At 31.4% G+C, this 144,179-nt stretch overlaps 2 protein-coding genes across 3 annotated transcripts in view; both read left to right on the top strand.

Moving 5' to 3' along the window:
* LOC143257126 (E3 ubiquitin-protein ligase RNF220-like) overlaps positions 1-5,751 on the top strand; it is a 7,353-nt gene extending 1,602 nt beyond the window's left edge. The window contains exons 3-5 of the mRNA XM_076515441.1: positions 2,115-2,235; positions 3,915-3,989; positions 5,429-5,751. Of these exons, the coding sequence (XP_076371556.1) occupies positions 2,115-2,235; positions 3,915-3,989; positions 5,429-5,500 (268 nt within the window). The 3' untranslated portion in view covers positions 5,501-5,751. The remainder of the gene's footprint in view (positions 1-2,114; positions 2,236-3,914; positions 3,990-5,428) is intronic.
* Positions 5,752-33,154: 27,403 nt separating this feature from the next.
* LOC143230188 (E3 ubiquitin-protein ligase RNF220-like) lies at positions 33,155-133,486 on the top strand. 2 transcript variants are annotated; one of them, XM_076463325.1, is made up of 15 exons: positions 33,155-33,405; positions 41,908-42,544; positions 66,488-66,614; positions 72,122-72,164; positions 75,304-75,369; positions 76,027-76,069; positions 77,543-77,661; positions 79,410-79,533; positions 79,991-80,087; positions 81,858-81,926; positions 82,487-82,542; positions 86,183-86,246; positions 88,314-88,428; positions 128,640-128,714; positions 130,294-133,486. In XM_076463325.1, the coding sequence occupies exons 1-15, from the start codon at positions 33,304-33,306 to the stop codon at positions 130,363-130,365; spliced, it is 1,809 nt and encodes a 602-aa protein (XP_076319440.1). In that variant the 5' UTR covers positions 33,155-33,303; the 3' UTR covers positions 130,366-133,486. The 2 variants fall into 2 exon arrangements, with proteins under 2 accessions (XP_076319440.1, XP_076319435.1); XM_076463320.1 differs by lacking the exon at positions 33,155-33,405 and adding an exon at positions 33,412-34,398.
* Positions 133,487-144,179: the final 10,693 nt, after the last annotated feature.

The raw sequence follows: 144,179 nt of genomic DNA, 5'->3' as shown, positions 1-144,179 counted from the left end.
TTGGAATTTCGCACAAAGCTACTCGAGGACTATCTGCGCTAGCCGTCCCTAATTTAGCAGTGTAAGACTAGAGGGAAGGCAGCTAGTCATCACTACCCACCGCCAACTCTTGGGCTACTCTTGCACCAACGAATAGTGGGATTGACCGTCGCATTATAACGCCCCCACGGCTGAAAGGGCGAGCATGTTTGGCGCGACCGGGATTCGAACCCGCGACCCTCAAATTACGAGTCGCACGCCTTAACACACTTGGCCATGCCGGGCCGTTTGAAAAGGAAAGAAAATTTATGACTTACTGTCGTGCTTTAAAATATGTTGTGGTACTATCTAATCATTCTGATATCATTTAATATTCCATAAAATATGTTGTGGTACTATCTAATCATTCTGATATCATTTAATATTCTGTAAAATATGTTGTGGTACTATCTAATCATTCTGATATCACTTAATACTCTATAAAATATGTTGTGGTACTATCTAATCATTCTAATATCATTTAATATTCTGTAAAATATGTTGTGGTACTATCTAATCATTCGTGCTCTAAAATATGTTGTGGTACTATCTAATCATTCATGCTTTAAAGTATGTTGTGGTACTATCTAATCATTCTGATATCACTTAATATTCTATAAAATATGTTGTGGTACTATCTAATCAATCTGATATCACTTAATATTCTATAAAATATATTGTGGTACTGTCTAATCATTCGTGCTTTAAAATATGTTGTGGTACTTTCTAATCATTCTAATATCATTTAATATTCCATAAAATATGTTGTGGTACTCTCTAATCATTCTGATATCATTTAATATTCTGTAAAAACATTCAACAAACTTTAGCTTGAGTTGTGCGTTTAAAGAGCACATGTAAAACCATGTACCTTTGTAGTTTTCATTTTTGCATCGCAAGACTGTCATACTTCTGTCTTCTGGGCCCCATCAAGGTACTCATAAAAAGTTTTAATACACTCTTAAGATTATAACTAAAAGTCAAATATTTCTTTTCTGATTTTGGCTGAATCACTTATACCCTCTTCACGGTTTTGTAAAGACATTAGCATATGTTATTTTACTGATGTCTTCCTAATTGTAATTCATAAGCTTTTCTGAGACGAATCCATAACTAGCGTCACAGAATAATCAATGAAAATGACCACTGGACACATGATGGATTGCTTGGCGAGATGATCATCTATCGAATTAGATTTATGAGTTACCCTGTGTGCTATCATATTGAATTATAAGGCCACAGTCTTCTAAAATAAAATTTCTAAAGAGTATAATTCATAGCCTGTGAATACAATAGTATTCACAGGCTATGACAGGGCCTGTCATAGCTTTCATGGTCATCGCTAACTCAGTAACCATTTGTCAACATGAATAATACAATAGTATTTCTTAGAATTTATATCTTCGCTTGAAGCTAATATTTTGTTGATTTTATATTTCGTAGGAATTCCCCCTCTCCCCTCCCCAGTGGCACAGCGATATGTTTGTAGACTTACAACCCCGGAAACAGAATTACGATACCCGTTAAGGGCAGTACACAGATAGCCCTTTATGTAGCTTTGCGCCTAACTATAAACAAACAATGTATGCTGTGGTTCATTCACACCAGCCCCGCTAGTACAGCGGTGTGTCTCCGGATTTACAACGCTAAAATCAGGGGTTCGATTCCCCTCGGTGGGCTGAGCAGATAACCCTTTGTGGCTTTGCTATAAGAAAAACATACACTCATTCACACCATGATCACGTGCTGGAACCGATATTTAAACCCTTGTTTGTATTTCCTTTGGTGTGTCGCGCCTGTTTGATATACTACAGTGCGAACTCTGATCATATATTTCAGTACCAACTAACTTTCATTAGGCTTAGCTCGCCAGAACTTCAAGCTTAATCTAACGAATTTCCAACAACCTTCTCGTCCGTCTGATCATAATATTTTTCATGCGATCTGCGTCAATCGACAATTAAAGGTTTCTTTCTAAAGTTTGCTATTCATCAAAGTTACTGTGGTTGAAAGAAATACTTAAGTTGTATGCGAAACTTTCGAAAACCGAAATTTTGATTTTTATGAGAGATAATTATAAAAACATTTCTATTTAGATCGTTCCAGATAGATGAGAATGCAGACCCCAACAAACTGATAGATTTATTGCAAGACCGACTCCAAGATCTCCAAAATCGACAGCAGTCATCAATAACATTAAAGTGTCACTTCTGCCAGGTAGGTTTGTAATGTGAAGTCACTCCGTTCTAGAGGGCGTTCAGTAAACGTTTAAATGGATTATGTGAGTGTTAGCTCTGCCAGGTAGGTTTGTAATGTGAAGTCACTCCGTTCTAGAGGACGTTCAGTAAACGTTTAAATGGATTATGTGAGTGTTAGCTCTGCCAGGTAGGTTTGTAATGTGAAGTCACTCCGTTCTAGAGGGCGTTCAGTAAACGTTTAAATGGATTATGTGAGTGTTAGCTCTGCCAGGTAGGTTTGTAATGTGAAGTCACTCCGTTCTAGAGGACGTTCAGTAAACGTTTAAATGGATTATGTGAGTGTTAGCTCTGCCAGGTAGGTTTGTAATGTGAAGTCACTCCGTTCTAGAGGACGTTCAGTAAACGTTTAAATGGATTATGTGAGTGTTAGCTCTGCCAGGTAGGTTTGTAATGTGAAGTCACTCCGTTCTAGAGGACGTTCAGTAAACGTTTAAATGGATTATGTGAGTGTTAGCTCTGCCAGGTAGGTTTGTAATGTGAAGTCACCCGTTCTAGAGGACGTTCAGTAAACGTTTAAATGGATTATGTGAGTGTTAGCTCTGCCAGGTAGGTTTGTAATGTGAAGTCACTCCGTTCTAGAGGACGTTCAGTAAACGTTTAAATGGATTATGTGAGTGTTAGCTCTGCCAGGTAGGTTTGTAATGTGAAGTCACTCCGTTCTAGAGGACGTTCAGTAAACGTTTAAATGGATTATGTGAGTGTTAGCTCTGCCAGGTAGGTTTGTAATGTGAAGTCACTCCGTTCTAGAGGACGTTCAGTAAACGTTTAAATGGATTATGTGAGTGTTAGCTCTGCCAGGTAGGTTTGTAATGTGAAGTCACTCCGTTCTAGAGGACGTTCAGTAAACGTTTAAATGGATTATGTGAGTGTTAGCTCTGCCAGGTAGGTTTGCAATGTGAAGTCACTCCGTTCTAGAGGACGTTCAGTAAACGTTTAAATGGATTATGTGAGTGTTAGCTCTGCCTGGAAGGTCCGTAATGTGGAGTCATTCCATTCTAGAGGGTGTTTAGTAAACGTTTAAATGAATCAAATTAGTGTAGGCTCATAATGTGCAAGTCATATTTGATATTGAACCACATCTGACAGTGTTTACAATTAACACCATTTTTAAATAATCATTTTGACTGATTTATTTGATTAAAAATTTCAAGATAATTTAAGAATATAACATTTTAAGGAACTTTAGGTCAATCCAAAAGGTCAGGAGCAGGATACTGGTGTTAAAGGAACCAATTGGATGATACCTAATGAATAATAACAGGTCTTTATTGGCTTATGAGACAAAAACTCTGTGATTTACTGGTACTCGTGTTCCAACTTCAAACAAGTCACTTTCAGAAGAACTGGACCAATAAATTTGTTTCTTGTTTCACTGGTACAAAATATTAGGGATTATATATTATAAATTCCCGTAATTGGCCAAACGACATCTGCAAAACGAGTTCAAAAACCTAGTTGCAGATTCTCATAGTTTTGGCTCTGACTTGTCCTCTAACTAAACGTTGCTATCAAAACTAAATTCTTTAACTTCAGTTGAGGCCATTTAAGCGCATTAACTACCAGTTAATTTATTTAAAAAGCTAAAGTAATTACTGTTAGAAAACTAATCAGTGAAATGTAATCCATTGTCTTCTTCAGGATCTGTACAAGAAACCTGTAGTTTCTGTCTGTTGCTGGCATGTTCATTGTGAGAACTGTTGGCTCCAAGCTCTGGTAAGTAAAACTTTTTACCTCTTAGAATTAATCCAGAGCTACGCAGACAGGCTACCTGCGCTATGCCCTGCACAAGGATCGAATGTAGAGAATTTTTATTGAATGTAAAATATTTTTAATGTAACTATCATTTTTTGTGCATAAAAATATATATCACTGAAAATAACGTAAGTCTGAAACTTATAACGCTAAAATTCAGGTTTCGATACCCTTGATGGGCAGAGCTTAGATAGCCCATTATGTTTAACGACAACTAAAACTCTTAGAACCTAGAAATGAATTTGGGCTGAAAATTGATGATGATAAAAATATAATAAAACAATAATTTGTGTCATAGAATCTCAAGCTCAGAAAAAATACATGATTGGTTTACTTCCTGATTTCAAAAGAATTGGATGTATTGGTAAAAATCTTTAACAAACGTAATGTGAGGTAAAATAATGTAATGAGCAATGTATTTCTCTTATTCTATCTCTATTGTTGTTGTTTATGTTACAGATGTTTTTAAAAGTGAACCTAATGTCTTGGTATCGATTTGTAACGAGAATTTTAAAAACTTATTTTTGCCAAAATAGATTGAGATTCAAACAGAAACTTTAAACTTTTGTGGCAGAAACGTATGACCATTTAAGGATTATTCCCTGAACGAACTGCATCTGTAAAAGTTTTGTGTTTGTTTGTTTTTTGAATTTCGCACAAAGCTACTCGAGGGCTATCTGTGCTAGCCATCCCTAATTTAGCAGCGTAAGACGAGAGGGAAAACAACTAGTCATCACCACCCACCTCCAACTCTTGGGCTACTCTTTTACTAACGAATAACCGTCAATAACCGTGATTGATCGTCACATTATAACGCCCCCACGGCTGAAAGGGCGAGCATGTTTGATGTGACCGGGATTCGAACCCCGACCCTCGGATTACGAGTCGAACGCCTTAACACACTTGGCCATACCGGGCCAGCTTTTTGTTGAGGATAATTCCCTGAACGAACTACATCTGTAAAACCTCTTGGCTCACCAACTCAAACGGAATGAACGGAATGCTCACATCTGATTACTTCTGTGTAACATTTATTCTAACACAGTTATATTCAGAAAAATGTCGACCATTGTCAAGCTGTGCAATATTTACATTTACTTAAGTAAAAAAACACAAACAACATGGTTGGTATCGTGCCAATATCGCTTATCAACTGGTAAAACAGGTGTGTTCTATATTTGTTAACACGATAAGCCGTGTAACATTTAAAACTGATATAAAAAAACTGCTTGAAAACGCAGTTTCTAATGATAAAAACGTATACATGAACAGACTTGTTGATATATGATGATGATGCATTTTTTTTATTTCAATGAAAAATATACTGATCTCTTAAAGTGTGGTACCTCATTCAAATAACAAGCCATAATTACGTACGTGTTTTTATTTTCTTTCACCAGGGTGTCAAGCGAGTATGTCCTCAATGCGAGACAATCACCTTCCCTTCAGACTTAAGACTGCTGAACATTTGAAGATATTCTAATTATGGTTCCTTTCTGTCGTCTTGATGATAGTGATGACTTGAGAAGTTATAATAAAAGTGAAGGATTTTATTGATGCCTTCAAACAATTCACTATCTCGCTCTGACTGGAGAAATCAAAACTCCCAATGTATTTTACCAACAGTGGAGGTGTTTTTTTTCTATAGTCTCCTGGTAAGTGTATAAAACAACAAGTGTTGCCACATGGTGTGATACCAGGTAATCTTCTTCAAAATGTAGCAATCCGTACTTCAGTGGAACTCTTTCAATCTGTGGAAGACGATGATGAAAACATTATTCGCATCCTGGAGGGACAAGTTAAATAGGCAGAAATGGAGCACTCTTCTAATTTATATGAGATGGTAACAACTTTTGAGTGACTATCATCTATATTATTTTGTGAAAAAAGGAATTGTTTAGCATCCTCTATGTCCCAAGAAAGGAAAAGGAAGTGTTTAACATTTCTTGTGTCCCGAGAAAGGAAAAGGAAGTGATTAACATTTTTTGTGTCTCAAGAAGGAAACGGAAGTGTTTAACATTTCTTGTGTCCCGAGAAGGAAAGAAGGAAGTGTTTAGCATTTCTTGTGTCCTGAGAAGAAAAAAAGGAAGTGTTTAGCATTTCTTGTGTCCCGAGAAGGAAAAGGAAGTGTTTAACATTTCTTGAAGTGTTTAACATTTCTTGTGTCCTGAGAAAGAAAGAGGAAGTGTTTAGCATTTCTTATATCCTGAGAAGGAAAAAAGGAAGTGTTTAGCATTTCTTATGTCCCAAGAAAGGAAAAGGAAGTGTTTAACATTTCTTGTGTCCCGAGAAAGGAAAAGGAAGTGTTTAACATTTCTTGTGTCCTGAGAAGAAAAAAAGGAAGTGTTTAGCATTTCTTGTGTCCCGAGAAAGGAAAAGGAAGTGTTTAACATTTCTTGTGTCCTGAGAAGAAAAAAAGGAAGTGTTTAACATTTCTTGTGTCCTGAGAAAGAAAGAGGAAGTGTTTAGCATTTCTTATATCCTGAGAAGGAAAAAAAGGAAGTGTTTAGCATTTCTTATGTCCTGAGAAAGGAAAAGGAAGTGTTTAACATTTCTTGTGTCCTGAGAAGGAAAGAGGAAGTGTTTAGCATTTCTTATATCCTGAGAAGGAAAAAAGGAAGTGTTTAGCATTTCTTATGTCCCGAGAAGGAAAAGGAAGTGTTTAACATTTCTTGTGTCCCGAGTAAGGAAAATGAAGTGTTTAACATTTTTTGTGTCTCAAGAAGAAAGAGGAAGTGTTTAGCATTTCTTATATCCCGAGAAGGAAAAAAGGAAGTGTGTGACATTTTATATGCCTCGAGAAAGATGATGTTATGTATTGGGTTACTAGATGCTTCGTGGAGCTTGTGGTCTTTCACTGCAAACGTCTAGATTTTAGAACCTAACTGTAGCATTTCTTTTTTGTTCTAAATATTATTTCTTATTTCCTTCGTTTATAAAAACCAAAGGTACTTAATAAAACTAAACTGTTAATATCTTTGGTTACTAAGACATCATCTTGTCGTGTGTGTCAACTCCGTAGATAATACAAGATACAGAAAGAATTCCCGTATGACTGTAGGAGCTAAAATATTTAAAACGTTTTATTTATATATTTAGACAGAAGCTATAAAGCACTAAGCACCCAATCCACAAAGAGTTGTTTTGATATTGTTTACTCACGGTTAAAATAAAAATAAAGTTTGAAGTGTGAAGCCAGTTTTGTTGTACGTTTATAGATTGCTATGAAAGAGTCTTTGTTATATAAAAATAACAATTTTATTTCAGTGGTTCTCATTTAAAACCTATATCATTAAATATCTTCAAAGGTTTGTCTACAGTTCATGTAAATGAACTTTTTCAGTGCAGATGGACGTGAAGTTTGAGATTTACGATAGACCTTTAATGTTTCTATATTCTCAATAAAATATCACACTTATGTTGCAACTGTAGTTTTGGCTACTTCTCTGGTAAGCTCGAGAACTAAAATTCGGGGTTAGAGATCTTTTTCATGGACACAGCAGAGATAGCACATTGTGCAGCTTGCGCTTAAAAATAAACAAACCAAACACCACTCTTTCGTTCTTCATAATAACTATTCTGTCAGAAACCATTTTTATTCAAATAGGTCTTAGGAACAAGCTTTTTAAAAATTGAATCCAGTAAGTTTTCGATTTTTTTTTGGGGTTGAATTCAAGCACAAAGCTACACAGTGGGGTATCTGTGTTCTGTTCACCGTGAGTATCGAATGAGGGTATTAGATATGGACTGTTTGTAACGTGCCAGTAACTGAGGGAGTAATTTCTATACAAGGAAGAGCAATCTAAACTTTAATTGCGTTTGAATAAAAATATAGATTTGAATGCATTTTCCATGTTGATTGGAAAGAATGAAAACCTACAAGATCTGGAACACCGACTCTCTTAGATTCTTCTAGAAATAAAATACCCTTAATGTCAACTGTCAGTGTCGTAGATTTTATGTTTTCTTTTAACAAAAGTGAAACAGTAACTATCACAGACACTCTTAGAAACAACAGAAGAAAACGGCGCAGATAGCCTATATGCTTTGCCCAGTAAAACGCCAAACGACCAGAGGAAGGTCACGTGTTATTTAAAGACGACAGGCGATCAAGGTCACAGCAAACGACCGTGGCCAAAAGAGTTGCTTGGAAAATGGGAATGTCAAAGTTACTGACATTACCTAGAAGTTTATAGCTACTGGTGTACAGTTACTGACATTACCTAGAAGTTTATAGTTACTGGTGTTACTTATAAACGTTATCAAGGCTTAGTGCGTTACATTAGATGATTATACTTACAGAGGTTAAACAGAAACGATGCTGTAAACCAGGTGATATTCAAAGGGTACTGTGAACAAAATGTTTCTTGAAGGATAAAGTAGACAAAATGTTACTCAAAGGATACTGTAAACTAGATATTACTTAAAGGAGGTTATACTGTAAACTAGATGTTACTCGAGGGAAGCGAAAACGTAAGCACAAAAGAACGTCTATGAATTGTCTTGATGAAACGTTGAGTGCACTGTGTTTCGGTACATATATTTGAACGCCCGAAGTTATTCCGTATTTTGATGGTTTCAACACACAGTTTCAGTGTTAAGCTTTTTGTTAAGACAGCTGTTCTATGTTGCACACAGTAAATAAATCAAATACGGACGGCATTGCACACCCTACTCTTGCAATGGGTTAAAGATTTACGGTTTTATCATGATGCTTTTAAAAATATTTACGGTATAGTGAAAGTGTTTCATAAAATTCATTGAGTGTTTTTCCTGCAGTGCGTTTTTAAGCTTCTATGAATAAAAGCAAACGTTCTTACAGTTTAACTATGCGCCCTCTTCAAGTTGTCCTTAAAATATTATATTTAATTCAGTTTAAAAAGTAAAGTAAAAGCTAAAGTAGTTGAAACGAAAGTGTGACTGTCGCGGGTTTCTTTATCTGTGAATTAATTAGTTATATATATATATATATATAAGAATGTATTCAATATTTGTGTGTGTGTATGTTTTTTTAATAACCGACGTGTGTTCGTATGTTTTTTATGTACATACGCAATATCTTTCTCTTTTCGGGTCCTTCGCGAGTACAGCGGTGAGTCCACGGATTTAGAACATTAAAATTAAGGGTTCGATTCCTTCTCAGTGGAGGCGGCAGATTGCTACAAGAAAACACAAACTCTCTATTCGGACGTTGAAAAATTTTCTTCCGAGAGATAGTTTATATTTTTGTTGAGAGATAGAAATGAAAATATATGAACATGGTCGAGTTTAGATACACGTTGAGTCTAAAGGAAAGCGATTTAAATAATGGAAGTGTGCAATGTTTCATTTTAGAATTGTAGAATTATTTTGTTGCACGAAACAATTAGAATATCACAGCTGCGTTCAGTTTATGTGATGAGCAATTAATTGCTATAAATGTTAAAAAGGTAAAGGATTTTAAATCGTATGTTTTTCTCTGAATTTTTGTTATATTGAACATTCAAAAACCAAACCAGAATCCTGTAAGGTTTTATATGTACAGTATAAATCTTCGCTATTTTTTGTGTTGTAAATAAAGGAATTAAAGACATTATGTGTCGAATACATTTCGTTTTGTCACAAACAGTATTTTGTCAGATAAACGTCATGTAAATTTAGAAGAAATAAGCATATCATACGTCACTCATTGTAATGCAAGTTTAATTTTGGGGGGATAGGGGTAAGTTAACGGACTTACAACGCTAAAATCTGGTGTTCGATTCCCCGCGATGGACACAGCCCAATGTGAGTTTGTGCTGAACCAAACAGTCTTATGATGATGTCACACAGACCGATAATCTATTTTATACGATACTTCCGCTTTTGTGAGTTCACTGGAAAGACCATGAAATTTTATTTTATTTTGATAAATGTAATATTTAAGAATTATTTCAACCTATTTTCCCCCTTAATTTCTGTCTATAAGAACCGTTCATTACTTAGAATACAACACTACGTTATAAAGCGCGAAGAATATTAAATTTCCCAAAGTTTATTTTATCTCAAATGCGTATATAAAGCTCACACTATTAATCGTTGAGAGCACATTGCCTTATCTACAACTTTGTTTGCTTTGGTTTAATAAGAAGATACACAATGTGCTATAATTTAGTATGAACAATTAAGCCCCGGACATCGGTAGGATCTTCTTTTCTTTTTCTCTCATGTAATTCAAAACACTTCTGGTTTGGTTTTTGGATTTCGCGCAAAACTACACAAGGGCTATCTGCGCTAGCAGTCCCCAATTTAGTGGTGTAAGACTAGAGGGAAGGCAACTAGTCATCACCACCAACTGCCAACTCTTGGGCTACTTTTTTATCAACGAATAGTGGGATTGAACGTAACGTTATAACGTCGCCACGGCTGAAAGGGCGAGCATGTTTGGTGTGATGGAGATTCGAACCCGCGACTCTAAGATTACGAGTCGAGTGCTGGCCATGCCGGACCGAGACACTCTTGAAAAATAATTTAATAATGTCAATTGATGTGACCTTTAGAACTTTATGGAAAAAAATGTGCCAATTTTCAATCATCTAACAAGAGACGCTGTTGATGCATGAAACCAGAAGTTTGTTTATTTTTTGCGTGTTTTTCTTTTAGCAAACTTACGCAATGGGCTTTCTGTACTATGAAGACTTATAGCGCTAACAACCGGGTTTCAATACTCGTGGTGAGCATAGCACAGATAGCCCATTGTGTAGCTTTGTACTTAACTACAAACAAACAGTGCGAATACTTTCAGCTGAAATTTTTGCTTCCTAAATATTAACAATCCATGCTCACAATCTTTAAAACAGGAAACAGATCAACCAAATTTTACTGAAAAAAACATTTAGTTATATTCTAACACAAACACACACAAAGAGACATCTTACTTGTGTTATATCCTCAGGCAAGATAGGTTCACAGAATAACACAGTATTCCTGAACCCTATGAGTCTAACACAGTTTGTATGTCTCTGTGTGTATTTACTTCCCACCCTTGTAATATTATTCACAACAGCTTAAGTGGTAGTGTCATTCTTACTTAAGTTGAATTGTGTTATCACTCACGTGACTGGTCATCCATTGAAACGAAGTGGAAGTTGTAACCTTAAAACATCAACCAACCTACCACTAGGAAAAAAAACAAACTGTTCTATTCTTATACATTAAACTCAACCTTACAGATATCTCTTCCAGGAGTAAAAAACCAACAAAAAAACGTTACTTCAGGTGAGTGACACAGAACAATAGGTAGCCAGAGCAAAAGGAGCGTTATCTGAAAATTGGACATGCAATGGAATAAATAAAAAAATGTTTGAAAAATTCCAAATTCAAATAGAAAGATAGAATATACTTGGTATATACGTTTGTATTATGTTGTTTTTTTTCACACTTTGTCTCAATCTTGTCCTCAAGCCAACATTAATGTTGGGCTTTAAAACCAATTTGAATTTACATTGCACGTCGGTCAAAAACTGCCGTGATTTTCTTTCACCCTCATAAAATAGATCCAGTACAGATAAGCAACCCTTTAATGAAGTATTGACATTTTAACCCTTAACTGTGATGCACAGTTTAATTTCATACAAAAAGTGACCTGTAAACAAAAAATGATAAGTCATTGTAATGATAGAAAATGCAAAGATACTTCCTAACATGAATCATATAATACCTACCAAGATCATAACTACAATTCAACATACACAGAAAATGAGATAAAATATCAATAAATAACACAATATCACGATACAAACCTTTTAATAGCGGATACAAAGATAAAGCAATTTGCTTTAACACACAGTATAAACTCTTCAACAGGAAGTGGTACGTAAGCAATAATTCTATCACAATAGACAAAAAAATATTTAACATAAAACTAAATAATTGGTATTATAATAAAATGAACAACGTTGTTGTTTGGTTTGATTGATGTCAAGTGAAAAACTACACAATGGGACTATCTATGGTCTGCCCGCCTATTTTTTAACGTTGTAACTCTGTGGACCTGGCACTAAGCTCGTGAAGGAGGGAAGCAAATAATATTGTTTATTTATTTTTATTTCTAAAATTTGAATTTTAAATGACTTAAAATAGAATCAACAATAATTACATTTCACTTCATTAATATAGTTCAAAACGTAACAGTAATTGTTCACTAAAACCAATGATATATGTAGCACCTATACCAGTATTATGTGTGTCATATCCCAGCTAGCCTGTAGAACACTATTACAAATTGCTTTGTCAGCACTGTATATCATGTAATGCGGTTGACGTATTATAACATAGTTCCTTTTGTTTTCACCCATTACGTTCTTAACATAGATATAATTTAAATAATGCATTTTAATAGAACCTAAATATAATTGAAACCACTTAATAGGTATGATGAAACAAAATAAAGTTTCATTTTGTGTTCGAGAGTGGATAAGCAATATCATGTACTATTCTCTGCAGACAGGAGCCAACAAGCTAAGGTTTACCCTGCTCAGACCAGTTCTTTCTTTGGGTGGTATACAGTGTGTATGTCTTCCCAAGTACTAAACACCTTGATTTAAATGTGGCCAACAGATGAAAGAATGTTATCACAAGTTTAGGTAACACATGTTCCGATAACACGAATGTCAGCACATGTTCAGGTAACGCGCGCATGTTCAGCTAACACCTCTTCTACAACCTTCGTGTTATGCGGAGCCTAAAGAATCTCATGGCTGTTGGACACACAGACTGAGAAGCGATGGTACAGCCCATCCTCGAAGCTACTTGTACACATGCCAAGGTTACGAGCATCCATGTTACGTCGAAGTGTTAAAAATGCTATTCAACTGCAAATATATGTTAATGTTAGTATTCAACCACAAAAGGAACCACTTGCTGTATGGCTACCGCAGAACTGGCTTCAACTCCGTCACAATGTCCAGAGTAAGGACAATCAACGAATCTATATAGTCTCACTGTGAAGTTAATTTGTCAACATTTCCATGTTACAAGCTAGGATGATATTGTATAGCAGTACCATACTCTTTCAATGTTGTTATACAACGTGCATTCGTTTCTTCCAGATTTTTAAAGCTTATCAGCCAATCAAGAAACAAGTAGTCCACCCAGATGGTGAGTTTTCTACCATACAAATAATGCTGGGTAATGTTTCACAAAAACTACAACCAAAACACTTATTTCTTTGTCACACAGTATCTTCATTCATGAGTTATGAGCATATATATAGCATATGCAATTACTTGGTCCACTCTGTACTAACACCGCTATATTTCCACTATTACCGGCATCAATATCTTACAATAATTTCCAGTTGTGTCATAGATACACCAAGTTTCTACTGATTCATGGACTGAGATTCTCATTCGCCTTCCTCACTCTCTCTGAAACTTGTCTCAACTTCAGTAAGAAATGACTGTCATGTGGCAAACCTGGAACACTTGGCCATAAACCATCAATAGTCCATTGGTAGTAAGACACAATATTAAGAAACTGCAATTCTTTTGCTTAGTCGCATCAGGAGCCAATCTTTCATCTTTGGTATCTTACTAGGATCCATGGAGACGGCATCTTTACTCACAAAGTGACCATGAGGATCCAATTTTGTGTGCGTATTTGCATATTTTTTTGTATCAATACGATGTTCAGATACTGTTATTTATTCCAAATAGCCATCTGGGTCCACCAACACGCTGGTATCTTTAACCAATTGAACCGCTGCTACTACATTAGATCCAGATGAGTTTGTGATCTCAGATGGGTTTTACAACCGCGTGCAACACTTGTCAGCTTTGTGTCCACTCTGGACAACCTTGTGCATACTCTGATGTTACTGCTAGCTTCAGCTGTTTTTACTTTGCTTACCATAGAAATGGTCATTTTAGTGGGATACTTTACAAGTGATTGCTTATAATTTCAGAATAGTGTTAAGACTTCATCCCTCCTAGAAAAACTTACTGATGGGTTTTACTATGTTACATGGTGCCAGTACTTCTTATCCATAGCAAACTATTTAACACGTCTCGGCCTGGAAGAAAAACTCCTTACCTGATGGTCGCAGGTTCGAATCCACGTAACACCAAAATGTTCGCCCTTTCATGGTGCCAGTACACTGCATCTTATCCATAGCAAACTATTTAACACGTCTCGGCCTGGCCAGGTGATTAAGGATCTCGACTCCTTACCTGATGGTCGCAGGTTCGAATCCACGTAACACCAAAAATGCTCGCCCTTTCAGCCGTGGGGGCGTTATAAAGTAACGATCAATCCCATTATTCGTTGATAAAAGAGAAGCCCAAGAGCTAGCGGCGGGTGGTGATGACTAGCTACCTTCCCTCTAGTCTTAAACTGCTAAATTAAAGACGGCTAGATCAGATAGTCCTCGTGTAGCTTTGCTTGAAATTCAGAACAAATCACTATATAACACAACTCATGTGCACATATATATCTTATCCCCCCCATACTGTGTAATGTTCGTTAGTCTCTGCATTATTTCACTAGCTAATAAACTCTATAGTATGTTCATCTAAATGATTCTAATACTAGAACCGTTGGTCCCTAGACATAGTCAGTGATTTACCTTTCCATTCATCAGAATGTAGTCTGTGTCAATATAACTCAGTGTTGGCTTTGCTCTGGGTGTATGATGTACCACAATATCTGCCAGTGATCTAGTCACTCATGTATCTATCAACCAGAAACTTTATTTCTCACTCACGTTTATTATCTGTCCTTCGTTTGGAAAGTCTTATGACCAGAAAGTATTCTGTTACAAGAATAAATAAAATCAAAATAAAGAGATACAAATAATTTTCTTTTCTGCTTTTAAAGTCCACATGTCATGCTGTGTTATAGCCTGCAGAGTGCATAATTCTTCTCGCGATTCATGACATGTGCACGTTTTAATGACATCACGACAGGCAGTACACATTGCAACGTCAAGCATTCCTTATGTGATGAATTTTTAGTGCTTACTGACCGAGTAAAAGACAACACACTACTGTATAGTGGTGCAAATGATTAAAACGGGTGAACTCTCCAGGAAGTCCTTGGCTTCCCTTTAGGAATATAATTTTCGCTTAAAACTATCGGGAGATGGACTGCAATATTTCAGCTGTTTCTTTTTGCCAAACTGATACAGAACATTCCTATCGTTTATTGTTGTTTACTTCATATACGTATGGATATCTTCATATACATAAGTTGACTATTTTATAACAGTTTCCCTTTTTCTTTATAATTTGCCCCCCTATGACACAGCGGCATGTCTGCGAACTCACAGTGCTAGAAATCGGGTTTCGATACCAGTGGTGGGCGGAGAACAAATGCTTATTATATAACTTTGTGCTTAATTCGAAGCAAACAAATCGTTATAATTTAACGTAAATAACTTCTATCCTTGTTGATTGATAGTTTTGTGACTTTTTGATGGATAGTTTTGTGACTTTAAAGGGACTATTTTTTAATAATTTCACAGTAACTATTTCGTCTGAGGTCTCTAATTGTTATTCTAGGCACAACTAATTAAGTTTCACTTTGCGGACACCAGCGTAATGGTTTCTAAAGCACAGAAAGTCTATGATTATTTGTTTGTTTGTTTTTATTTCGCACAAAGCTACTCGAGGGCTATCTGTGCTAGCCGTCCCTAATTTAGCAGTGTAAGACTAGAGGGAAGGCAGCTAGTCATCACCACCCACCGCCAACTCTTACGCCAACGAATAGTGGGATTGGCATGTTTGGCGCGACGGGGATGCGAACCCGCGACCCTCAGATTACGAGTCGCGCGCCTTAACACGCTTTGCCATGCCGGGCCAAAGTCTGTGATATTTTACTGGGCGTTCCGTTGCGCACCTTAAGTGTCTTCCAAATCATATACCATTGTTCATTTAGTTTTAGTTTCATTAAAATTGTTGATTAAACTGTATAATATAATTATATTTGATTGTTTATTTGTTTTCATTACGTATTATTATGATTATTAGCTCTGCATATGGTTATAAGACGAACTTAAATCTTTTAAATTGGATAAACCTTGTGAGGTGTTTGTGAGATTATGGCCGAATATATTGCCAGTAATGATGGTTTACAGCTAATGAGTAAATGGAATCTAATGATAATAAGTTTTATTTTAAAACTTTGCATACACGTGCGTAGATAGAACAGTATACGAGACAAGCTTTATCAGGTATTCGGTTAATTGTTATTTATGGTTCATCCACGTATTGCTTTGACTAGAAATTAGGAATGATCATAAAATCTTTTGGTTCGTAAGATAACGCGTTCACCTGGACAGTTCTACAGGATATTCGTTAAACACGTATTTACTTGGGAAACAGCTGAACCGAGTGTAGTCTGTTGTTATAATCACTTATTGCAAACATGGAAGATACACCGACGCTTTTGGTGTGCCAGTTAGATAGTCGGTCATAAAGTCGGTTGTAAGTATGTTGGTGTGTAAAGACGGAGTTGAACTTGTATTGTAGCGAGTCGATGTAACACACGGGCTTAATGGTTTAACAGCCTAATGATGAGCCAGTGCTGAAACGACTTCCCCGAGTGAAGGAACGCCTGATAAGTTCACCCTAATGATAGCCTGCTTATTTCGATGGTGTTGTAAAACAGTGAAACACTCTCTTATCTCCATGTCGACATTAGCTGACTAAGTCCGTCGCCATCTTTATTGTTGTCTGGGGCAACTGTCGTCGGGACAACCCAACCCGTTTGCCAAAACCATAATTCCTACTGGAACCTGGAATACTAATAATAGCGAAATCTTCGATTTACAGTTGATAATGGAGTGACAGCGCAGAGCTGTTCTCTTCTTAATATATTTTAAGACTGGGAATGAAGGGGAAAATATCAATTATCCAATAACCTTTTACTTTTATTGTATTCCCAGATCGAATAACTTATCTCAGTATGACTTTTAAATAGGTTATGCTACAAGTTACTTGTAGGTTTATGACTGTTGACTACAAGGACTTCAGAAATACGAGACACACACAATATTTAAAAACGTGATCACTATTGTAGTTAATGCATGTAATTGCTGCAGAGGTTTTATACAAAAAACTAGTGGTCTTAATAACCATGACCATTTGGTGTTGTAACAGATAAAACATAAAACTACTGAATGTGATACGATATGTGAGCGCCACCTTTAGGAAACGATATGTAAACAAGAGATACTCTGAGGGTTTGTTTGTTTTTGAATTTCGCACAAAGCAACTCGAGGGCTATCTGCACTAGCCGTCCTTAATATAGCAGTGTAAGACCAGAGGGAAGGCAGCTAGTCATCACCACCCACCGCCGACTCTCGGGCGACTCTTTTACCAACGAATAGTGGAATTGACCTAACGTTATAATGCCCCCACGGCTGAAAGGGCGAGCATGTTTGGTGCGACGGGGAGTCGAACGCCTTAACACTCCTACGAAAAGACGTTTCTAGTCCTGATTTCTCCAAGCCCGTTCCCCTGGCTGTGGTTTCGCTAGATAGTAGATAGGGACAGTGGGAATCTCGTTAATCCATCCATTAATGGATTTAAATGGCAATTTCATTTAAATACAAAATTATTAGCCTAATATTAATAACCTTTCAAGTTGCTCTGGGGCCTATTAGGCCCCACTTTTCGTAGGAGTGTTAACACGCTTGGCTATGCCGGGCCCTTTTCTAATGAAAAGTTTAGATTTAATAAACATATTACGACTCACAGACCTATAGTTCTTGTAAATGGTGTTTATCTATTAGGGTATTGTATCTACGTGTTATGAAATATTCAATGACTGCTTGTTACGTTATAGTTTCTAGGATGTCAGGTATTTAAGGTGGTTGAGCGTCCGATGTTAACATTAAAAGTTCATGCTGGAAATTCACTGAGTTTGCTACATCCCTTTAATTCCGTCATAGAAATAAGTCGTAATATTGAGATGGCCACACATCGTTCAACTTCTAAAGAGTCTCCCGCTAATACAGCGGTAAGTTTACGGACTTACAACGTTAAAACCAGGGGTTCGGTTCCCCTCGGTGGACTCAGCAGACAGCCCGATGTGGCTTTACTATAAGTAAAACACACACACACTTCTCAACATAAATAATAAACTCTTGTAAAATGTCAGGTTGTTGAAGACTGATTTTGGTCGGTACCCTCACGTGTCTGACCACGTGGGATATTTCACGAGGAGTCATTACGTAATATCATTGTGTTATAGTGTTGTTTTTTTTAATCGTGGTTAGGCTTTTCGGATATTTTGAATAGTGTCACATTTACTCCTAATAATTTCTGCGCTATTATAAACAAATAGCTGCTCATCCGGGCGCGACATGGGCTTAATATGCGTCGTGTAATACGGGCTACGTTCAGAGCAATAAATATTTTGTTAAATGTCATTAAATTAGTTTCAGCCACGTGTGTGTGTTAGTCATCTAATAGGAGTGATTCTTTACCAGGGAGAAATAATTAAAACGTTACTCAAAATCGCTTGCGCTTAAAACTGTGGCGAAACTATAGTAAGTGACGAATAAATCTCTGTATACTCGAATAACAAATAGTTGTTAGGTCTTGGATTCATGTTAACACGTAATGAGTAAGCACCTTTTCTGCGAGTATAGTTTAGTGTGAGAGATTATCTTAGTGAAATTTCCCTCAATTATAATCCCTTTATTTATGAAACTGTCCTTACTTTCATATGTAGTGAACTAAACCCTAACAGGTTAATTTCTAGACGGCTTTATCTACTAGTTACCTCACACGAAACAGTAAAACAGTCCATTGTTGTTAACCATAACTAAAGCTGTGGGAGAAAGTTAGATTGGTTTGTTTTGAATTTCGCGCAAAGCTACACGAGGGATATCTGGGCTAGCCGTCCTAAGTTAACAGTGTAAGACTAGAGGGAAGACAGCTAGTCATCACTACCCACCGCCAACTCTTAGGCTACTCTTTTACCAACGAATAGTGGAATTGACCGTCACATTATAACGCCACCACGGCTTAAAGAGCGAGCATGTTTGGTGTGAAAAGGATTCAACTCTGCGACCCTCAGATTACGAGTCGAGTGCCTTAACCACCTGGCCATGCTAGGGAAAGTTAGAGCCTGTTTTGTCTAATTATACAGCTTAAGATACTCTGTCTGTACCGCCTAAGATACTCTAGCTATACAGCCTAAGATACTCTGTCTATACAGCTTAAGATACTCTAGCTATACAGCCTAAAATACTCTGTCTATACAGCCTAAGATACTCTGTCTGTACCGCCTAAGATACTCTAGCTATACAGCCTAAGATACTCTATCTGTACCGCCTAAGATACTCTGTCTGTACCGCCTAAGATACTCTAGCTATACAGCCTAAGATACTCTATCTGTACCGCCTAAGATACTCTGTCTGTACCGCCTAAGATACTCTAGCTATACAGCCTAAGATACTCTGTCTATACAGCCTAAGATACTCTGTCTATACAGCCTAAGATACTCTGTCTATACAGCCTAAGATACTCTAGCTGTCTTTACAACCACAGCTATCTGTTTCTCACATTGTAACTTTACGTATGTATAATGGTGTAAAACCAAAATTCATTATTCTTTCGTAAGTTTTTTTATTTGTAAAATATTTGATGTTCATAGATTTTGAAAATATTTGATGTTCACAGATTTTGAGTTCACAAGAAAACAAGATGTTTTTGTTTCTTTTATTCGCTTGATAAAACACGCTGATTTATTGTCAAGACATGTCTGTTACTCATTTCTATAGACGTCATAAACTAGTATTTTTTCGACACTGTTTTGTGTTTCATATAGAACGTTTCTTATGCACTCTGAATATACTACGCCAAAAGCGTGCTCCGTTCTCTGTTAAGCAAAGTATAATAATAAACAAACGTGTGTGAATCCCCCGGGCTTCCATTAAATTCTGAAAGTTACGGAAAGATGCAGATGACATCTTTTACAAACGACACCGCACTGCTCTCTCTTTTCTCTTCAGTGAAACATTCAGCCGTTGACAAATCTGCGTTGATAAATGTTCTGCCCAAGTTTGCTGATCGGAGTCGCTCTTTCTCCTCTTACACTTCACAACACTTCAAAAGATGTAAACTAGCAGAAAATGAGGTTTAAACAGCCTGTTGGGTTTCTCACACAAAGGATGTGAACCGAATAGTTGCTCAAACGTACAAACTTTATGATATAAAATTACAGACCCGAAATGTTGTTGAAGTGACATGTGTTTATTATTTTACATTGATAAATGTTGAAGTAACATATGTTTATTATTTTACATCGATAAATGTTGTTGAAGTAACGTGTTTATTATTTTACATTGATAAATGTTGTTGAAGTGACATGTGTTTATTATTTTACATTGATAAATGTTGAAGTAACATATGTTCATTATTTTACATCGATAAATGTTGTTGAAGTAACGTGTTTATTATTTTACATTGATAAATGTTGTTGAAGTGACATGTGTTTATTATTTTACATTGATAAATGTTGAAGTAACATATGTTCATTATTTTACATCGATAAATGTTGTTGAAGTAACGTGTTTATTATTTTACATTGATAAATGTTGTTGAAGTGACATGTGTTTATTATTTTACATTGATAAATGTTGAAGTAACATATGTTTATTATTTTACATCGATAAATGTTGTTGAAGTAACGTGTTTATTATTTTACATTGATAAATGTTGTTGAAGTGACATGTGTTTATTATTTTACATTGATAAATGTTGAAGTAACATATGTTTATTATTTTACATCGATAAATGTTGTTGAAGTAACGTGTTTATTATTTTACATTGATAAATGTTGTTGAAGTGACATGTGTTTATTATTTTATATTGATAAATGTTGAAGTAACATATGTTCATTATTTTACATCGATAAATGTTGTTGAAGTAACGTGTTTATTATTTTACATTGATAAATGTTGAAGTAACATGTGTTTATTATTTTACATCGATAAATGTTGTTGAAGTAACGTGTTTATTATTTTACATTGATAAATGTTGAAGTAACATGTGTTCATTATTTTACATCGATAAATGTTGTTGAAGTAACATGTGTTTATTATTTTACATTGATAAATGTTGTTGAAGTAACGTGTTTATTATTTAACATTGATAAATGTTGAAGTAACATGTGTTTATTAGTTTACATTGATAAATGTTGTTGAAGTAACATGTGTTTATTATTTTACATCGATAAATGCTGTTGAAGTAATATGCTTATATTATTGTACGCCTCCCACTGGCTCGGCGGTGTGTCTGCGGACTTACAACGCTACAAGCCGGGTTTCGATACCCGTAGTAGGCAGAGCACAGATAGCCCATTGTGTAGCTTTGTGCTTAATTCTAAACAATATTATTGTACATAAATAAATGCTGTTAGGTAACATGTTTTTATTATTGTACATTGATAAATGCTGTTAATAATATGTTTTTATTATTGTACATTGAGTATTGCTTCACGCATTACTTTCATAATGGTTCTTACAGAACTAGGAATTTATCACTTTACTAGTAAGTTTTTAATACATACCATCAATATATAAAATACTAGAACGATAATAGCTATTGATTAATATTATATTAATTGATAATAGCTATGTTCTGATTACAAATCGAATGCAACAGAGATCTATGAACACCTAAAAACTTTACCTTTCAGTATTTTTTACTAATGCGTGTCTCCCTGGTGGCGTCAAGACGAAACCTGACTTATCTAACTTACATACCTCCTTCTGCGTTACTCAACATCTAAATCTGAGTTGCGCACACACACTCACACACATACGGATACAAAACATTTTCATCGTGTAGCCTTTGATGTACCATTCCCAGTATTATTACTACAGTTGTGTGTCTTCAAGAGAATTAACATGGAGAAAAAAATCATTTTTGAATTACGGACTTCAAAGAGAGAGCTTTAGACAGTTTCTTCTCATAATTTTTCTAACAACTTCAAGAAGTTGTTCACAGGCTCATAATTATCACACTTTAATTAGAATTAATGCACCAGTCTAAAGAGAAAACACCAATAAAAGTAGAACACTTTAATGGAAAATAGTAAAGCAAAGAAAGGCCTAGGAAAACCTGTATGGATAAGTGCATTTAATTAATTTTAATTTGAAGTCATGAGGAACGGAAAAAAAACACATACTTTTGATTTGATATTTCTCAGGAAATATCTGATTTAAACCAGCGTTTGTATTGACTGGAAACTGTGGTAAAACTACACAGTTTCGCTATCTGTAGTTTCCCTATTTCTGGTTTTATAGTATGCATGTATTTCAACCCGACTTCTTTCTTTACCTTCATGAAATTAATATACGTCACAAAATAATTTGATTGCACTTTTCATCACCGAACAATAGAATATTTAATTGTTTTAGAGCAAAGCTACGCTGAGCTCTCTGCTGCGTTTACCGCGGGGAATCGAACTCCGGATTTTAGCTTAGTAAGTCCGTAAACTTCCTGTTGTCCCATTAGGGGGCGAATAATAGGAAATTGCATAAAGTTAAAGAACATTTGTTGACTTACGTTTCTTGGTATTTCAGGAAATCCCAATAAAGAAAGAAGTTGTTTAGTGCTTTGTTTTGTTTGTTTTGTACTTCGCGCAAAGCTACTCGAGGGCTATCTGCGCTAGCCATCTCTAATTTAGCAATGTAATACAAGAGGGAAGGCAGCTAGTCATCATCACCAACTCTTGGGCTACTCTTTTACCAACGAATAGTGGGATTGACCGTCACATAATAACGCCCCCACGGCTGAAAGGGCGAGCATGTTTGGTGTGACGGGGATTCGAACCCGCGATCCTCAGATCACTAGTCGAGTGCCTTAACCGCCTGGCCATGCTGGTCCGTTATTTACTGAAAGTGTTTTGGACAGGTCTGAAGAAAATGGCTGAAGTGGTGCATGACAGTGTTATTCATGTTGCCTGTCAAGAAAGTGTCTGAAGAAAATGGCTGAAGTGGTGCATGACAGTGTTATTCATGTTGCCTGTCAGGAAAGAGAAACTGGTAAAAAGCATATTTTGACTCGTTTAACTTTGATTCTGTATCTTGAAATTAAGTAATTAGATTTTAATTTGATTTTATAATAATTTCTATATGTTATTTATGTAGATATCAGGATGAGTCCAAATATATGTCGTCAGTACTTTCCGCAAAACTTCGAGTCACTTGAAGTAATTCTGGAAGAAACTACAAGTTTCCTCTTGTGATCTATGTTGGGATAGACATAACATTTATATTAAACCTATAGGCTCGAAATAAACGTACGAAACAAACAAGCATGTCGCCCTTAAAATTCTAGAAAACAAATAAAATACTATATATATATCGTTATATATATCGGATAATGACTATTTCGGTAGGTCAGGTGTAACAGCCGTCACTAATGCAGACTTTTGAGGTGAAACACCCGTCCTATGTTTGTGACAACACTGACGAAATCTATTAGTAATAATGACATATTTACATTTACACGGGCCTAGGCTTAAGGTAAATTTATTGAAAGCATTTAACTTAAGTGAACTTTATGTCAGTTTCTGCCAGACGCACCACAGGACTGAAACTACATCGGTAGTTTCAGTTTTATCGTGTCTTTAATTAGTTTCTTTACTCGAATACAGGGTTTTGTAAATTAAGTAGATACAGCCCTGTTCGTTTCGGGTGTCGACTAAGAGAATGACGCACGTGCTAAAGGTCTTCAGTTCTTGTTTACTTCTATATTTCTAGCTAATTGTGAAAGGGATGAATACTCACTCACACACACGCAACTTGCTAATGTGAGTTTGGATCGACGAAGATTGGTTGATTACAGATATATACATAATGTTGATGAAGCGTAATTAAAATTAATTAACACTAATTATTAATTTAATATTGGGAAACCCGCTGGATATAATTACCACATCACGAGGAAGCCATTAGTTGCGAAGAAACCTTGCTAAGTGAGCGGTGTAGCGTGCACACGTTTGAGAAGAAAGTTAGATCTGTACCACGTAAAGTTTAGATGAAATTAAAGATTTATTATTATTTTTTTAAATGAATAAACTTTCTTTAAACGTGAAGCACCATTGACATCAGATTGAATCAATCTCCTAGCGAATCTAACGGCATATTTGTATGATCTTATACGATCAGACAGTTAGTTACTTATAAACTTAAAATATGTGAAGGCTTGAAAAGTGCTATTTTAAATAATAAGTGGAATACCACTGAACTGTATTAAAGGTGTGTCATGAGTAACGAAATATTATTTCACGATAAGAAAAGTTGCTTCTTTTAGATGTAATAATTAAAAAAAACTCCAAAACGTCAATAAAAACAGGAAAACACAAAGTGCAAAACTACGTATTTGTATATATCTTGGGATGAACCTAATGAGCCTCAATACCAAATACAGCAAAGGTTCATCAATAGGAGGTGAGGTAGAGAAAAACTGAAAATGTATACGTATATCCTCACGGAACTAATGAACCTCCGTACCAAATATGGTAAAGACCCACCCACACCCTGCGAAGTAATTACAATAGACAGTACTATTATATTTATATAGATAACATTTTTGGATATATAGATATTTAATCTCAATTTTAACAATACTGAGAGATTATAGGAATATAACTAAACAATTAAAACTGAAGAAAAGACTTTTCAAGATCTTCTGTAAATGTAATTCTACAAAAATGCATATTCTATCTGAGGAAAAAAGTTAGGACACCCTCACATTTATTCCCACTTTAAATGGCTCAACTCACACACAGGTGTATCACACCAGGTGCACATAATTAGAAGATCGTTACTCAGCATTTGGAATGAGGCTTGTCTTATTTAAATCTCGGACATTTATTTTGGTGTGCTTCTGACTGTTGAAGTGAGAGTGAGCACCATGGTGAGAGCAAAGAGCTGTCTGAGGCCTTCAGAAATAAAATTGTAGTAGCTTATGAGTTTGGTAAGGGATTTAAAAAAGATCCCAAAAGATTTTGAAATCAGCCATTCCACTGTCCGGAAAATAGTCAACAAGTGTGGAGGGCTTTCAAAACAACTGCCAACATGCCCAGGTCTGGTTGTCCAAGCAAGTTCACCCCAAAAGCAGACCGCAAGATGCTGAAAGAGGTCTCCAAACACCCTAACATGTCATCACGGGACCTACAGCAGACTCCGACTACTGTTGATGTGAAAGTGCATACCTCTACAATCAGAAAGAGACTGCACAAGTCTAACTTGCATGGGAGGTGTCCAAGGAGGAAACCATTGCTCTCTAAGAGAAACATCAAGTCCAGACTGAAGTTTGCCAGAGAGAATGTAGACAAAGACCAGGACTTCTGTAATAATGTTCTTTGGACAGATGAGTCCAAAATTGAATTATCTGGACACCAGAACAGAGGACATGTTTGGCGTAAACCAAATACAGCATTCCATGAAAAGAACCTCATACCAACTGTGCAGCATGAAGGTGGAAGTGTCATGGTTTGGGGCTGCTTTGCTGCAGCAGGACCTAGACAACTCACAATTGTAGAATCCACCATGAATTCTACTGTGTATCAAAGGATGCTTGAGAATCATGTGAAACCATCTGTAAGAAAAGTAAAGCTGAAGCGGAACTGGACCCTGCAACACGACAATGACCCAAAACATACCAGTAAATCCACCAAGAACTGGCTGAAAACTAAGAAATGGAGAGTCCTGGAATGGCTGAGTCAAAGCCCAGATCTTAATCCCATTGAGATGCTGTGCGGTGACTTGAAACGGGCTGTACATGTAAGAAACCCCTCAAACATCTCACAGCTGAAAGAATTCTGCATTGAGGAGTGGGTCAAACTTTCTCCAGACCGATGTCAGAGACTGGTAGATGGCTACAAGAAACATCTCATTGCAGTTATTTCAACCAAAAGGGGTAACACTGGTTATTAGGGGGTAGGGTGTCCTAACTTTTTTCCTCAGTTACAATATGCATTTTTGTAGAATTACATTTATAGAAGATCTTGAAAAGTCTTTTCTTCAGTTTTAATTGTTATGTTATATTCCTATAATCTCTCAGTATTGTTAAAATTGAGATTAAATGTCTGTATATTCAAAAATGTTACAAAAATACACAGGCTTTCATAGGGTGTCCTAACTTTTTCATATGACTGTGCATATAACACAGCTGGTAACGTATGGCAAAGCGTGAAATCATTTAACATAATTCAATCAAACTAAAAACTTATGTGCACTTGTACTTATCTTGTTCTTTGGTATAAAAGTTGTAGAACTTAGTACTCTGGTTTCATGACCTGTTTAGAAAACCGGTTTCATAGTATTTTACTCTTTACTAGTCGCTTCTCTATATATATGTATTCATGGTGTGTTGTTGGTTTAAACAAAGCGTTAAATAAGGAACATGTTTAAAATACAAGTCGTATATCCATAAAAATTTATATATTACTAAAAATATGCAGGATGACCCAAAAATTATGATTGACCCACTTTCTGTCTTCCACCTGTTAACCGTTGACTTGCATCATTAAAACATGTTGGTCCCTTGAAAGCTTGGCACATAGACTGTATACATACACATTTCACACTATTTCCATGTACATACACATTTCACACTATTTCCATATACACACATTCACACTATTTCTATATCCATACACATTTCACACTATTTCCATATACACACATTCACACTATTTCTATATCCATACACATTTCACACTATTTCCATATACATACACATTTCACACTATTTCCATGTACATACACATTTCACACTATTTCCATATACATACACATTCACACTATTTCTATATGCATACACATTTCACACTATTTCCATATACATACACATTCACACTATTTCTATATCCATACACATTTCACACTATTTCCATATACATACATTATTTCACACTATTTCCGTATACGTACACGTTCACACTATTTCTATATATCCATACATTTCGTTTACACTATTTTTTCCATATACATACATTATTTCACTACTATTTCCATGTACATACACATTTCACACTATTTCCATGTACATACACATTTCACACTATTTCCATGTACATACACATTTCACACTATTTCCATATACATACACATTTCACACTATTTCCATATACATACATATTTCACACTATTTCTATATCCATACACATTTCACACTATTTCCATATACATACACACTTCACACACTATTTCCATATACATACACATTTCACACTATTTCCATATACATACACATTTCACACACTATTTCCATATACATACACATTTTCACTATTTTCCATGTACATACACATTTCATTTCACACTATTTCCATGTACATACACATTTCACACTATTTCCATATACATACACATTTTCACACTATTTCCATATATCCATTTCACACTATTTCACACTATTTCCATATACATACACATTTCACACTATTTCCATATACATACACATTTCACACTATTTCCATGTACGTACATACACTATTTCACACTATTTCCCATATACATACACATTTCACATTACACTATTTCCATATACACACATTTCACACTATTTCTATATCCATACACATTTCACACTATTTCCTATATATACATACACATTTTCACATTTCACACTATTTCCATATACATACATTATTCACACTATTTCTATATCCATACACATTTCACACTATTTCCATATACATACACATTTCACACTTTTTTCCATATACACACATTTCACATATACATTTCTATATCCATACACATTTCACACATTATACACATTTCCATATACATACACATTTCACACTATTTCCATGTACATACACATTTCGCACTATTTCCATGTACATACACATTTCACATACTTTCTATTTCCATGTACATACACATTTCACACTATTTCTATATACATACACATTTCACACTATTTCCATATACATACACATTTCACACTATTTCCATATACATACACATTTCACACTATTTCCATATACATACACATTTCACACTATTTCCATATACATACACATTCACACTATTTCTATATCCATACACATTTCACACTATTTCCATATACACACATTCACACTATTTCCATGTACATACACATTTCACACTATTTCCATATACATACACATTTCACACTATTTCCATATACACACATTCACACTATTTCTATATCCATACACATTTCACACTATTTCCATATACATACACATTTCACACTATTTCCATGTACATACACATTTCACACTATTTCCATGTACATACACATTTCACACTATTTCCATATACATACACATTTCACACTATTTCTATATACATACACATTTCACACTATTTCTATATACATACACATTTCACACTATTTCTATATACACAAACATCAGTTTGAAATGGATGAAAATGAGAAACTATTAGTACACTATTCAACTTTTGAACAAATCCGTATTTATGAGGAAACTGTCGTAACTGTACGACCCTACGTACACTAACAGTAACTCGGTCTGCAAGTCGGAAACCCTTTCGGAATGTTCGCAGTGTGCAAATGAACGACTTATAGCAACGACCGAACAAGTACTCTAAAGAAATGAACTCATTGTCTCTGTCGTTTCAGTTACACAAAAAAGCGAATTGTGCTCAGACTGTGTATTAATTTTCTACCAACTAGATGTACTTGCACAACTAAGGTCTCCACGAAACTGTTCTGTTTTAAAAAGTAAATTAAAGAAAATAACGAATGTGTCAGTTTCTTGATTTTGAAGTTTATATGTCATGCTGTGTTACAGTCTAAAAAATGCATAATGTTTCTCGTGATTCACGACATGTGCACATTTTATTTACGTGATGACTGTGCAGATTGTAACATTAAGCCATTTTAGCGTCCACTAACTGACTGACTGACAGATATCACACTACTGTATAGAGATGCAGCTGGTTCAAACAAGTAACCCTACTAGGCGGCCTTTGGCCCCCTGTCAGAGAAATAAGTTTTTCTTGCATACGATCCTTAAATACAGCTTGAATAGAAGTTTGATTGGAAAGCCAATGTTCTCTATGTGTTTATTTTTCAAGCTTACTTTCTAACCAATAGGATGCCGATCTCAGAAAAGAAATTGAACGCGGCCGTGAACAACTTATCCACCGCCTTTCACCACTTATTATTGTTTAAGTTTCACTTCTAACTTTGAGCTTTCAACTCTTTTTCGCAGCGTGTACTTAGAAACTATATCAAACATGTGGTACCCTTAAAACAGTTGTGCGTTGGGCTGCTATAGGTTCGATAAAGAAGACACTTCAACTTTCAACCAGTTCTAGAAACTGTGAAAGTATGAATAATTACTATTAGTACATGTGTGTGGTTGTTTTGTTTTACATCAAACTCACCTTTTAAGAGCTATTGAAACTGAATATGCTCTGTGTACACCACATGCATCATTAAGGCTTAACTAATCGCGTTCTGTTGAATGTTTGTATATATTATATACCACTAATTAACTGCAGTGTTGATACTTAGATACAGATTTTAACTACAGGGTGTTAGCAACGTTACCTTCACTTATTGCATCTTGGAATAGAAATGTTAATGAGAATTCTGTCACGAAACAGGTCAGCGTCTGGATGCGAGATGTATGAAAACACAACACAATGTATTCTTCTCTGTTTGCTTTACTTGAAAAACAGTTGTCGTTATGATGTAGCTTTCAATAACAATCTTGTAGATTTGTAGCCATCGGATGATTTATTCTCTCTTGCTGCATCTATCTGAATTATTTGTAACTTTGGTGTTGTAACTCAATAAAAGGTAGCTATAATCCACATAACAGTTGGCAAGATCATCTGTAATTTTTTGTTTCTGGTATACTTCTAACAACACCTGGCCAGATTCTTCCTAGATGTCTACTTAACGTTATAATTCAATGATAGTTAAAGCAGATGAAATTCCGCCAGAAGTTTAATGAATCTTATTATTCATTAACTGTTTTGTTTGTTTATTTTTGAATTTCGCGCAAAGTTAGAGGGAAGACAGCTAGTCATACCCACCCACCGCCAACTCTTGGGTTACTCTTTTACCAATGAATAGTGGGATTGACTGATACATTATAACCCCCCCACAGCTGAAAGGACAAACATGTTTGGCGTGACGAGGATTCGAACCCGCGACCCTCGGATTAGGAGTCGAGTGTCTTAACCACCTGGCCATGCGGGGTCTATTATTCATTAAATTATATGAGTTAATTAAAGGATATCCCAACCACGAATGTTTTGTTTGGACTTAACATTTCACATTATTAAATCGTTAACACGTCATTTTCTCTGGTTTAAGACTGAAAATGACGTCCAGCAAGGTTTGTGTAGTTGTAAGCCATCTCTTTCTTTTTGTTTTTGTTTCTTAAACCCTCTAGGAAAAATGATAACAATTTATTTAAATTATTAATTCTCTAATTTTTTAATAACAACCATTCTGAAGGGAGAAAGTAAGATTTTGTATTTTAAACAATCAAACAGTGTTAACAAAACAACTTTTATTTGTGCTGTGAAGAACTATAAGGAGAATATGAATGTTATTGTAATTGTTATGTAATTAATGTACATCTGTATTAATTAAAACGCTGAGTTTGATTGAAGGAAGAAATTATTTTCTTTGTTTGTTTTTGAATTTCGCACAAAGCTACTCAAGGGCTATCTGCGCTAGCCGTCCCTAATTTAACAGTGTAAGACTAGAGGGAAGGCAGCTAGTCATCACCACCCACCGCCAACTCTTGGGCTACTCTTTTACCAACGAATAGTGGGATTGACCGTTACATTATAACGTCCCCACGGCTGAAAGGGCGAGCATGTTTGGTGCGACGGGGATGCGAACCCGCGACCCTCGGATTACGAGTCGCACGCCTTAACACGTTTGGCCATGCCGGGCCAGGAAGAAATTAAAGAAGCCTACTTTGTTGTAAACATTTGCTCCGCTGGTACAGTGGTAAATCTACGAATTTCAATGCTAAATCAGGGGTTCGATTCCCCTTGGTGAACTCAGCAGATAGTCCGATATGGCTTTGTTGTAAGAAAGCATAAGCTTGTCTTAAATATAATATTAATAATAAACTGGTCGTTTATTTATTTATTTTCTAGAGTAAAGAAACAAAAAACATTTGTACATTTCGTTACCAAACTTGCCACAAAAGTCCTTCTATTCGTAGTTTCAGCTTGGGTGTCGTTGTCAAATAAGACATCTTAAAAACGGTTTCAGATTGCGTTCTGTTACCAAAAGTCCCGACATGGTCAGGTAGTTAGGGCGCTCGACTCGTAATCTGAGGGTCGCAGGTTCAAATCCCCGTCACACCAAACATGCTCGTCCTTTCAGCCGTGGGGGCGTTATAAAGTTACAGTCAATCCCACTATTAGTTGGTAAAAGAGTAGCCCAAGAGTTGGCGGTTGGTGGTGATGACTAGCTGCCTTCCCTCTAGTCTTATACTACTAAATTATGGACGACTTGCGCAGATAGCCTTCGTGTAGCTTTGCGCGAAGTTAAAAAAAAAACATTTACCAAGTGCGACATCTTAAAAAGCATGGTTTCACAAACCGAGCACTGTTATTAAACGGAACGTCTTAAAAAGGGTTTTATTCTATTTCGTCCTATCAGTTACAAACATTTACAACATTTTAAAATGTTTTCATGTTGAGTGCTGTTATGGAATGTGTCATCTTGAAAACGGCTTCACAATTGTAGGTGGTATATAAAATCTTCATGACGGTTTTGCACTCTGTGCTGATATCAAATATGACATCTTAAAACGGTATTACTTTAGGTGGTGTTATTGACTGTGACATTGCGCTTACTAACAAGAGGGCGGTGTTTTTGTTTTTTTCAAGCAATTGGTTCCAGTGAATTTGATAGGAAATGACTAAATAACTAGTTTACCTTTCAGTGTTTGTCGTTCAATATAAAACTAAACAATAAACTATCTTCGCTGAGATAAGTATCGGTTTCGAACCATGCTTTATAATGTCATAAACACTCTAACTGATCGCTGAGCCACCAGATGACACGTATCAGTGAAATAAACCGTATACGTTGACTCGATAGTAAAACATAAACAGTATCTTATGTCGATGGGTTGTTTATTCTAACCCAAACCCGAAACATCTTGAAACTGTACCATTGATCTAAGACACTCTAAGTGATACGGTTCCATTTAGGAACGTTTCAGTAATACAAGATAAAGGGAGCGTATTTTATAAATATGTAAATTAACAGCTCTTCCACGTTACTTGATAACGAGTCGATGTGAAATCAAACTCATTTCTACAAACTGGGGCTACTACCCCTTTAGACATTTGAAACACGTATGTTATAATGTATACGATAAACAGATGGTTGAATAAGTGGATGAATGATAGATAGACACTAGACGTTTTCATTTGTTAGTAGATAAGCCAAGTAAAAGAAAACAGTTTGGTTGGAGGTACTTTGAGTGGTCAGTGGCTAACACTTCTAGCTATTGCGCTACTTCTGTTTGTTTGTTTTGAGTTTCGCGCAAAGCTACTCGAGGGCTATCTGCGCCAGCCGTGCCTAATATAGCAGTATAAGACTAGAGGGAAGACAGCTAGTCATCACTACTCACCGCCAACACTTGGGCTACTCTTTTACCAACAAATAGTGAGATTGACCATAACATTATAGCAACCCTATTGATAAAAGGGTGAGCATGTTTGGTGCAACCGAGATTCGAACCCGCGACCCTCAGATTACGAATCAAACGCCTTAACCCACCTGGCCATGCCGGGCCTGCTACTACTGTTAGACATGATTCTTTTATCACCCACAAAAGACTTACTCGCCTCGTGTGAATAAACAGATTGTAATAAGAACAAAAATGAATGACGGTATTTCTAAAATTAAAATCAGTATTATTGGAGAATTAAAATTATCCGTTCTTCCGAGAAAAGAAAAAACGGATATTTTTATTACCTTAAGAATAAGGTAAGCACGAAATTATGAAAGAAGAAAAAAAGTGACAAAGAGAACTGGTGGAAAAATAAACTTGTTGGCTTTTCATTTTGATTTACCATTTTATAAGCTACTAGATGGCGCTGCATGTCATAACTCATGACCCGCTGATACCCATAATTCCAATTCTTCAGCCTTTTCAGCAGTGTGTCCTGTAGTTAGGTGATAAAGTTGTGTAGTAAATCGAACTAAAATCTTCGCTATAATTTATTGATCGTAAATAAATCTCGCGGTGTCTGGCAATTCAGAGAAAAGGAGAGTTTCAAGGTGCGGATTTATTGATGTTTTTTGTGTTTTTTTTCGAACTGGTAATGGAAGGAACAACTACACAATCTGACCAACAGCTAACTCGAGACGGCCGGAAGCAAATAACCGAGGCTACGGTAAGTGAGAAATTTCTAGCTTGTGTTTACAAACGTATGACGGAATTCCTACTCGCGTCAGTTTTAACCAATGGGAGTTCAAAGACACATTTTTAGCCCAACCCACAGAGACGGAAAAGGAAGATAAGTTATTGTGTAAACCTTCACCGTTGTGTTATTGGCAGAATGGTTTGACGACAGAAAATATTAAGTTTTATGTTTTGTTTTAACCTTGAGCCCTGACCAGATAGAAGCCGTCTTATTATCCTAAGTTTCTTACGTGTTAATGTTTTACAATTCAAAATGCTTCGGACTTGGTGAAACTTAGAACCATTAAGAATGCTTCTAGTTTCTATCACAAAGTCCTCGATTTGTGACTAGCCAATGAACAATCAGTACATTGGGTTGGTGATATTTTGGACGCGTCCTCTTCACCAAACTTCTCATGAAATCCGTTGAAAGTGCGCGTGAGTTAGTGTCCTATTCCGAGTTTGTGGCACGTGTAATTAGTATTGTCAGCTTTCGCTGCTAGGAAGGCGTCTAGCAACAAACTGCCGATGTCATTCGATATTATAGAATGTTATTGACTCGAATCTCTTTGTTCTTCCGTAGAAACTAGAACAGGTAGATTGATTTCGGTGTCTGGCCCCTTGTTGACAGCGTACGACCTCGGGTAATCATAGGTTTTGTTTTCTTTTTTGTATGTTTAACACTTGGCTAAGAAGGACACAACAACTAAGAGGGCGTAACTGTTGTTAGACCGGAAAAGATCACCAGTAATTATTTCGTCATTCGAGCATAATGCTATCTAGGCTCGTGGTTCGATCAAGTCGTCACATAAAATTGTAAACCTGATCCTTTCCGGATTTATAGCTGCACTCATTCTACTTATCAATGTCCAACAAAGCACAACGATCTTTGGCTCAAGTTACCCGGATGCGAAGTCACAGTGACCATTTTCTTGGGAGACCGACTTTTTCCCCTGCCCACATCAAGTTTCCCACCAGTTTACAGGTAAGATCTCTGTCTGTCGTATACAAGTCGCTAACTTGTAAAACCTATACGATTAATGGAATGTTATTAATTTATTCCGGTATAGTAAAATACAGTAAATTGTGTTCTGTCATGTAATGAGCAATCACTTGGTAGAAAACGCCCTCCAGTGTTCTTCTGTGACCTTGATGTTAAAATACTTTTGTATTTTAATTTCCCCTGTCTTTCCTCCCCAGTAGTGGCTCAGCGGCAAATTTCGGGGCTTATAGCATTAATCCTCGGGCTTCGATGCTCGTGTTGGGGAAAGCGTTTATAATCCAATGTGTAGGTACGTACGTACTTTTAGCATAACAAGAAACAATCAATTCATTATCTTGAACTAATCTGAACAATTTAGAATTCAGAAGTATTAACATATGTTGTCAAATCAGAAGGAATAGAGCAACACTGTTGCTGTTAAAAATTATAATTCCAAAGTTATCTCGCCCCTCGAATCACAAATATCATATGGGATAAATATATTTATATCCACAAGAGGCATGTTTGAGAATATAAAATAAATTTCTTAACAGTAGAACACAATAATAATAAAACAGTTTCATTATTAGAGAGTAGCAAAGTTCATCTGTAGCTTAGTAAATGTATTAAATTAGCTTTATTGGCTTGTAATGAACAGTATGGCTCGGATATACACATACGACTATGGTAAATATACATTCCTGTGCAAAGATAAGCAAATTACACTTGTATTTACTACTTTTCTGAGATATGTATTCATACACCACTGTTAATTTTCAAAAAACTAATTTTTTTATTGCGCTACACCTTTTAACTGTACGAGGTCAGAAGACACTTAAAATAGAGCAGCAGCAGAGCTTTGAATATGTTACCCTATATTCATTTCAAGGTTTTTTTAAACACGAACTATTTCCTTAGCTGATTCAAAGACCTGCTAACTCTATTTCCCTGCCCTCCGCTAGTACAGCGGTAAGTCTACGGATTTGCAACGCTAAAATCATAGGTTTGAGACTCCTCGGTGGGCTTAGCAGATAGCCCGAATTGGCTTTGCTATAAGAAAAACACACACACATACTGTATTTCCTTGACCCCCATATGGAGACTCAATTTTAAAATTTTCCAAACCCTTCTTTTGGATTGTTATTTTGAATGTCCCCTGACAAGTGTTAATATCGGTTTCCGAGTAAACCGGAGATCCTCAAGAGCGTATTGAACACTTTGGGTTCCCCTGAGGCCTTGTTTTAAGTTCGGGGGGCTACATGCGAAATGTATATATATATATATATATCTGTATATGTGAAGAGCATAAAAACCATGATAACATTTGTAGACACTTACATGCAAATATGTGAAAGAGAAGTGGATTCTAAATAACTACATACAAGTGGTATACAAACAACTACATGCAAGTGGTATACAAACAACTACATGCAAGTGGAATATAGACAACTACACACAAGTGGAATATAGACAACTACATGCAAGTGGAATACAGACAACTACATGCAAGTGGAATATAGACAACTACACGCAAGTGGAATACAGACAACTACACGCAAGTGGAATATAGACAACTACACGCAAGTGGAATATAGACAACTACACGCAAGTGGTATACAGACAACTACATGCAAGTGGTATACAGACAACTACATGCAAGTGGAATACAGACAACTACATGCAAGTGGAATACAAACAACTACATACAAGTGGAATATAGAAACTACATACAATTGTTATACGGATAACTACATACAAGTAGTGTACAGTTAACTACGCTTCTATAAAATTAAAAAGAAAACTCTATTGTTTGGTTTAAATGTAACTTAAAGCTATTTGAGAACTACCTACATTAGCCAGTCCTAATTTACAAGTGACAGACTAAAGGAAAAGCAACGAATCAACAGCACCCACCGCCAAATCTCAGACTACTTTTTACTCATAAATTTTGGGATTGACCTTCAGGTTATAAACGCACCCACAGCTGAAAGGACGAGCATGTTTGGTTACTGGATTCGAACCCGCGATCATCATTTCATGAATCAATTTTTTTTAGCCGCTAGGCTTAAATAATTTCTTTAACTTCACATGTTATTACAAACAACGACTGAAAGGGCGAGCATGTTTAGTGTGACGGGGATTCGAACCTGAGGCCCTCAGATTGCGAGTAGAGTGCCTTAAACACCTGGATAAGTGAATGAACTTAGTACATTGGTGTCATGTTGTTGTTGATAGTATTAAATTTACGTAAGACTGCATATTCATATGTTATAATACGTTAAGGTTTCATTCAGTCTCAAGGTGAGTTTCCATAAATATTCAAATTAACTTTGCTGTATTATTTGATACTTTACATTATGATATAAGTCCAGCTTATCTGTTTTTGGTTAACCTTTGTTCAGGGTTATTGATGATAAATGGAATTTTCCAAAACCTGTACAACACAATAACCCACGTTGATGAAAGTGGAGGTTCAACTGGACCTGCTTTGAACTTAGGCTTCGAGATTAAACAGTTCTTGGAATATTAAGTTGATTTATTATAACTGTTGTAAGTTACAGGAAAACGTACTGTGTGTTATTTTTTTCAGGGCGAAGTTAACGATTTCAACAGTTTCTGCTTGTGTGTGATAACAACCTGATTCACAACTGTATAACAAAGATTATAATTAAACTTACAGTTGATGATTTCTTAACTTGGTCAAGTAGAAGTCTGACTTCTTAAGCCTAAAAAGTGCGCAGTAGAAAGATGGGTTAAACTTAGTGATGAAAAGTAAGTCAGTTTGAATTTGGTAGTATGTCCAAGTCATCAGGATAAAAATGTAGAAATATCACCTTAAAAAATAACGATTATAAAATCGGGTTCGAATCCATCTTGAGAAAACAATTTTCTTTGTCTGTGAACGAATCACCAGCTAATCCCAGTTAACCTTTGCTGTATGGTAAACCTGGGTTAGGCTTCTTTCGGGTATTCTTTGCTGTAAAACCGGCTTCATACGTTGAGTAACCTAAAACTTCAGTGTGCTGTATGTCCAAGCATTATGTTTTCTAGTTTGGAAGATATTATAGATACAACAGTGGACCAAGTATAAGAGTTGTGATACGTGCCGTATTTATTATAATACGGTTTTAAGATATTATTTTAGGTAAATTCATCCGAGTTAGAGACTGGTATATAAAGTGTATGATTTATGTAAAAACATGTTTATATAATTGTATATGAACTGTAAATTTTAGACACAGTGGACATGAAGGATATACTGTTTGGCTCTGTGCGATATGTATGCCTAAATTAGGGTCGCGGCCCGGCATGGCCAGGTGGTTAAGGCATTTGGCTCGTAATCCGAGGATCGCGGGTTCGAATCCCCGTCACACCAAACGTGCTCGCCCTTTCAGCCGTGGGGGCGTTATAATGTGACCGTCAATCCCACTATTCGTTGGTAAAAGAGTAGTCCAAGAGTTTGCAGTGAGTGGTGATAACTAGCTGCCTTCCCTCTAGTTTTACACTGCTAAATTAGGGACGACTAGTCGCAGATAGCCCTTGTGTAGCTTTGCGCGAAATTCAAAAATAAAACAAACAAAAAACAAAATTAGGGTCGACAACGAATGTTAACACTGTTATGTTATCCACTCCACAAATAGATACCATGGAAGAACCATGAAAGCTACCCTAGTATTACTAAGTGCCACCATGGAGGTCACCTCTTTTCTTGCGTTACCGTCACCTTGGAAGCCACCCTAGTGGTACTTAATTCTACCATGGAAGATATCCTAGTGTAACAAAGTGCCACCATGAAGGCCACCAATAGTATAACGTTCCACCGTGGAAGCTACCCTAATGTTACTGTATAAAATGTGATAAGAACAGCAGTCATTTACTAGACAACATCATAATTTACTTCCAAACATAGAGATGATGTAGGAACGTTAGAAAACAAGGTAAGACAATGAATGTAGTCACTTGTTTCTAACCAACGAGACCTGCCTCAGCTCTGGACAGAAAAGTAATTTCTAACAACATGGCCGACATCTGATGATGACTGTCATGCGCAGTTTTCAAACTCTAGCTGACATTTGTTCCAATCCAATTATCTGTGGCTGGAATTCAAGGACTTTCTAAAAAACATGCTGCATTAATCTAAACATAATTGGTTCTTTCGGTTTTCTAACAGCTGTGAAGTCACCATATTTTCAGTATTTAAATAATATATTTATATTATATAAGTTATTTATATTATTCGAAATTTGCGCCCTCTATGAACATAAGTTTCTAAAAAATTTTGCTTTATTAAACACATAAGGCAACGTCGTTAAAAGCGTGAATATATTAAAACTAATACATTATACACATTTCAGTTGGATTCCCTTTGTTGCAGAATGTGGGCGTGTCATTTAAATGTGGTACCTTAGTTTGTTTAAATTTTATTAAACTAAGGTACCTTAATTTGTCATTAAAGAAAGATGTAGACATTGACCAGAACTAAATATTATCGTAATAATAAACATAGCTAGGTTAACGTACCGACCTAAACCTAACTAGGTTTATGCAACGTCGTAAAATGGAAACTTGTACTGATTAGAATTTATTGAATCATCATCGGGTACCCTCTCTGTTAGCGACATTTTCGGCCATAATTCCAACAATGTATCTGACATGGTTTGGCCAGTATGATTGTATTACACCCTTACAAATACGAACGGAGGTTTTTGGAAATCGTGCTACTTGGATATAATGTTGCTTTGTCTTAAATGTTTTACAATTTCTTTGTTAATTTTTCCGTGCATAATTAATAAGGAGCATTGTTATCCATCTATTCATTATTACAATGAAATAACAAATATTTCATAAATCGGAGTCCATTGAAAATCTTCGTTTTATTACCACGTTTTCTTTCACCACAGGACACTTACTAATTTGCTATCCCTAGCTAGTTGAACTTTTTAGAACTTCACGTCTGTCTGAATATTAAACTGTGTTTAAACTAGTTATAAGTAATAAAACTAAAGTTCTCTGGTTTTTATCGTTCTCTATTTGCTTCAATGATGCCAAATCTCCGGCCCCATGTACGTAACTTCAGCGGCGGTTACAGCGGAATTGATAGCGGCGCCTGCTACGTAGTTTACCGCCAATGTTTCTGTCAAAATGTACGCAGCCTTTTCGCCGTATGTACCGAATGATAGGTGACGGTACATTCCGTACCCGGTATTAGAACTTCAGCCTTGCACGGATGTCTTGCGTAATGCGCTCAATCATATAAACTTCACATTAAATAATTTGGATTAATAATCAAACATAACAGTTTCGTAAGTTATATTGATACTTTAAATAAGTTGAACTGTTGGTTGTCACGAAATGGTTGTGACGTAATGTTGAACATTAATAATATGGCAGGAACACAAACTGATACATAATAGTTGTTGTAGGAACACAGGAACACTGGAATTTAAGCTGATATTTGTCATCGCTGCAAATGTTATATAAACGCCATTTCGTTCGAAACTGTCTTGCTAAAAATACCATAGTTTTAATGTAGTTTCGTAGTGGTCTAGGTTTTAGTGGCCATAATCTGTTTCGTTTTTTTTCACTAGTTTTCCAAGATGGCGGTAAATTACGTTGTAGTGTGTTAAATTATATCAACCTTTAATTATACAATTCTAGTAATGTATATATTAATATTTCAAGATATTTATTGCCACTAACACATCTTTAAACCAAAATGTTTGTGTTTGTACTTCGATTACTGTAGAAAACCATTTCCGATGGTGAAGTCCACTTCATACTTTCAAAGTTGTTTTAGTATTTCCTGTTGGATTTCTCCCAGCATTTCAGGTTAAAGTTCTCCCAATATGTCCAGTTTCCATTTAGTTCTCCTGGAATTTCCAGTTGGATTTCTCTCAGTATTTCTGGTTAATGTTCTCCCAATATGTCCAGTTTTTCAGTTTGCGTTCTCCCAGTATTTCCGGTTAGAATTCTTCGAATTTGTCCAATTTTTTAAGTTAGAGTTTTCCATGAATTTCTCTTTAGAGTTTATTTATTAATTCATATTTGGTTTTAACAAGTAATACTTCAGGTTGCCAGTAATAGAAGATAGTGGCTCTCGTGATAGATGTCGGTTTTATTGTGCTGTTTTGAGAAACAGCACATTTCAAAGCAGGTTAACTTATCTAGTACTCTATATGATAGCAAGACAAAACTAGTTTTCCGATCCGAAGTATGTACACTCCTGTATAAGTATATGAAGTACATTCAGTTTTCTGGGAAACGATTGTTATGCTTAAACCACAATTTCAGCTTTAACTGCAGTACGGACATGCAGACCTTTATCTTTTCCTAAAACGTTCCTTGTTATCAGATATATTCTTATTATACTGTCTATAACTTTGCCAGAAACAATAAGGCAATTCAAAAGTTTGATTTGCTAAGTTTTGAATTTCGCACAAACCTACACGAGGACTATCTGCGCTAGCCGTCCCTAACTTAGCAATGTAAGACTAGAGGGAAGGCAGCTAATTTTCACCACCCACCGCCAACTCTTGGGCTACTCTTTTACCAACGAATAGTGGGATTGACCGTACATTATAACGCCCTCACGGCTGAAAGGACGAGCATGTTTGGTGCGACGAGGATTCGAACCCCCGCGACCCTCAGATTACGAGTCGAACGCCTTCCCCCTCCTTGACCATGCTGGGCCCATTTTAATAGCATCTAACACATCACGTGGTAGGCCTGTCTGTTTTAAATTTCACCAAAGCTACACGAGGGCTATCTGCGCTAGGCTTCCTTAATTTAACAGTGTGAGACTAGAGGGAAGGCAGCTAGTCATCACTATTCACCGCCAAGTCTTAGGATACTTTTTTATCAACAAATAGTGAGATTGACCGTCACATTACAACGCCCCTACGGCTCAAAGGGCGAGGATATTAGGTTTAAGTGAAACGGAGATTTGAATTCGCGACTCTTATTTTGCGAATCAAGTGGCCGCCCCACCTGGTGGACAGTATCAGGAATAGTAAGTTTGACCAAGGAATTCCTTTTACAAGACTCAACTTTACTGTACTTGTTGACCAATACTATAGAAACATTCCCACGTGATTTCTGAACGCATTCACATACTTTTCTTTCCTTTAGGCCTCCTACCAATGGTAATGATGACTGAGGCTTAAAGGTAAAACCTAGTTGAATTACTTATTAGTTACTGACACTAAGCCCTGTATATCTTAGTGTTGTGATGTTTTGACATACTTGTTTCCCTAAGCCTTACTAGTGACTGACACTGAACCTAGTATTGTGATAATCATATGTCTGTCTTGGTCTTCAGTCCTTGTACGTCATGTTAATGCCGACATTTTAATCTGTTTTTGTGAAACTATAGCTGCTTCTTTATAACAATAATCTGTGTAATACCCAATGAGAATTTGACATTTTTAGTTGTTTGTTTGTTATTATCACTCTAATAAAAGTTGATTTATTGTGAATACTGACATCAACTATTATTGTGTTTTTTTTCACCAGAGTCTGCAGGTGAGGATGATGGGACTTGAAGCCCCACCTTGTATATCAAGTTCTGCCAATTCTCCACCCTTTATGGTGCTGTCTTCGCAAACAAGTGATGGTGGACAGCAGGGGCAGGCAATGGACAAGGAGTCTTCCTTATCCTTCCATCCATCCTTTACGTCATCAGGGGCATTCTCTGCACTGTCCATGTTTGGACATACGGACACCCATTCTGGCTTTCCGTCCCATTTTCTCCCAGTTTCTTACCCGGTGATGACCTCACCAGGTCTTGAGAGGCAAGTCAGTTTTTGGAATTCCGGAAAAAGGACCGACCTCAGATCTTTGGAGATTTCGGGTGATCGAGGAGCCAGTGGATTCCACACATCTGCTTTCATTCCTGCTAAATGTTTGAAAACAGAGAACTCCGATCTTTCAAATCCACACCATTCGAGGTACGAGGGCGCTACTACGTCTCCTTTCCTCGTGCCCCAAAATGCCAGCACTTCTTCAGTTTATCTAAAAGAATTTCATTCCGAAGACAGAAGCGCCTCTTTGGTAAGCCCGGAGACACACGACCGATTGAACCAAACTCCGGGGTCTGACGATGCAGACTCGAATGAACGAAGTACGCCCGAAGAAGGTCGGCTTCGTCGAAGTAAGTATTTTATTAAGAATTTCAAAATACCGTTTGAAAATTTAAATTATTTGTTCGGATTACTTTAAGAGGATTATTATAACGTGTCTTTGAAGCTGTACCATATCCATACATATAGTGGTTCCAATGTCATGTACAGTTGGTAGTGTGATGACCATTTGTAAATGTTACTAAATGATTAGACATCTTGACTAACTTTCCGGGTAATAAGTTATGTAGCATTAATGCAACTTGGAAGGTTTTATGTAAGCTGCATTCTACGTATTTTTAATGTCTAGAAGTATTAACAAACCTGCACTGGGAGTTAATCACGAAGGTGAATTGTGTTTTATTTCATCAGTTTATTCATAACAATATAAAATATAATTTCTAATCCTCGCAGAAAATTATATGAATTGGGCCATTTGTATTCTCAAAAATGTTTTCAAGGTATTTTAATGCGTAATAATTCACGTTTTTGTTACTTACATATATTAACATACGTGACCGGTGGCTAATGTACTTGACTACGCATAGGAAGATACAAATACGTCGCTGAATATGTACCACACTCTCAGCTGTGGATGCATTATAAAAGTGACAGTCAGTACCACCAAGCTATTAGAGAGTAGTCATGAATTTAATGGATTCTTTTGACTGTTTGCATTCCCTCTAGTGAACAGTTTGAAATTATGGACACCTATGCCTAACCTTGAGATCTCTAAACCTAACGTTTCTTAAGTCCATATATCACATCTCTAAACCTAACGTTTGTTAAGCCCACATATCACATGTTATTTCGTCAGGTTCTGAATGCCAGTACCCATTGAACTCAACCAACAACAAGAATGAGAAGGTTTCAGTCTTATTTTTACTAGATAATGTGGTATGATGTTGTACCGAGTCCTAAAATATTTCCAATGTACTGAGAACAAGTTGGAAGTTCGTTCTGACAAGTAAGCTTCTTATAGTTGTCTGTGATTGGTTTATGTGGTGAGAACGTAACTGAAGTATTTTATTCATGTTCGATAATCATTTTATCTTGGTAAGTTAGGTGGTTACATGACCAGCAAACTTTGCTTAGAAATCATGTGCTTTTTACTGATTCGAATAACCACTTTGTAGAAAGTCTGCTGTACACATAATCGATAGTTTTTATTTGACTATTTGAAACAAGTTTGGACAAGATGGTGAATCAATTTTTTCAGAGCATTCTGGTTTATACCTGTAATACCTATCATTAAATATTATGGAAATAACTAGTTCTATTAAGTAGAGCGTTAGATTCGCAATCTTTGGATCGTGGGTTCGAATACTGGCATCAAATATTGTTGTCCAGCTGCCTTCGTTGTAGCCCATTGCTTCTAAATTATAAACGGCTGGCGCAGATAGCCATCGTGTATCTTTGCGTGAAATTCAACAAATTAACAATCAAACAAAAACAGAATTGAAAGAAGCATTATTTGCGTTGGCACAGATATCCGACTAGAAGTGTCTGTATTACTTAGTGAAATTTAACGCGATAAAGGATTTCCTGTCGTTAATTGTCTTTAATATGAAAAGAAAGTGTTTGTCGTATCAGTCAAAATGAATAAATTTGAAATGAATCCAACCCATAAGAGACCTCTAGTGTCCATTTTCTTCACTAATGTTGATATTGTTGTGACAACGATCAGCCTGTGAGGAAATATATAATCCAACTAGGCTGTAATTATATCGTGTATAATTTAAACTATCGCATATGAAATTCCAATTTGTCTGATATGTAATTTATAATTAAACATTTAGCGGGTCATTCTTAGTGTGAGGAAGCTTCGAATCAGAAAAAGAGAGAGACAAAAAACAACACAACAAAACAACGTCTCACAATGAGAGGAAACCCTTTTCTATTTTGGAACTAAAAGCACGGACGTCCGAATAATTTTTTCCACGAATGGAATGTGAAATTTCGAACTGACTAAAAAACGTTCATTTACATATTTACTGAATGAATAAAGAAAAATGTGTTTTTAATTTTCATGAACGTCTAAAATTAAATGTAAATATTGTTTGAATAGTTCAGTCGCTTTACAGTTTTTATGTATATTTAAGGCTTAGTTGTTTTTCGCCCTCTACATAAATGTGTGAGGAAATAAAACCTTTAATTAGATAATTGTATAAGGCGAGATTTGATCCGTTGGACATCCTATATAAAGCATGTTTAAATGGAACGTTTAACGTGTCTTAAGCCAGGTGTGTGTTACTCGCAGCCTTTGATGTTCCGCGTTTGTTAGGCTTTCGTCTGAGGTAAGAACGTTCACGTACTGTACTAGCTAGTTAGCAAACAAAACTTATAACGCCTCCGCGCGTGCTTCTCTTGCACGTGAGATTAGTTGGCCCTAAATCTGAATAAAAGATTCTACAAAATATTCACGGAATACTTTTGAAGAATGACCTTCGCACTCCTTTGTATCCGTCCGCTCTGCTTAACTGACTGTTTGTATATCTTACAGAGAAGAGAGAGGTGGGGTCGGTTGTGTACTGGTGACATCGAATATACTTAACGCACGTGCAAAAGAACAGCCCGCACTATAGGGGCTGTAAAGTGACACCTGAGTACTCTATATATGGAGAATTTCCAGCAATTGAACTAAATCACTAGGGGGCCTTACAGTCAGCCCTAAATAATCTGTATCATCAGGCTTGTGAGCTGGAGATACCTCAATAAAGTTTCTTGTGTTAAAAATACAGATTCTTAAGAGGGCGCTGCGTTGAGAATCAGTCCAATTCTTTCAGGACTGACACAGAAAGAAGTAATAGAAATATATTATTATCTATGAAATTTATCCAGGACTAGCATACGTACAGTTAAGGGTGATATTTGAGTATTATTATGAATACATAGTGAGAAAGATGAAATTAATACGTGTAAATGAAATACGTAAAATAATATTTCTCGATACTGATTCTCTTACACAATTTAATAAACAGTTATAGAAAATGATAAGACTTTAGCGTCTCTATCACGTAACAAATTATTTAATTTGAAGTTTTCAAATCCAAATGAAAGAAACGTTGGTATCGTATCAATTATCAGTCAATGACAATTTAAATTGGACATGCGATTATGTCTTTAAAAATAACATTTTTTTTTTTGGAGAGCCTAAGTTACACCGTTATGGCTTTATGAAACTAACTCGTTCTTCTTGGTTTTCAATACATTAATTAGGGAGAATTTCATTTTTAAACAATGAAATGTATTTGTTTGTTGTCGAGCTACACAATGGACTATTTGTGTTAGGTCCGCCTCGGTTACCGAAACCCGAATTTTTTAGTATTGTAAGTTGTCAGACTTGCCACCGATGGGGAGGGTGGACGTTAAATGTATCAGCCTTTGGTAAACACAAAGCTTTTGGAAAGCGTTTTTTATTACTTACCAGACGAATAAAGTAATACGTTTAACGATACGAAAATACGATGATGGGAGTTATTCTTTCCCAGTTCAACACTAAAACGTACTGGTTGTGTTTGACAGGGATAATTTTCCTTTGGTCGGTATTGTCCGGAGATAACAATCCACAACTTTTTAGCGTATGGATGTCCTATATCTTAGCATCTTTCAATAAAATATTGATATAAATCAGTAAAACGTCAAGCACTGATCACGTGGTGTCACAAGACAATCTACACAAACAAACCATCTTGTTTGTGTTATCAAACTATTCCTTTCCGTTGATGTAAGGCCCTGGCATGGCCAGGTGAGTTAAGGCGTTCGACTCGTAATCTTAGGGTCGCGGGTTCGAATCCCCCTCACATCAAACATGCTCGCCCTTTCAGCCATGGGGTGTTATAATGTGACGGTCAATTCAACTATTCGTTGGTAAAAGAGTAGCCCAAGAGTTGGCGGTGGGTGGTGATAATTAGCTGCCTCCCCACTGGTCTTACACTGCTAAATTAGAGACGGCTAGCGCAGATAGCTCTCGAGTAACTTTGTGCGAAATTTAAAAAAAAAAAATTCCCGTTTACAGTTTTGATTTTACAAATCTTTATTTTAGCCTTCCGATGGTGATAAGATGAAATCGTAAACTTATCAATATTTATCTGATGTATATCTTAAGTTAAAAATTCTTGACAATAAAAATACTTATCAGTGAATTTTCTTTGCATTAAAACATGTAATTTCAGTGACAAGAAGAAACAATCCACGAATAAGAAATATTGTTAATTTTTGTATTATAATAACTGTATTGTTTTAAACATTGTTCATCTCTTTATTGTGATAATTATATTGTTTTAAATATTGTTCATCTCTTTATTGTGATAACTGTATTGTTTTAAATATTCTAATTTCCTTTGCGTCATAATTGTATTGTTTTAAATATTGTTCATCTCTTTATTGTGATAATTGTATTGTTTTAAATATTGTAATTTGTCGATTAAAATGCTCGTATGTTTTGTTTTCTTTCCTATTATCATATTTTAAAAACAAACTGTATACGTTTAATATGAACATAACAAAGTTGTTTGGTTATAAGTTCAAATGTAGGTTTAAAATTACGAAAAATACGGAGAATGACGAAATATAAATTTTGTTTACGCCACCGCCCTCTGTAGGTAATAAAACACTTTAACCTGCTTTGCTCCAGTAGCCTGATTTACAGCTGTTAGGGTTTTCTCCAAGTGCCATTCAGGATAACTAACTAGAAGCCTTTGTATGCTCATTGACCCATTATCGCTTTCTGCTTCAATGCACTAACAGTATCGCCATTAGTTGCTGGAAAGCCAATCCCGGGTTTTCCTGGCTCTAGGAACAATGGGGTGACCCTTTGCTGAGATAGGGGAAGAGGGGAGGGAACCATGATAGTCTGTAATGTACACTGAGTGATTTAATTAAACCGTAAATGAACCATTTCTGGTGATCTCCAAAGGCGCCGCTACTTTGTTTTAACGTCTTACTGTAGGTGGCTCTGATTGTGTGTCAGGAAGGTATTGAAAGACACGATTAGAGAAAAATGGAGCCGTCTCGTAAGGCAACATATCAGTGATGAGTACAAGTTTAAAATAGTTCATATATTGCCATGTTGAGCTGTTTAAATAGTTCATATACTGCCACAATGTTGAACTGTTTAAATAGTTCATATATTGCCACAATGTTGAGCTGTTTAAATAGTTCATATATTGCCACAATGTTGAGCTGTTTAAAATAGTTCATATACTGCCACAGTGTTGAGCTGTTTAAATAGTTCATATACTGCCACAATGTTGAGCTGTTTAAAATAGTTCATATACTGCCACAATGTTGAGCTGTTTAAATAGTTCATATACTGCCACAATGTTGGGCTGTTTAAATAGTTCATATATTGCCACAATGTTGAGCTGTTTAAATAGTTCATATATAGCCACAGTGTTGAGCTGTTTAAATAGTTCATATATTGCCACAATGTTGAGCTGTTTAAATAGTTCATATACTGCCACAATGTTGAGCTGTTTAAATAGTTCATATATTGCCAGTGTTGAGCTGTTTAAAATAGTTCATATACTGCCACAATGTTGAGCTGTTTAAATAGTTCATATACTGCCACAATGTTGGGCTGTTTAAATAGTTCATATATTGCCACAGTGTTGAGCTGTTTAAAATAGTTCATATATTGCCACAATGTTGAGCTGTTTAAATAGTTCATATACTGCCACAATGTTGAGCTGTTTAAATAGTTCATATATTGCCAGTGTTGAGCTGTTTAAAATAGTTCATATACTGCCACAATGTTGAGCTGTTTAAATAGTTCATATACTGCCACAATGTTGGGCTGTTTAAATAGTTCATATATTGCCAGTGTTGAGCTGTTTAAAATAGTTCATATACTGCCACAATGTTGGGCTGTTTAAATAGTTCATATATAGCCACAATGTTGAGCTGTTTAAATAGTTCATATATAGCCACAATGTTGAGCTGTTTAAAATAGTTCATATATTGCCACAATGTTGAGCTGTTTAAATAGTTCATATACTGCCACAATGTTGAGCTGTTTAAATAGTTCATATATTGCCAGTGTTGAGCTGTTTAAAATAGTTCATATACCGCCACAATGTTGAGCTGTTTAAATAGTTCATATACTGCCACAATGTTGGGCTGTTTAAATAGTTCATATATTGCCACAACGTTGAGCTGTTTATAACAGTTCATATACTTTCACAATGTTGAGCTGTTTAAATAGTTCATATATTGCCACAGTGTTGAGCTGTTTAAATAGTTCACATATTGCCACAGTGTTGAGCTGTTTAAAATAGTTCATATATTGCCACAATGTTGAGCTGTTTAAATAGTTCATATATTGCCACAGTGTTGAGCTGTTTAAAATAGTTCATATACTGCCACAGTGTTGAGCTGTTTAAATAGTTCATATACTGCCACAATGTTGAGCTGTTTAAAATAGTTCATATATAGCCACAATGTTGAGCTGTTTAAATAGTTCATATATTGCCACAGTGTTGAGCTGTTTAAATAGTTCATATATTGCCACAGTGTTGAGCTGTTTAAGTAGTTCATATATAGCCACAATGTTGAGCTGTTTAAATAGTTCATATATTGCCACAGTGTTGAGCTGTTTAAATAGTTCATATATTGCCACAGTGTTGAGCTGTTTAAATAGTTCATATATAGCCACAATGTTGAGCTGTTTAAAATAGTTCATATATTGCCACAATGTTGAGCTGTTTAAAATAGTTCATATATTGCCACAATGTTGAGCTGTTTAAATAGTTCATATATTGCCACAGTGTTGAGCTGTTTAAAATAGTTCATATACTGCCACAATGTTGAGCTGTTTAAAATAGTTCATACACTACCACAGTGTTGAGCTGTTTAAAATAGTTCATACACTACCACAGTGTTGACCTGTTTAAATAGTTTATATATAGCCACAGTGTTGAGCTGTTTAAACAGTTCATATACTGCCACAGTGTTGAGCTGTTTAAATAGTTCATATATTGCCACAGTGTTGAGCTGTTTAAATAGTTCATATATTGCCACAGTGTTGAGCTGTTTAAAATAGTTCATATACTGCCACAATGTTGAGCTGTTTAAAATAGTTCATATACTGCCACAGTGTTGAGCTGTTTAAATAGTTCATATATAGCCACAGTGTTGAGCTGTTTAAATAGTTCATATACTGCCACAGTGTTGAGCTGTTTAAATAGTTCATATACTGCCACAGTGTTGAGCTGTTTAAATAGTTCATATATTGCCACAGTGTTGAGCTGTTTAAATGGTTCATATATTGCCACAGTGTTGAGCTGTTTAAAATAGTTCATATATTGCCACAATGTTGAGCTGTTTAAAATAGTTCATATATAGCCACAATGTTGAGCTGTTTAAAATAGTTCATATATAGCCACAATGTTGAGCTGTTTAAATAGTTCATATACTGCCACAGTGTTGAGCTGTTTAAATAGTTCATATACTGCCACAGTGTTGAGCTGTTTAAATAGTTCATATATAGCCACAATGTTGAGCTGTTTAAATAGTTCATATATTGCCACAGTGTTGTGTTTTTAAATAGTTCATATATTGCCACAGTGTTGAGTTTTTAAATAGTTCATATATTGCCACAGTGTTGAGTTTTTAAATAGTTCATATATAGCCACAGTGTTGAGCTGTTTAAAATAGTTCATATATAGCCACAGTGTTGAGCTGTTTAAATAGTTCATATACTGCCACAGTGTTGAGCTGTTTAAATAGTTTATATATTGCCACAGTGTTGAGCTGTTTAAAATAGTTCATATACTGCCACAGTGTTGAGCTGTTTAAATGGTTCATATATTGCCACAGTGTTGAGCTGTTTAAAATAGTTCATATATAGCCACAGTGTTGAGCTGTTTAAATAGTTCATATACTGCCACAGTGTTGAGCTGTTTAAATAGTTCATATATAGCCACAGTGTTGAGCTGTTTAAATAGTTCATATACTGCCACAATGTTGAGCTGTTTAAATAGTTCATATAGTGCCACAATGTTGAGCTGTTTAAAATAGTTCATATATAGCCACAATATTGAGCTGTTTAAAATAGTTCATATACTGCCACAATGTTGAGCTGTTTAAATAGTTCATATATTGCCAGTGTTGAGCTGTTTAAAATAGTTCATATACTGCCACAATGTTGAGCTGTTTAAATAGTTCATATACTGCCACAATGTTGGGCTGTTTAAATAGTTCATATATTGCCACAACGTTGAGCTGTTTATAACAGTTCATATACTTTCACAATGTTGAGCTGTTTAAATAGTTCATATATTGCCACAGTGTTGAGCTGTTTAAATAGTTCACATATTGCCACAGTGTTGAGCTGTTTAAAATAGTTCATATATTGCCACAATGTTGAGCTGTTTAAATAGTTCATATATTGCCACAGTGTTGAGCTGTTTAAAATAGTTCATATACTGCCACAGTGTTGAGCTGCTTAAATACTTCATATACTGCCACAATGTTGAGCTGTTTAAAATAGTTCATATATAGCCACAATGTTGAGCTGTTTAAATAGTTCATATATTGCCACAGTGTTGAGCTGTTTAAGTAGTTCATATATTGCCACAGTGTTGAGCTGTTTAAATAGTTCATATATAGCCACAATGTTGAGCTGTTTAAATAGTTCATATATTGCCACAGTGTTGAGCTGTTTAAATGGTTCATATATTGCCACAGTGTTGAGCTGTTTAAATAGTTCATATATAGCCACAATGTTGAGCTGTTTAAAATAGTTCATATATTGCCACAATGTTGAGCTGTTTAAAATAGTTCATATATTGCCACAATGTTGAGCTGTTTAAATAGTTCATATATTGCCACAGTGTTGAGCTGTTTAAAATAGTTCATATACTGCCACAATGTTGAGCTGTTTAAAATAGTCCATACACTACCACAGTGTTGACCTGTTTAAATAGTTTATATATAGCCACAGTGTTGAGCTGTTTAAACAGTTCATATACTGCCACAGTGTTGAGCTGTTTAAATAGTTCATATATTGCCACAGTGTTGAGCTGTTTAAATAGTTCATATATTGCCACAGTGTTGAGCTGTTTAAAATAGTTCATATACTGCCACACTGTTGAGCTGTTTAAAATAGTTCATATACTGCCACAGTGTTGAGCTGTTTAAATAGTTCATATATAGCCACAGTGTTGAGCTGTTTAAATAGTTCATATACTGCCACAGTGTTGAGCTGTTTAAATAGTTCATATACTGCCACAGTGTTGAGCTGTTTAAATAGTTCATATATTGCCACAGTGTTGAGCTGTTTAAATGGTTCATATATTGCCACAGTGTTGAGCTGTTTAAAATAGTTCATATATTGCCACAATGTTGAGCTGTTTAAAATAGTTCATATATAGCCACAATGTTGAGCTGTTTAAAATAGTTCATATATAGCCACAATGTTGAGCTGTTTAAATAGTTCATATACTGCCACAGTGTTGAGCTGTTTAAATAGTTCATACACTACCACAGTGTTGACCTGTTTAAATAGTTTATATATAGCCACAGTGTTGAGCTGTTTAAACAGTTCATATACTGCCACAGTGTTGAGCTGTTTAAATAGTTCATATATTGCCACAGTGTTGAGCTGTTTAAATAGTTCATATATTGCCACAGTGTTGAGCTGTTTAAAATAGTTCATATACTGCCACAATGTTGAGCTGTTTAAAATAGTTCATATACTGCCACAGTGTTGAGCTGTTTAAATAGTTCATATATAGCCACAGTGTTGAGCTGTTTAAATAGTTCATATACTGCCACAGTGTTGAGCTGTTTAAATAGTTCATATACTGCCACAGTGTTGAGCTGTTTAAATAGTTCATATATTGCCACAGTGTTGAGCTGTTTAAATGGTTCATATATTGCCACAGTGTTGAGCTCTTTAAAATAGTTCATATATTGCCACAATGTTGAGCTGTTAAAAATAGTTCATATATAGCCACAATGTTGAGCTGTTTAAAATAGTTCATATATAGCCACAATGTTGAGCTGTTTAAATAGTTCATATACTGCCACAGTGTTGAGCTGTTTAAATAGTTCATATACTGCCACAGTGTTGAGCTGTTTAAATAGTTCATATATAGCCACAATGTTGAGCTGTTTAAATAGTTCATATATTGCCACAGTGTTGAGTTTTTAAATAGTTCATATATTGCCACAGTGTTGAGTTTTTAAATAGTTCATATATTGCCACAGTGTTGAGTTTTTAAATAGTTCATATATAGCCACAGTGTTGAGCTGTTTAAAATAGTTCATATATAGCCACAGTGTTGAGCTGTTTAAATAGTTCATATACTGCCACAGTGTTGAGCTGTTTAAATAGTTTATATATTGCCACAGTGTTGAGCTGTTTAAAATAGTTCATATACTGCCACAGTGTTGAGCTGTTTAAATGGTTCATATATTGCCACAGTGTTGAGCTGTTTAAAATAGTTCATATATAGCCACAGTGTTGAGCTGTTTAAATAGTTCATATACTGCCACAGTGTTGAGCTGTTTAAATAGTTCATATATAGCCACAGTGTTGAGCTGTTTAAATAGTTCATATACTGCCACAATGTTGAGCTGTTTAAATAGTTCATATAGTGCCACAATGTTGAGCTGTTTAAAATAGTTCATATATTGCCACAGTGTTGAGCTGTTTTCTTAATTATCCATGTAATTCATTTGGGCTTCTTAACGATATATGAGAACACAACTTTTAAATTTCGAGTTACTACAAAACAGATGAAGCAAATGTGAAACTGAGGAAAGACACTATTCTTTGTTCCTATGATCGTGGAGCTGAGTTCTGTTGTTCCTATTTTGAATATGGCTTTCCCCAGGAACCAAACTACCCCAAGACTAACCTCCATTCCGGAACAATGTCGTGCTTGCCACCACACGGAGAGGGTTACTAACAGTAAATGAATAACCACTCTGATCTGCCACCATTTATGTTTAACCACAATAGTTGGGCGCTGGTCACCATGTAGAGAGGGTTACTAGTTATAAGTGAATATCTACTTTTGAACTGCCACCATTTATGTTTAGCCTTGCTGATCAAGGAAGCTCTTAACGTGGAATAAAAAGTCTCTTAACGTGAGGGGAACTACAGCCCCAGGGTGCGGCTCGTTTTTTTTTTTTAAACAACTTCAAAACCAAAATAGCTCAATGTCAAATAAAACGATTCGTTCATGTACCAAAGAGCGACCACGTTACGCGTGATAATAATAAAGTTGTTCTCAAAGCCTTTTGTTTCAAAAAGATATGCAACCAAAAGTACATTTAAAAAACGTATGTCTTTAAGTCACAACGAAAAAGATATAATTTTGTTCCATGATCGTTACTTGGAACTTATGGCAAAGTAGTCATAACTCCTTGAGGCATAGCAACATGTCTCCAGACTTCTACAGCTAGAAACTGGGCTTCGATACCCGTTGTGGGCGGAGCACAGATAGTAGTCCATTGCATAGTTTAATTTGAAACAACGTTAACTGTGGATGGGTGTTGTCCTCCATGCTGTACGGTTTATTGTTTGAACCCACGTCATGGTTAGTACCCTCACCAAGAAACATATTGTGGTTGTCTTTACTGTTTCACCGCAGTTTTCCCAGAGTTTGGTCTACCAAGATATTTCTTTTCTATTTATAATGCCTCCTCATGGGAATGTGATAAGCTTACGAAGAGAGTGGACAAAGTACAGTACCCCAGTGTGTAACTATATACAGAAAAAACAGTGACAGCTATTTATAAACGTCACGACTTTGTTGTAAATCTACATGTATATAAAGCAAAAACGGGCATGACAGTTTCTCGATTATTTCAGTGGCTAAACCTCTGATCTCAGACTGGGTTTGTTTGTTTTTTCGGGGAGGGGAGGGGTAATTTTCCATATCATACATCGATTGAGTTCTTCTAAGGAATATCATTGTCCCAGATGGTTGGAATGGATGGTCTCATCAAAGTGTCGTTTGTACGGGTTCTGAAAGCTGAGATAACCAGTACAGTAGCAGAGAAACTATCACATACCGATATAAACATGAAATATGTATCGACTAAAGAGAAGGAGGCGTTAACACTTCTGACAGCGTATTCATTCTACCTTATAAAACCCTAGTATCTGTTTGCTACGGTGGCAAAAAAGTGACATGTTGTTGATATTTTGACACATCTATCACAATGACACGTGTTCCCTCCTTGGTTCCGTAGTTGGTAATCGGCTTTTCAGATTGCCATTTAAGATTCATTTATAAACTGGTGAGACAAATAACGGTGATAAAACAATCAGTATTACGTGTTTAGTTTTTCTACGTAGAAATGTGAACTACAACAGAGAAGGGTTCAAACCCTCGTGATGTTTCCAAGTATTGCCCGTAATAATGTTGGTTTACGGATAAGGCATGTTGAGAACCACGAGTTTCAAATCCTCAGATATTTGGTTTATAAAGACGAAACGTTGGCTCAGCTCTTGAGCCGTGTCAGTTGGTTTGTAAAGCCTGGATAATGCTGTTGGCGGTTTGCTGTTGGAAATGTTGAATTAGTTTTTTGTTTTTTTCTGAAATGTAAACGATTTAAGGAAAGAGAGCTATTCCTTTAGTGTTTGTTTGGTTCAAAGTTTAGTTGTAATATTAAACGGTTTTTATTGTATGAACATACACAGTTTGTTTGTTTTGGTTCAAAGTATAGGTGTAATATTAAACGGTTTTTATTGTATGAACATACAAAGTTTGTTTCTTTTGGTTCAAAGTTTAGTTGTAATATTAAATGGTTTTTGTTGTGTGAACATACAAAGTTTGTTTGTTTTGGTTCAAAGTTTAGTTGTAATATTAAATGGTTTTTATTGTATGAACATACAAATTTTGTTTCTTTTGGTTCAAAGTATAGGTGTAATATTAAATGGTTTTTGTTGTGTGAACATACAAAGTTTGTTTGTTTTGGTTCAAAGTATAGGTGTAATATTAAACGGTTTTTATTGTGTGAACATACACTGTTTCTTTTGGTTCAAAGTTTAGTTGTAATATTAAATTGTTTTTATTGTATGAACATACAAAGTTTGTTTCTTTTGGTTCAAAGTTTAGTTGTAATATTAAATGGTTTTTGTTGTGTGAACATACAAAGTTTGTTTGTTTTGGTTCAAAGTTTAGTTGTAATATTAAATGGTTTTTATTGTATGAACATACAAATTTTTGTTTCTTTTGTCCAAAGTATAGGTGTAATATTAAATGGTTTTTGTTGTGTGAACATACAAAGTTTGTTTGTTTTGGTTGAAAGTATAGGTGTAATATTAAAAGGTTTTTGTTGTGTGAACATACACAGTTTGTTTGTTTTGGTTGAAAGTATAGGTGTAATATTAAACGGTTTTTATTGTGTGAACATACACAGTTTGTTTCTTTTGGTTCAAAGTTTAGTTGTAATATTAAATGGTTTTTGTTGTGTGAACATACAAAGTTTGTTTGTTTTGGTTCAAAGTATAGGTGTAATATTAAATGGTTTTTATTGTATGAACATACAAAGTTTGTTTCTTTTGGTTCAAAGTATAGGTGTAATATTAAATGGTTTTTGTTGTGTGAACATACAAAGTTTGTTTGTTTTGGTTCAAAGTATAGGTGTAATATTAAATGGTTTTTATTGTGTGAACATACACAGTTTGTTTCTTTTGGTTCAAAGTATAGGTGTAATATTAAATGGTTTTTGTTGTGTGAACATACACAGTTTGTTTGTTTTGGTTGAAAGTATAGGTGTAATATTAAAAGGTTTTTGTTGTGTGAACATACAAAGTTTGTTTTTTTTGGTTCAAAGTATAGGTGTAATATTAAATGGTTTTTATTGTGTGAACATACACAGTTTGTTTCTTTTGGTTCAAAGTATAGGTGTAATATTAAATGGTTTTTATTGTGTGAACATACACAGTTTGTTTCTTTTGGTTCAGAGTATAGTTGTAATATTAAAAGGTTTTTATTGTGTGAACATACACAGTTTGTTTCTTTGGTCCAAAGTATAGGTGTAATATTAAATGGTTTTATTGTGTGAACATACAAAGTTTGTTTCTTTGGTCCAAAGTATAGGTGTAATATTAAATGGTTTTATTGTGTGAACATACAAAGTTTGTTTGTTTTGGTTCAAAATATAGGTTTGTTTGTTTTTGTCCAAAGTATAGGTGTAATATTAAATGGTTTTATTGTGTGAACATACACAGTTTGTTTCTTTTGGTCCAAAGTATAGGTGTAATATTAAATGGTTTTTTGTTGTGTGAACATACACAGTTTGTTTCTTTGTCCAAAGTATAGGTGTAATATTAAATGGTTTTTATTGTGTGAACATACACAGTTTGTTTCTTTTTTGGTCCAAAGTATAGGTGTAATATTAAATGGTTTTTATTGTGTGAACATACAAAGTTTGTTTGTTTTGGTTCAAAATATAGGTTTGTTTGTTTTGGTTCAAAGTATAGGTGTAATATTAAATGGTTTTTATTGTGTGAACATACACAGTTTGTTTCTTTTGGTTCAAAGTATAGGTGTAATATTAAATGGTTTTTATTGTGTGAACATACAAAGTTTGTTTGTTTTGGTTCAAAATATAGGTTTGTTTGTTTTGGTTCAAAGTATAGGTGTAATATTAAATGGTTTTTATTGTATGAACATACAAAGTTTGTTTCTTTTGGTTCAAAGTATACGTGTAATATTAAATGATTTTTGTTGTGTGAACATACAAAGTTTGTTTGTTTTGGTTCAAAGTATAGGTGTAATATTAAATGGTTTTATTGTGTGAACATACACAGTTTGTTTGTTTTGGTTCAAAGTATAGGTGTAATATTAAATGGTTTTTGTTGTGTGAACATACACAGTTTGTTTGTTTTGGTTCAAAGTATAGGTGTAATATTAAATGGTTTTTGTTGTGTGAACATACAAAGTTTGTTTTTTTTGGTTCAAAGTATAGGTGTAATATTAAATGGTTTTTATTGTATGAACATACACAGTTTGTTTCTTTTGGTTCAAAGTATAGGTGTAATATTAAATGGTTTTTATTGTGTGAACATACACAGTTTGTTTCTTTTGGTTCAAAGTATAGGTGTAATATTAAATGGTTTTTATTGTGTGAACATACACAGTTTGTTTGTTTTGGTTCAAAGTATAGGTGTAATATTAAATGGTTTTTATTGTGTGAACATACACAGTTTGTTTCTTTTGGTTCAAAGTATAGGTGTAATATTAAATGGTTTTTGTTGTGTGAACATACACAGTTTGTTTCTTTTGGTTCAAAGTATAGGTGTAATATTAAATGGTTTTTATTGTGTGAACATACACAGTTTGTTTGTTTTGGTTGAAAGTATAGGTGTAATATTAAAAGGTTTTTGTTGTGTGAACATACAAAGTTTGTTTTTTTTGGTTCAAAGTATAGGTGTAATATTAAATGGTTTTTATTGTATGAACATACACAGTTTGTTTTTTTTGGTTCAAAGTATAGGTGTAATATTAAATGGTTTTTATTGTGTGAACATACACAGTTTGTTTCTTTTGGTTCAAAGTATAGGTGTAATATTAAATGGTTTTTGTTGTGTGAACATACACAGTTTGTTTCTTTTGGTTCAAAGTATAGTTGTAATATTAAATGGTTTTTGTTGTGTGAACATACAAATTTTGTTTCTTTTGGTTCAAAGTTTAGTTGTAATATTAAATGGTTTTTGTTGTGTGAACATACAACTTTTGTTTCTTTTGGTTCAAAGTTTAGTTGTAATATTAAATGGTTTTGTTGTGTGAACATACACAGTTTGTTTCTTTTGGTTCAAAGTATAGGTGTAATATTAAATGGTTTTTGTTGTGTGAACATACAAATTTTGTTTCTTTTGGTTCAAAGTATAGTTGTAATATTAAATGGTTTTTGTTGTGTGAACATACACAGTTTGTTTCTTTTGGTTCAAAGTATAGGTGTAATATTAAATGGTTTTTATTGTGTGAACATACACAGTTTGTTTCTTTTGGTTCAAAGTATAGGTGTAATATTAAATGGTTTTTATTGTGTGAACATACACAGTTTGTTTCTTTTGGTTCAAAGTATAGGTGTAATATTAAATGGTTTTTGTTGTGTGAACATACAAAGTTTGTTTGTTTTGGTTCAAAGTATAGGTGTAATTAAATGGTTTTTGTTGTGTGAACATACAAAGTTTGTTTGTTTTGGTGCAAAGTATAGGTGTAATATTAAATGGTTTTTGTTGTGTGAACATACACAGTTTGTTTCTTTGTCCAAAGTATAGGTGTAATATTAAATGGTTTTTATTGTGTGAACATACAAATTTTGTTTCTTTTGGTTCAAAGTTTAGTTGTAATATTAAATGTTTTTTGTTGTGTGAACATACAAATTTTGTTTCTTTTCGTTCAAAGTTTAGTTGTAATATTAAATGGTTTTTGTTGTGTGAACATACACAGTTTGTTTCTTTTGGTTCAAAGTATAGGTGTAATATTAAGTGGTTTTTGTTGTGTGAACATACAAATTTTGTTTGTTTTGGTTCAAAGTTTAGTTGTAATATTAAATGTTTTTGTTGTGTGAACATACAAATTTTGTTTCTTTTCATTCAAAGTTTAGTTGTAATATTAAATGGTTTTTGTTGTGTGAACATACACAGTTTGTTTCTTTTGGTTCAAAGTATAGGTGTAATATTAAATGGTTTTTGTTGTGTGAACATACAAATTTTGTTTCTTTTGGTTCAAAGTTTAGTTGTAATATTAAATGGTTTTTATTGTGTGAACATACACAGTTTGTTTCTTTTGGTTCAAAGTATAGGTGTAATATTAAGTGGTTTTTGTTGTGTGAACATACAAATTTTGTTTCTTTTGGTTCAAAGTCTAGTTTGTAATATTAAATGGTTTTTTGTTGTATGAACATACAAAGTTTGTTTCTTTTGGTTCAGAGTCTAGTTTGTAATATTAAATGGTTTTTGTTGTATAGATAATAGCCATACGAACATTGTTTTACATATATATTGTGTTTTTTTATGGGTATAATTTAGAAAATCAGAACGCCCATTTTAAAGTCTTTATGAATGTTAAACTTAATTGTCTTAGCACAAACGATTGTGCTATGAATAAATAAAACATATGTGGAATATCAGTTGTTGGGTGAAAAGTTGTTTATTATAAAACCATTAAACCATGACGGTTATTAAAATTCCTTGAGTATTTGTTTCGGATTTTTTAGTTTTATTTGTTTTGAAGTTCACTCAAAGCTAGAAGTAAGATATTTGCGCCAGCCATCCCTAATTTAGCAGTGGCAGAATGAAAGGAAGGACTACTATTTTACCGAGGAGTAGTGGGATTGATCGTACATAATAACGCCTGGAACGGCGAGCATGTTTTGTGGCGGGGATTCGAACCCTCGGCCTTGAGGTTGGGAGTCGAGCACGTTACCTTCTAGGTCATGCCAGGTCAATACGAATATTTTCCCATGCGTTTATTGCGAATTAGATTTTCATTGGTTTTGTTTTAGGCATTGTGTACATTTCAGTTGAGCTCTGAACTACGTTTAGTATTTCGTCGAACGAGTGTTCATCAGATTCGAACACCAGTGGGCGTTTTATTGTTGTCACCGTTGTTAAAGCGTGTTGCCAACACTTATAATCTCCATTAATTCAGGAACATTGACAAAATATAGTGTTACTATACGAGACAACGAGTTTCTTTGTTGTCGCATTTTTTAATAACAACACAAAACTACGTCGCCACCTCTTGGACCACGTTTGGCCTTTACCATGACTCTGTGAGACACCCATGGCCTGATGCGTCTCGTTTATTCTTCTGTTACTTATCTCTAAGTGTTGTAAAAAGAAATATATGGTTACTGTCATGGGTAACAAAAATATCAAAATTAAAGGATAGGTTAAACAGTTTCCCAGTTTGTATTTTAATTCTTAACAGGTTAAACAGTCGCGAAGTTATTTTATTATTAATAGGTTAAACAGTCACAAAGTTTTATTTTTTATTCGTTATAAGTTAACTGTCACAAAATTTATGTTCATTCTTAATAGGTTAAACAGTCGATAAGTTTATTTTTTATTCTTAATTGAAGAGAGCTAAGTTTTGAGCTTAATCTGTTTAATCTGTTGAAGAGGCTAGACCGAAACGTTATATAAAGAAATATATATATAAACTTTGTGGTTGTTTAACATATTATTTGATTTTGAATCTCCTAGTGCTGTTAGGCCATCTGTATTTTCATATATCTGCTAGTGTGTCTGTATACCTTGTGTGTTGTTAAATAAACACATATAGACGTACAAAGTTGTGCCAGCTGCTAATGTTTTACTCGCAGGAAGTTTTTCTTTTCACAAGTTTAGTGTACCTCTGTGTATTTAACACACATTATAACTTTGGGGTAATATTTACAGCTAAAATGCCGTTATTCAAAAGACAGGTTTAAACAGCGTGATTGCTGTATGTGTGGTCTTGAGTGCAAGACTGCCCAAGTATTTTTCAGGTCAAAGGTCACGCCATATTCTTTGCAGTCCAGCTTCTCTAGCATGTTTAACATCTGTACTGATGTCTGTGTCCGATATTAACGTTTTGAACACCAATAACTGGGAGAGTTTCGAAAAGATCGCGTTTTGGCCTTTTCTTTGTTATCAGTCGTGCATATCCGCTTTTGTTGCTACGTTGGACAATAGATGGCACCACGTGATTGGTTGTTTCTTATGATAGAGATAGAGAGAGGGGGGAGAGATTCCAAGTGCCGACTTGTGAGCTTTTTGTGTACCAACCGGAGTTACTAGCCTGGATCACTGACTGCGAATGGTTTTGGAGTCATTTATAGAGTTAATATGGTGAGAGTTTTGTGTAACGTTTTTATGCTGTTACTGTTTAAACAGTGGACTTAGCTCGTTTTACCGCAGTTTCTCTGTATGAAGCCATCAATAGGCCTTTGTCATGAAGGATGTCAGTTTCTTAGAAATCGAGTTAGTTTCATGGAGAAATCGACGCTATCCAAACTGTTTTGTTGGGCTCAGTACATGAAGCAAAAAGGAACAGACATTTTATCAACGTTTCTGTCGCTTTTCACGTCAGTAGACGTGTATATAGTTTATGGAAATGCGTGACGCGTTCATATACATGTCCTGCATTTACTTACAAAGATTTTTCACAGTTTTTATTTCTCTGGAATTTAAAGTGATAACGGGGAGTACAGCAACACCCCCTGTTGTCAACAAGCGTGATCAAACCATTCTTACATATTATGTACGTTGTGTGTATTGTGTTGACGAATGGTGGAAAGATACTAGAAGTCTTTAGACGCTAAACACAGCTACAAAGACATGTAATAAATCTATGTGTATCTCAGGGCCTTTCATGTACCTTATGAATATCTCTCCAGAGTGCAACAATGTAACACATTTTCGAGTTTTTAAACCTAATCAGTACACACGTTGTTCAAGTATACTACGATATAAAAAACAACAAAGACCGTACACTGAATTCTTCGAACTTTCGGTGCTTTATAGCAGTGTTTGTTTTTCTTATAGCAAAGCCACATCAGGCTATCTGCTGAGCACACCGAGGGGAATCGAACCCCTGATTTTAGCGTTGTAAATCCGGAGACATACCGCTGTACTAGCGGGGGGCTTATAGCAGTGAAATTTAAGTCATAATGTATTATGTTAAACTGAAGAAGACCTAAGAAGGTCGAAACGTTGTTCTGTCCTTTATTTTAATTAAAGTTTTAATACACGTAACAGTCGTCTTGAGAATACATTTTTACTTCAAGTGGGTTTCTTGTCATCACGAGACTTAAGCCAGTTCTGTCTCAACATGTAAAACGAACTGATTTTATTTTATATTCAAGTGCAAAATAAACAACGTTGTTAGCTAGTATCATATAATTGTTTGTCGCACGTGACTAGGACTTTCCTTTAAGGATGGACGCGCTTTCGATCCACTAATTTCTAAATGATATGTTATAGTTAATGAATGTTTTGTTTTTTGTTGCCGTAATTTTTACTAAGCGAATAATAGTAAACAAATAAATCACTTTTCCAAGGCCCGCATCGCTGGTTCGAATCCCCGTCACACCAAACGTGCTCGCCCTTTCAGCCGTAGAGGCATTATAACGTGACGGTCAATCCCACTATTCGTTGGTAAAAGAGTAGCCCAAGAGTTGGTGGTGGGTGATGATGACTAGCTGCCTACCCTCTAGGCTCACATTACAAAATTAGGGACGGCTAGCACAGATAACCCTAGAGTAAGTAGCTTTGCGCAAAATTCAAAACAAACCAAAACTCAATAATATACATCGTCGCTTAGCAACAAAACTATCATTTGATTGCTTTTAAACCAACTATGGTGTTTATAATGAATGCTCAATATTCATGTTGATTTGTTAGAAAGGTTTGCTTTTTATTCGTTATTTTTTTTTGATAACTTCGGTGTTACGCAACAGTAAAATAGTTTAATACAAAAGTTTTATTACACTGAATTGTAGTCAAAATTTACTGAGTAATGTTTCAGCTATATCTTACGTTATATTTATGCGTTAGGCTTAATGTTTAAATTAGATTACTTTAGCTAACCTTTTGTGCGCCAGCAAATATCAAGCGTGGGACGCACATATACTCGATTTGATTTGACTACCCATCAGGATCCTTGCCAGCCTACCCTCAAACTGAAATTCATTTAGGGTAGAGTAGGGTAAATTGATCTTTGAGATCTTGGGCGTGGTCAAGTACACCAATAAAACGGTTTGATCTCTCGAGTCCAAAACTGTAATTAGATGTCGAATCGGCCAAGAAATGACGGAGCTATGAGCTAAAAGTTTGTACTTGAAAACAAAAACAAATCCCCAAAATTCAGAGCTGCTCTGCCGTAGCTAACAAACTTTCATTACTACAAGATATTAATATGTGGGTTTTACTAAAAATGTGATGATTAAAGAATTACTTCGAGTCTGATGAAATAGGTGGAGAGTAGTTGCATTTTGGAGGTTCAGACACATTTGTTTTAGTTGTTTTTCCATAACTTTCGTTAAGTCGTAGGACAATGGCTTCCCGTTATTTCTGACAATCTTAATACCATAGTGACCGAAAGGACCTACAATCAGTGAAAAGAAGGCGGCTGAGTTTTCTTAATACGCAATGATTGGTTGTCGAATTTCGCGCAAAGCTACTCGGTGGTAGCCAACCGTTGGGGCTGCTATTTACCAACTAAAATTGGGATTGACTGTTATTATAATGCCTCCACGGCTGAAAGAGCTAAGATGTTCGGTGGTGGGATTAGAACCCACTACTCGCAGATTATGAATCACACGTAATAATCGTCAGACTATGGCGTATTGATTTGGGACTACAATGTCGGGGTTTCAGTGGGGAAAATGCATCAGACGAGCGATACTTTATATAAAAGTCGCGTGGTTCAAGATCTCGTTGGAAAAAAAAAATTAGCGGATCAACACTTTGTTCTAAGAAAGGATCGAAGAAAAGGGTTAAATGATGGATCCTTGGATCTCACATAGACAGTAAGATGGATGGATCGCCATTACACGTTCACGCAGGCCCTTCACGGCCGAAAGCGAGTCCCCAGCAAGTGGTCTTGCATTAAAAGTTGGAATTATTCTTCGGTTGACAGAATCACATCGCAACAATGGCGCCACCCAGGGAGCAAGTGAAATGGACAGAACGGGTAGTTTCACAGTAATGTAATTGTCGATACAATGAGGGGGTGGGATGAGGGGTTTGTGGTATATCATCATTTCATTAATGAGGAGAAAATAAGGGAGGGTCAGTTGGGTTACTCGGAATTTCCTTTCGGTTGTCGAGACGTATTAGTCAACTGACCACTTACGATGGAACTCGCTGCGCTTGACTAGCGAAAGTTTATTATTCCACCTTTGACAAGACAACGATCGATTGGTCTGGTGGTTGCAATTATTCCTACTTTCGTGTTCCGGAGAGGATAAGCTGATTGAATGACCTTTAATGTTTTGAACTTCTTGTTGGTGGGTTCGACAGCTGTGTGTTTCTGTCGCTTCCGTAATGGTTGTTTCAGAGAGATGTAACTTGAGCATGATTCTTGACACTAACTGGTATTGATATGAGGATCAAAGTTCGTAGCCCTCCGCCATCTCGTGGAACTGTCATCAACAGCATTATCAAGACTGATTCTTTAAAACTTCCTGTGAGCACGTGCACTTACCTTATAAACAAGATCCGATGTGTGTAAGATATCTCAAATACGTTCACGTTTCTGTTTCAGATGTTACGAAAAGTGTTTGTTTGCATTCAAACACAAAGTTACGCGATGGGCTATCTGTGTCGTGCCCATTATGGGTATCTGAACCTTGTTGTTAATGTTGTAAACTCTCGGACTTACCGCTGAGCCACGCAGAGCGACACAAGGGGCATCTTTTCTAACCGTCTCTAATTTTAAACAGACTAGAAGGAACGGACCCGCTAGTCAACAATACCCTCCGCCTGCTCTTTGTGGTGCGTATTTTAAACCGCTTCGTATTAAATCAGGAGATAACAAACTAGCGTGGTCGTGGCTCCCTCAGTTGGACAGATCCCTGCGTCTTATAAATGACCGTTTAGCGACGCGAAGCATTATATTTATTCATTAACACCCAGTAGGAGTTTCGTCATCGAAACTCACGTGCGTACAAGAGGTTTGAATTTTATACAGATAGTAACAACAGTTAGTTACGCTGTACAATATCACAGAAAAGTACACCTAGTTCCATACGGTGTGTAAGTATGGTTTCAGTTTTGTTCTGGGAAGCTACTAATTTGTTTTTTCCTGAATACCTATCAGCTTAAGAAGTGAAGTTAAAACGACTTGTGAGCGCTCTGCTACAAGTTATTTGTTTAGTTCCTAAACGTTACTACGTGGGATTGTTCAGTAAAAGCGTAATTTGGAATGATGGTAACTTAACATCAGCCGAATTACACGTGGTAAATATCTGAAAGCATAAAGAATATGTACATTATTAGGCTTAAGTAATATAAGCCCCGATCCATATAGTTGGATTGTTTTTCTCAGAATATCATAGCCATAAGAGGTGTTTAAAGAAAGCATGCGTCAGAACGAAATTTTCCATCTTGTGTCTCATCTAATGTGACCTGAATAGGGTATGACGCGTAATATGGTTCTTGTGAGGGATAGTACCTAACGTGATATGGGTGTGGTATGTCACCCCAGATATGAAAAAGCTTACTAGAGTGGATATAGATCATAAAGGTGATGTTAGCCCTCAATTTTATGTCGGACTGAATGAAACGCGTCTTTACCTCGGGTGGTATGTTTTGTTTGTTTGTTTGCTTTTTGCATTTCGTGCAAAGCTACACGAGGGCTATCTGCGCCGGGTGGTATGTGATGTTTAATGTTTGTTTTTGAATTTCGCGTAAAGATACACGAGGGCTATCTGCGCTCGCCGTCCCAAATTTAGCAGTGTAAGACCAGAGGGGAGCCAACTAGTCATCACCACCCACCGCCAACTCTTGGGCTACTCTTTAACCAACGAATAGTGGGATTGACCGTCACATTATAACGCACCCACGGCCGAAGGGTGTGACAAGGATTCGAACCCGCGACCCTTGCTCGGTTTACACGTCGAATGCCTTAACCACCAGGCCATGCCGGGCTTGATGTTTAATGAATAATTACTGTGTTTAATATACAACTTTCCTAAATAAAAGACATCGGTACTAGGCCCATTACATTTCTAAGCATTATTAACCTAGTCCCTCAGGGATTTTCAAGAATTACAAGAGTATAGAGTAACAACATTCCAACCACACTCTGTTTGTCTTATCCATCGCATGAAATGCTTTTTGCTCTATCCCAGTCTCTTCAGGTCGGCTGGAATACGATAGAGAAAATCACTACCCAAACGAGTCATTTCATACGAGAATAATTGTAATTATTTTTCGCCGGCTTGTAAAAGGCTTTGTAATTGTAAATATATTACAATATATTGTAATAAATATATGTGTTTATATATTATAGAGGTAAAGAAACGAGGACCGCTGGATCCACAAGCGTCATGTTGTCCAGTTTGTGGAGTGACAATCAGATCGGGAGAGTTGTTATCGCATTTTGAACACGAAATTGAGAAACTGAACAAAATTAACAAGTAAGTTTATTGTGTGTTTTTCTTATAGCAAAGCGATTTATTGTGTGTTTTTCTTATAGCAAAGCGACATCTGGCTGTTTTTTTAGTTTAACAGTGTAATTCCAAAGACTTACCGCTGTTCCAGCGGTGAATAATAAGTGATATTCAAATGTTTTACCAAATGAAAATTTCGCAAATAAATTAAATAACAATATTAATAATTTGAAAAGTATGTTATTGCGCGGTTAGTAATCACTAGAAATACATATTTGAAACTGTATTAGATCCTTGTATAGTACACAAAATACCCTGGAGCAGCATTTCTCGAACCAGGTCCAGTGGATTCCCCCAGCACTCCTCGAGTCATGTTCGAAACTTCGTAAAAATATTTTATGAAAAACGATCTATAGAATAAAAAAAATATTTTTTTCGTAAAATTAAATGTATACGAATTAAAACATTTAACTTTGTTTGTTTTCAATTTAGCGCAAAGCTACTCGAGGGCTATCTGCGCTAGCCGTCCCTAATTTAGTAGTGTAAGACTAGAGGGAAGGCAGTTAGTTATCACCACCCACTGCCAACTCGTAGGTTACTCTTTTACCAACGAATAGTGGGATTGACCGTAACATTATAACGCCCCCACGGCTGAAAAGGCGAGGATGTTTGGTGCAACCGGAATTCGAACCCGCGACTGTCAGATTACGAGTCGAACGCCTTAACCCACCTGGCCATACCGAGCTTGTTTAACTTTGTAATACAGCTTTTCACATACATGGAATCATTCTTTTCAAAACCAAAACTTAGATAAATTTGTGAGACCCCTAGAAAGAAAAAAGGAGTCCTCGGGTTACGAAACGTTTAGAACCACTTCCCTTCCCTTGGGCCCGGCATGGCCAAGCGTGTTAAGGCGTGCAACTCGTAATCCGAGGGTCGCGGGTTCGCATCCCGGTCGCACCAAATATCCTCGCCATTTCAGCCGTGGTGGCGTTATAATTTGATAGTCAATCTCATTATTCGCTGGTAAAAGAGTAGCCCAACAGTTGGCGGTGGGTAGTGATGACTAGCTGCCTTCCCTTTTGTCTTACAGTGCTAAATTAGGGGCAGCTAACACGGATAGCCCTCGAGTAGCCTTGCGCTAAATTCAAAACAAACCAGACCCTTCTCTACGGTTCGGAAATATATTTAATAACTTGTTTTATTCAACTGTATGTATATTACTCTGCATTCTAAAATACAAAGATATTAAAATTTAGATAGTTTTGTTTGTTGTTGAGCGCAATGGGCTACATATGCCCATCATAGGTATCGAAAACACTACGATGTATTACGAACTGAAAATAATGGTTACTTCTTCTTACAGCATTGCTGAGTGGAATCTGAGACTTGAGTAGGATTTAAAAAACAACAACACGTACAAGTCTGATAATACGTCATCTGTAAAAACAAATTAAGAAAGAAATAACTTTCCGGATATGATTTAAACAATCAAGAATAAAAGGCCTAACCGTATGGTTCAACAAAATCTGCCAAAAATACGGTTATGGTTTGGTTTGGAATTTCGCACAAAGCTACTCGAAGGCTATCTGTGCTAGCCGTCCCTAATTTAGTAGTGTAAGACTAGAGGGAAGGCAACTAGTCATCACCACCCACCGCCAACTCTTGGGCTACTCTTTTATCAACGAATAGTGGTATTGACCGTCACATTATACACCCCCACAGCTGGGAGGGCGAGCATGTTTAGCACGACGCGGGCGAATACGGTTATGTCTTCACTATAACCCGTAATAGTATTTGTACCCGTAAAATTTGGGTTTCAGATATTTTAAGAATATATCCGTAACTTTTGTATGTTTTAGTGTGTATGTTGAAGTCTAGGTAACTCTTGTATAATACTGTTATGCGTGTGTAAACTGATTCATCACATCATACAACTTAAGTGTAAAAGAAAAATATAACGAAATTAATTCTACAAAATAATAATAAAATACTTACTATATTTAAAACTAGATGGCTTACCCGTCTCCTGGACGGAAGTTATGTAAATTCATGATAAACCAAAGGCTACGTGAAAAGTTGCTACCACTGTAAGTAGTTAAAAAAAACACCCATAAAATCGAAACACATAAAATGTGAAACCGTAGGTTTGTATGTATCTCAGCATATATTCGACAAACATTCATGCGAAATTTGGTAAAAATCCATCAACAGGGGGCGAAGTAGTGGTACAAAACTCGAAAACAACCTTAAAAAAAGCAAAACTGAAAATTTTGACTTTCGTGCGAACGTTTGTGAATATCCATTCTCACCCTGCGAAGTAGTTTCACGGATATACAGTTCCTTAAGTGTTTCTTTTATATTTAAGATAGTTTCTGAGGTAATCTCCTCTTGCTAATTTATCAAAAACAAACCGATATTCCAGTCTTAATTTAACCACACAAATTTGTTTGTGGCAAACAATTCACATTAAAAAATTGATTTTCACGACTAATTATTAATATAGAAGTATTATATAAGTCATGACCCGGCATAGCCGGGTAATCATTAGGGTTCTGGACTCGTAATCTGAAGGTCGCAGGTTCGAATTTCGCTCACACCAAACATGCTTGCCCTTTCAGCCGTGGGGGCGTTATAATGTTACGGTCAATCCCACTATTCGTTGGTAAAAGAGTAGCCCAAGAGGTGGTTGTGAGTGGTGGTGAATAGCTGCCTTCCCTCTAGTCTTACACTGCTAAATTTGGGCCGGGTAGCGCAGATAGCTCTCGTGTAGCTTTGCACGAAATTCAAAGCACACCAAACCAAACTTATACAAGTCACCATCAAACTAAATTTTGAACTACCGTTTTTCTAATTCAGTATTTTAACTATTTCATCATTATATTACAGTTTATCAAAGGTACATTTTAAACGCAAGTCCTAATTTGTCAAGCTACTACGAATAAAATACTTGTTTATACTTTACCGAAGTTTAAATTTTATAAGTTAATCTAAATATTTAAATTATCAAGTACCACGAATAACTTCGCATGTTATTCGTGGGCACTATAGAACAGGTCTCCATCTTCTACAGTCCAGGACCTCTTTTTGCGAGAGTAAACTATTCATATTTTCTGAGACCACTAAATATGAAGATAAAAGAATTACCTTTCTATATAGCAAAAGAAAAAATACTATTGTAATAATACAGTCCATTTTTAAATTATTCCTTAACTCTAAGACGATCAGTTACGAAGCCTTTTCAATACTCAGACAAAAAATAATTTATCCGAAGAATATCTTTCTTCATTATCTATTGGTTAGAATTTCGTATCGAAGGATCCAGGGTTCGAGACGTGACATTGCTCAAGGCTTCGTAATGATCGATCTGTTTTTCCATCAAAACCTTTGTGTCGGCAGTTGTTGCTGAATGGGTTCTCTCCTGCTGATTCGCAGCTGTATGTGAGCCCTCGGCGCCCCGCGTGTGAATAAGTTACCGTTGAGGTTTAGGTTTCTTTTGTGTGTGTTTGTGTGACGTAAATGTTCCTAAAGTTCTACCATGAAGTTAACATAACGTCAACTTTATAAAACACAGTATAGACATTTCTTTTATCAGAGGACTTATCAGCCAAAGAAGCTTTTCCATGATTAAACCATTTCTGGAGTATCTGTATTTGTTTTAAATAAATTATACCAAACATTACCTTAAATTTAATACAAGCAATTATAATGTAATTAAAATTTTCAAATCATTGCTTTTAAACTTACAATTGTTTGTTTGTTTTTAAATTTCGCGCAAAGCTACATGAGGGCTATCTGCGCTAGCCGTCCCTAATTTAGCAGTGTAAGACTAGAGGAAAGGCAGCTAGTCATCACCACCCACCACCAACTCTTGGGCTACTCTTTTCCAACGAATAGTGGGATTGATAGTCAGATTATAACACCTCCACAGACGAAAGGACGGGCATATTTGGTGTGATAAGGATTTGAACCCGTAATATTCAGATTAAGGGCCTGGAGCCCTCACCAACTGTCCATGCCTATATAAAACCTAAGAGTTATCCAATATGCTAAATCATTATTCTTAATTATTAAGATAGGCTCGGTTTTTTCAAGTGTTTCAGATTTAACAGAATTAACCATTTTTTTTCCGTTTATTAGTAAGTATTTGTAACAACGCCCTCTTTACAAACCGATATTTGTTAGAGTTAAACAATCAAAACCACCATTTTCCAATTATTTATCTTTTTATCTGTTTTTAATGTATTTGCATTTTTAATGAACAGACAGCCATACATATTGAATCAATTAAGTTCTAAAATACATATTTTCGTGCGCCCGGACCCCCTGGTAGGTTATAATACTAAAAATTGGGCTTTTAAACCCGCTGTGGTAGAACATAGGTAGTCAGTCTATCGTGTGATATATTAAGTAAAAAACAGAAAAAAAAATGTTTACTGGGATAGACACTAATTCTAAAGTAACTTTAGGTCTTTTTCTGTAAACATGTCTGTATTTAACAATCATAAGGATAATCCACTACGATAAATATACGTTTAATTTTTATAATAACTAAACTATACCACACAGAATATACCATACTTCTCTTTTTAAGTTTTTTGTAGGCCATTCTATAATATCTGTTATCACGTGAGTTGCTGAAAAGCTTCAATACTTGTATGTTTATATATATGTTTTGGGATTGCCCGTCACGTGATGATAAACCTACTACACCTACGGCTGAAAGGGAGTAATATATACATATATATGAATTTCGTGCAGAGCTATTACAAGGCTGTCTGTTCTTGCCTTTTCTAATTTTAATGTTACATTAGAGAGAAAGCAGCTAGTTAGGTTCAACCACTGCCAAATCTTGAGTTAATCTTTACTGACAGATGGTGGGATTGTCCGTCACATTATGTAAGGCTGAAAGGAAGACAATATTTGATGATAAACTTCGAATCCACGACTTACAGGTTGCGATACGAGTGATCATTAGGTTGCGTGAAGCTTCTTCTAATCGCATCTGGCCAATATAGTTATCACTATTTCAGTGGCTCAGGATGGCCAGGTAGTTAGGACGCTCAACTCGTAGTCTGAGGGTCGCTGGTTCGAATCCCCTACACAACAAATATGCTCGCTCTTTCAGCCACGGAGGCGTTATAACGTGACGGTCAATTTCATTATTCGTTAGTAAAAGAGTAGCCCAAGTTTGGCGGTGGGTGGTGGTGACCAGTTGCCTTTCTTCTAATCTTGCAGTGCTAAATTAGGGACGGCTAGCGCAGATAGCCCTCATGTAGCTTTGAGCGAAGATTTAAAAACAAACACTATTTAAGTAACCTGATGTTATATATGAAATATATCTAATAATCCAAATAACTAAAATAGATATATGCCACTTTCAGAAAGTGAATATCTTGTCCGTCGTCTTATACTTGCAATGTCCTTGTGTAGACTGTTGTTTTGCACTTGAATTATTTGATCGGTCCATATAGACTGTAGGTATTCACGTCTGAGTCTCACTAAGAACTAGTTTTGTATCTTTATCATGCCAGGATTCTGAAAAGGCCAGCCAGAGAGGGAACACCACAGAATAGAGTAAGTACTTTTGATGTAAAAGAAAATATAATAAAAAAATGTGTGAGAAAGTAGCATTTAAGAAAATAAGCATAATTGAAACTGACAACGCAATTTTACGATCCCCGGTTGCGGAAAAGCGACCCCTTTAGGCGTCGCACCAACTTTTGAAATATTACGTCCCAGAAGGCAATGATTGGTAGAAATAAACTGCTTGACTCAACCATTCAGAATCTTTTTTTCAGATTTGTAATCTATGAAGTATGAACAAAGACACAGCTGTATGTAACAGTAATGGTTTTAGAGGTTTCATCGTTCCCATATTCTCCATGATCAGTATCATACACCTTCTAATATAATTATATTATGACCTCTGAGGTCACTTGTTCTTCTTATTACTCTTCCTTCTCTACTTTCAACATCATTTCTTCACTTCCCATTAACATGAATAATTTTGACCTCTCAGGACACTTAGCTTCAAATTAACATGATCTGTTTTGACCCCTCAGGACAATAGGCTTCCAATTAATATGATCAGTTATATTCGAACAGACTCGTAAATTCAAAGGTAAGCAGCAACTAAAACACAATAGTTTCATGTCTTTCTATGTTTATGTTCCTGTCAAAACATTTTACAGATTTTTCTTATGAGTATATATTTTCACTCAGAAGAAACTTGTTTAGATTGGATTATGGTTGTGTAATCTGGCGCATCCAATCAGTTTTTCGGCTCTGTCAACCCCCCCTGCCGCACGTGTCAGGTTATTTTAAACATTCAGAACCTTAACACTTATTCTTATATTTGTTTGGTCACAAAGTTTCAAAGAGGACTTTTGGGCTGATTTTGCCTCATGAATTGGACCTCGAACTCTAGCGCTATATTAATAGACACTGTATAGCTTAGACACTGTATACTGTTTTGATTGTGCAGTTATGACTTAATACGTCTTTGCCATCAAGTTTTGTGTATTTGTTTTGTAGGAGGCCTCAGGTCCGTGCCTTCTGACCAACTTTCTTGGTTGTTTTAAGAGAGAAGTACTGATACAATAGGTTAATGTGGACTTCCGTGTATGACAGGAGTGGATTTTACATAAAGATGGGAATGACTTTATCCAGAAATTATTTGTGCGCTTTATAACTTGAAAATTAACGTAAATTTGGAGTTATTTTCCACAACTTTTTGTGGTAGTTCATAGTTAAGAGTCTAATCCCAAGAGACAAATATTTAGTGTAACATGTACTTAACTTACTGTAGCCCGGCATGGCCAGGTGTTTAGTGCTTCACCCGAAATCTGAGGGTCGCTGGTTCGAATCCCCGTCACACCAAACGTACTCGCCCTTTCAGCCGTAGGAGCGTTATAATGTTACGGTCAACCCCACTATTCGTTAGTAAAAGAGTAGCCCAAGAGTTGGCGGTGAGTGGTGATGACTAAATGCCTTTCCTCTAGTCTTACACTTCAAAATTAGGGACGGCTAGCAGAGATAGCCCTCGTGTAGCTTTTCACGAAATTCAAAGCAGACAAGCTTGCTCTATGATGTTAGATATGCTACTCGTGTTCGACTGCGGTTTGATATTATATCACAAAATAAACATAGGTACTTTAGTGATAGTTGCTTTTATTTGGATGGTTACATACGGGTTATTTTAAAGAAGGGTGAATGGGTAAAATGGATTTACTTGGATGGCTAAAAATAGGTTAATCTAACGAAGGGTAAATGGGTAAACTAGTTTTATTTGGATGTTAAACACAGGTTAATCTAACGAAGGGTAAAAGGGTAAAGCAATTTTACCAACTTAAATTATATGGAATCTGAAAACAGAAAATTTATTCGAAACAAAATAGTTCATTTTTATATTTAAAGCGCTGTTTTTTAAAAACTAATAGATATCTCTTACAATTCACTTTCTGTATTAGTCCCTTTTATGTACCAGTATGTGTTATCTTTGTTTTAATTAGGCTGCATTAGTGATTGAGGGAAACTCTTCAGTATTAATAAAAGAAATAATTCACGAGGCCAGTCTCAGAAAATGCATTTTATGGATCATGTGAGTTAACTGTTGTTGTTTTTGACTTTCAACGTATTCTTCATGAGTAAGATTTCGTGAAGTTTCACTCCTTTAAGAAACGATTCCATTGCGACATTTGTTGTTATCCTCACATTTCCAAGTGTACATGATTGTGTGTGAGGTCCATGGTTGTAACTGTTCAATTTTGGCTTTCTTCACACGTGCTTTAGTTATAATTTGAAAGCCATCTTTGAGTTCAGTAGAATTTCGGCTCGGTGCTAGTTAGGACCAAAGCTAAGAAAATGGGGTCTCATCCTGTAACATTTTCACAACAACAGTGGCGTGTTAAAGTTTTACAGGACACTATGTTGTTGTCTGAATTTTGTAGAACACTTATTAAAGCATTTGCAATCGATATTTTTCTGTCCGATTTGAAATACACCCTCGTGCGATAAATTTGTCTCATAGAATTCCAGAGATTGCTGTTTGAACATAATGGCAACGTCAGTTTCAGTTGTAATTTAAAAAAAAACAACATATTTTCAGTTTTTATCTTTTGTGTGATTTGTTTACATTTGCTCCTTCAAAACTACTTGTAGTTATGTTTTCGCAAATGGCAACCATCACCGTTTCGCTCACTTTTACCAAACGTATGTTCAGTTTATCTCCTTCTCTGAGTGGTGTCTCTTTTTTTAATATAATAGATTGTGGTGGAAAATAATTATAATTGAAATTTATCAGTTAATTTTTTTTGTTCTTAGAATAAACTTTAAGCCCAATTTTAAACTGGTTCAAGTCTTTAGTGTAATTTGTTCCACAAATTATTACGATTTCTTTGCATTCACATCTTTTTTTTTTATTTATAAAAACTGTTCGATTTTAGGCCAACCTTAGACAGTTATGGTTCGTGCCTAATGACAACGAACTCCCATATAAGTAGTTAATAAAATGTTTCTTTTCCAAGATAAAGTACTCAAAAAGGAGAAATTTGGTTACAAAAACGTAACTGTACATATTTTTTTACAATTATCATATGATACTGAAAATTATAGCTTTGTATGAGACAACCGGTCTTGTATAGGTTTTGAACTTCGAGATAAGTTGTAATAAACCTTATTATAGCGATATAACAGGATTTCGTATCTTTTTAAGAACTCGCCATCTCCAGGAAGCAGTAGAAGGAAAGGCCCTACAAGTTTTTTAGACTCCCGTTTAGAGGTAAAATTAAATCTGATTTCATTTTTGTATTTCATGAATAAAGACTGCTATAATCTAATTCATTAGATACGCTTAGAATAAATGCATATCGCTGATGAAACGAGTCTACAGACGTTAGTTTATTCGTATCTTGGTAAAAGTTATATAATGACACTTATATGTATTGTATCTCATCTTTTTATGTTCGACCCGTGAGAAATAATTAATTTAAGAGTCAGATAACTGGGTGTTTAAAGTATATTACTGTGGCGTTAGAAACTGAGGATCTGGAACAGCAATTTTCAATCTGGGGTGCTAGTTCCCTCGATTTGCTCAGTCAAAGAGTTTGTTTGTTGTTTGAATTAAGCACAAAGCTATACAATGGGCTATCTGTGCTCTGCCCACAACGGGTATCGAAACCCGGATTTTAGCGCTGCCAGTCCGCAGGCATACCGCTGAGCCACTGGGGGGCAGTCAAAGAGGCCTTGACTTTTAATCTCTCTCCTATATTAATTATTTCTCTATCATTTCCGTAAGAAGTATAAAATAAAATGCATATTTTGATGTTTGTAGTAAGTCGAAATAAAACATTAAGACTGTTACGGACAACACAGTTAGGAAATGGTGTCTGTTACCGTCTTTGGGAGTAATGTTTTTTTTAAAATTTTATGAATACAGATCTTCCAGAAGGTACAGTGCAACCGGCGAAACCGAATCGGAGGTAAGTATCGACCTTTTTTTTTATTATTCACGCAGTATGTTATCGTGGGTATCCGCAAGGGGAAGAGGGGCACTTTTCCCCTGGAACATGAGAACCTTATTATGTCTTTATTTATTCAGCATACGTTTTTGAAATTTTTATTTAATTCACAGTTTCTTGTTACTTTGTACTCCGAGGTGGCTCCTTACGTTATGCGTCATTTTAAAAGTTCATGAGACAACGTGTGTTAAAACGACGTTGTGAAGTCTGTAGCAGTGCACATGCGAGACACGTGGTGATCAGAACCAAATTTCATAACGTGTTAGGCTTAACATTGACTTTTTTTTATTATTGTGACAGCTGTGTTGGTGTGCAGTGGAAGTTGTAGAATGTGTAGTGTGGAAAGAAACACGAAATGTAATCAATCTAATACCCGTCGACAGAACTACCCAACTCCAAAATTAATCCGCTGAGAAATACGGTTGACGTATTGCAAAATGAAGACGAATTTCAAAATAAAACCTAGAAAAATGAGACGGCCTGATATGCTTCTACACAGTTTAATAAAAACTGTAAAGAGAAGTTACAGCCCCTTCCCCCCGTATTAGTAGAGAAGTTGAGATAATACTGTGTCGTAACTTGTAAATGGGAATATACAATAAGTTACTGTAACAATACATGCATTTCCATTGAACGAGTGTTTGCTAGCGTGTTGAAACAAACAATTTTCAATTAATAACTAGTTTGTTCAAGTTTGTGAAAAAATACCAATAATTTTTCTGCTCTAGAATTTTGTTTTGTTTGTTCATCGTTAAACGCAAACTACACAATGGGTTATCTGTGCTGTGTCCACAGCGGGTATTGAAAACCGGTATTTAGAGTTATGAGCCAACAGACTTGACCGTGAAGTAAGCGGGAAGTTGCTTAACGAATGACCAATTTGTTTGAACTTGTAAAAACACACGTTTTTGTTTCTTTAGTATATAAGTAAGATGAGCTTCTTCGCCCCCTAGTGGTACAAAGGTATGTCTGTGGACTCACACCGCTAGAAACTGGGTTTCGATACCCGTGGTGGGCAGCGCATGGATATCTCATCGTGTAGCTTTGTGATTAATTCCAAACAAACAAACGTATTCTTCCTGTTAATAACACGAGATGGATAACTTGAACACAATCCGCGTTAGTGTATAGGATATTGCGAGGTCAATGGTCACTTACTGACCAAATCATTTGATGGTTTTCGCTTGATATTATGATTAAGGTAATAGAAAGAATATTGAACAGTGTCTGTGATAGCTATTGAAACATTCTATACCATGTCCAAAGTTTACTTCTAATTGGAAACGTTCGGATTTTCCTAAATTAATCGTAAAATTAAACTTAGCAGCATACTTAGATGCAAAATTTGTAAATTATGAGTTTAATTATTAACTAGGTAATTAATTTTCATTGAGTATTAAGGAATACATAGATAGATAAATATTTTTGTCGCAGTACGCTCATGCAAGACAAAGAAGAGAACAGCAGAAGAGGCAGTGTGTCCGGTGTGCAGCGAGACGTTGACGGGTACGACAGAGGAGCTCGACTCGCACGTGGAGCGATGCCTGCGAAAGGTCAGGTTTCTACGGCCTTGGTCTGATATAAGTTGCATTTTTTGTTGCTTCGTTGTTATAGAATTTTCATCCAATTCGGAACTCTAAAACTAGAAAGAAGGTTGCTAGGCAACAGCCTCCACAAACTATTTAGCTATTCTTTTCTGATCACGTTTATAGTACAACCTTAAAGTGTGTAGTTGTGATTACTGGTCGTGAAGCGTGAGGCAAAGTCCGGTCCTGTATTCTTGTTAAAATTATGTTTAATTTTACAGATATTTGACGCCTTAGAGTAGTCCAATAGATTCTATTGGTGGTCGTGCATTTTGAAGTTAATATTTCTATATCGACATGCATGTATAAACACTACTGAAGATTTAAAATAATAAAAAAATAGGCCTACAGAATTTTTATTTTATTTTGAAGAAAAAAACAAACACAACACTAACTACTCCTAGAATTTATTATTTACCTAAATTAATCTTAAACCTCTCGTTCAATTTAGAGGCTTAGAACCATGCACTTAAATGAGGCCCAGTAGTATTAATTTAAATATGTTTTCTTATGAAAAAGTGAAGTTGTTTAATACAATAATCGCTATGGCGTGGGCGTCTTTTTCCAGTTGAGGAAGAATTATTATAATTAATACGGTTAGAATGGTATTATTATACAACTTTCTAAATTTTTGAAAATCCCTAATGGATTAGATAGATATAGAATGCGGTCTTAAAATATATTAGGCCTAAGGTGTTTTATAGAAAACATTAATAACACATTTCTTTGAGATTTTGTTTTACCAGTAGTATCGGTCTAGGCCAATTCCAATGAAGGATGACGATCTAGTTGTAAAACTCTGGATTTTACGTCTTTATTTATGGAATCTAAAACAGGAATATTTTCTACGTTTCAAAGATGATGCGTTTGATTTAAAAACAAACTGTAAACTTAACTGTGTACAATCTGTGTAGGTGATGATAGCATAAAATTTAAGAAATAATATTTTTTAAGTTTTACATCATTTCCTCCTGTGTAAATAACAGTACAGTGTCCGATCAAAAGTATGATGGCGCTAGTTTTTAACTGCATGAAATTTTAGTCGTGGCATAACGGCTCTGAATAATTTTTTTTTTTCTAAGTACAAACTTTTAGCTCATAACACTGTCATCTGTTAAATGATTTGAGATCTGATTACAGTTTTGGACTCGGAAGGTCAACCTCTTGCGATTGATATATTTGACCACGTCCAAGATTTCATAGGTTAATTTTGTAATCCTGCTATGGCTATTGAGGGTTGCTTCTTGGCTTTTATTAAATATAGATACTTTACCGCCATTAGTTGTTGTTTTTTTTAACTAATGTGGTTTATTTTTTTTTAGTTTGTAAATTTTAATATAACAACATTAACTTCAGTTGTAATTTAGAAAAAAAATTTAGTTTTTATCGTTGTGATTTCTTCTGTTCTTTTCCAAACCTATTTCTCATTCTTCATCTATCACCGTTTTGCTCACTTACCACAAATCTGTGTAAGGGTTAGAACTTTGTAAATACTTAATACTAAGACTGATTTTTCCTATTTTATCTGATCGTACAAGTTTTTTTTTGTTTTTTTTCCAATTAATAGGAGTAATCTAGTCATTATATTCCGACAAGAGAACTTAATCTTCAATTTCAGATGGATACCAAAATTAAGATTATGTATTTAAATTGTTTTTAGACGACACATAATCTTCATATTTATTTTTGAAATGAACTTTATTTTGGATGATCAGAGAGAAAATAATAGGTTTGAAGATGAGACAGTAGACGTGGAGGAAGGTGAAAATTATGAGGAATACCAGTGGGCTGGTCAAACAAGGACAAGAGCAACGTCGCTTCTTCAAGGAGGATTTTCAGGTAGGTTTAAACTTGATGACCGAGAATTAAGAATTGTATTTTTGTACAAACAATTTAGTGAAGATTTTGAAATCACACGAATTTTGTGAAAATGTTATAGATTATGTCACAGAAAAATACTCAAGTTACTGGAGATTGGTGATGTCAATCAGTCAGAAAATTCATTTGTTTCCTTATTATTAACGATGATTAAAGCCTGTGGTCTTATTTTAACCAAACATTTTGCCTTTGAAGCTTTTTTAAGGCTGATATATATAATTTCAGTATTCACTACAAATTCTGAAAGACAAAAAATTAAAAATGTAAACCCGAACAGATACAATACAGGGGCTAAGCAAGATATTTGTAAATGCTACAGGAAGTTGTAATTCACTGTAACTTGTAATTTAAAAACGTGTAACAGTTCTTTAAGATTGACACCTACAAATCAGAAGGACTAAGTGCTCTTCCTTTTTAGCATCAGGGTTTGACACCAGGAAATGTAACAATGAAGATGACATTGATAAAGACCTGAATGTAGACAGTGATGATACTGCCACCTATGGACAGCCACAGTATCCTTTAATTGATTTTTGTTGTTATTGTAATCTAAAACGTTATTGTTGATGAGACTTCAAAGTATATCATGTTTCACAAATATTATTTATGATAGGGAATTACATTAAATAGGATATTTGTGCTCTACTCATGGTGGGTATCTAAACTCAATTTTTAGTGTAATATAAACTTTCATACTTACCACTGAGCAAGTGCAGATTCACAGAATTTAGTGTATAATAATTTATGCCCCAAATAATCTTAAGTTCTCTATTTAAATTAATTTATGTATTATGAATAGATTTTTCAAGTTCATCAGTGTTAGAATGTATTTTTCAATCTTCAGTTTAATATACATATATATTTATTCACAGTTAAATAATGATTTGTGTAATTAGGAATAATAACTTACACTATTAGTGCTTCTTACAAATAAATTTTCCAAATATTTCCTTCTCACCTCCCAGTAGATTAGTAGTAAGTTTACAAACGTACAGCACTAAAATTCCTGGTTTGAGTTCTTACAATAAACAGTATTTAATAAGCCTTTTATGTGCAAAGAAAATGTCAAGAGCTAAATATTTTGTAACTGGTAGATGTAATACACTTTGTGATTGTACTTAAAACAAACATTTGTATGTATTTTTGGTTCTTCAAATGTGTAATTCAAAGTACATACACTAAAAACCAGGTTCATATTGTACTCTATGAAATGCATGTACTTGCAATGGAACACTTACAATGCTTGAATATTTATTCCATTACAGGAGCATAAAATGTCTTAATTTTTTTATGGAAGGAAAACCCGATTATAATTAAAAAATTTCTTTCTTGCTTAAAAAGCTGTAACTTGTAATAAAATAACCAGTGAATAACCTAACAATGAAACTTAAATTGATGTAAGAGGTTAACTCATTCCATTTAAGGGATTTCAAAATCTTTTGTACAGTTCATAGTTATTTTTGTTTCAAAATTTATATTAAACTAAAAGCTAAGGATTAATTTCTTACACAAAACTATTTTCTTTGTGTTGAATTGTAACGTTTTATGTGTTACACGTATCAAGCTCTTATTTGGTTGAAGAAATAACTTTATTATGTTGGTAGTAATATATCTGTGTTATTAATGCACTAAAAGTTATTGAGGAAATAAGGTTGAAAATTATGTTTCATCAGCTGCTGTTTTTTGTGTTTTTTCTTGTGTACATGTCAAAGTAAGACATGAATAACAATTATTTTTGAAGCTGTTAAAGATAAACCATATTGTGTGGTTGGTTTCCCAGAAAGTTTTTTTTTTTTCTATAATTGTTGCCATGTTTTCATGGGTTTATTGTCAACAGAGAAACTGAGTGAGGACATACTTTTCCTTAGTGTACATGCAGTTTTGAGGGAAACAGCCTAAATACTGTTTTAGAAGTAGAATGTCTAAGTTATGATAGAATATTCTCATACATATCCCAGTTACGGAAACTGTTCAACCACTTTTGAAAGAGAGCTTGTTACTATTTTTCAGAAAAACACTTTTAAATCCATCCAGAATTCATATTTGTAGAATTAATTTGTTCTACTCGTTGATAAAAGTAAATAAACTTGGAACTACTTATGTCCAAATTAATTTTGGTTTCCTCAGCTTCTGTTCCAATAAATTTATGTACAGGTGTCTAGAAAAATGTATCATAACAGTGTTCAGTCGAAGTGAAATTGAATAAACCACATTTGTTGATGTTTTCCCAATATTAGTTGTTTCATGATTGAATGCTGTAATAAATTCCTTGATGTTGAGAATAGATACACAGAATCAGATATTTTACAATGTACTGTAGAGAACCGAGAAAAACAAGAGCTAACAAGAACAATGTTAGTGTTAGTTACTATGAATGATATTGAAAATACTGTTAGTTTTATGTATAAACTTTAGACATAGTTTTGGTTACTTAAATCTCATGCCTCATTTCATAAAGTTTTTAAAATCCAGGCAAAAATAGTTTTTTATCTCATTATTCTGTTCTTTATTCTTCTATACTATTATTTTATAATATGAACTTTTGTGATACTTGTTTGTTAGAATAAATCTTTCTCTGTATTTTATTTTTAAAATCTTATGATGATTCGTGTAAGGTGTTAACGTTATAACCATATTTAGATATAATGAAAGATTTCCATATATCTTGAATAGTCAAGTGTGTGTTTTTAAAAATGTCATGCTTTTGCTGGTTGACAGATTTTGTGTATTTAGTTAATATGAATATATAAACTTTTGATATCTGCTACTCTAAAACAAAATGTAAGTTTGTGGAACAGTAAACTTAGTGTGGATTTATTTATTGTATAGTGATGTTTATGGGATTTTCATCTTGCCAGAGTATATTTATTGCTTATGATAACTAGAAAGTTTAACAGTTTTTGTTCTATTATAGAGACTCAGAAGATCAAAAAAGGCTTCTTGAAGAGAGAAGATGTGTTCTTGAAGATGGTAATGTTAGCATTCCATTAAAGTTTGGAATATTCTGTAGGAATACAACAACTGATTTACGTGCACAAAACAACTTGGCAAATTTTTGTTATTTCTATGGTTTTCTTCTATAATGTTTTTATAACCTTTGCAGTCACTGAAATCATTTAAAAACAAACACTATTATAACTGATAAGATTATTTCTTTGAGCATAACTGCTTGGTGGTAACCACATGTAGGTAGTTGAGTGGATGGTGTTTCCATACATATGCCTGGAGATAGTTGGGCAAGTGATGTTTTGTCATAAATGCTTGAAGATAGTTAGTTGAGTAGTACTTTAACATGACTACATGAAATAAGCTTATCGGATGTTGTTTTTCTACAATATATATATATAGATGTATATTGTTTTGGACATCTGCCTGTAAGTAGTTGAGTTTGGTTTTTTTCTAGTTTATACTAATCACTGTGGTAAGAAACACCTCCAACCAGTATAAGTAACTATTCTTTGTTACTTTAAATCTATTAGTTATTTATTTAGTGAATGTTCAGTACTGGGAAAAAGTGTTAGAACAACATAATATTCTATTATTTTCATTTTATGGGGCTAATTCTTCTATGTCACCACAGAATGGGAAATTTCAAGACTTTAATAATGGCTCAATGATCCTTGTTGACAACTAAATGAGCCAGGGTGAGAATACTTATTATTTTATAGAATTCTCATATAATTGTACCACGGGCATGTTGTAAGAATTTTGCATGAATAAACATACTGATCAAATTTTTGGTCTGAACTAACTGTCAAGGTTATTATATTTAAATACAGGAAAAAGCTAGCAAGTCAGTAGCATATGGTAATAGTACAGAATAAATCAGTTTAATTGCACTTCCCAACTAAGCCTTTATAAAAGCAGTGTTTAACACTATATATTAAGTTTTATTGTCATGCCTTGGTTTAAAAAGTGTAGAGATTGTCAGTGGAAAAGAGAGTTTGCCTAAAAGCTTTATGTGATGCTGGTTGGACTCTCTGACAATCTGATGCAGACTTGAAATGATTTCCAAACACTGTCTAATAGATCCTAGCTCGTGAAACCAAGACAGGTAATAAATTTTAAAATAGGAAAGGAAGACAAAGAACACCTAAACTCAATGTTACTGATGTTAGATATCTTTGTTTATGTAGCCTTCGAGATAGAAGGAAGATTACCACTAATCTGAAGCATGAGATAACCAACCATGTACCAAATGATAGAAAAGTGTCCAGATCTACAGTATGAAGAAGACTCAATGAGAATGGAAAATTTGGTTGTGTATCAACTTAAAACTTTTTCTTTGGTCTCTGAATATTGTCAAGAGACTTAAATTTTCTAAAAAGTACAAAATTGGACTGTTGATGGGTGGAAAAGTGTGTTATGGATGGATGAGTCCAACTTTGAAATATTTTTTTTGAAGTGTAGGTATTACATCTGGCAGAAGAAAGGTAAAAGATACTTACCTCAATGCTTAGCACTTGGTATGAAGCATGGGGGAGGCAGTGTGATGGTTGGAGGGTTGTTTTTCAGCTGAGGAGAGAGGAGATACATCCAAAATATATGAATTGATTGATCAGAGAAAGTACAATCAGGTACTGATCCATCTTGATCTACTCAGTGGTTTGTGTGTTATTGGTAAAGGATTCTGCTACCAAGAAAGACTCGGAACACTCATCAAACTTGTGCAGAAATTACTTAGCTAAGAAAGAAGTGGCTTGACTCATTCAAATGATACAATGGTCCTCACAGAGTCCCAATCTTAATCCAACTGGGATTTGATAGATCAGAAACTTGTCAGTTCAAAAGTTACTTCCCAACAAACTAAATGGGAGTGTATTAAAGACATTTGGAGTAAAATCTCAAAGAACACTTTGTTTAAATATGTACAAACAATGCCTAAAAGTTGTCTGCAGTTACTAAAGCAAAAGGGGGAGGACACAAACTATTAGCTGTTTGCTGAACTCAGACACTTCCACTGAGTTTCTGCTGTACCAAATATGAAGATTAATAACATGTTATGTTTCATCTGTAATGTACCTTCCATTGTTCTTTAAAAGTAGCCTTAAACCTAATTTTTGAATTTGTCCTAACACTTTTGCACAGTGTGGTATAAAGACAAACATTTGACGGGATATATTTAAATATTTTTAAAATTGATATTCTGGATTTTTTAATTTATTTTTTATTATTATTTACAAAATTACTACTACAGGTTACCTTGATCTTACATTTCATACAAAGAAACATTTATATATATATATATATGTAAATTATCTCTAAACATTAAATTAACATTTTTTTAAAAACTAAAAGATTGTCACTGATTATGTATTAGTGCATGTTAGTAAGATTTCCATGTTTGGAGGCCCAGCATGGACAGGTGGTTAAGGTGTTGGACTTGTAATCTGAGGGATACGGGTTTAAATCCCCGTCACACCAAATATGCTTGCCCTTTCAGTCATAGGAGTATTATAATGTGATGGTCAATCCCACTATTCATTGGTAAAAGAGCAGCCCAAGAATTGGCAGTGGGTGATGAAGACCATCTGCCTTCCTTCTAGTTTTACACTGCTAAATTATGGGTGGATAGTGCAGATAGCTCTTGTGTAGTTGTGTGTGAAATTCAGAAACAAACCATGTTTAGAAGGAATTTCATTAAAAACTATTGAAGTACCTTTTTGACAATGCATTGTTTTATTTTTCATTGAAGTGTGTGATAAGAGAACATTAAATCAAGTACACTATTATGTTGTGTTCAAATCTAGTTGTTATTCTATGTTGTGTTCAAATCTAGTTGTTATTCTATGTTGTGTTCAAATCTAGTTGTTATTCTATGTTGTGTTCAAATCTAGTTGTTATTCTATGCTGTGTACAAATCTAGTTGTTATTCTATGTTGTGTACAAATCTAGTTGTTATTCTATGTTGTGTTCAAATCTAGTTGTTATTCTATGTTGTGTACAAATCTAGTTGTTATTCTATGTTGTGTACAAATCTAGTTGTTATTCTATGTTGTGTTCAAATCTAGTTGTTATTCTATGTTGTGTTCAAATCTAGTTGTTATTCTATGTTGTGTTCAAATCTAGTTGTTATTCAGGTCTGAAAAATTTTTAGTTTATTGAAAATATGTTCAAAGTGGATGAAACTTAAAGTTTACTGTATTTTTTTTTATAAACTGGAATAGATAAAAACAAACTATATGCTCCAGTTTATTTATATCAAAATAAACTGCACAAACATCAGTTCATAAATATATATAGATCAGGAATGTTTGTGACAAGCTGGAGTGTGTAATAAATTTTGTTTCATACGTAGGCTAACTATTTAAGTTAGGAACGTTTCTATAAAGTAGAACTGTGGTGATAGGTTTAGTCGTATGTGTCACTTAAATATTTAAATGTTACAAATCTTCATTGAATGGTGTAGTGTGGTGACAGATTTAGTTACATATGTAGGCTAGCTGGAAAGATTCACTGTTAGATGTTTCATAAATTCGATAGGTTTGCTTTTATTCACGATTGTATGAATGGAAAAAGATGGCTTTTAATTGGCAGAATTTATGTCAGCATTTCATTTTGAAACTTTAGCAGTGAAAGTTGTTTTATTAAATACAAAAAATATTTTCAGATAACAAGATGCTTGAAAAACAAACTGAACTTTCTTCTTTAACCAATGGAGGAGCTGAACCAGGGTAAGAAGAATATTCATCCATTGTTTCCACCTTTGTAGGTGGTGGAGGTTATGCTTTTTATCCGTATATATTTGTATGTGTTTGCTAACTAAAAAGGCTAATTGGATCTCGATAAAAAATTATACATGTGTACCATGAACCAGCTTAGAAGTGATTAGTTTTTGGAGGGTCAAGGCTACAGAAATCTAAAAAATCCACATCTGTTAACATGAGGACCAACTTTTTACAGTAATTTTGCTCTTTAACAAAGTTAAAAATGATTGGATGATGAAACTTGGTGATCGTATGTAAAATATTCTTTAATGTTGTGCTGAAAATGTTCTGTGTTTGTTGATAACAACAGACATTTGAATACATTTTCATATTTTTTGAGGGTTGAATCATATCAGATTTGGTGGAGATTCATCAACAGAGTAAAATAGTAGTTAAAAAATGCAAAAATACTCAAAAACTGCAAAACATAAAATGTGAAAATGCAAGTTAGCCTATATCTCCACAAGACCCAATAATCTTTTATGCAAAATTTAGTAAAGGTCCACCAACAGAGGGCACAGTAGTTGTAAAAATGCAAAAACATAATAATGACCATAAAAACCACAAAACTTCTATTTTCCTCCACATAAACCTAACAAACCTTCATACTAATTAGGCCCAGCATGGCCAAGTGGTTAAGGCATTTGACTTGTAATCCAAGGGTTGCAGGTTAGAATTCCCATCACACCAAACATGTTTGTCCTTTCAGCCATGGGGGCATCATAATGTGATGGTCAATCCCATTATTTGTTGGTAAAAGAGTAACCCAGGAGTTGGCAGTGGGTTGTGATGACTAGCTGCCTTCCCTCCAGTCTTACACTGCTAAATTAGGGAGGCTAGTGCAGATTGCCCTTGTGTAGCTTTGTGCAAAATTCAAAACAAACCATATTATTTCTGGTGGAGATCCATCTACATTCTGCAAAGTAGTTACATGGACATACAACAGGTGGTATTATTAACATACAACAAAACAGAAGTATTATGTTCATATAGATATATTTTTGATATCTTTATTTAATACACATTATATTTTTATTGATTATGTATTGGAGATAATTACTGTGTATTGATACATTTATTGTGCCAGTGTTAACAAACAACTGATAAAGTATTACGTGATTTGGCTCTGAAAACTTTAGAATTATTTTGAAGTATACCAAGTGAATTCTGATTAAACTTGCACTAGTGCACCAAAATGTGATGTAAAAAAAGTGAAGTTGGTTGATGTGTGGCACACTGAACTGTGGTTATATGAAGTTATTGAGAGCAGTAACCTTACAATGTATGGTGATTTTGTTCTCTGCTTGCCCTTGGGATAATTAAACAACAGATAATCAAGAAGTAACCAAGCCTGGCTTGAATGTTATCTGTCCTTTGTTGTGGTAATGTGGTACATTTAATGTCCATGAGTTAATAAGTTACTCTATATTTAACTATGAAAATAAGTTCACTGGATTGGCTTTCAAAGAGTTGTGGTTGAAAGGTCAAAGATAAAAGTTATGGGTTTAACTGGGAGACTGCTGATATAGACCAGTAACTGAATGGAATGACTCAAGCCAGCTTTTTAAAGTGTTTGTACCAGTGAATAACAGTTATTAATATGAAAATCATTTGATAACAACACTTCGTAATCTTCAACATATAAGTTGTCAGGTTCTAAATGTAGCACTTTCTGATAACCTTTTTCTTTCCTACAGTTTAAGTGCAATGTTAAAGGAACTTTTTGGAATTTTAGGCTGAACCTTTATTGTAAAAGATGAAATGTTTTTTAAGTACTGATAACAATTCATTTTGTTAAAATGCATAAACCTTTGATCTGAATAGTTTGTACACTATTATATTAGCAACTTTGTCTTGTATAATATAGCTATTTGTTTTAATAGTAATGATACTGTCTTGTTTGTTTCAGTATAGTTGTATATAGTGTGTACCATTGTATTAAATGTAGTAAAGTTAAATATTTTTACCACATTTATTCTGTTTGTTTACATGTGAAGTAATAACTGTATATATATATATTTTTTTTTACTGTAGAAAATGTACCTTAGAAACAGGTAAACTTCAGACAATATCTTCTCTGAAGGCCAGAATTAGAGAACTAGAAAAACAACATCAGCACACAGAGAAGCTGAAGTGTTTAATATGTATGGTAAGTACTTAAAACAATGATTTGTATGGTAAGAAATTAAAACAATGATTTGTATGGTAAGTACTTAAAACAATGATTTGTATGGTAAGAAATTAAAACAATGATTTGTATGGTAAGTACTTAAAACAATGATTTGTATGGTAAGTAATTAAAACAATGATTTGTATGGTAAGTAATTAAAACAATGATTTGTTTGGCAAGTACTTAAAACAATGATTTGTTTGGCAAGTACTTAAACCAATGATTCGTATGGCAAGTAATTAAAACAATTATTTGTATGGCAAGTAATTAAAACAATTATTTGTATGGCAAGTAATTAAAACAATGATTTGTATGGTAAGAAATTAAAACAATGATTTGTATGGTAAGTAATTAAAACAATAATTTGTATGGTAAGTAATTAAAACAATTATTTCAATGGCAAGTAATTAAAACAATGATTTGTATGGTAAGAAATTAAAACAATGATTTGTATGATAAGTAATTAAAACAATGATTTGTTTGGCAAGTACTTAAAACAATGATTCGTATGGCAAGTAATTAAAACAATTATTTGTATGGCAAGTAATTAAAACAATGATTCGTATGGCAAGTAATTAAAACAATTATTTGTATGGCAAGTAATTAAAACAATTATTTGTATGGCAAGTAATTAAAACAATGATTCGTATGGCAAGTAATTAAAACAATTATTTGTATGGCAAGTAATTAAAACAATGATTTGTATGATAAGTACTTAAAACAATGATTCTGTATGGCAAGTAATTAAAACAATTATTTGTATGGCATCTTTCAATGTTTGTTTGTATATGTTATTAAAACTTGATTTTATAAGTAATTCAATTATTTGTATGGTAATTAAAACAATGATTATAATTAAACAATGATTCCTATATCTTTAAAACAATTATTTGTATGGTATTATGATTTGTATGATAAGTACTTAAACTTGATTTTATATCTTTAAAACTGTTTGTTAGTATATGTAAAAAAAAAAAGTTGAAAGTTGTATTTTCTTTTATATCTTTCTGTTTGTTAGTATATGTTATCAAACTTGATTTTATATCTTTCTGTTTGTTAGTATATGTTATCACTCTTGATTTTATATCTTTCTGTTTGTTAGTATATGTTATCACTCAACTTGAACTTGATTTTATATCTTTCTGTTTGTTAGTATATGTTATCAAACTTGATTTTATATCTTTCTGTTTGTTAGTATATGTTATCAAACTTGATTTTATATCTTTCTGTTTGTTAGTATATGTTATCAAACTTGATTTTATATCTTTCTGTTTGTTAGTATATGTTATCAAACTTGATTTTATATCTTTCTGTTTGTTAGTATATGTTATCAAACTTGATTTTATATCTTTCTGTTTGTTAGTATATGTTATCAAACTTGATTTTATATCTTTCTGTTTGTTAGTATATGTTATCAAACTTGATTTTATATCTTTCTGTTTGTTAGTATATGTTATCAAACTTGATTTTATATCTTTCTGTTTGTTAGTATATGTTATCAAACTTGATTTTATATCTTTCTGTTTGTTAGTATATGTTATCAAACTTGATTTTATATCTTTCTGTTTGTTAGTATATGTTATCAAACTTGATTTTATATCTTTCTGTTTGTTAGTATATGTTATCAAACTTGATTTTATATCTTTCTGTTTGTTAGTATATGTTATCAAACTTGATTTTATATCTTTCTGTTTGTTAGTATATGTTATCAAACTTGATTTTATATCTTTCTGTTTGTTAGTATATGTTATCAAACTTGATTTTATATCTTTCTGTTTGTTAGTATATGTTATCAAACTTGATTTTATATCTTTCTGTTTGTTAGTATATGTTATCAAACTTGATTTTATATCTTTCTGTTTGTTAGTATATGTTATCAAACTTGATTTTATATCTTTCTGTTTGTTAGTATATGTTATCAAACTTGATTTTATATCTTTCTGTTTGTTAGTATATGTTATCAAACTTGATTTTATATCTTTCTGTTTGTTAGTATATGTTATCAAACTTGATTTTATATCTTTCTGTTTGTTAGTATATGTTATCAAACTTGATTTTATATCTTTCTGTTTGTTAGTATATGTTATCAAACTTGATTTTATATCTTTCTGTTTGTTAGTATATGTTATCAAACTTGATTTTATATCTTTCTGTTTGTTAGTATATGTTATCAAACTTGATTTTATATCTTTCTGTTTGTTAGTATATGTTATCAAACTTGATTTTATATCTTTCTGTTTGTTAGTATATGTTATCAAACTTGATTTTATATCTTTCTGTTTGTTAGTATATGTTATCAAACTTGATTTTATATCTTTCTGTTTGTTAGTATATGTTATCAAACTTGATTTTATATCTTTCTGTTTGTTAGTATATGTTATCAAACTTGATTTTATATCTTTCTGTTTGTTAGTATATGTTATCAAACTTGATTTTATATCTTTCTGTTTGTTAGTATATGTTATCAAACTTGATTTTATATCTTTCTGTTTGTTAGTATATGTTATCAAACTTGATTTTATATCTTTCTGTTTGTTAGTATATGTTATCAAACTTGATTTTATATCTTTCTGTTTGTTAGTATATGTTATCAAACTTGATTTTATATCTTTCTGTTTGTTAGTATATGTTATCAAACTTGATTTTATATCTTTCTGTTTGTTAGTATATGTTATCAAACTTGATTTTATATCTTTCTGTTTGTTAGTATATGTTATCAAACTTGATTTTATATCTTTCTGTTTGTTAGTATATGTTATCAAACTTGATTTTATATCTTTCTGTTTGTTAGTATATGTTATCAAACTTGATTTTATATCTTTCTGTTTGTTAGTATATGTTATCAAACTTGATTTTATATCTTTCTGTTTGTTAGTATATGTTATCAAACTTGATTTTATATCTTTCTGTTTGTTAGTATATGTTATCAAACTTGATTTTATATCTTTCTGTTTGTTAGTATATGTTATCAAACTTGATTTTATATCTTTCTGTTTGTTAGTATATGTTATCAAACTTGATTTTATATCTTTCTGTTTGTTAGTATATGTTATCAAACTTGATTTTATATCTTTCTGTTTGTTAGTATATGTTATCAAACTTGATTTTATATCTTTCTGTTTGTTAGTATATGTTATCAAACTTGATTTTATATCTTTCTGTTTGTTAGTATATGTTATCAAACTTGATTTTATATCTTTCTGTTTGTTAGTATATGTTATCAAACTTGATTTTATATCTTTCTGTTTGTTAGTATATGTTATCAAACTTGATTTTATATCTTTCTGTTTGTTAGTATATGTTATCAAACTTGATTTTATATCTTTCTGTTTGTTAGTATATGTTATCAAACTTGATTTTATATCTTTCTGTTTGTTAGTATATGTTATCAAACTTGATTTTATATCTTTCTGTTTGTTAGTATATGTTATCAAACTTGATTTTATATCTTTCTGTTTGTTAGTATATGTTATCAAACTTGATTTTATATCTTTCTGTTTGTTAGTATATGTTATCAAACTTGATTTTATATCTTTCTGTTTGTTAGTATATGTTATCAAACTTGATTTTATATCTTTCTGTTTGTTAGTATATGTTATCAAACTTGATTTTATATCTTTCTGTTTGTTAGTATATGTTATCAAACTTGATTTTATATCTTTCTGTTTGTTAGTATATGTTATCAAACTTGATTTTATATCTTTCTGTTTGTTAGTATATGTTATCAAACTTGATTTTATATCTTTCTGTTTGTTAGTATATGTTATCAAACTTGATTTTATATCTTTCTGTTTGTTAGTATATGTTATCAAACTTGATTTTATATCTTTCTGTTTGTTAGTATATGTTATCAAACTTGATTTTATATCTTTCTGTTTGTTAGTATATGTTATCAAACTTGATTTTATATCTTTCTGTTTGTTAGTATATGTTATCAAACTTGATTTTATATCTTTCTGTTTGTTAGTATATGTTATCAAACTTGATTTTATATCTTTCTGTTTGTTAGTATATGTTATCAAACTTGATTTTATATCTTTCTGTTTGTTAGTATATGTTATCAAACTTGATTTTATATCTTTCTGTTTGTTAGTATATGTTATCAAACTTGATTTTATATCTTTCTGTTTGTTAGTATATGTTATCAAACTTGATTTTATATCTTTCTGTTTGTTAGTATATGTTATCAAACTTGATTTTATATCTTTCTGTTTGTTAGTATATGTTATCAAACTTGATTTTATATCTTTCTGTTTGTTAGTATATGTTATCAAACTTGATTTTATATCTTTCTGTTTGTTAGTATATGTTATCAAACTTGATTTTATATCTTTCTGTTTGTTAGTATATGTTATCAAACTTGATTTTATATCTTTCTGTTTGTTAGTATATGTTATCAAACTTGATTTTATATCTTTCTGTTTGTTAGTATATGTTATCAAACTTGATTTTATATCTTTCTGTTTGTTAGTATATGTTATCAAACTTGATTTTATATCTTTCTGTTTGTTAGTATATGTTATCAAACTTGATTTTATATCTTTCTGTTTGTTAGTATATGTTATCAAACTTGATTTTATATCTTTCTGTTTGTTAGTATATGTTATCAAACTTGATTTTATATCTTTCTGTTTGTTAGTATATGTTATCAAACTTGATTTTATATCTTTCTGTTTGTTAGTATATGTTATCAAACTTGATTTTATATCTTTCTGTTTGTTAGTATATGTTATCAAACTTGATTTTATATCTTTCTGTTTGTTAGTATATGTTATCAAACTTGATTTTATATCTTTCTGTTTGTTAGTATATGTTATCAAACTTGATTTTATATCTTTCTGTTTGTTAGTATATGTTATCAAACTTGATTTTATATCTTTCTGTTTGTTAGTATATGTTATCAAACTTGATTTTATATCTTTCTGTTTGTTAGTATATGTTATCAAACTTGATTTTATATCTTTCTGTTTGTTAGTATATGTTATCAAACTTGATTTTATATCTTTCTGTTTGTTAGTATATGTTATCAAACTTGATTTTATATCTTTCTGTTTGTTAGTATATGTTATCAAACTTGATTTTATATCTTTCTGTTTGTTAGTATATGTTATCAAACTTGATTTTATATCTTTCTGTTTGTTAGTATATGTTATCAAACTTGATTTTATATCTTTCTGTTTGTTAGTATATGTTATCAAACTTGATTTTATATCTTTCTGTTTGTTAGTATATGTTATCAAACTTGATTTTATATCTTTCTGTTTGTTAGTATATGTTATCAAACTTGATTTTATATCTTTCTGTTTGTTAGTATATGTTATCAAACTTGATTTTATATCTTTCTGTTTGTTAGTATATGTTATCAAACTTGATTTTATATCTTTCTGTTTGTTAGTATATGTTATCAAACTTGATTTTATATCTTTCTGTTTGTTAGTATATGTTATCAAACTTGATTTTATATCTTTCTGTTTGTTAGTATATGTTATCAAACTTGATTTTATATCTTTCTGTTTGTTAGTATATGTTATCAAACTTGATTTTATATCTTTCTGTTTGTTAGTATATGTTATCAAACTTGATTTTATATCTTTCTGTTTGTTAGTATATGTTATCAAACTTGATTTTATATCTTTCTGTTTGTTAGTATATGTTATCAAACTTGATTTTATATCTTTCTGTTTGTTAGTATATGTTATCAAACTTGATTTTATATCTTTCTGTTTGTTAGTATATGTTATCAAACTTGATTTTATATCTTTCTGTTTGTTAGTATATGTTATCAAACTTGATTTTATATCTTTCTGTTTGTTAGTATATGTTATCAAACTTGATTTTATATCTTTCTGTTTGTTAGTATATGTTATCAAACTTGATTTTATATCTTTCTGTTTGTTAGTATATGTTATCAAACTTGATTTTATATCTTTCTGTTTGTTAGTATATGTTATCAAACTTGATTTTATATCTTTCTGTTTGTTAGTATATGTTATCAAACTTGATTTTATATCTTTCTGTTTGTTAGTATATGTTATCAAACTTGATTTTATATCTTTCTGTTTGTTAGTATATGTTATCAAACTTGATTTTATATCTTTCTGTTTGTTAGTATATGTTATCAAACTTGATTTTATATCTTTCTGTTTGTTAGTATATGTTATCAAACTTGATTTTATATCTTTCTGTTTGTTAGTATATGTTATCAAACTTGATTTTATATCTTTCTGTTTGTTAGTATATGTTATCAAACTTGATTTTATATCTTTCTGTTTGTTAGTATATGTTATCAAACTTGATTTTATATCTTTCTGTTTGTTAGTATATGTTATCAAACTTGATTTTATATCTTTCTGTTTGTTAGTATATGTTATCAAACTTGATTTTATATCTTTCTGTTTGTTAGTATATGTTATCAAACTTGATTTTATATCTTTCTGTTTGTTAGTATATGTTATCAAACTTGATTTTATATCTTTCTGTTTGTTAGTATATGTTATCAAACTTGATTTTATATCTTTCTGTTTGTTAGTATATGTTATCAAACTTGATTTTATATCTTTCTGTTTGTTAGTATATGTTATCAAACTTGATTTTATATCTTTCTGTTTGTTAGTATATGTTATCAAACTTGATTTTATATCTTTCTGTTTGTTAGTATATGTTATCAAACTTGATTTTATATCTTTCTGTTTGTTAGTATATGTTATCAAACTTGATTTTATATCTTTCTGTTTGTTAGTATATGTTATCAAACTTGATTTTATATCTTTCTGTTTGTTAGTATATGTTATCAAACTTGATTTTATATCTTTCTGTTTGTTAGTATATGTTATCAAACTTGATTTTATATCTTTCTGTTTGTTAGTATATGTTATCAAACTTGATTTTATATCTTTCTGTTTGTTAGTATATGTTATCAAACTTGATTTTATATCTTTCTGTTTGTTAGTATATGTTATCAAACTTGATTTTATATCTTTCTGTTTGTTAGTATATGTTATCAAACTTGATTTTATATCTTTCTGTTTGTTAGTATATGTTATCAAACTTGATTTTATATCTTTCTGTTTGTTAGTATATGTTATCAAACTTGATTTTATATCTTTCTGTTTGTTAGTATATGTTATCAAACTTGATTTTATATCTTTCTGTTTGTTAGTATATGTTATCAAACTTGATTTTATATCTTTCTGTTTGTTAGTATATGTTATCAAACTTGATTTTATATCTTTCTGTTTGTTAGTATATGTTATCAAACTTGATTTTATATCTTTCTGTTTGTTAGTATATGTTATCAAACTTGATTTTATATCTTTCTGTTTGTTAGTATATGTTATCAAACTTGATTTTATATCTTTCTGTTTGTTAGTATATGTTATCAAACTTGATTTTATATCTTTCTGTTTGTTAGTATATGTTATCAAACTTGATTTTATATCTTTCTGTTTGTTAGTATATGTTATCAAACTTGATTTTATATCTTTCTGTTTGTTAGTATATGTTATCAAACTTGATTTTATATCTTTCTGTTTGTTAGTATATGTTATCAAACTTGATTTTATATCTTTCTGTTTGTTAGTATATGTTATCAAACTTGATTTTATATCTTTCTGTTTGTTAGTATATGTTATCAAACTTGATTTTATATCTTTCTGTTTGTTAGTATATGTTATCAAACTTGATTTTATATCTTTCTGTTTGTTAGTATATGTTATCAAACTTGATTTTATATCTTTCTGTTTGTTAGTATATGTTATCAAACTTGATTTTATATCTTTCTGTTTGTTAGTATATGTTATCAAACTTGATTTTATATCTTTCTGTTTGTTAGTATATGTTATCAAACTTGATTTTATATCTTTCTGTTTGTTAGTATATGTTATCAAACTTGATTTTATATCTTTCTGTTTGTTAGTATATGTTATCAAACTTGATTTTATATCTTTCTGTTTGTTAGTATATGTTATCAAACTTGATTTTATATCTTTCTGTTTGTTAGTATATGTTATCAAACTTGATTTTATATCTTTCTGTTTGTTAGTATATGTTATCAAACTTGATTTTATATCTTTCTGTTTGTTAGTATATGTTATCAAACTTGATTTTATATCTTTCTGTTTGTTAGTATATGTTATCAAACTTGATTTTATATCTTTCTGTTTGTTAGTATATGTTATCAAACTTGATTTTATATCTTTCTGTTTGTTAGTATATGTTATCAAACTTGATTTTATATCTTTCTGTTTGTTAGTATATGTTATCAAACTTGATTTTATATCTTTCTGTTTGTTAGTATATGTTATCAAACTTGATTTTATATCTTTCTGTTTGTTAGTATATGTTATCAAACTTGATTTTATATCTTTCTGTTTGTTAGTATATGTTATCAAACTTGATTTTATATCTTTCTGTTTGTTAGTATATGTTATCAAACTTGATTTTATATCTTTCTGTTTGTTAGTATATGTTATCAAACTTGATTTTATATCTTTCTGTTTGTTAGTATATGTTATCAAACTTGATTTTATATCTTTCTGTTTGTTAGTATATGTTATCAAACTTGATTTGTTTGTTAGTATATGTTATCAAACTTGATTTTTTCTGTTTGTTATATCTTTTTTATATCTGTTTGTTAGTATATGTTATCAAACTTGATTTTATATCTTTCTGTTTGTTAGTATATGTTATCAAACTTGATTTTATATCTTTCTGTTTGTTAGTATATGTTATCAAACTTGATTTTATATCTTTCTGTTTGTTAGTATATGTTATCAAACTTGATTTTATATCTTTCTGTTTGTTAGTATATGTTATCAAACTTGATTTTATATCTTTCTGTTTGTTAGTATATGTTATCAAACTTGATTTTATATCTTTCTGTTTGTTAGTATATGTTATCAAACTTGATTTTATATCTTTCTGTTTGTTAGTATATGTTATCAAACTTGATTTTATATCTTTCTGTTTGTTAGTATATGTTATCAAACTTGATTTTATATCTTTCTGTTTGTTAGTATATGTTATCAAACTTGATTTTATATCTTTCTGTTTGTTAGTATATGTTATCAAACTTGATTTTATATCTTTCTGTTTGTTAGTATATGTTATCAAACTTGATTTTATATCTTTCTGTTTGTTAGTATATGTTATCAAACTTGATTTTATATCTTTCTGTTTGTTAGTATATGTTATCAAACTTGATTTTATATCTTTCTGTTTGTTAGTATATGTTATCAAACTTGATTTTATATCTTTCTGTTTGTTAGTATATGTTATCAAACTTGATTTTATATCTTTCTGTTTGTTAGTATATGTTATCAAACTTGATTTTATATCTTTCTGTTTGTTAGTATATGTTATCAAACTTGATTTTATATCTTTCTGTTTGTTAGTATATGTTATCAAACTTGATTTTATATCTTTCTGTTTGTTAGTATATGTTATCAAACTTGATTTTATATCTTTCTGTTTGTTAGTATATGTTATCAAACTTGATTTTATATCTTTCTGTTTGTTAGTATATGTTATCAAACTTGATTTTATATCTTTCTGTTTGTTAGTATATGTTATCAAACTTGATTTTATATCTTTCTGTTTGTTAGTATATGTTATCAAACTTGATTTTATATCTTTCTGTTTGTTAGTATATGTTATCAAACTTGATTTTATATCTTTCTGTTTGTTAGTATATGTTATCAAACTTGATTTTATATCTTTCTGTTTGTTAGTATATGTTATCAAACTTGATTTTATATCTTTCTGTTTGTTAGTATATGTTATCAAACTTGATTTTATATCTTTCTGTTTGTTAGTATATGTTATCAAACTTGATTTTATATCTTTCTGTTTGTTAGTATATGTTATCAAACTTGATTTTATATCTTTCTGTTTGTTAGTATATGTTATCAAACTTGATTTTATATCTTTCTGTTTGTTAGTATATGTTATCAAACTTGATTTTATATCTTTCTGTTTGTTAGTATATGTTATCAAACTTGATTTTATATCTTTCTGTTTGTTAGTATATGTTATCAAACTTGATTTTATATCTTTCTGTTTGTTAGTATATGTTATCAAACTTGATTTTATATCTTTCTGTTTGTTAGTATATGTTATCAAACTTGATTTTATATCTTTCTGTTTGTTAGTATATGTTATCAAACTTGATTTTATATCTTTCTGTTTGTTAGTATATGTTATCAAACTTGATTTTATATCTTTCTGTTTGTTAGTATATGTTATCAAACTTGATTTTATATCTTTCTGTTTGTTAGTATATGTTATCAAACTTGATTTTATATCTTTCTGTTTGTTAGTATATGTTATCAAACTTGATTTTATATCTTTCTGTTTGTTAGTATATGTTATCAAACTTGATTTTATATCTTTCTGTTTGTTAGTATATGTTATCAAACTTGATTTTATATCTTTCTGTTTGTTAGTATATGTTATCAAACTTGATTTTATATCTTTCTGTTTGTTAGTATATGTTATCAAACTTGATTTTATATCTTTCTGTTTGTTAGTATATGTTATCAAACTTGATTTTATATCTTTCTGTTTGTTAGTATATGTTATCAAACTTGATTTTATATCTTTCTGTTTGTTAGTATATGTTATCAAACTTGATTTTATATCTTTCTGTTTGTTAGTATATGTTATCAAACTTGATTTTATATCTTTCTGTTTGTTAGTATATGTTATCAAACTTGATTTTATATCTTTCTGTTTGTTAGTATATGTTATCAAACTTGATTTTATATCTTTCTGTTTGTTAGTATATGTTATCAAACTTGATTTTATATCTTTCTGTTTGTTAGTATATGTTATCAAACTTGATTTTATATCTTTCTGTTTGTTAGTATATGTTATCAAACTTGATTTTATATCTTTCTGTTTGTTAGTATATGTTATCAAACTTGATTTTATATCTTTCTGTTTGTTAGTATATGTTATCAAACTTGATTTTATATCTTTCTGTTTGTTAGTATATGTTATCAAACTTGATTTTATATCTTTCTGTTTGTTAGTATATGTTATCAAACTTGATTTTATATCTTTCTGTTTGTTAGTATATGTTATCAAACTTGATTTTATATCTTTCTGTTTGTTAGTATATGTTATCAAACTTGATTTTATATCTTTCTGTTTGTTAGTATATGTTATCAAACTTGATTTTATATTTTTCTGTTTGTTAGTATATGTTATCAAACTTGATTTTATATCTTTCTGTTTGTTAGTATATGTTATCAAACTTGATTTTATATCTTTCTGTTTGTTAGTATATGTTATCAAACTTGATTTTATATCTTTCTGTTTGTTAGTATATGTTATCAAACTTGATTTTATATCTTTCTGTTTGTTAGTATATGTTATCAAACTTGATTTTATATCTTTCTGTTTGTTAGTATATGTTATCAAACTTGATTTTATATCTTTCTGTTTGTTAGTATATGTTATCAAACTTGATTTTATATCTTTCTGTTTGTTAGTATATGTTATCAAACTTGATTTTATATCTTTCTGTTTGTTAGTATATGTTATCAAACTTGATTTTATATCTTTCTGTTTGTTAGTATATGTTATCAAACTTGATTTTATATCTTTCTGTTTGTTAGTATATGTTATCAAACTTGATTTTATATCTTTCTGTTTGTTAGTATATGTTATCAAACTTGATTTTATATCTTTCTGTTTGTTAGTATATGTTATCAAACTTGATTTTATATCTTTCTGTTTGTTAGTATATGTTATCAAACTTGATTTTATATCTTTCTGTTTGTTAGTATATGTTATCAAACTTGATTTTATATCTTTCTGTTTGTTAGTATATGTTATCAAACTTGATTTTATATCTTTCTGTTTGTTAGTATATGTTATCAAACTTGATTTTATATCTTTCTGTTTGTTAGTATATGTTATCAAACTTGATTTTATATCTTTCTGTTTGTTAGTATATGTTATCAAACTTGATTTTATATCTTTCTGTTTGTTAGTATATGTTATCAAACTTGATTTTATATCTTTCTGTTTGTTAGTATATGTTATCAAACTTGATTTTATATCTTTCTGTTTGTTAGTATATGTTATCAAACTTGATTTTATATCTTTCTGTTTGTTAGTATATGTTATCAAACTTGATTTTATATCTTTCTGTTTGTTAGTATATGTTATCAAACTTGATTTTATATCTTTCTGTTTGTTAGTATATGTTATCAAACTTGATTTTATATCTTTCTGTTTGTTAGTATATGTTATCAAACTTGATTTTATATCTTTCTGTTTGTTAGTATATGTTATCAAACTTGATTTTATATCTTTCTGTTTGTTAGTATATGTTATCAAACTTGATTTTATATCTTTCTGTTTGTTAGTATATGTTATCAAACTTGATTTTATATCTTTCTGTTTGTTAGTATATGTTATCAAACTTGATTTTATATCTTTCTGTTTGTTAGTATATGTTATCAAACTTGATTTTATATCTTTCTGTTTGTTAGTATATGTTATCAAACTTGATTTTATATCTTTCTGTTTGTTAGTATATGTTATCAAACTTGATTTTATATCTTTCTGTTTGTTAGTATATGTTATCAAACTTGATTTTATATCTTTCTGTTTGTTAGTATATGTTATCAAACTTGATTTTATATCTTTCTGTTTGTTAGTATATGTTATCAAACTTGATTTTATATCTTTCTGTTTGTTAGTATATGTTATCAAACTTGATTTTATATCTTTCTGTTTGTTAGTATATGTTATCAAACTTGATTTTATATCTTTCTGTTTGTTAGTATATGTTATCAAACTTGATTTTATATCTTTCTGTTTGTTAGTATATGTTATCAAACTTGATTTTATATCTTTCTGTTTGTTAGTATATGTTATCAAACTTGATTTTATATCTTTCTGTTTGTTAGTATATGTTATCAAACTTGATTTTATATCTTTCTGTTTGTTAGTATATGTTATCAAACTTGATTTTATATCTTTCTGTTTGTTAGTATATCTTTCTGTTTGTTAGTTATCAAACTTGATTTTATATCTTTCTGTTTGTTAGTATATGTTATCAAACTTGATTTTATATCTTTCTGTTTGTTAGTATATGTTATCAAACTTGATTTTATATCTTTCTGTTTGTTAGTATATGTTATCAAACTTGATTTTATATCTTTCTGTTTGTTAGTATATGTTATCAAACTTGATTTTATATCTTTCTGTTTGTTAGTATATGTTATCAAACTTGATTTTATATCTTTCTGTTTGTTAGTATATGTTATCAAACTTGATTTTATATCTTTCTGTTTGTTAGTATATGTTATCAAACTTGATTTTATATCTTTCTGTTTGTTAGTATATGTTATCAAACTTGATTTTATATCTTTCTGTTTGTTAGTATATGTTATCAAACTTGATTTTATATCTTTCTGTTTGTTAGTATATGTTATCAAACTTGATTTTATATCTTTCTGTTTGTTAGTATATGTTATCAAACTTGATTTTATATCTTTCTGTTTGTTAGTATATGTTATCAAACTTGATTTTATATCTTTCTGTTTGTTAGTATATGTTATCAAACTTGATTTTATATCTTTCTGTTTGTTAGTATATGTTATCAAACTTGATTTTATATCTTTCTGTTTGTTAGTATATGTTATCAAACTTGATTTTATATCTTTCTGTTTGTTAGTATATGTTATCAAACTTGATTTTATATCTTTCTGTTTGTTAGTATATGTTATCAAACTTGATTTTATATCTTTCTGTTTGTTAGTATATGTTATCAAACTTGATTTTATATCTTTCTGTTTGTTAGTATATGTTATCAAACTTGATTTTATATCTTTCTGTTTGTTAGTATATGTTATCAAACTTGATTTTATATCTTTCTGTTTGTTAGTATATGTATCAAACTTGATTTTATATCTTTCTGTTTGTTAGTATATGTTATCAAACTTGATTTTATATCTTTCTGTTTGTTAGTATATGTTATCAAACTTGATTTTATATCTTTCTGTTTGTTAGTATATGTTATCAAACTTGATTTTATATCTTTCTGTTTGTTAGTATATGTTATCAAACTTGATTTTATATCTTTCTGTTTGTTAGTATATGTTATCAAACTTGATTTTATATCTTTCTGTTTGTTAGTATATGTTATCAAACTTGATTTTATATCTTTCTGTTTGTTAGTATATGTTATCAAACTTGATTTTATATCTTTCTGTTTGTTAGTATATGTTATCAAACTTGATTTTATATCTTTCTGTTTGTTAGTATATGTTATCAAACTTGATTTTATATCTTTCTGTTTGTTAGTATATGTTATCAAACTTGATTTTATATCTTTCTGTTTGTTAGTATATGTTATCAAACTTGATTTTATATCTTTCTGTTTGTTAGTATATGTTATCAAACTTGATTTTATATCTTTCTGTTTGTTAGTATATGTTATCAAACTTGATTTTATATCTTTCTGTTTGTTAGTATATGTTATCAAACTTGATTTTATATCTTTCTGTTTGTTAGTATATGTTATCAAACTTGATTTTATATCTTTCTGTTTGTTAGTATATGTTATCAAACTTGATTTTATATCTTTCTGTTTGTTAGTATATGTTATCAAACTTGATTTTATATCTTTCTGTTTGTTAGTATATGTTATCAAACTTGATTTTATATCTTTCTGTTTGTTAGTATATGTTATCAAACTTGATTTTATATCTTTCTGTTTGTTAGTATATGTTATCAAACTTGATTTTATATCTTTCTGTTTGTTAGTATATGTTATCAAACTTGATTTTATATCTTTCTGTTTGTTAGTATATGTTATCAAACTTGATTTTATATCTTTCTGTTTGTTAGTATATGTTATCAAACTTGATTTTATATCTTTCTGTTTGTTAGTATATGTTATCAAACTTGATTTTATATCTTTCTGTTTGTTAGTATATGTTATCAAACTTGATTTTATATCTTTCTGTTTGTTAGTATATGTTATCAAACTTGATTTTATATCTTTCTGTTTGTTAGTATATGTTATCAAACTTGATTTTATATCTTTCTGTTTGTTAGTATATGTTATCAAACTTGATTTTATATCTTTCTGTTTGTTAGTATATGTTATCAAACTTGATTTTATATCTTTCTGTTTGTTAGTATATGTTATCAAACTTGATTTTATATCTTTCTGTTTGTTAGTATATGTTATCAAACTTGATTTTATATCTTTCTGTTTGTTAGTATATGTTATCAAACTTGATTTTATATCTTTCTGTTTGTTAGTATATGTTATCAAACTTGATTTTATATCTTTCTGTTTGTTAGTATATGTTATCAAACTTGATTTTATATCTTTCTGTTTGTTAGTATATGTTATCAAACTTGATTTTATATCTTTCTGTTTGTTAGTATATGTTATCAAACTTGATTTTATATCTTTCTGTTTGTTAGTATATGTTATCAAACTTGATTTTATATCTTTCTGTTTGTTAGTATATGTTATCAAACTTGATTTTATATCTTTGTTTGTTAGTATATGTTATCAAACTTGATTTTATATCTTTCTGTTTGTTAGTATATGTTATCAAACTTGATTTTATATCTTTCTGTTTGTTAGTATATGTTATCAAACTTGATTTTATATCTTTCTGTTTGTTAGTATATGTTATCAAACTTGATTTTATATCTTTCTGTTTGTTAGTATATGTTATCAAACTTGATTTTATATCTTTCTGTTTGTTAGTATATGTTATCAAACTTGATTTTATATCTTTCTGTTTGTTAGTATATGTTATCAAACTTGATTTTATATCTTTCTGTTTGTTAGTATATGTTATCAAACTTGATTTTATATCTTTCTGTTTGTTAGTATATGTTATCAAACTTGATTTTATATCTTTCTGTTTGTTAGTATATGTTATCAAACTTGATTTTATATCTTTCTGTTTGTTAGTATATGTTATCAAACTTGATTTTATATCTTTCTGTTTGTTAGTATATGTTATCAAACTTGATTTTATATCTTTCTGTTTGTTAGTATATGTTATCAAACTTGATTTTATATCTTTCTGTTTGTTAGTATATGTTATCAAACTTGATTTTATATCTTTCTGTTTGTTAGTATATGTTATCAAACTTGATTTTATATCTTTCTGTTTGTTAGTATATGTTATCAAACTTGATTTTATATCTTTCTGTTTGTTAGTATATGTTATCAAACTTGATTTTATATCTTTCTGTTTGTTAGTATATGTTATCAAACTTGATTTTATATCTTTCTGTTTGTTAGTATATGTTATCAAACTTGATTTTATATCTTTCTGTTTGTTAGTATATGTTATCAAACTTGATTTTATATCTTTCTGTTTGTTAGTATATGTTATCAAACTTGATTTTATATCTTTCTGTTTGTTAGTATATGTTATCAAACTTGATTTTATATCTTTCTGTTTGTTAGTATATGTTATCAAACTTGATTTTATATCTTTCTGTTTGTTAGTATATGTTATCAAACTTGATTTTATATCTTTCTGTTTGTTAGTATATGTTATCAAACTTGATTTTATATCTTTCTGTTTGTTAGTATATGTTATCAAACTTGATTTTATATCTTTCTGTTTGTTAGTATATGTTATCAAACTTGATTTTATATCTTTCTGTTTGTTAGTATATGTTATCAAACTTGATTTTATATCTTTCTGTTTGTTAGTATATGTTATCAAACTTGATTTTATATCTTTCTGTTTGTTAGTATATGTTATCAAACTTGATTTTATATCTTTCTGTTTGTTAGTATATGTTATCAAACTTGATTTTATATCTTTCTGTTTGTTAGTATATGTTATCAAACTTGATTTTATATCTTTCTGTTTGTTAGTATATGTTATCAAACTTGATTTTATATCTTTCTGTTTGTTAGTATATGTTATCAAACTTGATTTTATATCTTTCTGTTTGTTAGTATATGTTATCAAACTTGATTTTATATCTTTCTGTTTGTTAGTATATGTTATCAAACTTGATTTTATATCTTTCTGTTTGTTAGTATATGTTATCAAACTTGATTTTATATCTTTCTGTTTGTTAGTATATGTTATCAAACTTGATTTTATATCTTTCTGTTTGTTAGTATATGTTATCAAACTTGATTTTATATCTTTCTGTTTGTTAGTATATGTTATCAAACTTGATTTTATATCTTTCTGTTTGTTAGTATATGTTATCAAACTTGATTTTATATCTTTCTGTTTGTTAGTATATGTCAAACTTGATTTTATATCTTCTGTTTGTTAGTATATGTTATCAAACTTGATTTTATATCTTTCTGTTTGTTAGTATATGTTATCAAACTTGATTTTATATCTTTCTGTTTGTTAGTATATGTTATCAAACTTGATTTTATATCTTTCTGTTTGTTAGTATATGTTATCAAACTTGATTTTATATCTTTCTGTTTGTTAGTATATGTTATCAAACTTGATTTTATATCTTTCTGTTTGTTAGTATATGTTATCAAACTTGATTTTATATCTTTCTGTTTGTTAGTATATGTTATCAAACTTGATTTTATATCTTTCTGTTTGTTAGTATATGTTATCAAACTTGATTTTATATCTTTCTGTTTGTTAGTATATGTTATCAAACTTGATTTTATATCTTTCTGTTTGTTAGTATATGTTATCAAACTTGATTTTATATCTTTCTGTTTGTTAGTATATGTTATCAAACTTGATTTTATATCTTTCTGTTTGTTAGTATATGTTATCAAACTTGATTTTATATCTTTCTGTTTGTTAGTATATGTTATCAAACTTGATTTTATATCTTTCTGTTTGTTAGTATATGTTATCAAACTTGATTTTATATCTTTCTGTTTGTTAGTATATGTTATCAAACTTGATTTTATATCTTTCTGTTTGTTAGTATATGTTATCAAACTTGATTTTATATCTTTCTGTTTGTTAGTATATGTTATCAAACTTGATTTTATATCTTTCTGTTTGTTAGTATATGTTATCAAACTTGATTTTATATCTTTCTGTTTGTTAGTATATGTTATCAAACTTGATTTTATATCTTTCTGTTTGTTAGTATATGTTATCAAACTTGATTTTATATCTTTCTGTTTGTTAGTATATGTTATCAAACTTGATTTTATATCTTTCTGTTTGTTAGTATATGTTATCAAACTTGATTTTATATCTTTCTGTTTGTTAGTATATGTTATCAAACTTGATTTTATATCTTTCTGTTTGTTAGTATATGTTATCAAACTTGATTTTATATCTTTCTGTTTGTTAGTATATGTTATCAAACTTGATTTTATATCTTTCTGTTTGTTAGTATATGTTATCAAACTTGATTTTATATCTTTCTGTTTGTTAGTATATGTTATCAAACTTGATTTTATATCTTTCTGTTTGTTAGTATATGTTATCAAACTTGATTTTATATCTTTCTGTTTGTTAGTATATGTTATCAAACTTGATTTTATATCTTTCTGTTTGTTAGTATATGTTATCAAACTTGATTTTATATCTTTCTGTTTGTTAGTATATGTTATCAAACTTGATTTTATATCTTTCTGTTTGTTAGTATATGTTATCAAACTTGATTTTATATCTTTCTGTTTGTTAGTATATGTTATCAAACTTGATTTTATATCTTTCTGTTTGTTAGTATATGTTATCAAACTTGATTTTATATCTTTCTGTTTGTTAGTATATGTTATCAAACTTGATTTTATATCTTTCTGTTTGTTAGTATATGTTATCAAACTTGATTTTATATCTTTCTGTTTGTTAGTATATGTTATCAAACTTGATTTTATATCTTTCTGTTTGTTAGTATATGTTATCAAACTTGATTTTATATCTTTCTGTTTGTTAGTATATGTTATCAAACTTGATTTTATATCTTTCTGTTTGTTAGTATATGTTATCAAACTTGATTTTATATCTTTCTGTTTGTTAGTATATGTTATCAAACTTGATTTTATATCTTTCTGTTTGTTAGTATATGTTATCAAACTTGATTTTATATCTTTCTGTTTGTTAGTATATGTTATCAAACTTGATTTTATATCTTTCTGTTTGTTAGTATATGTTATCAAACTTGATTTTATATCTTTCTGTTTGTTAGTATATGTTATCAAACTTGATTTTATATCTTTCTGTTTGTTAGTATATGTTATCAAACTTGATTTTATATCTTTCTGTTTGTTAGTATATGTTATCAAACTTGATTTTATATCTTTCTGTTTGTTAGTATATGTTATCAAACTTGATTTTATATCTTTCTGTTTGTTAGTATATGTTATCAAACTTGATTTTATATCTTTCTGTTTGTTAGTATATGTTATCAAACTTGATTTTATATCTTTCTGTTTGTTAGTATATGTTATCAAACTTGATTTTATATCTTTCTGTTTGTTAGTATATGTTATCAAACTTGATTTTATATCTTTCTGTTTGTTAGTATATTTATCAAACTTGATTTTATATCTTTCTGTTTGTTAGTATATGTTATCAAACTTGATTTTATATCTTTCTGTTTGTTAGTATATGTTATCAAACTTGATTTTATATCTTTCTGTTTGTTAGTATATGTTATCAAACTTGATTTTATATCTTTCTGTTTGTTAGTATATGTTATCAAACTTGATTTTATATCTTTCTGTTTGTTAGTATATGTTATCAAACTTGATTTTATATCTTTCTGTTTGTTAGTATATGTTATCAAACTTGATTTTATATCTTTCTGTTTGTTAGTATATGTTATCAAACTTGATTTTATATCTTTCTGTTTGTTAGTATATGTTATCAAACTTGATTTTATATCTTTCTGTTTGTTAGTATATGTTATCAAACTTGATTTTATATCTTTCTGTTTGTTAGTATATGTTATCAAACTTGATTTTATATCTTTCTGTTTGTTAGTATATGTTATCAAACTTGATTTTATATCTTTCTGTTTGTTAGTATATGTTATCAAACTTGATTTTATATCTTTCTGTTTGTTAGTATATGTTATCAAACTTGATTTTATATCTTTCTGTTTGTTAGTATATGTTATCAAACTTGATTTTATATCTTTCTGTTTGTTAGTATATGTTATCAAACTTGATTTTATATCTTTCTGTTTGTTAGTATATGTTATCAAACTTGATTTTATATCTTTCTGTTTGTTAGTATATGTTATCAAACTTGATTTTATATCTTTCTGTTTGTTAGTATATGTTATCAAACTTGATTTTATATCTTTCTGTTTGTTAGTATATGTTATCAAACTTGATTTTATATCTTTCTGTTTGTTAGTATATGTTATCAAACTTGATTTTATATCTTTCTGTTTGTTAGTATATGTTATCAAACTTGATTTTATATCTTTCTGTTTGTTAGTATATGTTATCAAACTGTTTGTTTGTTAGTATATGTTATCAAACTTGATTTTATATCTTTCTGTTTGTTAGTATATGTTATCAAACTTGATTTTATATCTTTCTGTTTGTTAGTATATGTTATCAAACTTGATTTTATATCTTTCTGTTTGTTAGTATATGTTATCAAACTTGATTTTATATCTTTCTGTTTGTTAGTATATGTTATCAAACTTGATTTTATATCTTTCTGTTTGTTAGTATATGTTATCAAACTTGATTTTATATCTTTCTGTTTGTTAGTATATGTTATCAAACTTGATTTTATATCTTTCTGTTTGTTAGTATATGTTATCAAACTTGATTTTATATCTTTCTGTTTGTTAGTATATGTTATCAAACTTGATTTTATATCTTTCTGTTTGTTAGTATATGTTATCAAACTTGATTTTATATCTTTCTGTTTGTTAGTATATGTTATCAAACTTGATTTTATATCTTTCTGTTTGTTAGTATATGTTATCAAACTTGATTTTATATCTTTCTGTTTGTTAGTATATGTTATCAAACTTGATTTTATATCTTTCTGTTTGTTAGTATATGTTATCAAACTTGATTTTATATCTTTCTGTTTGTTAGTATATGTTATCAAACTTGATTTTATATCTTTCTGTTTGTTAGTATATGTTATCAAACTTGATTTTATATCTTTCTGTTTGTTAGTATATGTTATCAAACTTGATTTTATATCTTTCTGTTTGTTAGTATATGTTATCAAACTTGATTTTATATCTTTCTGTTTGTTAGTATATGTTATCAAACTTGATTTTATATCTTTCTGTTTGTTAGTATATGTTATCAAACTTGATTTTATATCTTTCTGTTTGTTAGTATATGTTATCAAACTTGATTTTATATCTTTCTGTTTGTTAGTATATGTTATCAAACTTGATTTTATATCTTTCTGTTTGTTAGTATATGTTATCAAACTTGATTTTATATCTTTCTGTTTGTTAGTATATGTTATCAAACTTGATTTTATATCTTTCTGTTTGTTAGTATATGTTATCAAACTTGATTTTATATCTTTCTGTTTGTTAGTATATGTTATCAAACTTGATTTTATATCTTTCTGTTTGTTAGTATATGTTATCAAACTTGATTTTATATCTTTCTGTTTGTTAGTATATGTTATCAAACTTGATTTTATATCTTTCTGTTTGTTAGTATATGTTATCAAACTTGATTTTATATCTTTCTGTTTGTTAGTATATGTTATCAAACTTGATTTTATATCTTTCTGTTTGTTAGTATATGTTATCAAACTTGATTTTATATCTTTCTGTTTGTTAGTATATGTTATCAAACTTGATTTTATATCTTTCTGTTTGTTAGTATATGTTATCAAACTTGATTTTATATCTTTCTGTTTGTTAGTATATGTTATCAAACTTGATTTTATATCTTTCTGTTTGTTAGTATATGTTATCAAACTTGATTTTATATCTTTCTGTTTGTTAGTATATGTTATCAAACTTGATTTTATATCTTTCTGTTTGTTAGTATATGTTATCAAACTTGATTTTATATCTTTCTGTTTGTTAGTATATGTTATCAAACTTGATTTTATATCTTTCTGTTTGTTAGTATATGTTATCAAACTTGATTTTATATCTTTCTGTTTGTTAGTATATGTTATCAAACTTGATTTTATATCTTTCTGTTTGTTAGTATATGTTATCAAACTTGATTTTATATCTTTCTGTTTGTTAGTATATGTTATCAAACTTGATTTTATATCTTTCTGTTTGTTAGTATATGTTATCAAACTTGATTTTATATCTTTCTGTTTGTTAGTATATGTTATCAAACTTGATTTTATATCTTTCTGTTTGTTAGTATATGTTATCAAACTTGATTTTATATCTTTCTGTTTGTTAGTATATGTTATCAAACTTGATTTTATATCTTTCTGTTTGTTAGTATATGTTATCAAACTTGATTTTATATCTTTCTGTTTGTTAGTATATGTTATCAAACTTGATTTTATATCTTTCTGTTTGTTAGTATATGTTATCAAACTTGATTTTATATCTTTCTGTTTGTTAGTATATGTTATCAAACTTGATTTTATATCTTTCTGTTTGTTAGTATATGTTATCAAACTTGATTTTATATCTTTCTGTTTGTTAGTATATGTTATCAAACTTGATTTTATATCTTTCTGTTTGTTAGTATATGTTATCAAACTTGATTTTATATCTTTCTGTTTGTTAGTATATGTATCAAACTTGATTTTATATCAATATGTTATCAAACTTGATTTTATATCTTTCTGTTTGTTTGTTATATATGTTATCAAACTTGATTTTATAAACTTGATTTTATGTTTGTTAGTATATGTTATCAAACTTGATTTTATATCTTTCTGTTTGTTAGTATATGTTATCAAACTTGATTTTATATCTTTCTGTTTGTTAGTATATGTTATCAAACTTGATTTTATATCTTTCTGTTTGTTAGTATATGTTATCAAACTTGATTTTATATCTTTCTGTTTGTTAGTATATGTTATCAAACTTGATTTTATATCTTTCTGTTTGTTAGTATATGTTATCAAACTTGATTTTATATCTTTCTGTTTGTTAGTATATGTTATCAAACTTGATTTTATATCTTTCTGTTTGTTAGTATATGTTATCAAACTTGATTTTATATCTTTCTGTTTGTTAGTATATGTTATCAAACTTGATTTTATATCTTTCTGTTTGTTAGTATATGTTATCAAACTTGATTTTATATCTTTCTGTTTGTTAGTATATGTTATCAAACTTGATTTTATATCTTTCTGTTTGTTAGTATATGTTATCAAACTTGATTTTATATCTTTCTGTTTGTTAGTATATGTTATCAAACTTGATTTTATATCTTTCTGTTTGTTAGTATATGTTATCAAACTTGATTTTATATCTTTCTGTTTGTTAGTATATGTTATCAAACTTGATTTTATATCTTTCTGTTTGTTAGTATATGTTATCAAACTTGATTTTATATCTTTCTGTTTGTTAGTATATGTTATCAAACTTGATTTTATATCTTTCTGTTTGTTAGTATATGTTATCAAACTTGATTTTATATCTTTCTGTTTGTTAGTATATGTTATCAAACTTGATTTTATATCTTTCTGTTTGTTAGTATATGTTATCAAACTTGATTTTATATCTTTCTGTTTGTTAGTATATGTTATCAAACTTGATTTTATATCTTTCTGTTTGTTAGTATATGTTATCAAACTTGATTTTATATCTTTCTGTTTGTTAGTATATGTTATCAAACTTGATTTTATATCTTTCTGTTTGTTAGTATATGTTATCAAACTTGATTTTATATCTTTCTGTTTGTTAGTATATGTTATCAAACTTGATTTTATATCTTTCTGTTTGTTAGTATATGTTATCAAACTTGATTTTATATCTTTCTGTTTGTTAGTATATGTTATCAAACTTGATTTTATATCTTTCTGTTTGTTAGTATATGTTATCAAACTTGATTTTATATCTTTCTGTTTGTTAGTATATGTTATCAAACTTGATTTTATATCTTTCTGTTTGTTAGTATATGTTATCAAACTTGATTTTATATCTTTCTGTTTGTTAGTATATGTTATCAAACTTGATTTTATATCTTTCTGTTTGTTAGTATATGTTATCAAACTTGATTTTATATCTTTCTGTTTGTTAGTATATGTTATCAAACTTGATTTTATATCTTTCTGTTTGTTAGTATATGTTATCAAACTTGATTTTATATCTTTCTGTTTGTTAGTATATGTTATCAAACTTGATTTTATATCTTTCTGTTTGTTAGTATATGTTATCAAACTTGATTTTATATCTTTCTGTTTGTTAGTATATGTTATCAAACTTGATTTTATATCTTTCTGTTTGTTAGTATATGTTATCAAACTTGATTTTATATCTTTCTGTTTGTTAGTATATGTTATCAAACTTGATTTTATATCTTTCTGTTTGTTAGTATATGTTATCAAACTTGATTTTATATCTTTCTGTTTGTTAGTATATGTTATCAAACTTGATTTTATATCTTTCTGTTTGTTAGTATATGTTATCAAACTTGATTTTATATCTTTCTGTTTGTTAGTATATGTTATCAAACTTGATTTTATATCTTTCTGTTTGTTAGTATATGTTATCAAACTTGATTTTATATCTTTCTGTTTGTTAGTATATGTTATCAAACTTGATTTTATATCTTTCTGTTTGTTAGTATATGTTATCAAACTTGATTTTATATCTTTCTGTTTGTTAGTATATGTTATCAAACTTGATTTTATATCTTTCTGTTTGTTAGTATATGTTATCAAACTTGATTTTATATCTTTCTGTTTGTTAGTATATGTTATCAAACTTGATTTTATATCTTTCTGTTTGTTAGTATATGTTATCAAACTTGATTTTATATCTTTCTGTTTGTTAGTATATGTTATCAAACTTGATTTTATATCTTTCTGTTTGTTAGTATATGTTATCAAACTTGATTTTATATCTTTCTGTTTGTTAGTATATGTTATCAAACTTGATTTTATATCTTTCTGTTTGTTAGTATATGTTATCAAACTTGATTTTATATCTTTCTGTTTGTTAGTATATGTTATCAAACTTGATTTTATATCTTTCTGTTTGTTAGTATATGTTATCAAACTTGATTTTATATCTTTCTGTTTGTTAGTATATGTTATCAAACTTGATTTTATATCTTTCTGTTTGTTAGTATATGTTATCAAACTTGATTTTATATCTTTCTGTTTGTTAGTATATGTTATCAAACTTGATTTTATATCTTTCTGTTTGTTAGTATATGTTATCAAACTTGATTTTATATCTTTCTGTTTGTTAGTATATGTTATCAAACTTGATTTTATATCTTTCTGTTTGTTAGTATATGTTATCAAACTTGATTTTATATCTTTCTGTTTGTTAGTATATGTTATCAAACTTGATTTTATATCTTTCTGTTTGTTAGTATATGTTATCAAACTTGATTTTATATCTTTCTGTTTGTTAGTATATGTTATCAAACTTGATTTTATATCTTTCTGTTTGTTAGTATATGTTATCAAACTTGATTTTATATCTTTCTGTTTGTTAGTATATGTTATCAAACTTGATTTTATATCTTTCTGTTTGTTAGTATATGTTATCAAACTTGATTTTATATCTTTCTGTTTGTTAGTATATGTTATCAAACTTGATTTTATATCTTTCTGTTTGTTAGTATATGTTATCAAACTTGATTTTATATCTTTCTGTTTGTTAGTATATGTTATCAAACTTGATTTTATATCTTTCTGTTTGTTAGTATATGTTATCAAACTTGATTTTATATCTTTCTGTTTGTTAGTATATGTTATCAAACTTGATTTTATATCTTTCTGTTTGTTAGTATATGTTATCAAACTTGATTTTATATCTTTCTGTTTGTTAGTATATGTTATCAAACTTGATTTTATATCTTTCTGTTTGTTAGTATATGTTATCAAACTTGATTTTATATCTTTCTGTTTGTTAGTATATGTTATCAAACTTGATTTTATATCTTTCTGTTTGTTAGTATATGTTATCAAACTTGATTTTATATCTTTCTGTTTGTTAGTATATGTTATCAAACTTGATTTTATATCTTTCTGTTTGTTAGTATATGTTATCAAACTTGATTTTATATCTTTCTGTTTGTTAGTATATGTTATCAAACTTGATTTTATATCTTTCTGTTTGTTAGTATATGTTATCAAACTTGATTTTATATCTTTCTGTTTGTTAGTATATGTTATCAAACTTGATTTTATATCTTTCTGTTTGTTAGTATATGTTATCAAACTTGATTTTATATCTTTCTGTTTGTTAGTATATGTTATCAAACTTGATTTTATATCTTTCTGTTTGTTAGTATATGTTATCAAACTTGATTTTATATCTTTCTGTTTGTTAGTATATGTTATCAAACTTGATTTTATATCTTTCTGTTTGTTAGTATATGTTATCAAACTTGATTTTATATCTTTCTGTTTGTTAGTATATGTTATCAAACTTGATTTTATATCTTTCTGTTTGTTAGTATATGTTATCAAACTTGATTTTATATCTTTCTGTTTGTTAGTATATGTTATCAAACTTGATTTTATATCTTTCTGTTTGTTAGTATATGTTATCAAACTTGATTTTATATCTTTCTGTTTGTTAGTATATGTTATCAAACTTGATTTTATATCTTTCTGTTTGTTAGTATATGTTATCAAACTTGATTTTATATCTTTCTGTTTGTTAGTATATGTTATCAAACTTGATTTTATATCTTTCTGTTTGTTAGTATATGTTATCAAACTTGATTTTATATCTTTCTGTTTGTTAGTATATGTTATCAAACTTGATTTTATATCTTTCTGTTTGTTAGTATATGTTATCAAACTTGATTTTATATCTTTCTGTTTGTTAGTATATGTTATCAAACTTGATTTTATATCTTTCTGTTTGTTAGTATATGTTATCAAACTTGATTTTATATCTTTCTGTTTGTTAGTATATGTTATCAAACTTGATTTTATATCTTTCTGTTTGTTAGTATATGTTATCAAACTTGATTTTATATCTTTCTGTTTGTTAGTATATGTTATCAAACTTGATTTTATATCTTTCTGTTTGTTAGTATATGTTATCAAACTTGATTTTATATCTTTCTGTTTGTTAGTATATGTTATCAAACTTGATTTTATATCTTTCTGTTTGTTAGTATATGTTATCAAACTTGATTTTATATCTTTCTGTTTGTTAGTATATGTTATCAAACTTGATTTTATATCTTTCTGTTTGTTAGTATATGTTATCAAACTTGATTTTATATCTTTCTGTTTGTTAGTATATGTTATCAAACTTGATTTTATATCTTTCTGTTTGTTAGTATATGTTATCAAACTTGATTTTATATCTTTCTGTTTGTTATATATGTTATCAAACTTGATTTTATATCTTTCTGTTTGTTAGTATATGTTATCAAACTTGATTTTATATCTTTCTGTTTGTTAGTATATGTTATCAAACTTGATTTTATATCTTTCTGTTTGTTAGTATATGTTATCAAACTTGATTTTATATCTTTCTGTTTGTTAGTATATGTTATCAAACTTGATTTTATATCTTTCTGTTTGTTAGTATATGTTATCAAACTTGATTTTATATCTTTCTGTTTGTTAGTATATGTTATCAAACTTGATTTTATATCTTTCTGTTTGTTAGTATATGTTATCAAACTTGATTTTATATCTTTCTGTTTGTTAGTATATGTTATCAAACTTGATTTTATATCTTTCTGTTTGTTAGTATATGTTATCAAACTTGATTTTATATCTTTCTGTTTGTTAGTATATGTTATCAAACTTGATTTTATATCTTTCTGTTTGTTAGTATATGTTATCAAACTTGATTTTATATCTTTCTGTTTGTTAGTATATGTTATCAAACTTGATTTTATATCTTTCTGTTTGTTAGTATATGTTATCAAACTTGATTTTATATCTTTCTGTTTGTTAGTATATGTTATCAAACTTGATTTTATATCTTTCTGTTTGTTAGTATATGTTATCAAACTTGATTTTATATCTTTCTGTTTGTTAGTATATGTTATCAAACTTGATTTTATATCTTTCTGTTTGTTAGTATATGTTATCAAACTTGATTTTATATCTTTCTGTTTGTTAGTATATGTTATCAAACTTGATTTTATATCTTTCTGTTTGTTAGTATATGTTATCAAACTTGATTTTATATCTTTCTGTTTGTTAGTATATGTTATCAAACTTGATTTTATATCTTTCTGTTTGTTAGTATATGTTATCAAACTTGATTTTATATCTTTCTGTTTGTTAGTATATGTTATCAAACTTGATTTTATATCTTTCTGTTTGTTAGTATATGTTATCAAACTTGATTTTATATCTTTCTGTTTGTTAGTATATGTTATCAAACTTGATTTTATATCTTTCTGTTTGTTAGTATATGTTATCAAACTTGATTTTATATCTTTCTGTTTGTTAGTATATGTTATCAAACTTGATTTTATATCTTTCTGTTTGTTAGTATATGTTATCAAACTTGATTTTATATCTTTCTGTTTGTTAGTATATGTTATCAAACTTGATTTTATATCTTTCTGTTTGTTAGTATATGTTATCAAACTTGATTTTATATCTTTCTGTTTGTTAGTATATGTTATCAAACTTGATTTTATATCTTTCTGTTTGTTAGTATATGTTATCAAACTTGATTTTATATCTTTCTGTTTGTTAGTATATGTTATCAAACTTGATTTTATATCTTTCTGTTTGTTAGTATATGTTATCAAACTTGATTTTATATCTTTCTGTTTGTTAGTATATGTTATCAAACTTGATTTTATATCTTTCTGTTTGTTAGTATATGTTATCAAACTTGATTTTATATCTTTCTGTTTGTTAGTATATGTTATCAAACTTGATTTTATATCTTTCTGTTTGTTAGTATATGTTATCAAACTTGATTTTATATCTTTCTGTTTGTTAGTATATGTTATCAAACTTGATTTTATATCTTTCTGTTTGTTAGTATATGTTATCAAACTTGATTTTATATCTTTCTGTTTGTTAGTATATGTTATCAAACTTGATTTTATATCTTTCTGTTTGTTAGTATATGTTATCAAACTTGATTTTATATCTTTCTGTTTTAGTATATGTATCAAACTTGATTTTATATCTTTCTGTTTGTTAGTATATGTTATCAAACTTGATTTTATATCTTTCTGTTTGTTAGTATATGTTATCAAACTTGATTTTATATCTTTCTGTTTGTTAGTATATGTTATCAAACTTGATTTTATATCTTTCTGTTTGTTAGTATATGTTATCAAACTTGATTTTATATCTTTCTGTTTGTTAGTATATGTTATCAAACTTGATTTTATATCTTTCTGTTTGTTAGTATATGTTATCAAACTTGATTTTATATCTTTCTGTTTGTTAGTATATGTTATCAAACTTGATTTTATATCTTTCTGTTTGTTAGTATATGTTATCAAACTTGATTTTATATCTTTCTGTTTGTTAGTATATGTTATCAAACTTGATTTTATATCTTTCTGTTTGTTAGTATATGTTATCAAACTTGATTTTATATCTTTCTGTTTGTTAGTATATGTTATCAAACTTGATTTTATATCTTTCTGTTTGTTAGTATATGTTATCAAACTTGATTTTATATCTTTCTGTTTGTTAGTATATGTTATCAAACTTGATTTTATATCTTTCTGTTTGTTAGTATATGTTATCAAACTTGATTTTATATCTTTCTGTTTGTTAGTATATGTCAAACTTGATTTTATATCAAACTTGATTTTATATCTTTCTGTTTGTTAGTATATGTTATCAAACTTGATTTTATATCTTTCTGTTTGTTAGTATATGTTATCAAACTTGATTTTATATCTTTCTGTTTGTTAGTATATGTTATCAAACTTGATTTTATATCTTTCTGTTTGTTAGTATATGTTATCAAACTTGATTTTATATCTTTCTGTTTGTTAGTATATGTTATCAAACTTGATTTTATATCTTTCTGTTTGTTAGTATATGTTATCAAACTTGATTTTATATCTTTCTGTTTGTTAGTATATGTTATCAAACTTGATTTTATATCTTTCTGTTTGTTAGTATATGTTATCAAACTTGATTTTATATCTTTCTGTTTGTTAGTATATGTTATCAAACTTGATTTTATATCTTTCTGTTTGTTAGTATATGTTATCAAACTTGATTTTATATCTTTCTGTTTGTTAGTATATGTTATCAAACTTGATTTTATATCTTTCTGTTTGTTAGTATATGTTATCAAACTTGATTTTATATCTTTCTGTTTGTTAGTATATGTTATCAAACTTGATTTTATATCTTTCTGTTTGTTAGTATATGTTATCAAACTTGATTTTATATCTTTCTGTTTGTTAGTATATGTTATCAAACTTGATTTTATATCTTTCTGTTTGTTAGTATATGTTATCAAACTTGATTTTATATCTTTCTGTTTGTTAGTATATGTTATCAAACTTGATTTTATATCTTTCTGTTTGTTAGTATATGTTATCAAACTTGATTTTATATCTTTCTGTTTGTTAGTATATGTTATCAAACTTGATTTTATATCTTTCTGTTTGTTAGTATATGTTATCAAACTTGATTTTATATCTTTCTGTTTGTTAGTATATGTTATCAAACTTGATTTTATATCTTTCTGTTTGTTAGTATATGTTATCAAACTTGATTTTATATCTTTCTGTTTGTTAGTATATGTTATCAAACTTGATTTTATATCTTTCTGTTTGTTAGTATATGTTATCAAACTTGATTTTATATCTTTCTGTTTGTTAGTATATGTTATCAAACTTGATTTTATATCTTTCTGTTTGTTAGTATATGTTATCAAACTTGATTTTATATCTTTCTGTTTGTTAGTATATGTTATCAAACTTGATTTTATATCTTTCTGTTTTTAGTATATGTTATCAAACTTGATTTTATATCTTTCTGTTTGTTAGTATATGTTATCAAACTTGATTTTATATCTTTCTGTTTGTTAGTATATGTTATCAAACTTGATTTTATATCTTTCTGTTTGTTAGTATATGTTATCAAACTTGATTTTATATCTTTCTGTTTGTTAGTATATGTTATCAAACTTGATTTTATATCTTTCTTGATTTTATATCTTTCTGTTTGTTTGTTAGTATATGTTATCAAACTTGATTTTATATCTTTCTGTTTGTTAGTATATGTTATCAAACTTGATTTTATATCTTTCTGTTTGTTAGTATATGTTATCAAACTTGATTTTATATCTTTCTGTTTGTTAGTATATGTTATCAAACTTGATTTTATATCTTTCTGTTTGTTAGTATATGTTGATTTTAACTTGATTTTATATCTTTCTGTTTGTTAGTATATGTTATCAAACTTGATTTTATATCTTTCTGTTTGTTAGTATATGTTATCAAACTTGATTTTATATCTTTCTGTTTGTTAGTATATGTTATCAAACTTGATTTTATATCTTTCTGTTTGTTAGTATATGTTATCAAACTTGATTTTATATCTTTCTGTTTGTTAGTATATGTTATCAAACTTGATTTTATATCTTTCTGTTTGTTAGTATATGTTATCAAACTTGATTTTATATCTTTCTGTTTGTTAGTATATGTTATCAAACTTGATTTTATATCTTTCTGTTTGTTAGTATATGTTATCAAACTTGATTTTATATCTTTCTGTTTGTTAGTATATGTTATCAAACTTGATTTTATATCTTTCTGTTTGTTAGTATATGTTATCAAACTTGATTTTATATCTTTCTGTTTGTTAGTATATGTTATCAAACTTGATTTTATATCTTTCTGTTTGTTAGTATATGTTATCAAACTTGATTTTATATCTTTCTGTTTGTTAGTATATGTTATCAAACTTGATTTTATATCTTTCTGTTTGTTAGTATATGTTATCAAACTTGATTTTATATCTTTCTGTTTGTTAGTATATGTTATCAAACTTGATTTTATATCTTTCTGTTTGTTAGTATATGTTATCAAACTTGATTTTATATCTTTCTGTTTGTTAGTATATGTTATCAAACTTGATTTTATATCTTTCTGTTTGTTAGTATATGTTATCAAACTTGATTTTATATCTTTCTGTTTGTTAGTATATGTTATCAAACTTGATTTTATATCTTTCTGTTTGTTAGTATATGTTATCAAACTTGATTTTATATCTTTCTGTTTGTTAGTATATGTTATCAAACTTGATTTTATATCTTTCTGTTTGTTAGTATATGTTATCAAACTTGATTTTATATCTTTCTGTTTGTTAGTATATGTTATCAAACTTGATTTTATATCTTTCTGTTTGTTAGTATATGTTATCAAACTTGATTTTATATCTTTCTGTTTGTTAGTATATGTTATCAAACTTGATTTTATATCTTTCTGTTTGTTAGTATATGTTATCAAACTTGATTTTATATCTTTCTGTTTGTTAGTATATGTTATCAAACTTGATTTTATATCTTTCTGTTTGTTAGTATATGTTATCAAACTTGATTTTATATCTTTCTGTTTGTTAGTATATGTTATCAAACTTGATTTTATATCTTTCTGTTTGTTAGTATATGTTATCAAACTTGATTTTATATCTTTCTGTTTGTTAGTATATGTTATCAAACTTGATTTTATATCTTTCTGTTTGTTAGTATATGTTATCAAACTTGATTTTATATCTTTCTGTTTGTTAGTATATGCTTATCAAACTTGATTTTATATCTTTCTGTTTGTTAGTATATGTTATCAAACTTGATTTTATATCTTTCTGTTTGTTATCAAACTTGATTTTATATCTTTCTGTTTGTTAGTATATGTTATCAAACTTGATTTTATATCTTTCTGTTTGTTAGTATATGTTATCAAACTTGATTTTATATCTTTCTGTTTGTTAGTATATGTTATCAAACTTGATTTTATATCTTTCTGTTTGTTAGTATATGTTATCAAACTTGATTTTATATCTTTCTGTTTGTTAGTATATGTTATCAAACTTGATTTTATATCTTTCTGTTTGTTAGTATATGTTATCAAACTTGATTTTATATCTTTCTGTTTGTTAGTATATGTTATCAAACTTGATTTTATATCTTTCTGTTTGTTAGTATATATCAAACTATCAAACTTGATTTTATATCTTTCTGTTTGTTAGTATATGTTATCAAACTTGATTTTATATCTTTCTGTTTGTTAGTATATGCTATCAAACTTGATTTTATATCTTTCTGTTTGTTAGTATATGTTATCAAACTTGATTTTATATCTTTCTGTTTGTTAGTATATGTTATCAAACTTGATTTTATATCTTTCTGTTTGTTAGTATATGTTATCAAACTTGATTTTATATCTTTCTGTTTGTTAGTATATGTTATCAAACTTGATTTTATATCTTTCTGTTTGTTAGTATATGTTATCAAACTTGATTTTATATCTTTCTGTTTGTTAGTATATGTTATCAAACTTGATTTTATATCTTTCTGTTTGTTAGTATATGTTATCAAACTTGATTTTATATCTTTCTGTTTGTTAGTATATGTTATCAAACTTGATTTTATATCTTTCTGTTTGTTAGTATATGTTATCAAACTTGATTTTATATCTTTCTGTTTGTTAGTATATGTTATCAAACTTGATTTTATATCTTTCTGTTTGTTAGTATATGTTATCAAACTTGATTTTATATCTTTCTGTTTGTTAGTATATGTTATCAAACTTGATTTTATATCTTTCTGTTTGTTAGTATATGTTATCAAACTTGATTTTATATCTTTCTGTTTGTTAGTATATGTTATCAAACTTGATTTTATATCTTTCTGTTTGTTAGTATATGTTATCAAACTTGATTTTATATCTTTCTGTTTGTTAGTATATGTTATCAAACTTGATTTTATATCTTTCTGTTTGTTAGTATATGTTATCAAACTTGATTTTATATCTTTCTGTTTGTTAGTATATGTTATCAAACTTGATTTTATATCTTTCTGTTTGTTAGTATATGTTATCAAACTTGATTTTATATCTTTCTGTTTGTTAGTATATGTTATCAAACTTGATTTTATATCTTTCTGTTTGTTAGTATATGTTATCAAACTTGATTTTATATCTTTCTGTTTGTTAGTATATGTTATCAAACTTGATTTTATATCTTTCTGTTTGTTAGTATATGTTATCAAACTTGATTTTATATCTTTCTGTTTGTTAGTATATGTTATCAAACTTGATTTTATATCTTTCTGTTTGTTAGTATATGTTATCAAACTTGATTTTATATCTTTCTGTTTGTTAGTATATGTTATCAAACTTGATTTTATATCTTTCTGTTTGTTAGTATATGTTATCAAACTTGATTTTATATCTTTCTGTTTGTTAGTATATGTTATCAAACTTGATTTTATATCTTTCTGTTTGTTAGTATATGTTATCAAACTTGATTTTATATCTTTCTGTTTGTTAGTATATGTTATCAAACTTGATTTTATATCTTTCTGTTTGTTAGTATATGTTATCAAACTTGATTTTATATCTTTCTGTTTGTTAGTATATGTTATCAAACTTGATTTTATATCTTTCTGTTTGTTAGTATATGTTATCAAACTTGATTTTATATCTTTCTGTTTGTTAGTATATGTTATCAAACTTGATTTTATATCTTTCTGTTTGTTAGTATATGTTATCAAACTTGATTTTATATCTTTCTGTTTGTTAGTATATGTTATCAAACTTGATTTTATATCTTTCTGTTTGTTAGTATATGTTATCAAACTTGATTTTATATCTTTCTGTTTGTTAGTATATGTTATCAAACTTGATTTTATATCTTTCTGTTTGTTAGTATATGTTATCAAACTTGATTTTATATCTTTCTGTTTGTTAGTATATGTTATCAAACTTGATTTTATATCTTTCTGTTTGTTAGTATATGTTATCAAACTTGATTTTATATCTTTCTGTTTGTTAGTATATGTTATCAAACTTGATTTTATATCTTTCTGTTTGTTAGTATATGTTATCAAACTTGATTTTATATCTTTCTGTTTGTTAGTATATGTTATCAAACTTGATTTTATATCTTTCTGTTTGTTAGTATATGTTATCAAACTTGATTTTATATCTTTCTGTTTGTTAGTATATGTTATCAAACTTGATTTTATATCTTTCTGTTTGTTAGTATATGTTATCAAACTTGATTTTATATCTTTCTGTTTGTTAGTATATGTTATCAAACTTGATTTTATATCTTTCTGTTTGTTAGTATATGTTATCAAACTTGATTTTATATCTTTCTGTTTGTTAGTATATGTTATCAAACTTGATTTTATATCTTTCTGTTTGTTAGTATATGTTATCAAACTTGATTTTATATCTTTCTGTTTGTTAGTATATGTTATCAAACTTGATTTTATATCTTTCTGTTTGTTAGTATATGTTATCAAACTTGATTTTATATCTTTCTGTTTGTTAGTATATGTTATCAAACTTGATTTTATATCTTTCTGTTTGTTAGTATATGTTATCAAACTTGATTTTATATCTTTCTGTTTGTTAGTATATGTTATCAAACTTGATTTTATATCTTTCTGTTTGTTAGTATATGTTATCAAACTTGATTTTATATCTTTCTGTTTGTTAGTATATGTTATCAAACTTGATTTTATATCTTTCTGTTTGTTAGTATATGTTATCAAACTTGATTTTATATCTTTCTGTTTGTTAGTATATGTTATCAAACTTGATTTTATATCTTTCTGTTTGTTAGTATATGTTATCAAACTTGATTTTATATCTTTCTGTTTGTTAGTATATGTTATCAAACTTGATTTTATATCTTTCTGTTTGTTAGTATATGTTATCAAACTTGATTTTATATCTTTCTGTTTGTTAGTATATGTTATCAAACTTGATTTTATATCTTTCTGTTTGTTAGTATATGTTATCAAACTTGATTTTATATCTTTCTGTTTGTTAGTATATGTTATCAAACTTGATTTTATATCTTTCTGTTTGTTAGTATATGTTATCAAACTTGATTTTATATCTTTCTGTTTGTTAGTATATGTTATCAAACTTGATTTTATATCTTTCTGTTTGTTAGTATATGTTATATGCAAACTTGATTTTATATCTTTCTGTTTGTTAGTATATGTTATCAAACTTGATTTTATATCTTTCTGTTTGTTATATATGTTATCAAACTTGATTTTATATCTTTCTGTTTGTTAGTATATGTTATCAAACTTGATTTTATATCTTTCTGTTTGTTAGTATATGTTATCAAACTTGATTTTATATCTTTCTGTTTGTTAGTATATGTTATCAAACTTGATTTTATATCTTTCTGTTTGTTAGTATATGTTATCAAACTTGATTTTATATCTTTCTGTTTGTTAGTATATGTTATCAAACTTGATTTTATATCTTTCTGTTTGTTAGTATATGTTATCAAACTTGATTTTATATCTTTCTGTTTGTTAGTATATGTTATCAAACTTGATTTTATATCTTTCTGTTTGTTAGTATATGTTATCAAACTTGATTTTATATCTTTCTGTTTGTTAGTATATGTTATCAAACTTGATTTTATATCTTTCTGTTTGTTAGTATATGTTATCAAACTTGATTTTATATCTTTCTGTTTGTTAGTATATGTTATCAAACTTGATTTTATATCTTTCTGTTTGTTAGTATATCAAACTTGTTATCAAACTTGATTTTATATCTTTCTGTTTGTTAGTATATGTTATCAAACTTGATTTTATATCTTTCTGTTTGTTAGTATATGTTATCAAACTTGATTTTATATCTTTCTGTTTGTTAGTATATGCTATCATCTTTCTGTTTGTTAGTATATGTTATCAAACTTGATTTTATATCTTTCTGTTTGTTAGTATATGTTATCAAACTTGATTTTATATCTTTCTGTTTGTTAGTATATGTTATCAAACTTGATTTTATATCTTTCTGTTTGTTAGTATATGTTATCAAACTTGATTTTATATCTTTCTGTTTGTTAGTATATGTTTGATCAAACTTGATTTTATATCTTTCTGTTTGTATATGTATCAAACTTGATTTTATATCTTTCTGTTTGTTAATATGCTTGATTTTATATCTTTCTGTTTGTTAGTATATGTTATCAAACTTGATTTTATATCTTTCTGTTTGTTAGTATATGTTATCAAACTTGATTTTATATCTTTCTGTTTGTTAGTATATGTTATCAAACTTGATTTTATATCTTTCTGTTTGTTAGTATATGCTATCAAACTTGATTTTATATCTTTCTGTTTGTTAGTATATGTTATCAAACTTGATTTTATATCTTTCTGTTTGTTAGTATATGTTATCAAACTTGATTTTATATCTTTCTGTTTGTTAGTATATGTTATCAAACTTGATTTTATATCTTTCTGTTTGTTAGTATATGTTATCAAACTTGATTTTATATCTTTCTGTTTGTTAGTATATGTTATCAAACTTGATTTTATATCTTTCTGTTTGTTAGTATATGTTATCAAACTTGATTTTATATCTTTCTGTTTGTTAGTATATGTTATCAAACTTGATTTTATATCTTTCTGTTTGTTAGTATATGTTATCAAACTTGATTTTATATCTTTCTGTTTGTTAGTATATGTTATCAAACTTGATTTTATATCTTTCTGTTTGTTATCAAACTTGTTTTATATGTTATATATGTTATCAAACTTGATTTTATATCTTTCTGTTTGTTAGTATATGTTATCAAACTTGATTTTATATCTTTCTGTTTGTTAGTATATGTTATCAAACTTGATTTTATATCTTTCTGTTTGTTAGTATATGTTATCAAACTTGATTTTATATCTTTCTGTTTGTTAGTATATGTTATCAAACTTGATTTTATATCTTTCTGTTTGTTAGTATATGTTATCAAACTTGATTTTATATCTTTCTGTTTGTTAGTATATGTTATCAAACTTGATTTTATATCTTTCTGTTTGTTAGTATATGTTATCAAACTTGATTTTATATCTTTCTGTTTGTTAGTATATGTTATCAAACTTGATTTTATATCTTTCTGTTTGTTAGTATATGTTATCAAACTTGATTTTATATCTTTCTGTTTGTTAGTATATGTTATCAAACTTGATTTTATATCTTTCTGTTTGTTAGTATATGTTATCAAACTTGATTTTATATCTTTCTGTTTGTTAGTATATGTTATCAAACTTGATTTTATATCTTTCTGTTTGTTAGTATATGTTATCAAACTTGATTTTATATCTTTCTGTTTGTTAGTATATGTTATCAAACTTGATTTTATATCTTTCTGTTTGTTAGTATATGTTATCAAACTTGATTTTATATCTTTCTGTTTGTTAGTATATGTTATCAAACTTGATTTTATATCTTTCTGTTTGTTAGTATATGTTATCAAACTTGATTTTATATCTTTCTGTTTGTTAGTATATGTTATCAAACTTGATTTTATATCTTTCTGTTTGTTAGTATATGTTATCAAACTTGATTTTATATCTTTCTGATTTGTATCTTTCTGTTTGTTAGTATATGTTATCAAACTTGATTTTATATCTTTCTGTTTGTTAGTATATGTTATCAAACTTGTATATCTTTCTGTTTGTTAGTATATGTTATCAAACTTGATTTTATATCTTTCTGTTTGTTAGTATATGTTATCAAACTTGATTTTATGTCTTTCTGTTTGTTAGTATATGTTATCAAACTTGATTTTATGTCTTTCTGTTTGTTAGTATATTGATTTTATATCTTTCTGTTTGTTAGTATATGCTATCAAACTTGATTTTATATCTTTCTGTTTGTTAGTATATGTTATCAAACTTGATTTTATATCTTTCTGTTTGTTAGTATATGCTATCAAACTTGATTTTATATCTTTCTGTTTCTTAGTATATTCTATCAAACTTGATTTTATATCTTTCTGTTTGTTAGTATATGTTATCAAACTTGATTTTATATCTTTCTGTTTGTTAGTATATGTTATCAAACTTTATTTTATATCTTTCTGTTTGTTAGTATATGTTATCTAACTTGATTTTATATCTTTCTGTTTCTTAGTATATGTTATCAAACTTGATTTTATATCTTTCTGTTTGTTAGTATATGTTATCAAACTTGATTTTATATCTTTCTGTTTGTTAGTATATGTTATCAAACTTGATTTTTCCTTTCAAACTGTTTTAAAGTGGCTTGACATAAAATTACAGTTTAAATTTGTATTTAACTATGGTATTTTACTGAATTTCAGGTTTAGAAGTTCAAGGTTACATTTGCTACTTTTAATAAGTTAGTAGAAGTGATAGATGGTTAAAGTGTTTTTTTTTACATGTTCTGGGAACTGGTAATTTTGAGGAATGAAATTTGAGGATCAGTATAATGCATCACAAGTTTGAAATCGATACTTCTTTCATATACTATTCATTCAACAACCAGCTTACCATCCTTAATTTAGAACTACTGAGCAGAAACTGTAATTAATGAGAAGCATTTGCTGCCAGAAGAATTTTTAGCAATTTTGAATTGAATGATAGGACTGACTGTTACTCTTAAAATGCTCCTAAAACCTGATGTACAGAATATGTTACGTGTGAACCTTGGACATTATGATTTGCAGGCCAGCTTGCTAACTACCTGGCTACATTCAGTTTTGTATTGTTTTAGTGAAACTTAAATACTTTAATATTAAAAATAGTTTTATTTTTAGTATATACTTTGTTTAGTAGGCCCAAGTCCAAGGCATAAGGAGACTGTGAAAAAACTGGAACATTGTGATAATTAATAGTCTCCAGGTTATAGAGTAGTTAGTGCATTGATTTAGTTTAAACTCGTAAATGCAGAAGGTGGCTCTAGGCATGTTTTTTATTCTCAGTGTGGGCATTCTATTCAACAGTGAGAATTATTGTCTTGAAGCATCAACTGTCCTTAAATAGTTTTAAGAGTAGTTTTGTCAAATAAAGCTGACAATTTAGTGATGTGTGATTAACTTTCAGAGAAATTCCTTTGAAATATGTTTATAATTGAGCATTTCTGATTGATTAACAAATACAAATAATCATATGGTGTATTTTTTTCATCATTCATTTTTAATTTTTATCATGTTTAGGAGTCTTATACACATCCTGTAGTATCAGTTTGTTGTTGGCACGTGCACTGTGAAGAATGCTGGTTAAGAACACTGGTAAGCCGTATACTCTTGTTTGATTTTTAAAGTTTGTTGACACATTTTGTATTTACACATTATTTGTAGTTTTTCTTTTCCTGTTAGTTCAATAAGCCCAAAAGTTAGAAGCACGTTAGTTTAATACTTTGAAGCTACATGTACCAAACAACAAGAAAATTGCTGAAACAACATAACCATATGATACTGCCATCTATCGTCACCTATTATCAACTTTGTAATATTGCCTGTAGCTTTAAAGGCTATTCTACTCTTGAATTATTCTGACTACAAAATATTCTTGATATTATTTGATAGCAAAATTGTGGTGGTCCACTCTATGGGTATGACTAATCTAGAAAATTTCTTCATAATATAGTCATATTTTAATTTTCATGTGAGGTAACCATATTGTATTGAAGCAAAATTTGGTTAAAGACTTTTCCAAATAAATTTCCTTTGTTACAGCTGCTCACAGGTAATAGTCATCAATTTGGTGGGGTCATGCAAACTTCAGATTATTATTTTTAAAAATAAAAAATAAAATTGATGAAAGACATAAAGATGAAATGGGTCATAATAGCAAAGGTAACCTTGGAAGACTATAAAACAATATACAAAGTAAAGCTTGTGTTAAACATGCTGTCGAAAACCATTTATAAAAAAGCATCAGATTATTTTAGTTATCTTGTAGACCTAGCCCTAGTAGCTAAAGTTAATTCTAAATAGTAACTGCTTCTATAGAATCAAATCGTCCTAAGTAAGTCATAAAATATTAAAGTTACTGTTAAATATTAATACATGCATTATATGAAAACTCAGCTTTTCTTGGCTGATTATAAGTCTGTAACTGTCATTTTAGATGCATTTAAAATGGTTCAGGATGTACCATAACATCAAGTATATTAATGGTTTAGAATACTTGAAACTTTTTATGTTATGCTATTGTTAGTTAAGCTATCGGAAGAATACTCAATGTGTATACAGTTTTAATCACAGTAGCTGTATGAACACAGTTTATACCCTCTGAAGGACTTTGTACGTCACTTAATACTATTAAGGATTAGTTTTAATAAAATGAATGAAACCTTTTCAAAGAAGTAAAATACAATTGTAAAACAATATTTATTGAAGAATCATGAAAATTATGCATTGTTGTTGTGCAGTAAAACCTGTATTTTTTATTTTAAAATAACAATAAAAAATGCTTACTGAACCATTGCATGCATTTTTATGTTAAAGTTTGTACTTTAAAAAGTGTTTTATGTTAATTCACAAAAAGCATAATTTCAAATAGCTTTTCAAGTTTGAACCGATCTGTCAGTTGTATGTTTTTATAATTTTCTTGCATGTATTGTAAAAAAATAAATGAACGGTTTTAAGCCATTCTTATAGCTAAATGTTATACAAATAACCACCTAGAGTTTCAATGTGATGTATTCCAATAGCTTTAAAATGTGATTGGTTTATTTCCAACCAGAAATGTTTCTAAAAAAATGGATTATTTTCCTGGTTCTTTCATACTTGTGTTAACCTTTCTTAAAAAATAGTCACAAATTCTTATTTAAGATGTTTTATCTGTCTTTCTGTTTTCCTTTAGGGGGCCAAGAAGCTATGTCCACAGTGTAACATCATTACATCTCCAAATGATTTAAGAAGAATTTATCTCTAAAAAGAGCGTCTTTTTTCCATTTTTTTAACAAGCTGCAACTTATTGTGGGTTGACATAAACTGTTAATTAAATGTTCCTAAAAGCTGACTTTAAAGAAAGAAACTATTGCTTTTATTTTATTCTAATACCATGCTTACCTCTCTCATAAGATTAGCTAGTCGCATTCAGTGCTGCCCTCTTTATGATTATACTTTAGGCATGCCACAAGCTTTCTGCTTCTCCTTCTACAGGAATTACCACATTCCAACATGTATTTCTCGTAAATAATCATGGGTCATCTCTTAACCAATAGTAGCATGATATCCTCATGTGACATACTTTAGCCCCAATTTCGTTTTTGTGGCTCTGGCTTTACGTATGTGGTTTATTTATTGTTGGGACCTTATAGGTAAGAATGCAGTTTTGGTTTGAGCCAACTTACCCCAACATATCTCAGAGTTTGATTTCTTGTACCTTTTCTGAGACACTTGTCTGCCAGCAATTAGCACTTATAATAATTCTTGTAGCTCATTTGTCTCAATCAAAACATCATGTGTGTGTGTATATATATATATCCACCCATTCTAATTTCTCAACCTTCATCCTTCCAACCCTTAACTGTTCCTTCTAATTGGAGTACTTCTTCATGTCAGTTTATTTGAAACCCCCATCACCAACAGTACCAGTAACCATTCTGTTGATTAAGTCCAACAAGAGCTCAACTATTGTTGTTTTTCCTTGCTGATGTCCTTTCATCAATAGATAATAAGGGTAATGTTAGAAGGATTCGTTATTAAGTTTTTCTCTCCACCTCTTGTTTCTCCTTGCCCCATTTTCTTTCCTCCCCCTCGAGACCCCTGAAGTATTAGCATCTGCCAAAAGTGGTTTGAGAATTGCTTTTATAATAGGCAATCGTACTGGTTCACCTTCCTTTCTGGGGTTTTTATTTCCTTTTTTTCATTGTCCCCAAGAAAACTGAGGATTGATGGCTGGTCATTGATATATGTCTCTCCTTAACCACTTCATTGCACTCCTCAAGTTCACCATGTAGTTTTTTCTTATCCTGAGGTTGTGGTTTTCCCCAGAGTTGTGGATGACAAAGATAAATGTCTCTAATGCTTCCCTCACCTCCTGACAGCACATCATTCTCACCCTTACCTCTGGTTTGTCCACCAGGGGGTAGTTTACCAATTTCAGGCACACCCTTTCAGACTTGCCTTGGCTATTTATGTGTTTTGTCACATATTCTTGGCTCTGCACTTCATCTCCATGATCTGGGAATACGATTTTATTATTACATGGATGGCTGGTTCTTACTGGCTCATAAAAGCAGCAATTGGACACTCGTACTGAACAACTTTTTTCTGTGGCAGCTCGGATGGACTGGTTGATCAAATTGGAGTTGTTGTTTCTTTGATGCATTCAATATCTAATCTGTTTGAGGGGTCATGTTTTGACATAAATATCAGTCAAGATTTGCCTTCTCCTTTGCTTCTTTGTTCAATGGAAATTTAAGTTCACCATGCCTTCTTGGCTCATGAGGTACTATCTTTTGAGGATGTGGTTCTCCATGACTACACTGGTTCCTCTCAATTGTGGCCATATGAGATCTCTTCAGTTGACTTTTCACAAAGATGGTGCCACAACTGGGGTAATTGATTCCATGCAATAGTCATTCTTTTGACACCGGATGTCGAGTCCTGGATTGATAGATCAGAGGTGATATTTGTGTCATGCTTAATCTCATATTCTTGAATTGAAGATGAAGATGGTATGGTTCTCATCTTACCTTTGCACGGATGTTGGTACTCTACAAGGATATTTTAGATTTAGTTGACTTACTAAGTACGTTTCAATGTGCCCTAACTCCACACTTTTCAGGTTTTACATGGGCAAAAAATAAACCCAGTTTAGAAGTGGTTCAATTCCACTCTTTTGATCATTAGATCTATATCTCTCCTTGTCAGGGGTATCTTTCACATCTATATCTCTCATTGTCAGGGTATCTTTCACATCTATATTTCTCATTGTTAGGGGTATCTTTCACATCTATGTCTCTCATTGTCAGGGGTATCTTTCACATCTATGTCTCTCCTTCTCAGGGGTATCTTTCACATCTATATCTCTCCTTCTCAGGGGTATCTTTCACATCTATATCTCTCATTGTCAGGGGTATCTTTCACATCTATATCTCTCATTGTCAGGGGTATTTTTCATATCTATATCTCTCATTGTCAGGGGTATTTTTCATATCTATATCTCTCATTGTCAGGGGTATCTTTCATATCTAAATTTCTCATTGTTAGGGGTATCTTTCACATCTATATCTCTCCTTTTCAGGGGTATCTTTCACATCTATATCTCATTGTCAGGGGTATCTTTCACATCTATATCTCTCATTGTCAGGGGTATCTTTCATATCTATATCTCTCATTGTCAGGGGTATCTTTCACATCTATATCTCTCATTGTCAGAGGTATCTTTCACATCTATATCTCTCATTGTCAGGGGTATTTTTCATATCTATATCTCTCATTGTCAGAGGTATCTTTCATATCTATATCTCATTGTCAGGGGTGTCTTTCATATCTATATTTCTCATTGTTAGGGGTATCTTTCACATCTATATCTCTCATTGTGAGGGGTATCTTTCACATCTATATCTCTCATTGTCAGGGGTATCTTTCACATCTATATCTCATTGTCAGGGGTATCTTTCACATCTATATCTCTCATTGTCAGGGTATCTTTCACATCTATATCTCTCATTGTCAGGGGTATCTTTCACATCTATGTCTCTCATTGTCAGGGGTATCTTTCACATCTATATCTCTCATTGTCAGGGGTATCTTTCATATCTATATCTCATTGTCAGGGGTATCTTTCACATCTATATCTCTCATTGTCAGGGGTATCTTTCACATCTATATCTCTCATTGTCAGGGGTATCTTTCATATCTATATCTCATTGTCAGGGGTATCTTTCACATCTATATCTCTCATTGTCAGAGGTATCTTTCACATCTATATCTCTCATTGTCAGGGTATCTTTCACATCTATATCTCTCATTGTCAGGGTATCTTTCACATCTATATCTCTCATTGTCAGGGTATCTTTCACATCTATATCTCTCATTGTCAGGTATCTTTCACATCTATATCTCATTGTCAGGGGTATCTTTCACATCTATATCTCTCATTGTCAGGGGTATCTTTCATATCTATATCTCTCATTGTCAGGGGTATCTTTCACATCTATATCTCTCATTGTCAGAGGTATCTTTCACATCTATATCTCTCATTGTCAGGGGTATTTTTCATATCTATATCTCTCATTGTCAGAGGTATCTTTCATATCTATATCTCATTGTCAGGGGTGTCTTTCATATCTATATTTCTCATTGTTAGGGGTATCTTTCACATCTATATCTCTCATTGTGAGGGGTATCTTTCACATCTATATCTCTCATTGTCAGGGGTATCTTTCACATCTATATCTCATTGTCAGGGTATCTTTCACATCTATATCTCTCATTGTCAGGGTATCTTTCACATCTATATCTCTCATTGTCAGGGTATCTTTCACATCTATATCTCTCATTGTCAGGGTATCTTTCACATCTATATCTCTCATTGTCAGGGGTATTTTTCACATCTATATCTCTCATTGTCAGAGGTATCTTTCATATCTATATCTCATTGTCAGGGTGTCTTTCATATCTATATTTCTCATTGTTAGGGGTATCTTTCACATCTATATCTCTCATTGTCAGGGGTATCTTTCACATCTATATCTCTCATTGTCAGGGGTATCTTTCACATCTATATCTCTCATTGTCAGGGGTATCTTTCACATCTATATCTCATTGTCAGGGGTATCTTTCACATCTATATCTCTCATTGTCAGAGGTATCTTTCACATCTATATCTCTCATTGTCAGGGGTATCTTTCACATCTATATCTCTCATTGTCAGGGGTATCTTTCACATCTATATCTCTCATTGTCAGGGGTATCTTTCACATCTATATCTCTCATTGTCAGGGGTATCTTTCACATCTATATCTCTCATTGTCAGGGGTATCTTTCACATCTATATCTCTCATTGTCAGGGTATCTTTCACATCTATATCTCTCATTGTCAGGGGTATCTTTCACATCTATATCTCTCATTGTCAGGGGTATCTTTCACATCTATATCTCTCATTGTCAGGGGTATCTTTCATATACTTATATTCCTTTGTACTGCCCCTCTTCTTCTCGCCAATCTAACCTAACCTAACCTAAGGTAAGATCGGTATCGAAGTTACAATTATGAAAATGTATTCTTGATAGATACTTACCTCTTACCCATCTTCGCTCTTCACCAGTGTTCACATCTTCTGTCAAATTTCGAAGTAGAGAATGTAGAGGGAGCCACGTGAGAATATTTTTCTGTTATTGGTTGAGAAATGACGCATGGTGATTTGCGTGAGAGATATATTGGTATATAGAAGGGGGTAGAAAATTTGTGACATGCGTAAAAAAAATTCATACAGAGGGCAGCACTGAGCGATAATAGCATCTACTAGAAGTATACCTTCGGTATAGGAAAGTGATAACTTTCATTTTGTTCTACAATGTCTTGTAATTATTATTTTTATATAAATTTTTCCCCCGTTTCTAAAAAGGGCAGTTCCCTCTAGAGTTTAAAACCATTTTGGTTTTCATTATGCCTGTTAGTGATAAATATAAAGTCCATTATGTGTATAGTGGTGGTGAAAATAAACTATTGTACAATAAGTGTACTTACATGGGTGAATACTGTTTAGGTGATTCTTTTTGTATAAGCTATATATATTTTTGCCCAGACCCAGATGGTGATAAAAAAGCAAACACTATATTACTTCCCATAATCTAGTCATTGAATTTCTTAAGTCTTTAACTTTCTTACTTGTATTTATACCATTCTAACAAAAATGATTAAACATGTTACAATGATTAGGGTAAAGATCAGGCTTAATCACTGATTGGACAGCCTCACCTTGTCACAAATCATGTTGCCACATTTGGACATGCTCTATCTAGTGACTGTGAATCTTTACAATTAACATGCAGTATAGTTTCCATTGCTGTCATGTCTAAAGAACACCACTCCTTCTTGCATGCATTTCATATTCAACCTAGTGTACTAAGACAGTGGTTTCCAAATACAAGTTTTAACATTCTGATTACACAGAAATCCATAGACTCTGAGTCTGGCAACATGAGATACAAACATGTTGAATGGGAGGTATTATTGGAAGATTTATCGTGGTGAACCAATATCGACCATCTTATCTATGCCAGGCCCATCTTGTTCATAATTGTGGTAATTTTATAAATGTTTGTATTTGCAGAAATTTTTGACTTTGTAACCATAGAATTTTCGTACAATGCTACCCAAGGGCTATCTCTGCATAGCTGCTCCTAATTTTCAATTAGCAGACCAGAGGGTAGGCAGCTAATGAACAGTACCTCCTGCCAACTCGTGGGATGTTATTTTCTGATCAAATAGTGCTGTGGTGGGTCAGTGAACTTTAAATGCAAAAATTCGGGATTCGATTATCTGCAGCAGATGCACAACTTGCGTCCCATTTCTTAGCTTTTCATTAAAGAAAAACCATTTGAAACATTCTCTTGTTACTTCCAGTTTCTGCTAAGCTATTTCCTAAATTCAAATTCGAATTTTCTAATTCAAGCTAAGAACATACCAGTATTATCAATCAAACTAAACCTAACATGGTATTTGAATTTAGAATGCTAAAATCAGGGGTTTGATTATTTTCAACGGACACAGCAGATAGCCTGATGTAATTTTACTATAAGTAAAACGCAGACATACAAACCTAACATGGCTGCTAATCAGGCTAAACCTAACATGGCTACTAATCAGGCTTACTCCTAACATAGTTGTTGAGGAGTAATGTTGAAATATTCGAAATTCAACTACCACTTGTGTTAATCATTTTAGTAGTAACGGTTATTGAAAACTTATCAGTTCATTTATCGTTTTTCTACGAGATCGAATCCTGTTACTTATCGTACTTACTTTATAAGCCTTGGGGACGTTAACATGTAACGATAAATCCCATTAGTCATTGGTAAAGAGCAGTCCGAGAGTTGACTAACTGTCTTTTCTCTATAGTTCATCGCTTCAAGACTAGGGACAGCTAGTGCAGATAGCCCTCTAATAACTTTGCGCAAACGAAAGGTTAAGACTAGTAAACAGTATATTCCCACTGTAATGTGGGCCCTATTTCCACAGTCGTCTCCAAAATCGCACATTACAGCCTCCGCCTGGTAATCTTTCTAATTTATGCAGTGTTTCTGTTTCAGTTCTTACATCTGCTACTGAAGGTGGACGGAGGGTATAATTACTTTTATGTGCGTGTTTGTCAACAAGATATCTTGAAAACGGCTGAATGAATTTGTTGCGAAAGTTATTGTACATTTATACTATAGCCCAACTTAAAAGTGATTAGTTTGTTGATGGTTAAGGCCACAGTGAAGTCAAGGTAAAACAGAACCCTATTTGTTAATATGGAGACCGATTTTTCACACTATTCTTCTATATCTCAATCAGAATGACCAGATTCCGATAAAATTTGGCAAACTCATTGTCCTGCCAACACAGCCTGGCATGACTCATAATTTGAGGGTCTCGGGTTTGAATCTCCACCACATCAAACATGCTCGACCTTTTAGCCGTGGGGACACTATAATGTAACGGTTAGTCCCATTATCTGTTAGTAAAAGAGCAGCCCAAGAGTTGGCGGTGGGTGATGATGACTAGCTACCTTCCCTCTAGTCTTAAACTGCAAGATTAGGGACGGTTGGCGCAGATAACCCTCGTGTAGCTTTCCTCGAAACTCAAAAACAAACAAACCTGCGAAAACGACCTGTGTTCACTGATAATGATGAACATAGGACATATTTTTGAGGCCCGAACATAATAACGCTGTGCAGCGGAAGTATGCTCTCTAATGAGTGAACCTCTAGTTTTGTTTTGATGGTGAAAATGTTTTCCTTTTTTGAATGTTGTTTTTCTTTTTGACGTTAATATTTACTTAACTTTTGAAATCACATTTTTGCACACATACGTGTACGTGTAATTCTTCTAAAACACTAACTATATAGACGTCGTTTTAATGGTGTGTGTTTTTTGGTCGCGGCAGAACAGCTCGTAAAATGGTTCTAAATGTTTCGAGTACAAACTTTTAGCTCAGTGGTTCTTAACCTTGTTGGAGGTACTGAACCAGACCAGTGGTTCTTAACCTTGTTGGAGGTACTGAACCAGACCAGTGGTTCTTAACCTTGTTGGAGGTACTGAACCAGACCAGTGGTTCTTAACCTTGTTGTTGGAGGTACTGAACCAGACCAGTGGTTCTTAACCTTGTTGTTGGAGGTACTGAACCAGACCAGTGGTTCTTAACCTTGTTGGAGGTACTGAACCCCGGAAGTTTCGTACTTGCATTCACTGAACCCTCATAATTGGAAAAATAAAATATGATTTTTTTTCAAATTCAAAACATAAGTATATATTTTATTAGTGCACAAAATGAGCCGTGCATCAGTTGCACACAATATCACTGTGTTCAAAGAACAAAACCAACAAGACATGAATTTCACACAAAAACAAAACTTAATGAATATTTACTGCAAATCAATGTGACTTTTGCTGTTGCCTTTCAGAGACAAGTTCAGAAATGTGCGGCTTCACCTTGGCAAGTGCCACTCTCATATCATTTTCGCAACAGAATCTGTTCCTTTTCTTTGTTTATATGTCTACCATCCTCAAAAAGGATTCCTCGCAAAGATACGTTGTAACAAACGGTATGAGTATCTCAAGGGCTTTCTTAGCAATAAGAGGGTACGCTACGATTTGGTGACACCAAAACGTTGTTGTTCTGAAAAGTTGCTGTTGAACCTGATTCTGCTGAAGTTCAATGATTTCGTCGAGGTATTCATCATTGGCATCTGCTGTCGCAACACTAAACGTGAATGGCTGTCTCACCCATGCTGAATATGACTCTCTGGTGGGAAGTATCCGTCGAGAGACTTTGCGAGCTCATCTAAGTGCATGGGAATTGCTTGCTTCAAGTTCCCCGGGTACAGAAATGTCTCCGATTTCAGACACAAAAACACCTTCTGTTTTTGCTCGACATAGTTAATATGAAGGGATTGAAAATTAGGAAAAAATCACAAATGACGCACGATTACTACAGTCACAAGTCGACTGCTAAGCGCACGAAGTTCCCTGTAGCACAGATATTAAGGCCAAGTGACGTGACGTGATCAGCCGCAGCCAATGATGGCCAAGTGGGGCATGACGTCACGAATGATATGAGTGGGGTGAATGGACACACACATAGTGTGTGTGTCTTGACCTCCGGCGAACATTTGAGACTGACTCACCCGAACCCCTGGGGTTTGATTGAACCCAGGTTAAGAACCACAGTTTCAGCTCATAGCTCCGTCGTCTCTTGACCAATTCGAGATATATTTACAGTTTTGGGGTCAGAAGGTCAAGCCCTTTTAACTGATATATTTGAACACGTTCAAGGTCTCGTATATTAACTTTCTCTAATCCTGCCTAAAAGAATTTCAAATGCCGCAGATTTTGCAGTTTCCTTCTTGTTTATTATTAGGTCTGCACAGACATTTCTTGTACTGAAGTACTCGAATAGCTCTTAAAGAGGAAAATTTATAAGTAAACATTAATACAACTCTACTTCTTAAACATTTTGGAATTTTCAAATCAAATTCCTTAGAAGACTGATTCCATGCATGAGTTATCATAAAATGGATAATCGTTCGAACATCAGAAAAACGTAGGATAGATTTTCTTACGTCTACCATGTGTTCGTATAAACGTATTCATACGCAAATTTTCAGTTTGCTACCACACTAATTTCAATATTTATTTGAATAAGTCATTCGTATTATTTTGATTAAATATATAAACAAAAACACGCGCACTCACGTGTATATATTATATATAGTATTTCATATATTAGAAGCAAACTTTCTAACAAGATGTTGACCGGTAAAAAGATCGATATAAGAACAGCTCCTCCTGGGATCGGGTGTGGCTTAGTAGGAATCTAGTACCGGACTTTAGAACCTAGCTTTGCTTCCGGAAAACACTTGTCTATCTTTCAAGCTGATAATGATATCAACAATCAGTCTGACCATAATGAATGTTTGATCTGATCTTTCTTCGTAAGACTAATTCGATTGCTGATGAACAAACATCTTGATGGTTCAGGGCTCGTTTCCCGTAGCCGTAAAATACGCTCCATACTTTTGGTTCGTAGGCGTAATTTAAGAATGAATGATGGTTCAATTTTACTAATTGATCAGTCTAAGAGTTTACACTTATTAGTTGCCTTCCCACTGGTCTGTAAGTTCAAAAGTATTTAGAGTTATGCGTAGATGACCCTCTGTGAAGCTTTGTACAAACATTGATAGAGAAAAACAAGAACAAAACAAAAATTCACACTTTACCATTTCATGCTTTGTAGAATTTAATACAAGGATTTTAAATTTTCAGAGGAAAAACTTTCTGCCTGTAAAACAAATAGAAAATACCCTGTTGTTATTTGTAGTTAAGCACAAAGCTACATAATAAACTCTCTGTGCTTTGCCCAACACGGGTATCGAAACCCGGTTTCTAGCGTTGTAAATCCAAATACCATTCTGCCACTGGAAGGGGGTTAGAAAATGTATACTTTTTCGATTCTTTCTCTAGACCGTATTGTAATTCTTAAAACACCAAAATTAAACTTTATTTCAATGCATGGACATTCTGCGCATGGTTATCACAAAATTGATCTGTGGACATTCGCTCTAACAGAATCACCATTATTGTATTATCTCGAGTGTTTTTTCTGGTTTCAACTTCAAATGAACGAATGTTTGTTTTGGTCGATTTCGTGTTAAGACTGTTCAAGGACTATTTGCATTAGTTGTCCCTAACTTAGAAGTTATAGCTTAGAGGAGCTACCCACCTGCTGCCATCTCGTGGGCTACTCTTGACTTCCACGTAACACTTCCTCATGGAACAGTATGTTCGGTGACGGGATCAGAACCCAGGGGGTCTAAGCGACTGCAAACATCATGGACCAGTTTTGGAGTTTTTCTTTTTATTTTATACTTTTCATGAAACTGCACGCGAAGGACCATCCGAACATAGACGTTGCTAATTTTCAACTGATAGCTAAGATAAAAAAAGGTAGATAGTCGACATAATCCTCTGCCAATCCTTAGGCTACTATTAGCTGATCGAAGAATGAAATTTGTCTGTTACTTCTATAATATACCTTCAGCCCCAAAATACAGAACACATTTTTGCGGTTTTGTAAATGACAACATATAAACTAGGCCATCACGTGAACACGAGGTATGTATTAAAGAAAATGACAACAAAAGTTACGAAACAGAGATTTGATAACACTTTAAATTAATGTTAATTTATTGCCTCTCATTTTATTATAAAAACAAAATCACTTGTAGTATTTTTTACAGAAAATGATCAGTATACCAAAAACGTGTTTTGTAAGAATCGTACGGGAAAATTTTTGAAAAATAACATAGCTTCCCTTATGGAAATGGTGTATAATGATTGTATTATTACATAAACAACGTTGCCTTGTTTTGAAATTCGCGCAAAGCTACACGAGGGCTATCTGCGCTAGCCATCCCTAATTTAACAGTGTAAGACTAGAGGTCTTAGAAGGCAGCTAGTTATCACCACCCAACTTTTGGGCTACTCTTTTACCAACGAATAGTGGGATTGAACATTATAACGCCCCCACGGCTGAAAGGCCGAGCATGTTTGGTGCTACCGGGATTGAAACCCGTGACCCTCGGATTACGAGTCGAGAGCCTTAACCACCTGGTTAGGCCGGGCCTAAACGTTGGCTTGACGTAGCCTAATGGTTCATGTGCTAAGCTGTTGGTCAAAAGTTCCAAGGTTCAATCTACGATTTGCTTCTGAACACACATTGTACAGTGCTCTGTCGGCTTTATAATTCTGTCATTCAAACTTGTTATTCGGTTAAGAGTCGCCGTATGTTTGTGGAAGGGTTCTAATTATTCGTTGACCTTTATTTTGGCTGAACTTTAGATGTTTTAGACAACGCCGTGTAATACATGTGTCCTGCAAGGTGCAGTACACGTTGGAAATACAAAGTTTTATTAGGTTATTATTGTTATAGCTAACTGTAAGACAGACCCTCCACAATAGCACAGCGGTATGTATGTGGACTTACAACGCCAGAAATTGGGTTTCGATATCTGTGGTGGACAGAGCACAGTAGTCCATTGTGTGGTTTTGTGGTTAATTACAAACAACAAGAAGAAAAGACATAAACACGTTTTTTTTGTTCTCCAAAATTACGTTTTCAACATTCTAAATCAGACATAAAAAGAAGAGTAGAACACAATATATTATTTTTATTGCTTTTGACTAAGAGAAAGTTATTGTATGAAGAAATAGAAACGTTTATAACTCAGTAAAATATTACGAAGATGTATTTATTTTATTGGACGGGATACAATCGATAGACATCGATATTTATAAGTTGTTTTTACTGATTCAAAGCGAATGTATACAAATAACTTTAAGAGCTGTCAACCTTGGAAAGAATATATTCTGATGGTGAAACTTAAATTAGTTTTTCATAGCTGACAAAGAAAATCTTTCGACAAAAAAATAGAATTTTACACGACAATTTCACCAACATCCTAGTTATAAATTCCAACTCGCTGCTCAATTATGAAAAATATGTAATTTATATAGAGTATGCATTCCATTCTTTCGTTGTCGTAACGAATACAGCCTTCACTGGTGAGGAATACACTTCATAGTTTCTGGGCAGAAATTAAAACGAACGAAAAATCTGTCAACTCCAACAGAAGCTGCTGTTAACTCTGGAATCAAGGAAACTAGGCTCGTTAGGTCAACCACTAATAATAAAAAAGTGTTTATAATAAATGTTCGAGAAACTATGTCTGTTATATCCAGTGCCCGACTAGGCCTTTCGTACAATACCATTGCGATGTTATTTATATTATCAAATTTTTGAACAACCACTGTTTTCTGTGTAAAGTATCAAGTTTTTATTATTACACATCGAAATATGGTAAAGATGTTTTAATACTGTATTATTCATCTATTTTAACATCATGTATTATTAACCATTATTTTATTTAAACATTGGTTGTTCATGCTATTTGATAATATATGTAGTGTTTCTTCGGCACTGGATGTAGCAGATACAGCGTGTCGAACATGTTATTATGAACTATTTCTTTTCATTATTAGTGTGGTTAACGTCTTACCTATATATGTATATATATATAACACACGTTGTGCGTCATGCCACGCCACTTGATTTCTCAAATAAGAGTAGTCATAAAAAGCTAAAATGAGTTTATTCAGATAGAACAGTTCAATTGTTGTTTGCCAATTACGATTTTAGTGACGGGATGCAAGGGAGCCGTGAAATAGTTTCGTGAAGCCTTATAAGAGTAGTGAATGTTGATATAATAAACCTAAAGTAAAGGCAAAGTGTGGGAGCACCTAACCTAGACCCACGGGAATACAATTTATAATGAAAGTAAAAATATCGACTCAATTTCAAGCTTAAGTCGTTTCTGAATTAAACTATTTTCTGTTATATCACCATCGTTCTTAATATAAAACTAACTTTTTTAACCAACAAAACTCTGAATTAAAAATCAATTTTTTTCCAGTTTTGTTATCTACACATTTCATTTTATACTTTCAGTACGTAAACTAACAACAATATCAGGTTATACTTTTGTTGCTAAGTAACGACTTAAAAGTCATTATTGGAAGGCAGTGTTATCAAAACGCACAATTTCTGCATATTACCGTGTTTCTCCGAAAATAAGACAGGGCTTATATTAATTTTCACTCCAAAATATGACACTAGGGCTTATTTTCGGGGGATGTCTTATTTTGATATATTAAAAAAATGAAGTTACAAAGTAAAACTATTAAACTAACCATTTAAAATAAACTATTATTAAACTATTAAACTAACTGATTAATACTTAAACAAACTAATTAACTAACTATTAAACTAATTAATAAATTAATTTTTTTTATTTCTTTCCTCTTCCTGCCACTCTTAACTAGGGCTTATTTTAAGGGTAGGGCTTATATTAAAACTATCCCCAAAAATCACACTAGGTCGTATTTTATGGGTAGATCTTATTATCGGAAAAACACGGTAGGAATTGTTAATCTAACTGATTTTTACCGATAGTTATTCTATGAATATTAATAGATCTCTATTAAATACTAATAGACAAAAATTGTTAATCTAACTGATTTTTGCCGATAGTTATTCTATGAATACGTCATGAATGATCTTAATTTTCATTGGTTCATAAAGGAACTTACCGAACTTTGACTGCCTTCACCACACTTTTCTCCCTCTCTGTTGGCCAAACTTAATTTTATAAACTATATTTATCTCAGTTAGATATCAAATGTGGGTATACTATGGGGGTGTGGGTGGTACTAACCCCGTTATTTTTGACGGGCTACAATTCATCTTAACTTTGACTCATAGGTTTGTGGAAGTCATAATTAAAATAGTTTTCTACATTTTGTTATTGTGTGTTTGTTTGGAATTTCGCGCAAATGTACACGAGTGCTATCTGCGCTAGCCGTCCCTAGTTAAGAAGTGGTTTGGTTTGGTTTGAATTTCGCGCAAAGCTACACGAGGGCTATCTGCGCTAGCCGCCCCTAATTTAGCAGTGTAAGACTAGAGGGAAGAC

The sequence above is a fragment of the Tachypleus tridentatus genome, chromosome 1 (assembly GCF_004210375.1).
Source record: "Tachypleus tridentatus isolate NWPU-2018 chromosome 1, ASM421037v1, whole genome shotgun sequence".
Taxonomy (NCBI): Eukaryota; Metazoa; Arthropoda; class Merostomata; order Xiphosura; family Limulidae; genus Tachypleus; species Tachypleus tridentatus.
Note: the sequence above shows the minus strand (reverse complement) of the source record. Positions and strands in the feature narration are given on the sequence as shown.

Excerpts from the sequence above, each read along its gene's own strand:
- LOC143230188 (XM_076463320.1), top strand. The coding sequence starts at position 34,279 with ATGTCCAACAAAGCACAACGATCTTTGGCTCAAGTTACCCGGATGCGA. Across the intron at positions 66,615-72,121 it reads AAACTGAACAAAATTAACAA|GATTCTGAAAAGGCCAGCCA; the intron begins GTAAGTTTATTG and ends TTATCATGCCAG. Across the intron at positions 88,429-128,639 it reads TGAAGTGTTTAATATGTATG|GAGTCTTATACACATCCTGT; the intron begins GTAAGTACTTAA and ends TATCATGTTTAG.